The sequence below is a fragment of the Artibeus jamaicensis genome, unplaced genomic scaffold, assembly GCF_021234435.1.
Source record: "Artibeus jamaicensis isolate MK-2021 breed Jamaican fruit bat unplaced genomic scaffold, CSHL_Jam_final contig_465, whole genome shotgun sequence".
Classification (NCBI taxonomy): Eukaryota; Metazoa; Chordata; class Mammalia; order Chiroptera; family Phyllostomidae; genus Artibeus; species Artibeus jamaicensis.
In genome coordinates, this window is record NW_026521843.1 from 17,862,817 (window position 1) to 18,006,995 (window position 144,179).

General features: G+C 45.7%; 2 protein-coding genes and 1 pseudogene across 4 annotated transcripts in view; 1 reads left to right on the forward strand and 2 right to left on the reverse strand.

Moving 5' to 3' along the window:
* Positions 1 to 9,340: 9,340 nt before the first annotated feature.
* XDH (xanthine dehydrogenase) lies at positions 9,341 to 67,969 on the reverse strand. Its single transcript, XM_037146783.2, has 36 exons — positions 67,874 to 67,969; positions 61,405 to 61,462; positions 59,135 to 59,231; positions 57,814 to 57,922; positions 54,190 to 54,316; positions 53,191 to 53,252; positions 50,041 to 50,109; positions 49,628 to 49,714; positions 48,375 to 48,516; positions 46,886 to 46,978; positions 46,137 to 46,288; positions 44,809 to 44,902; positions 43,186 to 43,295; positions 40,849 to 41,033; positions 39,753 to 39,927; positions 38,284 to 38,367; positions 36,445 to 36,614; positions 34,210 to 34,333; positions 30,301 to 30,420; positions 29,496 to 29,592; positions 28,472 to 28,596; positions 27,633 to 27,766; positions 27,140 to 27,227; positions 25,941 to 26,027; positions 22,923 to 23,114; positions 22,576 to 22,721; positions 21,671 to 21,752; positions 21,024 to 21,119; positions 20,018 to 20,146; positions 19,273 to 19,347; positions 17,274 to 17,326; positions 15,447 to 15,561; positions 14,608 to 14,673; positions 13,035 to 13,223; positions 11,623 to 11,796; positions 9,341 to 9,928 (listed from the first exon to the last, which is right to left on the reverse strand). Exons 1-36 carry the CDS (start codon positions 67,919 to 67,921, stop codon positions 9,878 to 9,880), a joined length of 4,005 nt encoding a protein of 1,334 aa, XP_037002678.2. The 5' UTR covers positions 67,922 to 67,969; the 3' UTR covers positions 9,341 to 9,877.
* A 21,425-nt stretch (positions 67,970 to 89,394) lies between these two features.
* LOC119050419 (transcription factor GATA-4-like) lies at positions 89,395 to 91,996 on the forward strand (annotated as a pseudogene).
* A 25,388-nt stretch (positions 91,997 to 117,384) lies between these two features.
* Positions 117,385 to 144,179, reverse strand: part of SRD5A2 (steroid 5 alpha-reductase 2) — a 45,293-nt gene continuing 18,498 nt past the window's right edge. The window contains exons 2-5 of one of the 3 annotated variants that reach the window (XM_053667059.1): positions 125,093 to 125,208; positions 123,891 to 123,992; positions 121,176 to 121,326; positions 117,385 to 117,471 (exon numbers count right to left, since the gene is read on the reverse strand). In XM_053667059.1, the coding sequence (XP_053523034.1) occupies positions 117,405 to 117,471; positions 121,176 to 121,326; positions 123,891 to 123,992; positions 125,093 to 125,208 (436 nt within the window). In that variant the 3' untranslated portion in view covers positions 117,385 to 117,404. Of the gene's footprint in view, positions 117,472 to 121,175; positions 121,327 to 123,890; positions 123,993 to 125,092; positions 125,257 to 144,179 lie in introns of all 3 variants that reach the window. The other 2 variants (XM_037146630.2, XM_037146629.2) reach the window with 2 other exon arrangements.

Here is a 144,179-nt window from a genome sequence, read left to right on the forward strand (position 1 = left end):
AGTTAGCAGCAAAGATATACACACAGGTACAGCCAAGAGGCCTGATGAAGAACCTGGGCAAGGGGCCGTTCCCCTGACAGCGGCGGCTGCACCCAGGCCCCCTCCACATTCCTGCTGAGAGTCCGATGACATCCTGTCCAACATGTCTGTGAAAACAATCCTTGTTATGTTGATCTGAACGTTGTTTATGACAGCAAAAGGGCTTGGGAACGAGCCAGATGTCAACAGCAGATTCATGAAATAAAGCATGGTGCCATCTATACAATAGAAAATGACATATCCATTCAAAATAACATTGAGGAAGAATATTAATAGACACGGAAAGCCGGGTGGAAATATTGCTATGTTTTAAAGGCATCTCGCAAACAAAGCCTAACCAGTTGTTCGGTCTGAGTGTCAGGATTATGGGTGATTATTACATTCTTCTGATTTACCAGGAATTTGTGCAACCAATGAGCAATATTAAACAAAAGGCATTTATTGAAGAGTCTCAGAATCACACTGTTCAACTCTGAGGACCGAAATAGTGAAATGCATAGTTCTTAAGTGAGCGCAAGAAGTGTAGAAACGTCACCACAGCAATTTGGCTTGCAAAACTGAGGCTATGGCGCTGCACTTGCCACGGCCTCCCTGCTGGGAGCCTGTGGCTGCCTTGTTTCCATCCAAAGGACACACTCTACCCAAGAGCCCACACACACATCCCAGCACTTGGAAGAAACTTATTGGTCCACACCCTGGGAAAGGCTGCTCTTGCTGCTCCTTGCGCACATGAGGGCTCCTCCATCCTGGTTTGTTCCTTCCCTTCTCTCTCCCTGAAGAGCTCTGGTGTGACTCATCACAAGTAAATTCTGCCCATGAGTGGTAGGCAGGATAACGGCTCTCCAAAGATGTTTATCTTTTAACCCCTAGATCCTGTAAATTTGTTAGCTTGCATGGCAAAAGGAACTTCGCAGATGTAATTCAGGTTATAGACACAAAAAACAGGGAGGTGATCCTGGATTATCCAGACGGGCCCAGTCTAATCACGTGAGCCCTTAAAAGCAGAGAACTTTCTCGAGCTGGGGTCAGAAGAGATGTGGCAGAAGGAGGAGTCAGAGGGGGGCACCACCCGCACTACTGCAGGGGGCAACTTGAACAACATGAGCAGGGATGTGGGCAGCTTCTAGGAGCAAAGACAGCCCCCCTCCCGCCTGCTAACAGCCAGCAAGAGATAGGACCTCAGTCCTACCACCACAAGGAACGAGTCCAGCCAACAGCTTGAATAGGTTTGGAAACAGATTCATCCCCAGAGCCTCCTGAAAGGACCACGGCTCAGCCAGTACCTTGATTTTGACCTTGTGAAACTCTAAGCAGAGCCATACTGACCTACAGAACTGTGGGATAGTACTAATTCTCTCAACAACTTTCCAATAGGCAGGGCGGTAGTATTAACGACGGTCACCGTGGTGAACAAGGTGTTGTTGTAATGCACTGACCTGTGGCAATCTGTTAGGGCAACAATAGGAAACTAATACACCACCCTTCAGCACCAGTGCAAATGCTACCCCATGAAGCCGTCTCTGGTCCCTGCTGTCTCTGGTCGCTGGAAACAGATTCATCTGCAGGTGCGTGTCCCCTCTGAATCCCAAAGCCTTCTGCCCCTGAGTCTCTTCAGCTGTTCCCATAGTCCACCTGGCATCAGGGCCATTTCTACACCCATCCTGTGACTCCTTCTAGATTCTGCGCTACTCAGCACAGTATCTGAGGCTCATTCATCCTTATTTTTCTTCCAGGGCACACATAACACATATCTCATGTGTAGTTGGTGCTAAACTTTTGTGGCAAAGATGCCTCATGACCTGTATGGATGGTTATTGTTTAATACAATGAATTGCTGTGGCAATGAGGAATTGACAGATGGACCCTAGAAATATTTGCAGGTGGAGAAAGGAACAGCTGATTGATGACAGCCACTGACAGCGTGAGAAAAACTGGGACGTGCAAAAGCAGAATATACTAATTCGGGGATGCTTGGGATCTGAGTGCTCCGGCAGTGGACTCTGAAGTGCAAGTTCATACACAAAACAAATAGGATTGCACTGGGGACCAAACTGTTTTCAAATATAACCTCTTAAAAGGTTCAACTTCTGGCAACGTGAAGTTTTCATTGAATTAATGTTGTTTTTCTGTTTCATATGGATATAAATGTTGTGAGAAATGCAACACAATTTTAACAGTGTTAAAAAAAAAAGAAGGGAAACCCCCAAGTTTCAGAGAGAAAAGAAGGAACTCAAAGTCACGATGTGAAGAGCAGGAGTTCCAGAAAGACCCCACATTCCAATTGGTACAACAGCCAGATGGTGGAGCCGCCATTATCCTTGGCCTCAGAGTGAGTGTGCAGAGCAGGCCACACCAACACCCTGTGACATGTGACACCAATACCCTGTGACGTGACATAGGGATGAAGAAGCAGAATGAATCGGCAGCACAGTGAAGAAAAGGGTGAGTCACACCTAACCCACACAGGCAGCACTTCTGGCCCTGGGGACCAAGTGGAGTTTGGAGGGGGAGGGAGGCCCTTGCAGATTAGAGTAGCTCATCAGAAAGCCTAGGACCACTCCAGAGCCACCAGCTACCGTGGGACCAGTGCCACCAATCCCAAAGGGCCTATGAAGTACACCAGATTCTTGCAAGAAGCCCTTAATCCACCTCCAAGAGGACAGAGAACACCTCAACTTGACTTTTCCTGGGACCCCTGGCTCTCGGGAATGGAGAAAAGGGACAAGACCCCATACATCTGCTCGGTCATACATACAACCTATGTAGTAGGGCCTTCCTCCGAAGACGGACAGAGCCTCCCAGTGGATGTGGAAGAAGTGGCCCCGGGGTGCTCATTAACAATGCTCCCCTCTCTCCCTCCCGAGACCATTGGGACATGCCTGGGGCCCTGCAGGCTGCTCTGGGTTTGGACAGAGCGCAGAGTCTTCCTTCTGTGCTAGGTACTTTCCTTCTGGCAATGAACCAGGTCTTGCTCTTGCCCTTGGATCCAGAGACTGGGATAGAGGGTAATAAGAAGAGGGGGGTAGGGGTGTGTGTGCGTGCATGTGTGTGTGCATGTCCATGCACTTTCCAGGGCTAGCAATCAATGCAAGTGTGTAAAGTAAAAGATGAAGAGCCAGCCTCACCCCATTGAAAGAGCTCCAGCATTGGCATTGGGACACCAGGGTTTAAGTTGCCACTCAGACGTTTACTGCGTAAAAGTAGAAGTTTCCCTGCCAGGCACCGAGTTCAGTGCTTCACCTGCATTTTCAGAGCCAGTGGAAGAACCATCAATATCTCCATTTCACAGATGAGAAAGTAGAAGTACAAAGATTTAAGCAATTGGCCCAAGATCACCCAAGAGCTAAGGGAGAGACCCGACACTGGAACACAGGAGCTGGCTTCACAGTAAGTGCTCTTGGCGGCGCCACGTCTCCCCGAGCCTCTGTCAGCTCATCCGCAAAATGGGCGTGATGGTACAACATACCTCATAGGTTTATTGCGAGAGTTACGGGAAGCAATGCAAAGTAAAGTGCCTTGCGTGAGGATGTCTGTTGCGTCAGTAGCAGACAAGATTAAACTTGACGGGTAACAAAAGGGAGGGACCGTCTCTTTCCGGCCTGTTGATAAAGGCTTGGGAAGACAGCGGGGTGAGCCTGGAGGGCTCCATCCGCCGGGCTCCGTCCGCCAGGCTCGTCCACGCCACTTAGTCAGCCCTGGGGAGCTGAGCGCCAGCCCTCCTCCCTCCCCAGCGTACTGGAAAATTGCATTTGTGCGAGAAGTCAAGACATGCTAATCAGTCATTTTTGTCATTTATGCAAAAATCTAATAATAAGAGCCGGTCTTACCTTGTTTAAGACCACAGCTCTCTGTGTGCTGCCGGTTCCTCACTGGCCCGCGTCTCATTACAGCCCACCCAGAGTTTGACTCACCTGCGCACCTTCCCTCACACCTGTGTTTTAATCAAAGAGCTGGAAACCACAGCTCTGCGTTCTTCAAGGTGCTTTAAACCCCACTCTCTTTCAGTCCTCACAACTGTCCACCAGGGAGGTGTGTTTACCCAGGCCTATTTCACAGGTGAAAAGACTGAGGTCCGGGGGAGGTAAGTGACTTGCGCAAGAGAGAAGAAGGGGAAAGAGGAGAAGCGGAGGGGCGTGGCCAGCCCTGCACCGAAACATCTAGCTCCTAGATAACCAGGCCTGGGCTGAGGCGGGTTCCCTGCAACTGCCCCAGAGCAGGACCTCGCGCCAGCCTCTGTGTGTAGCAAGGAAAGACAGCGCCCCTCATGAGGTCAGGCAGCAAGGAGGACCCCTAGAAAGGAAGAACACAGGGTGAATGTGTGGGTTCAAAGGTTAGTGTAACTGGCTGCAAAGGAGACAGGACCTGGTCTCCACCCCCACTAGGATGTGTTGAAGGTGGGAGGTGAGGCAGGAGAGGAGGGAGCAGACCACATTCCGCTTAGACCCCCAGAACTGTGCTCTGGGCTCCCAGGGCTGATGCAGGACAACACTGCAACAATGGGAGCAGCCTGGGTGCCACCATTCTCATAGTCCCCTCCCCCCAAAAATGTCCGGGCTCATTCTCAGGAAAGGGACCCCCGGTCTCCCCCTCAGGCTGTCACAAAGGCACAGCAGAGAGCCCTGCTGCCTTCTTCCCTGCTAAAAAGGTATGGCAGGGGGAGGGGACAATGTCAGTCTAGAACAGAGCAAGGCTGTGTATTTCTCATGGGCCACGCTGAGAAAGCTGGCCTAAGGCTATTTTGATTCCTGGGTGCAGGATGGTCCCTCCTTCTGTTGGAGTTACATCACCACCACCACCACCCCAGGCAGTCCTCCTGGGTGGCTTCCTCTGGTGCAGCCACACTGGAATCGGTGCCTGACACAGGGCAGTGCAGTTCACTCTTGCTTCCTTCCTGTCACTGTCCTGCTGCCTCAAGCTGACCAAACACAGCTTCTCGAGCAACTGTCATGGTTCAGGCTTCTGAGTGGTCCACTGGAAGCTCCCTGTCCAATGCAGAGTAATCTCCCCTCCCCTCTCCTCTCTTCTCTCTCTCCTCTTTGGAAGGGAAGATGTACAGCTTGCTTCTTGAGAGAAATCCTCTCTCCAGGCTCTCAAACTCTTGAGGTAGGTGATGGGCCAAAGGTAGCAACAGCAGTTTCCGGCCACCCCTTCCCAAGTCCTGCCTACGTGACTTAGCATCTTGCTGTGGAACAAGAGGACATTTTGCACTTCCTGTCTTGTGCCTACCTGTGGGGCTTAAGAAAGAATCCCACTGTAGCTTCCTGTCCTAGGAGCCGAGGCGGCAGTAAGACCTGTACCCCTACTTGTCACAGTGTTCATCTTGGTCCCCAAGCTCTCCATGTCTTCTTCCCGACCAGTGTAACTGGATTTCTATCATACCCCCACCCCAACCCAGCAATCTGACCCAAATGCAGGGCTCCCTTGAGGAGTAGATGTATGACTTAATGAGTCTGGATCACTAGTTGGACAGCCTTGTCATAAGCCCATCTCTCTCACTAAAGGGCTGTGTGAGCCTAAAGGAGTCACTTACCCTCTCTGGGCTTACGTTTCTCAGCTCTAAAACAAAGAGCTTGAACTTGATGGTCTCCAAGTTCAAGCTCTTTGTTTTGGGATGCCGAGCTGGCCTTGGGGATTGTGCACGGCCAGGGCCAGGCCAGTCTAAGGGTGGAGATAATGCTAAAAACTCTTTGAGCAGTGCCTGATTATTTCCACACCCATCAGCAGGCTGCTTTGTTTCAGGTGGCAAGACTGCCACAGGATCTGTCTCCTGCATTAGAGAACAAGTGCTCCCCCAGTTCAGGATAGAGACAAAAGGGCAAACCCCTGAGCCTGGGGGCCCCGGAAAACGTCAAACCTAGCAGGTCCGGGAAGCCGCATGCTCCAAATAGCTGTATTCCAAGATCTAAAATAGGCAGCGAATGGAATGGTTTCCAGGCTCCCCCTCAGCTGAAGATAAAAATATCATGGGCTCAGGGATGTCCCCGGTCATAAATCAACCAGCTAGGGCTATTTCTGTCCTTATCCCTTGCTAGGGGTCCCATCCTGCGACCTCCATCCATCTTGTCCTCCCCTTCCTGGTCTCCCAGCTACCTCAGCTCTGACAGGGAAGAAGGTTCACTCTTTGCCTTCGGACAGAAGCTCAGCAGCTTGGCCATGCCAGCATGAGAATCCTACCCCTGGCTACGGGTGAAGAGATAGGCGTTCTGGTGCCTCCACCAGCCTCCGTGAGCCTGCTTAGCATGCGTCCTCGCTGACAGGCTGACCAAGTCCTGGTCCAGGCCAGGTTTCCTGGCCTGCATGGCCAGCAGGCAGTCCCCGGGCCGTGGTGTTTTTCCAGGAGTAAACATCCCTGCGTAAGCCCTCTGCCTGGCTGTGGGTAGGGCTTCTCCTTCATGTCATTACAGGGGTTAAAGTCCCACTTCTTAAGGGCACTGGGAGGATTAAATGAGACTCTGTGTGTAAAGGGCTAAACCTAGCCCTTGGCAAGTAGAACACTCGGAAAGTCAGACTTTCCCCTGCTGGCCACTGTCAGGAATTGAGACTTTAACAGCTGACCCATGTCTTCAGGGAGCTCCTTTGAGGCGATTTTTGTCTGTGTGAAACCCCAGGTCAGCTTCAGTTGCAGCTCTCGGAGAGATCTTTGAAGACATTTAGTGTACGCTGAGATCCTAAATCAGTTCCCTAGTGCTAACCACAGAAGGATGCCGAGCAGCTGGGCCAGCAGAGAGCACGGTCTCACGTCCAGTCTCCCACTGCCCTCTGCAGGCTCCCGCCGATACTGCAGGCATTGTGGGCAGCATCCTTGGGAGCTGGGATCCTCACTATAGACTTGAGGCAGTTCACAGATTAAGACAGCGGAAACCTTATTTGAACAAATAATAAAAGAGAACTTCCCCATTCTGGCAGAGGAAATAGACTTCCAGGAAATCCAGGAAGCTCAGAGAGTCCCAAAGAAGTTGGACCCAAGTAGAAACACACCAAGACACATCATCATTACATTAGCCAAGATTAAAATGAAGGAGAGAATCCTAGAAGCAGCAAGAGCTAAGGGGACAGTCACCTACAAAGGAGTCCCCATAAGACTGTCAGCTGATTTCTCAAAAGAGAGCTTACAGGCAAGAAGGGGCTGGAAAGAGGTATTCCAAGTCATGAAATCCAAAGACCTACAACCAAGATTGCTCTATCCAGCAAAACTTTCATTTAGAATGGAAGGGCAGATAAAGTACTTCTCAGATAAGACCAAATTCAAGGAGTTCATCATCACCAAGCCCTTATTATATGAAATGTTAAAGGGACTTACCTAAGAAAAAGAAGATAAAAAAGATGAACAGTGAAAGGGCAGCAAACTCACAGTTAGTAACAACCACATCTAAAACAAAAGCAAACTAAGAGGACAGCTAGATCAGGAGTGGAAACATAGAAATGAAGATCACATGGAGGGTTAGCAACAGGGGAGTGGGAGGAGGAGAAGGGGGGAGAAGGTACAGAAAATAAGTAGCATAGACAGTAGATAGAAAATAGATGGAGGGTAAGAATAGTAGGGGAAATACAGAATCTAAAGAATTTGAGACACGTGTTCATGAACTAAAGGGGGAAATGGTGGGGGAGGGGTATGCAGGGTGGAGGGGAATGGAGGGGGGGAATAAAACAACTGTAATGGCATAATCAATAAAAAAGTTTAAAAATACTACAAAAAAACAGGATTAAAAAAAAAAGACAGCGGGGTATCTGGGGAAGACAGCACCTCCCTTCACAAAACACTTGCTCCTTTGATTTGCATGACCGTGCTGCCCTGCCTCTGCCCCTCTGCTCAGAAGGGAATTCGCAGTCATGTGCAGCCCTCAGGGCCTCAGTAACAATGGCCCACACATCTCAGTCTCGGGGATGCCCTGGAACAGGGGTTTTCAGTCTGTTCCATCTCGTGGCTGCATAACTAATTACAAAGATTCTGAGGCACACCATTTTTTGCCACTCTGACAAAAAATGGGTACACTTGTGATTTATAATAATAATAGTAGTAGTAATTACCTACTCTTTTTGCTCCAAAGTGACTTTTTAAAATATCAGGTGCCTATACTTGTATTAATGGATTTCTGGTCCCAAGACTTAACCAGTCCAATGCAACATCAATTATACAACATGACCAATAAAAGGCAAACTCTATGACATATGACCTATAGACTTGTTCCAGACAGGGTATTCACACCAGACAATTGTTGTGTGGGCTGTTGTCACTTTTTATTTGACGGTCTAAAGGAAAAGAGGTCAGTGCCCGTGACTAAACAGTCCGGCAGTGCATGTTTTAAACATTCTTGTGGCACACCTGTGGAAAATGGCTGCCCTAGAACATTCCAGAAAAACCATCTGAAACAGACAAGTGTGGATAGCAATGTAAATACTGGTTTAATTTTTAAAGCTCTTTAGTTTTAGTCATGTTGGAAGGGAATTTTGTAGGAAAACGTGTTTGTTAGTGAATGAAGGCATGTGAGTGTCAGGTGTGTGCATTCTCCAGGCGTGACGGCTGGCTAAGATATGGCAAATATCAGCACTGGGTGTGGTTATGATGACTGGTAGACACTCCTCCCGTGCCAACCAGCTCGCAGTGTTGTTTATTAGTGACGTCAAGCTCCAAGCTCAACTGCATGGTTCCCACTCACCTTCCTCGGCCAGAGCCATGGACCCCGTCTGGTAACATGTGGGCATTTCATGCAATGAGAGCACATGACAAGGTCATATCAGCCACCTAGTTCCACAAGGCGATGCACTCACCTGCCAGAGCAACTACAGGGTGTCTGCCTCTCTCTCATTCTTCGCCAGCCTCAGGGACTCAGAGGAATCTCAGCAGAGTTCATTAGGCCCAGATATTATATCACAGTAAGGAAGCCAAGTTGTAACTGCAGATTTCTTATCTAACTGGAGTTTTCGGGTCATATATTTATAGACTTCAAAGCTAGAGAAGACCTCGGAGGTTATTCCAGTGCCATCCTTCCATTTTGCACTAAAGCGAAGCACAGAAAAGGGAGTTGACATCCAAAGTCACACAGATGGAGACAGAGCTGGATGAAAATCCAGGCTACTTGACTGTTTTCCTTCAGGCTGATCTTGATTTTGAGTAGTATCCTTTCTAGATGGAAGTTACTCTGGCTTAAAGGAAGATTGGAAACCCGATCTTTTTTTTTTTTTCCTTTCCTTTTCTTTCTTTCCTTTTTTCGGACATTTGCAAAGGGGAAGAGAAGAAACCTAGCACTCTGTAGGTGCTCAATTAATCTTACTTTGTGTAGCTTAACAAAATCAGATCCAATTAATCTTGAATTGCTTTCATTCTTTATTTTCTCCAATGAGCCAAAGGTTGTTAGAGGCTTGAACCTCACTCCACTGTCCCACTGCAAAATCGGGCAAAGATCTAAAGTTACAACATGATGTTAACTGGTTTGAAGGGAAGGCTTTTGAGGAAGGTACATGGATTTAAAGCAACTTTGGTTTAAGCTTCTGGAGGTTTGTGTGATTCTCTTTGAAGGACAGACAGTCTGCCCAGTGAGTAGAATGTAGCACAAACACTTCCTAAATCAACTTAATCACATACAGGATTAAAACAGACAGGAAATGACCCTTAATTGCATATTAGCCACTTTGGTCTTGGGCCTAATAGTTTAGAATTTGTTTATCATTATATTTGCAAAGCACATTTTTTATCAAAATCTCCCAATGCATTCAGTGTTCTTCCAAACATCATTCAGATGAATCACAGCATTGTCATCCTGCCACTTTGGTAGATTCGTGTTCCATGCTCCGTGGAAGCCCCGAGTAGCAGAAAACAAGTCCGCTGGGGGCTTTCTCTTCAGACCCTCACAGACCAGGGTTTACAGTTTTCTGGTACGCCCGTGACACACTAGAAAGGAACAATACAGAACTCACTGCCTGGGTCTTTCCATAGTACACGTCTCCTGCTGCCCGGACTCTCTCTTTTTTTAATTGTCACCCAAGGATATGTGTATTGATTTTAGAAAGAAAGGAGGGGAGAGAGAGAAACATCAATAGGTTGCCTCCCACAAATGCTCTGACCTGAGATCAAACTCGCAACCTCTTGGTGTAGGAGATGCCGTTCCAACCAGCTGAGCTGCCCAGCCAGAGCCCCTCTGTCCTCTTGTACACAGTCACCTCCCACCACTGCCAGCCACCACTGCGAGGACCAAATGCCACCCACTTCGCAGTCCCAGCTGTTGGAAATGCCTTCAGGGCAGGACCCCTTACATTCCTAGTCATTCCTTTATTTTTACTGAGCACTTTCACATGGCAGCCACCCTCGTAGGCTCTGGAGATACAGGGATGACCAGACACAAAAGTGGTCCCTTCTACGTAGCACTCACAGTTCTTCAAAAGCATAGAATCAGCTGCTAGGTCAAATCCACTGCAGGGGTTTTAAATCACTGGTGTGTTTTTACATAGCAATGGAGCTTAGATTAGAATCTCTGCTTTAGGTCTAGGGTCTGGGAGTAGCTTGTTAAATCATTGAGTTATGCATCCGATTATTCACAAGGAGTAAGTTTGCAAGCTTCTAGGGAGCCATGCAGCACCTCCCCCTCCTCTCGGGGATGGGGTCAGGGGACTGTTGGCACTGGGGCCCTGGTGGGAAGGTTCTGAGCTGGGAAGGTGGCTGCACAGCCGTGGGCATCCTCACTGCCTGACAGTTCCACACACTGCGTGGCTCTCACCCGGTAGCTAAAGCTACTGGCCGACCTGAAGGATGACCGTCCGCCTCCCTCACTCTCAGTGCTGAAGTCTGGGGTGGCAGATTTGCCTGCCCTGGGGGCTCTCCAGAACTTTCCCCATTCCTGGAATACTCTGGGTCCGTAAGAACCCACCTCACCTCTAAACCCAAAGGGCCTATCAAATTTCCCACCAAATAACCCAAGAGGAACTCCAGCTTGGGGATCAGGAGGAGCCTGGTTCTGCTACCTCAGCAGACGCTGCCAGTACAAAGGTAACTGAAGAATCCTATGTACGCAGGAGCCAAGCTTCTTAAGGCAGTAACCAGTCACCATACAATGACACCATCTGGCTTCCTGCAAAGTCTCTGAGGGCACCTGTGTGTCCCCAGTACCAGCCTGGCACATGGTAATCACAGAACCAGTGTGGGTCATCTAATTAATTAATTTGTTTCTCTTTTTCTCTCCATGTCCATGGTACCTCACACAGAGTTTTTGACAAAGAAGGATCTTAAAAACACGCTAGCAGTGGACACGAAATTAGGCTCTTTTGGAGTTTTATCCATCACCTTCATCTTCATGGGAAATAATGAGATCTGTGGGTGATATAGCTCTGCATCACACAGCCCCCCATCCTCTTAGGAGGCCCAGCTAGAAGCTGCACTTTAAGCGGGTTTATTATTATTTCCTTGCAAGTTCAAGGGAGTGCCTCAACCAGATAGTGGAGGGTGGCACTGACCCAAAGCTGCCCAGTTGAAAGAGAGCCTGCCCTCTCACTGCCCTCTGCAGAACTTTCCTCTGCAGTTCACAGGCCTCTGCCCCGGCCTCCCCAGACCGAGTGGCCGCAGACTGAGTGGGTGCCTGAGAGGGATCATACCAGGGTAGTGAACTTGTCCGTGCAGGCATTGCGGATCTTCTCCGGGGTGGCAGGGCTGTCTAGCCGGACAAGCTCCTTCGCATTTTCCGCATGCTGATCTCGAGCCGCCCAGATGGCATCCTTAATGGCAAAGAAGATGGAAGCCGCCAGGAAAAGAGGAGGCTCCCCGACAGCCTAAGGGGAGAGAGTGGGGGACAGGAAGTCAGGCCAACAGGCCCCAGCCTGTTGTCAGTGATGGTGGAAGGGTCAGCAATGCCGGAACCACAGCCACCGGCTCGAACCGGCCTCAATCAGTCGGAGGCTGAGAACAATCAATCTAGTAAGTGACTTGACCTCAGGGACACATTTCCTTGAACTCTGTGTGATTCTCTGATGACATCATGCAACTATAATGTACAATTAAAAGTAATATTAAATAGTTGTACTGTATAAAAAAACAAAAACAAAACCTGGTATGGACTTCAACTTGCTCCTCAGTGATAAGCCAAGGAATAATCCACCTGCAACCCTGACCCCAGTATTTACAGGCAGCATAGTTGTACTTACAGCATCTACCAGAATACATGCATCATGACAAACAAGAATTAAAACCTTTCCTAGCAGAGGTGATTTTGTCCCACAAAGCACAGACCAAACACTATCTGTATCAGAATCACTAGGGACACCTGTTAAAAACGCATGTTCCAGGGCCCTGCCCCAGACCTGCTGAATCAAAGTTTCTAGGGGTGGGCCCCACAGAACGGCACTTTTATCATGAGCGAATGGCAGGGATGGCAGTGTCCCAGACCCTCCCAGGGTAACAGAACCCATGAGATGGGCAAAGGAGTGGGTTTCACTGCTCACGGGTGATTGTCTGTCTTCCTTAGACTTAGAGCTGTATCAGTCAACTCGATTGATTTTCAACCGTTTTTTTCATATTTGTTGGGGACAGAGAAGAAACAGAGGATGGCTCCCATCCTTCAGGCTGATCAAGTCTTAGGTCAAGCAGCAGCCACTGAAGGGGGTGGCGGGGGCACACAGAGGCACTGCCCCATTTTCAGAGGGTCTGCTGGTTTGCACGGGATGACAGGGGTGCTGCATCTGTGAGATCGTCTCTGGGACGAGACAGCAAGGATGCGCACCTGAGACGTGGGTGTAGGTCAGGGTCTGACCCACAGGACTGGACTGGGAAATTCCTCGCTGTGCCCCAGAGTCAGCCACACGGAGGTGGTGTCATGCTCAGCCCAGCCCCCGGGTTCTCAGGCAAGACTGCCCTCCCCTCCACCATTCTCACCAAAGCCAGTGTCAAGCCCTCTTCTCTCTTCCAGATGAGCCACCTGCAGGCCCACATGGCAGGCGGCTGGAGCCCTGTCACCACCCGCGGCCTCCCACAGTGCAGACAGGAAGGCAGCCCCGGCCCAGGGCAACAGTACCTTGGATGCATAGATGGCCTTCTTGTTGGGGCAGTCACGGAGCAGGGACACCCTGAACTCAATGGGGATGCTGCCGAATGCAGGGATCTTGTAGGTGCTGGGACCACGGGTGTGCAGGACCCCGTCGGGGGAGTAGTGCAGCTCCTCCATGGTGAAGAGGCCCAGGCCCTGGACAAAGGCCCCTTCCACCTGCAGGGCAGACAGACTGTGGACACACTGCCTTGCCTACCCCCAGGGACAGGCACTGCTTCCCACAGTGGGCACCAAGCCACCCGGACTGGGGCCTGGAAAGAAGCCGCAAACAGCCCTGTACTGCTTACCCAGCCCCCGCCCACCCAGGATAACCACTCCGAGCCTTCCCCAGGCACTGGCGTAGGAAGAGCACAGGCATTAACACTGCCGGTCAGAACTGGTCAGAGATTCCAGGAGGCCCATGCCATGGTGGGCATGATTTCCCATTAAAACCTGACTTAGGGCAGGTGAAGACATTCCTCCCATGTCATCTCTGGGGAAATGGTGACCTCAAGCTGAGACAGACGCTCACAGGCTGATGGTTGCCGAATGTCCCCCAGATGCCCACGCTCCTCCTGGGTGCTGAGTGGGACCATGCTTCTGAGCAGCCCCACCAGAGAGGAGGAATTTTCTGGACAGTAGATCCCAGGCTTTTTGAACTCCCAGCCCTTCCTGCCGTCTGGGAAAAGGGGTGGCCCTGCAGCAGCTTTCCGGTCTGTTCAGGGGCACCTGCCACACTCCACTGGCTCACTCGTCTGCTCCCCCATCCCCGCTCCTCAGAATCAAGGTGTGGCGCACTTGGCCAAACCAGAATGTCGAGGAAACTGGGTGCTAACCATCTTCACATCTGCTGCGGGACCCAGCGCAGGGCCTGCCCAACAGCTGGTCAGCAAATGAGTGAACTGACTGGTTAATGACGCGGTTTCTGTGTACTCAGTGATTGTCCATTTTTGAAAAATATAATTTACCTTTTCTACCAGATGCTCAGTACTTTAGGTTCTGATTCCTCCTCTGTCTCTTCCTCTTCTACCTGCTTTGTGCAACAAATACTCTCATATTTTCCAAAGGTGTGTTTCTTTCTGCCATCCCTTTACTCCTCTTGTCTAAACCCACGCTTGAGTACACTGCTGTCGTGGGCAGAAGGAGAGTGAGGAGCGGTAGCTTCCCTGACCTCAGACCTCACTTTCTGCACGTCAACCCCAAACTCAATCTCCATCCAACGTGCTCCCTCTCACACTGTGCGTGTGCATGTGTGTTTATGCACATGTGTGCACATGCACACCCAGTGTTTCCTCCATTCATTTCTCCATTCATTCTGTTCTTCGAGGTATGAGTGCCCTTTCCAAGTCAATCCACACTAATTTGTCTTCTGCCTCAAGAGGGTGGGGGGCTCTCTTCATCTAACTCCCACTCCGAGGAAGACACTCTTGGTACCGTATTCAGACCTGCCTAAAAATGACATTGGACAAGACGCTGTGGCTGGTGACCCTAGAAAGGGGACGGGCACATCAATAGCCACGTCTGTTACCACCCAGGCTCCTTATCCACCCACGAGCCTTACCTGTCCAATATCGATGGCAGGGTTCAGACTGGAGCCCACATCCATGACGATGTCTGTGCGAATATTCTACAGTGGAGGGGAAAATAACAGCGGTGTGAGAAGAAAGGGATGTGTGGAAGGACTGATGGGTCCCGGTGACACTTAGACTATGAAGCACCAACCCAGACGGCACTTTCCCAAGCAGAGTGCTTGGGGCATGCTCCACCAGGAGCGCTCACCCTCCCGCCAGTCTCTGCTGCTGTCATCACAGGAGGAAGTTTGCGTTCTCAGCAGCAGCTGGGGGGGGGGGGGTTGGGATGGCAACGATCTCAGTAACCCAAAATAATTGCTCACACACCCACGTGTGAGTGGGAGGGGCAGATCTGTAGGCTGCTGGGGCTTCAGAACTGAGTCTGGGTAGATAATATAAAGAAGGGGTCAACAAAGTACGTTCCATGGGCTGAATCCAGCCAGTCCCCTGTATTTGTACAGCCTGTGAGCTAGTACTGGTTTTTACATTAATAAATAACCGACAAAAATAAAAAGAACACATGGTGACATGTGGAACCTATTTAACACATGCCATTCACACTCAGTGTGCGTCAATAACATTTATGGGGCACAGCTACACTTATTTGTCTTCCTGCATCTATGGCCGCCTGTGCGTTGCGATGACCATGTCGAGCAGCATCTTTGTGCCCAGAAAGCCTGGAGTTTTTACTCTCTGGTCCTGTACAGGAAGTTTGCCAAGCGTGATGTGAGACACCATTTTCCCAACTGCAGAGTTTGTCTCTTGGTGCTCTGATTCAGTTGTTTCTCTTTTCTCCCCCTTTACTGCTGAAGTTTTGCAGACTTCGTACCTTATGATCCCCCGTGAGGCAGTCAATCTCCACTTCAGAGCAAGCCACCCCATAGGAGAAGTAGTGGAAGGGATTCCCTGAGTTGGTCTCAAAGCTGTAGCCGAGGTTGGGCGTTCTGGAGCAGAAAACAAAAAACCACTGTATGTGTATATATATAATGATATATACTGATATATGTTTATGGGGAGATGAATATAATCCCCCCATAAACATATGAACAGTTTGTCCCACAAGATCTTAAGACCCCAAAGGTTGTATTTTTTCATTCATCTGTTCTTCCAGAAAGTCCACGTGTTTGAATATTTTAACGATTTCATGAAACCCAGGTATTCCAGAGCACTGTCTCTTCTCTCCGTTCCATTTTGCCAATGGCATCATATGAGTCATTCTGCACAGCCAAGTGCTGTTTAGTATCAGTGTGCTGGCCTCTACGTGGTGGAAACAGAGGTGACAGGGTTCTCTGAGCTCACAAAGGACATGAGAGTCACACTCCAAAAGATCCACAAGCTAGAATTCATGATCTCAGAACCAAAGGCTCCCGTGTGGACTGCTGGGCTGTTCACACAAGCTCACCTTGGGCTACTCACGGGCTCACAGGGCTACACACCTGCTCGTGGGTGAAAGTTGGCGAGGTCACTATCTCAGACCTGCCTGGGTGCATCTTTAAGTGGCCACTTGCCTGCATTACCTACCCCTCATCTGCGGGTCCCTTCTAGATTTCAACAAATGACTTGAGGACAGTGTTATTAATAAAAGTAGACGTTCTCCTACACTTTTTTTCTTTTTCAATCCTGAGTATCTTATGCAATTCCAATTTTGCCTGTCATGTATATGTATGGATGTATGTGTGTATATTCTCACATCAGAATTTACATTGCTCTGTAACTATGTTAGTCTGTACATTACACAGAAATACTGTGATGTGATCAGAACCTGCATGAAAATAAAATCAGTACAGGACTGAGAAAGAAGGCTTCTCCCAGGAGAGAGCCCAACTGTCTTTGACCTCCCCCTCTGCCATTGTCATCTGGGTATTCCCTGATGTAGCCCCAGTTTTATCAGCTCTAAAAGTGAAATAGGAACTTATCAGAAAACCCACACTGGTTTGTGTTGGCATAGACCAAATATTACATAACCAGGGAGCATTGGCAAAGCATTACTTTGCCTAAAAAATAAAAATAAAGATATATATTTACAAAAATTTTTTTGAAGCAAACGATCAACTATCTCCTAAATCCACTGATCTGTGAAAGGAAAGGTCCTAGTTAAACTTCCCAGAGAAAGCTAAAACATTACGTCTGACAGTCACTACGATCATATCTTTTCACAGCTTATAAATCAGATGGGCCAATCTCCAGCTCTTCATGCTACCACTGAACTTTACAGTTGCAGAAGACGGGTGCTCTTTTCTAAATCTCACTGTCAGTTCTGTGAATTTGGCATGTTGTAACAAGGCCACGTGCTCTAAATCCTCCCCTCATTCTTTTGAAGGAAAGACTCCATGCATAGTACAAAGTAACACACAAGGAGACTCAGAATACGCCCCCCAACCCCGGTTCTCACAGGTGGGTGCTGATGGAGGAGTGGTTGGAAATTGCTCCATTCTGTCATGAATGAAGAAACAGGTTCATAGGGAATCAGTGATTTCCCCAAGGCCCGTGTATTTTAGAACATCTTTAAGTGGAAATCAGTGGAAGTCCACTGAAAAGATAAGAGTTTTGGTGGAACTGCTCTCTCCTGGCCGCAGGCCAACAGAACTGAGTGCTGGAAGGACCCCGGGAGGCTGGGATGACAGCACATTGTGAGACGGGTGAGCGCCCTACGTACTTATAAAACCCGGTAGCAGACAAGCTCACCGCACCCTGGTAGGCAGCTTGTACCTGTGGAGAAGAAATGGCCATCAGGAAGGGGCAAGCATGGTTTCCAGAAACCCTGACCCAGCACCAAACTTTGGTAAGCTCAACCTCCTCTTCTGGAACTCGATCAACACCTCACTGGTGACTCTCACTGCCACCCCCACCTCCAGCCCTTGACTTCGAAGCCAAGAGTGCTAACCAGTCTTCCTGCCTCAGGCTGCCTCCCCCGCCTGCCCCAGCCCAGGCAGAGTGAGCAGCTTACATACCGCACTGCCCATGGCACTCTCTGCTCTAGAACTTCTGATGACTCCCTGTTGCCTATAGAGCAAATACCTGATGTTAAGGACCCCGGTCATCTCTGGTGGAGCACACACACCGTGGCCATGCCAGCCAAACTCAAGTGTTCACTCTCTCTCAACCCTTCCATGTCCCCATTACCTGGGCACATCTGTGTAAGTGGCTCCTCTGCCATATCTGTCCAGATCCTCTTCTTCCCCCATCAACCAGCCTGAGCTTTCCTCTCTGATTGCCTCGTCTTGACAATTACCCCCTATACTGGCCATTGTAACAGCAATTCTATATTGCTCACTTGATACCTATGTTCTTATGGATACTTTCCTATTAATAAAGTTATCCATCTATCTCTCCACCCATCCTGTCTCTTTAACTACATAACAAGTTTTTGAGGGTATCCTCAGCACTAGCACAGCACTAAGATCTAATTTATTGTTGATAGAGTTTGCATGGTGGTTGTCATCAATAACCGAGCTCTTAACTATGCACCAGATGCTATCAAGTAATCTGCATACATTATCTTACTTAATATTCAGCACAACATTATAAGAGCAGTATTATTTCGCCTTACAGATTAGAAAATGTTTCTCTAGGATCCTTACCATGTATATATGGTATCGACTATGCACATATATAGCGATGGTGGAAATAATGACTGGTTTGCAATACAACCCAGACACTGAACAGATTTGGTGCCTGTCATCTCCTGACTACACCTTCATGATCATGACTTTTTTGAGGTTATCTGCTCCTAAGGGACACTGGACAATATGGCTAATAGTTGATGACAAAGCTCAGGTCAGCAGACTGTAAAGGCTGTTGTTGAAACACTAACACTGCCTTCCAAACTGACACTAGAATCCACACTGCCAAAGCCCACCTGCATTCATACGAGATTTGTGTGTGCTGGCATGAGTGTGGAAGGCCAGGGAGGCAGAGTACGATGAGTGGGTCTGACCGAAAAAGCCAGTGTCCTTTGAACCTGTCGCACTCTGAGCTGGGACACACGCAGTCACATTCTATGTATTACTCTTGTGCCTCGCCCTCCCCTTCCAACACTTCTTGCAGCTGCCCTCTGAGGGGTCCTGACATGCAGGCCTCCCAACCCGAAATCAGGGAACTGGGCTCATTCTTATCAGGAGTGCTTGTTCTGTGACTCCCCAAATCCCAGGAATGATATAAACTCTCATTTAATACCTTTTCCTCCTGCTCCCTCAGTGGACATCTCGTGGACCCAGACTCCACAGCTGGGTAAGGGGACAGGCTGAGAGGGACAGCCCCCTGTGAGATGGGGCTTTTGAAGAAAACCAGGCTGATCCAGGCTGTGGGTGAGTGAGATGTGGGGCCCAGCCCGAGGGAAGAATTCACAGTGAGGCGTGTTCACTGAGCTGTCTTCTGGGGCTCGGGCGGCCACACCCCCAATTCCCACAGAGCTCTCAAAATCCTGGATCAAAAATGTTTCTTAAGTGACTTCCCTCAACTGTGAAAACCACTGAGGAAGGGGCCCAGCAAGGCTGAGCGCTTACCTGTGCTGTGAAAGCACCTGGACCCCTCAACTCCCCCCCACTGGGTGAGCGGGTCACGATCTCCAGTTCCGGCTCAGGCCAGGGACGGGGGGGCCCTGTTCTCCATTCCACTCTCACAGGCAAACGCAGCTTGGATCAGCTCAGACTTACCCAGTCTTCCCAGGAGCCACCAGGATTCTTTTTCTTGAAGGGTTCCAGCCTTTTCAGGATGGTCTGACAAGCTTCCTAAAGAACACACCCACCAGACAAGTCAGTCCTCTGCATGCCCTGGCGCAGGGAAAACCTCAAGGGCCCCCACAAAGCCACCTTTAAGTAATATGCCCAGGGTGCCACTCAAACAGCCCTGTCACCCTCTAAGGAATCACCGAGGCCTGGGTAGAAACCACTCAGCCCTTCCCAAGGGACCACCACTGTCTTTTGCTTGGAGAGTACTTCCTGGCCCAGTTCTTAGGCTGACAAAGGGTGGAATGTTTGAGGGGTCCCTAGGGAGGCACCTTCTCCCATCAAACTCTTTTGTTAGATTATATCCTCCAGGTGGGAGAGAAGCAAGTAAGTCAGACCCAGCCAACCCCACAGCAGATTTTCAATTTCAGCCCATTGTCTGTGGCCATTTCTCACACCAGGGAGTAAGTCTTCCCAGAACCCCCTGCCTTTTTTCCAACTTCCCTCCCCCACTACACTCATCCTTCCTGACTTTGATGGAAGTGATGATGGTTCTTGGGCCCCTCTTTTATCTCAGCATTTGGAGCAGCAGGGTTCTCCTGGATAAGAGAGCCAAAGGCATGGTCAACAGCCAAGGAGCCTGCAAGGGCTCTTCCACCTCCCACCCCAGGGACTCCCTGCACACAAAGCCCTGGGCTGGCCCTCAGCTCTGCGGGTTCCCGAGGCTCCTTACATAGACGGCCTGCCCATTGATGTCGCTGCTGACAGAGGCGGCCGTGGGAGAGGTGTTGGGCACTGTGCTAGTGCTTGTCTCGCTGATGTAGATCTTAGAGGTGGGGATTTTCAGAGCTCTGCTGGCCACCTGTGAAGAAAGACGACACCGCCCTTTAGGAAAAGGGTGAGCATGGGGCGAGGCTGCCTTTTCTCCAAGACAGGATTCAGGTTCACAAGTACAGGCAAGAAAACAATCTCATAAACTATAATTCTACTGAGACTGGAATGTTCTCACATCTGCCTAAACTTGAAGCACTACTTTATGGAATGGTTTAGTTGAAAAAAAAAAGACTTCATAAATCTCATGGTGATTAAAAGTGCCTTTTAACAAATTGGTAGTTACAAGATAATCACAGGGACGTAAAGTGCAGCATAGGGAATATAGTCAATAATATTGTAATAACTGTGTATATGGTGCCAGGTGGGTACTAGAAATAGCAGAGGGAACACTGTGTAAAGTGTATGATTGTCTAATCACTATGATGAACGCCTGAAACTAATATGATATAATATTGAATGTAAACTGTCATTGAAAAATAAAAAAAAAATTTAAAGTGCTTTTTAAAGCTAACCCTCATTTTTAAAAATCCCATTTGGCCAGTCCCCCGGAGTCAAGCAGGTGTGCTCACTCCCATCCAGCTCCACCATCCATCTCCACTGTGAGGGTCTGGCACATGTGCAGAACTAGCTCCCTTTAGACACACAGCACGCCCACCTCACACACAGTCACAGCGCCCTACAATGGTGGTAATGGAAGTGACCTCGGACATCACATGGCCAATGTGTCTGCACTAACGAGGACACCCAAGTCCTAAAACCCCAGAAGTCTCGCTCAAGACCACATTTAAATGAGCAGCAGAGCCAGGGCCACAGCCTTGGCCTGATTCTGCTTCCGGTGGGTCCAAGCCCTGAGCTTCTCCCAGCATCATCCCGCACACAGACCCCACAGTCCACAGGCTGCTCACCTGGACCATCTTGGTGTGAAGGCCTTGGCCCATCTCAGTGCCCCCATGGGTCAGCAGCACCGAGCCATCTGTGTACACGTGAATCAGGGCTCCTGCCTAAGGGGAGGGTGGAAATCCAGACACAAAACTTAGTGAATCCTAGTGCAGCTCAAGACTTGAGACAAAAGATACTGCAGCCCTGGAAAAAGAGAATCGACAAACAATATTTTGGAAATAAGCCCCAGACAAATATTAGAGTAGTATCAATCTCATGATTTAATGAGAGAGCCCTTCAGCACTTGGCAAAATTTTTTCATCTCTCTCTACTTCTCTCTCTCCCTTTCTCTCCCTCCCATGCTCAGAGGGAGGTTAATCAAATATCTTTGCCCTCGCTCTGTAGATGAAGAAGTAGGACCAGAAAAATTCAGTGACTGTCCATGGCTCTGTAGCCAGGAAGGATAAGAACTAGAGTTTGACCCCAGGTCTCTGAGTCTCCTGCCGCCCTCACTGCCTCGTGGCATGCTGGACAAAGAGGGGCAGGCAAAGTCATTCAAACGGCGAAGGGCTCTTCTAGGCCACTCTGTTACCAGAGGCAGGAGGCTTTGCCTTGCAGAGAGGAGGAAATGGGGCCCCAGTTCCACGGAGATAGAATTATATATAGCAATTACCTGATTCAGAAAAGAAAGAGTGAAGCTTATTCCAAACTTGGTAGGAAGTATGCACAATCCTCTCTTTTTCCAACAATTTTCCCTGGGGAAAAAGGAACATTCTCCTAGAATCTCCTCTATCATGTTTGTGCCAAGTTGAACAGATCTTCAGTTTGCAGCTTCGTAGAATCACAATGAGGCACCCTGGGAGCTTCCCGTATGGTCACCGTGATAACTGCACTGTGCCCCGATTGTGTAGACAGAATGAGAAAGGCGGGAATTTGGTTTCTGGGTCCTTCTGTGCTGCTGAAGCAGGGCCCACCCCTGAGCATCTGACTTTAAAGTATCACCACTCTTCTTCCCCAAGTGTAACTCAGATTGGGTCAGAGTACCCTAGTGACCTAGAACTGAAATTGTCCCAGGGAGGACTTGTGGCTCACTGAGGATAATGGTAACACCTCCTCTGTGCTTTATATTTGGTTTTCTGAGCAACTCAGTGAAGACAAAACCAGCATAATTATTGCCACCTTGCCGATGGTGAAACTGAGGCCCAAGGAGATGGAGTGACTGCCAAGGTCACATTTACGGATTAGTGTTAGAGGCAGGCACACAGCTGCGGTGTTCTGTTCGTAGTCCTGTGCTGGTGTTTGCTGGAATGTGGTATGCCCAGGAGGCAGACAAGCATGAGGAGATGAACCACGCTGAAAAGCTACAGTGCTGAGTGCAGGCTGGGAGCCCGTCTGCCTCCAGGCTAAGATCGCTTCGTAATCTTAAAGTGATGGCTATAAATGAGTTGGCTAATGCAGCAGCCTCATAAGTTATTCATTGAATTATTAGCTTTGTATTCTGAGTTCAGCAAAAAGCCTGTAGAATATGAAACCCGAGAGGGTGCCAGAGTATTGGACTCCTCCCCTCCAGGCACTTACCTGTTGAACTTGTCAATCTCACTCTTCCGAGAGTGATACTGAGAGCTTTCAAGACATTCATCCCAGCACCTGGCCAAGGTGAAGCCCTCAAGCTTCTGGTTAAAATGTGTCCGGTCCCCTTCTTTGTACATGTTCTTCCTCCGTACCTTCGCAAGGAGAGAGACACTGAGGCTTGTTGTGGGCAACAGGTGAGGGGGGCAAAACCTAAAGTGAAGCATCCAGGCCCCTCTCATCAGCACCTGCCTATCCTCTGCCCCTGCCCCCCGGGAGATGCCCAAAATGCAAAGCCACTGTCCCCCAGAGTAGAGTAACCCACTCTGACTGGTGCCACCCAATTCCCTGCTTACTTCCTCGGCAGGCAGCCCACAGGTCACTGCAACTTCACTCATCCAATGCTCGGCAATGAGCATCCCCTGGGGCCCCCCGAAACCCCGGAAGGCCGTGTTGGAGGCCAGGTTTGTCTTGCACAGCCGCCCAGTGCCCCGGATGTTGGGGATATTGTAGCAGTTGTCCATATGGAATAGAGCTCGTTCCATTATCTGAAGCAGAGGGAAGCAAAATGGGAGGGAACAGGGCGTTGGTTTCATTGGGTCCCTGCCTTTCCCAGCCCCACAGTCCCCTGCTCCTCCACAGACCCAGGTGCGTTCTTCCTGGCACATGGCTACAGCCTCCTGACTGCGCTCCTGACCCCCTGTGCCTCCGCCCTCTAATCTGTGTCTCATATTAAGATATTAGGTCACATCGGGTCAACAGCTTGCTTAGAACATCCACTTATTATCTTCAGAGTAAAGTCTGTATCTTCCAGCATAGAATTCAAGACCTTTCTCCACTACATGTTTTATCCTCTTTTCTGAGTACAGGTCCCTTTCACCTGCCACGCCCTCCTCACCTCATCCACCTGCTAACCCCCCACTTCTCTACGGGGAAGCCCTTCTCAGATCCTCTAGTTAGAATTGATCGCTTGCCTCTTGTTTAAAAAAATGTGACTTTATTAATTTTCAAGTAGTTTTTATTCCCATTAAAGTTAGAAGGCAAGTAGATTACAGATTTCAATACTTGCATAAGTTGTATTATGCAAAACAAGCGCCTCCTCCACCTTCCTTCCTTCCACTCCCCAGAAACAATTACTCGGCAACTCTCACAGCTTATTCTTCAACCACTATTTCATTAACATCTACATTTCCAAATAATGGGCTTATATTGCCACTTCCTGAACTTTTCAGTTTTAGACTTAAACATTTCAAATTTCACTCCTGCCTAACCCCCTTTCCCTGAACACACACCAGTTTCCTACCCACTGTCCTTCCCATACAGTTATATTTTGATCTGATCAATAGTCCGTTTCATGTCATTATTCTACAAACATTACTCACAGCTGAACCATGCAGTGATATTATGATGATTTGGTTGAAAACATTTCCCCCTGGAGTTAATAAATTGTCTTTATTTTTCCATTTGCTTAGATTTCTGTGCACATATTAGTAAGTTAACTTCAAATGGTATGCTCATCAATTGGGAAAATTGCTTGAATTACTTCTGATAGTTCCAGCTTCTTTTTTAAATTCTTTCTTTTTGAAAGTTCTATTCCATGATCTTCTCAACTCAGCTGGTCCTCAAATTCCTTTGTATTTCCTCTCCTATTTTCCCATATTATTTTCTTATGTTTGGGGAGAGCTCCTTGAGTTTCTTTCAAAGTTTCTGCTTCCACAGTTTTAATTCGTAAAGAGTTCATTTTAATTCTCTGACTGTTCCGTTTTTATAGCATATTGTTCTTTCATTAAGTTGTAACAACTCACCTCTCTGATGGAATAAATGATGGGTTTTATTTGTTTCATTTTAGGTTTAGCTTACTCCCACATGTACATTTTATCTTTCCCACAGGTTGTTTTTCGTGTCTAATTATTTCAGTCCTAATCATCCTAGACGATTTTTGTACGTCTCAGTTCATTCCCTTCACGCTTTCCCTTCGTGTTCTGCCAGCTTGCACTTGTGTTTCCTTCTGTCTGTGGTTACCTGTCCCCCCACCACACCGTGAACCTGAAGGCAGGAACAACGCCCTTGGCTTCTTTGGGCTGCTACCCTAGGTACCCGATAAGTACTTGCTGGATTAAACTTATGATCTTTAGGGCCAAGTACTGTATCATCCTCAACCTCATTTTTCCTACAACACCAAGAAGCCAATGTTATAAATAGTAATAACACTGAAAGTGTTTCTTTCGTGAACAGTTTTTCACCAAATCTGAAGTGTGAAGTTTCTTAACAGCCAATTAGAGAGCCCCTAGGGGAGAGGGGGTGGGGCGGAGGCAAGTAGTGAGGAACTTCTGCTTTTCCTGAAATGTTCCACTTTTTTTTAGTAAGAATCCATGCATATGCAACTAGTATTGTTATAAAATGAAGATTTAAAAAGAATTTTAAAGTAGTCTCACCAAGACAACTTAGTTAATTCTCAAAATTGACAAAAACATGTCTGTACAAGAGTTGGATGAGAAGGTTCAAAGCAGCATTACCCATCCAGGCTAAAAACCACAAATCACCCAGTGTCCATCGCGTGGTGAATGGAAACCAAACTACGGTCTGTTCACATCAGGAAATACTACTCCTCAATAAAAATGAATGAAGAAACGACCCATGCTGTAACATGAATGAACCTCAGGAACACTGTTCTGATAGAGAAGAGCCAGGGACAAAGGGCTACATAGTGTGTGGTCATAGTTATGTGATAAGGAAAATTTTAAAAGACTAAAAGTAGATTTGTGGCTACTGGGCCTGAGAATGGGAATAAGCGGGACTGCAAAATGGGCGCAAGAGGTCATTTGGGGGTGATGAAAATGTTCAAAAACTGAAATGTGATAATGGTTGCATGACTTCAAATGTACTAAAAAACACATCATATCATTCAAATGGGTAAACTTCATGGTATGTAAACTGTACTTCCATAAATTGTTTTTAAAAGTAACTCAACTCATTTAAAATGCAAACATTACAGAAGTGTGCAATGTAGAAAATGCCCGCTTAACCCATCCAATCGCACTGTTCGACGTCTCGCCTTTCTGACTATATTATACACACACATGCTCACACACACAATGTCACCATACTATATATTAAGTTTTGTAACTTAGTTTCCTTGCTTGTCAAGAAATCTTGCACAAGAAAAATGAGTTTCTAATGAGAGAAGTAATATGATCACCTCTGTGTTTAGAATTAACCAAGGATGGAGAACCCAAAGTCAGGGACCAATTGGGAAACCATTGCAATAATAATAGGCAAGAATAGAGGAGGCTTGTATCTGCCTGTGTGAACAGGCTGTGGGGCACGCCCTTGACCTCCCAGTCACCTGGGCTGCAGGAGGCAGTCCTACTTACACTCCGAGACAGATCCACGGAGTTCCCAGCATTGCTGAAGTGGTCCACCTCCAGAGCCACGATCCTTCCTGTCCTCGTGAAGCCAACCTGAAGAGAAGGAAGTGATTTGTCAACAGTCCCCTTTATCTCTACGACTCTCCTCCCTTTTACGTTACCTGGAGGAAACAGAAAGAGCAAGACACCACACCAGGAAAAAAAGGCGAATATAAGAGACCACCAGAACGAGAAGAGAGGAACCAACATCTCCCAAGTGACGCACCCATGGCTCAGTTCGGAATACCTATTCCTCACACTCCTCCTCCTTTCTACCTTCTCCTGGCTTCTACCACGGGCAGAGAAGAGAATGTTGGTCCTGACAGGACGGGGAGGGAGGGCTGGGCGGGAAACTGACAAAGAGACTGGAGTCTCCCCTCGTAGCTCGTGCAAACAATCAAAGTCACACTCTGTGAGAGTTTCAGTGTGTTCTGACATCCCTTAGGTCATCAAACCCATGATGGCCACTTCGTAAGTGAGGAAACTGGGCCTGCAAATGACCAAGTTACTTCCTTTGAGCCCACAAGAATTTGGAAATAATACAATGTTTTGGGATGGTCAGTCATGAGACAGTCAGAAGTCAAAGCGGGGGATGTTCAAAGCCAGCTTGTGGAGAGAGAGGGCTCCCAGGTTTGTAGAGCTAGACTGGCACCTGTGAGGTAGTACTGGTATGTAAGAGAACAGGATGCATGGTCCGAACAGGAACTGGTCTCCCACAGAAGCCCAGGGAAGTGCCTATCTCACAGAGAAACCGGGCAGTGCCCAGACACATGTGGCCTGGCAGAGCAGGTGCCCACCATAACAACTTGTGCCCTTCCAGACCCTCGGAAGTTTCATTCCTCCTTGTGAATTACTAAGCAGTAATTCTGATGTTCACATCAAGCTGTGAACACATTAACATCAGGCCATCCTGCGGGAAGGATTTACCCCAGGTCTGCTGACAAATCATGTTTCTGAACCTGAGGGAACAAACACCAGATTTGGAACATAGCGAATTCACAACAGTTGCAAACACCACCTTGTGGCACTGCTTGATGCCTGCCAATTTGAATATCTCTTGTTGCTATTTCCTCTTTGAATTTCTACAGATAGTCATTTTTTTAAAAAGTCAGAGTACATCCTAATGAGATGGCACTGCCCGCCCTGGAGCCCCCAACATCTGGAACCTTGTATCTGGCCAAAAAGGGATGTCTGCCACCAGATATCACCATGTCCTCGTCACGATCCAGCATGCAGCGCACCGGGCGGCCGGTCCTGCAGGAGACACCAGAGGGTAAAGAAAACTGGGGTCTCTACAACAGCCCAGCCCCGTGCATCTCAGAGATGAAAACAGCAGGGAAGTCTTTTCCCACTTGGCACACTCAGAAGACCGGGGCTGGGCTGCTTTGCTGTCTAGACACTGGGCTAGACAAGCTGAGGAATGGAGGACGTGAGCTGTGTCCTTGCCCTCAGGGCCCTCACAGCTAGGTAGGGAAGATAAGATGTGGACACAAAAAACCAGGTGATGTTATCCTCACCCCTATGTCCAAAAGTTCTAACAACACAAGGCTGTGAAAATGCAAAGCAACAAGAATCTACTTTCCAATGGGAGAAATCCAGAAAGCCTTCCTGGCAAAGGCGGCTTTGTTCTTCTTTCCAGAACCCACTAGGCAAACTCACTTGTACGCAGCCAGGGCTACTGCAGTGGACAGTAGGGTGCTCCGAGTCTCCTTTCCACCAAAGCCTCCTCCCATCCTCTTCACTCGGACTGTAATCCGGTTATCTGGAATCCCCAACATACTCGCAACAAAGCTCTGTGGGCAAAAGAAAAAACACTTACTCTGAATGCATCATGTCGACGTACTTCTGGCTTAACCTAGAGCTGGCCTGATTCAAGAATCCTGCTCCCATCCCACTGCTGACCCTTGGGTAGTGGTGCTGGGGTCCAACACTCATCAGTCACGACAGACTGAATTTAGACACTTGTTTTTAACAAGAGGGGAGAGCAGCTAGTCACAGCATACTTTCAGAGCAAACTCATTCCATTAGGTGGGTCATGGGGGTAGAACCAGGTGTCAAAAATTCTGGCATCCACTGTCACATTATAAGCAGTAGAGAAATGAGGAATATTTGAGCTGCTGCAGATAATTTAGTGGTCCCTGTGGCTATCACTTACCCAACTCTGTCATTCTACAGATAAGAAGACTGAGGCCAGATATGAGGTGACCAAGGCCACACAGCACTGGGATCATAATAGCTAACATTTACTAGGCTCTGTCCAAGTATTAAAACCCATCTGATTATTACAACAACCCTACCAGGTTCCATATTTTATACAAGAGAAAGATTATGTAACAAACTCAGTGACACCAGCTTGTTGGTGACCGGGTCTGGTCCAGGACCAGTACCATCCAATTCCCTTCTGGACCCACCTGGGTCTCCCTCTTCCCATTTCCCACAATGCCAGGAGCTCCCTGGTGTCCTCCCCAGGCCCCTGAGTTGACCCACAGGACACCTACCTGGGTCTTCATGGTGTTCTGTGTAGACACAAAGAGCTCCATCTCCCCTGCCTCGCCTTTTGGGACGGCAATGGTGCATTGAGTCTCCATGTAGAAGTGCTCTTGGCCACCAATGTACAACTCACCTGCGGAAGCATCAAGACCCCACACAGTGAGCCTGCTGCTGCAGAGGGGACAAGTTTGCTTAAGAAGAACATGTATTTGCCAAGTACCCAAGGAAAGAACCAACTGCTCATAAGTAATCTCTATGTTCCCCAACTGGCATGAAAAAGGGCCTCAGTCTTAGCAACCTGGGAACTGAACCCCAGCACCCCAACAAAGAAATCAGAATGACAATGGAATGCACCAGGCATGAAGTTCTCCTCTTACTGCAGCCCTTTGAAATCAAAGATTTTGAAACAATGACTGTAAAATTTTGGAAACGTAAAGAAAGAATGAACAGATGTGATTAAAAAGCTAAAAATACCTTCCAGAACTGAAGCTATCAGACCAGCTAGTGAGTTAATTTATAAGCAATAACAATGCACAATAGAAAATGTAGAAAACAATTCCAAAAAAGGTCTGATCAGCAGCTCTGTCCTGAGGTGAGAGCTATGGGCACAATTTCACAGTGTGGAAGTTGGGGGAGAAGGGCAGGGGAGGGGACAGTATTAGCTGAAGATGGGGGAGGACTGCCTTCAGGTGGACAGGGAGGGTCAAGAGTCCATGTGGTTAAAGACCTGGCAGATCAAGGCTGCCCAGGGATCTGTGGCCTTTATCCTCCCTAGACCGTCTTCCAAATCTGACACACTATCATGTCTCTGGAATCATTTAGGTATATCCAGCCTCGAATTGGGATAATAGAGATAATGTGAAGTTCTTTCCCGGCCAACTGTCTACTATTTTGTCCCAAACATCAGAAGAACTCTTTTGTTCAGAAATTATAGGAAATCACTTCCCCACCCCAGGACTCCGGGTACAGCTCTTGAATTTCATTCATAAACCAGGGCCAACCCATGCCCTTTGTGGAATGATATGGCTGCACCTGAAACGACGTTGTCTGCTTCCGAAAACCCCTTCTTGAGGTCGCCTTTCTCGATCTTCAGCTCGGTTCCATAAAAAGAGTTGTTTTTAATAGCATCCTAAGAATAAAAAAAAAAAAAAGAAGTTTCAGTGACTTGACTTTCAGAGGGAGGAAGGTAGTTTCCCACTGGGGGAAGAAAAGTTTTCAGAATTTCTGCCTCTCTCTTCTCACATGGGCATCTCTACAAGCTTCTTATGCAGACATAAAGTAAGTTCACATGCAGCCCAGAAAGTCATATTCACCCATTTCCTTAGAAATGGTGGACAACCACCTAAGAGGTGGACAACCTTAGACCTTGAGGAAAAGCAAAGAATCCTTCAAGGACTGAAATGGAGCTGAAATTGGGTAGAAGGGACATGGTGTGTCTGTTAGTGGACTGAGTCTAGGATCACAGTGGGGAAGGTTTCACAGGACCACAAAAATCCCAAGGCTGGAAGAGATATAAAAACTATCTAGTCAAATCCCACCTGCTGCTCAAATCTCCTCTAGAGCACAGGTAACAAACACAAGGCCTGTGGGCAAATCCAGCCCTCCACCTTGTTTTATCTGGCTCAGTACCTTGTCCACTGAGCTCCTTGCCCCTAGTTAAGGAGTAGTTACATTTATACAGTCCTAACATTACATTTGGTCCTTTAAAGGCAACTGCAAGGCTAATGTGGGCCCCAGTGAAAATGAGTTTAACATCCCTGGTCTAGAAGATCCTAAACAGAACACTTTCAGAGATGTGGAGCTCACCCCTCTCCACAGGCAGCCCATCCTCAATTACCTCAATGGTGATGATGGCTGGAAGGTCTTCATAGGTGATTTTTACTCCTTGAGCTGCTCTCTGTGCGTGTTCTGGGGTGTCAGTGACCACAGCACCAATGATGTGCCCAACACAAGTCACCTAGGAGGAGAACCAGACTACTGAAGAACATCACAAGGCCCCTCATAAAGCCAATTATTTTGAATTGTTCAGAAGGACAAAGGAAGCCCCATGCCCCCACAGTTTCCTATTAAGGCACATCTTAGGAATGTTCTTGGGCCTTTTCATTTCCTTATTCTATTATTTTGGTTGTGTGCTTCTTCATAAGAGTTTAGAATCTATAGAAGTAGAATGGAACTTGTAGATGATCACTATCAGAAGGGCAAACTCACTTTACCCCAAGGGCCAATTCTGATGATTTAGTACTGACAGCCTGTTGAGAAGTTGCCCTGGATAGAATATTGTGATTGATTAGTGATGTCTGCCATGAACAGCAGAATGAGAGGTATGGCAGCCTGACCTATATCTGTCAACTTGGATCTATTCCAATCCCCTTGTTCTTCATACAAACAGATGGAGACCCAGCAAGATCACAATTGGCTTGTTACCAGACCATGATTACATTGTTAGGCCCTGACTCCCAGTTTTATTTTCCTTCTACAACCATACTCTCTTTTATTTCCTGCTCCCCATATTTATACCAATAGCTCCTCAAAGGTGGCAATCATATCTTATATTCATCTAGATGCCCAGAAGCTATAGTTTCCAAATGCTAGTTCTTAGACTAGATGGCCATAAACTAGTTTTCTGTTAGATTTATAGAATAATAATTATTGTTTTCTTTTCATTTACAAGTTCAGTTCCAGACTTCTGGTCAAAATGCAGGCACAGGTAAACATGCATTGCCTCCTCACACAACCACAGAAAGAATTACAACTAGACCTCAAAACAAATAACACCCAGAACCATCAGAAAATTGAGCTGTATGGAAGCCTGACAACCCAGGATTTAAAGAAGCCACATTCATCCAGACAGGTGGGAGGGGTGGAGACATGGAGATGGGCAAAGAGGTGCAGAGACACAATGTGGCACAAAGAGGTGGCAGAACAGGCAGCCCCACATTCACGTGTGGTGGATAAAAATTGGGAGGGATACCTTGGGAGCAAGTGATCCCAACCCCAGGCATATCACACATCCCAGGGTTCCAGCACCCTAAAAATAAATCCCCATAACTTCAGGCTGTAAAAAGTAGCGGGAGTTGGGGCAGTGGAAGAAACTTCGATTTTCAGGAGACTTGGCAAACAAGGGCCTGCACAGACTTAAAACATATGCAGACCCACCTCCTCTGGGATTCAACACCAGAGCAAGAGCTGGAAGGGTGCCAACTGCAGAGGGTGAGTACTGGGGGAACCTCCAGAAGCCTGGCAGCAACACTGAACCCTCTCTGAACCCTCCCCACACACAGAGCCACAAAGTGGTGAAGCAGGTTGCCCACATTAGTGATTACCTCTGACTCTGCACCGCACAATATACAGGCGCCTTTTCTGCAAAAGACCACATTACTAAGACAGGGAGTCAAAGCAGCTCTACCTATTACACAGAAACAAACACAAGGAGGCTGCCAAATTGAGGAGACAAAGAAATACGGCCCAAATTAAAGAACAGAACAAAACCCCAGAAAAATAACTAAACAAAATGGAGATAAGCAACCTATGAGATGCAAAGTTCAAAACACTGGTGATCAGGATGCTCAAACAACTCACTGAGTATGGCAATAAAATAAAAAAGGCCCAGGAAGAAATGAGGTTACACTAAGTGAAATAAAGAAAAATCTACAGGGAACCAACAGTGGAGAAGATGAAGTCAGGATTCAAATCAATGATTTGGAACATAAGGAAGAAATAAGCATTTAACAAGAATAGCAAGAAGAAAAATAGAATTAAAAAAAATGAGAATAGTATAAGGTGCCTCTAGAATATCTCCAAACATACCAATATCCAAATCATAGGGATGCCAGAAGTAGAAGAAGAGCAAAAAACTGAAAACTTATTTGAAAAAACAATGAAAGGAAACTTCTCTAATTTGGTGAAGGAAATATACATACAAGTCCAGGAAGCACAGAGAATCCCAAACAAGATGGACCCAAAGAGGACCATGCCAAGACACATCATAATTAAAATGCCAAAGGTTAAAGATAAAGAGAGAATCTTAAAAGCATCAAGAGAAAAGCAGATGGTTACCTACAAAGGAGTTCCCATAAGATTATCAGCTAATTTCTCAAAATAAATTTTTCAGGCTAGAATAAACTGGTAATATTCAAAGTGATCAAAAGCAAGGACCTACATCCTAGATGACTCTATCCAGCAAAGCTACCATTTAGAATGAAAGGGCAAATAAAGTGCTTTCCAGACAAGGTAAAGCTAAAGGAGTTCATCATCATCAAGCCATTCTACATGAAATGTTAAAGGGATTTATTTAAGAAAAAGTTCAAAACTATAAACATTAAAAAGCCAACAAATTCACAACTATCAACAACTGAATCTTAAAAAAACACATTAAGCAAACAACCAGATCAGGAACAGAATCCTAGCTATGGAGATCATTTGGAGGGTTATCAGCTAGAAAGAGGAAAGGAGAGAATGAGGGAACATGTGCAGGGATTAAGAAGCATAATTTGTAAGTACAAAAATAGACACAGAGATGTTAATAATATAGGAAATGGAGAAGCCAAAGAACTTATATGCATGACCCCTGGACATAAGCCAAGGTGGGAGATTGCTGGAGGGAATGAGGGCACCACACATTGAGGGGCAAAAGGGGGAAAAATTGGGACAACTGTAAGAACATAATCAATAAAATATATTAAAAAATAAAAGTTCAATTCCTATAAAAGCTTAATAAATCTCCTTCAGAGATAATTTTCTTCCAACGTACACCAAAAAATAAAAAACAAAAAATTTTCCAACTCATCGCTTTAGTATATGAGGTTTCTGACAATAAGAACCAATACTTAGTATGCCTGTCTCTGATAATTATTTCCTGAGGACCTTGTTAAGTTATTGACTAATTGGCTAGTGAGATGGTTGTTGAACCTGAATGATTCTCACTAACCATAGTGCTGGCAGTGTTCCTGGGGGCTCTTGAAGTTTGTAAAGCAATTTGTTTTTCTATCGCAGAGCCTCCAAAAGGCACTCCTTTTGGAGTCCTTGTGTCTCGGGTCTGTAGTTTTTCATTTGCTCCTCCACTTTCACAGCAATAATGAGATGAATTTGCCCTTCAGCAATTCCGACCCATTTCTAATTTGCAACATTTGATTTGTACTGGAATCATAAAGTGACTGTCTGAGAACTACTCTATGTAAGTGTATGGATTTTGTAGTAGCAGCTCTCCTGAATGTTTGAAAACTAGTGGCAGAATTCCACAGGTAATTCAAATTGATAGGTGGATTTTCAAATATGTGAATTATCAATACCCACACAGTGGTGGTATTGTGATTTCTATATGGTCATTTATTTAATATATTTTTATTTTATTTTAGTAACGGAACTTAATATTATATCCTAAAGAACCTGATTGTTAGTTCAAATACAATCACCAGCTTTTTTTGAATGCCACTTTGGCATGGAGTCATTCTACTATGTATAAACAGCAGCCATTAATTAAATAACAAAGGAAGCGTTAAGTTAAAATTAAAGGTGCTACCAATCACTTTTCTATCTATCTTATTTATCTATTCTATTCTATTCTTATCTTTCTATTTTATTCCATCCCTTTAATGACTGTCCTGAATACTGACCAGTTAGATAATGGCAAGAACATGTGCAAATGTATAATCTTTTTGATTTGAGGGATTTGGAGGAATGCACACAAATTAAAACTTCAATACTCAATTCCACCAACTTTATATTTTTTAAAAAATCTGAGACATACCTTATCCTTCGCAAAGATGGTTTCATCATTAAAAAGTCCAGTTTGGTTACTCCCAGGAACATCATCAGCGGAGATAAAGCAAACAAACCCTGGCACCTTTTGAGCTTCTGAAATATCTATTGACCTGCAAGATCAAGCAGTGTGAGGGGCCAGGCAGGAAAACTAAGGGGAAGACCTATCCCCCAACTGAATAACTCTGTCCTCAGTTTGACAGTTTTCCCTCCACCCTAATTTCTCCCTTCTCTACTTTCTATTCTATTCTATTCTATTCTATTCTATTCTATTCTATTCTATTCTATTCTATTCTATTCTATTCTATTCTATTCTATTCTACGAGTGTCAATTAAATGCTTACCATGTGAAGGCCACACCCTGCTTGGAAGACAAGATGAATAGGAAAGGCCTGCCTTCATGGACCTAATACTAACCAAATCATAATCAACAGCCGTCTCAATGATGGCTAAAACCTACCTCACAGCTATTACCCATCCAGAATCGGTTCATTAGGGCCCTTGCTATGCCACTCATCCAATGCACCTGAACATGGTCATGCAGACAAATTTCTCTCACCACATTCGCAGAGCCACTCTGGAATGGTGGGGCACCCTGGCTATAATTAGACAATTCAGACCTCAAAGGGGAAAAGGCCTGGAGAATTCATTAATTGTCACAGTCAGAACTAAGTCCTGCTCACTCTGGCCCATGCTCACGTGAGGAAACAGAGCAGAGGCACCTAGAGAAAGTTATGGGGAACTCTGTGAAGTACCAACCAACTTTCAAAGATGTAGTCCTCACCAGAGCCCCAGAAAGCCATTGTTGTTACCCCTACTTTTCATTTGGGGAAACTCAAGCCCAAGAAAGTTGAAGAGCTTGTCCACCGCCACCCAGCTGGAGAGCAGCACAGCAGGGATTAGGACTGAGGTTCTGTTTGGAAGAGCACCCAAGTCAGGTTGGCTTCTGCTCTCTGTCACTCTCCCCTCCAGGTTCACTCAAGAGGGACACCCTGATCACTGCAGTTATTACACAGTCCCCATCCTCCCACCTCCATTCAGACTTCACTAGGGAGGAGCAAAGCCATTTGCATGTAGGCTCTGTATAGGTCACGTCACTGTTGATATGGGCTCAAGACAAAGACTAAAGCAAGTCAATGTACCCCATAGTTAGCAACCATGCTATCATAAACAAATACTTTTTCAGGGACCCGGAGGAGTTGCACCATTCCTGGAGCCCTCCTCCAGGCTAGGAGTATCAGCAGAGGAAAGACCAATGACAAGCAGACCTGATCCCAAATCCATGCAGTGCCTGGGCCCAAAGAAGGTCATTCCCAGGCATGCTACTGAGTAGGACGTATGTCTCATGCCCACCAGACAGAAGATAAAGGCCACAATCTGGCCTGAACATCCAGAGGCGGCACAGCCCAGTTGCTGACGCTGCCTGGCTTCAAACTCCGGCTGCACCACTTCCAACTGTGTGACCTGGGACAGGTCGCCTGCCTGTCCCTCAGTCCCCACTTCTGGAACATGGAGATAATAACAGGGTTACTGTGAGGAATAAGTGAGCCCATATATGTGAAATGCTTTAAACCAGAATGTGGCAAATATTAAGTTTCATGTAAATGTTAGGTATTACCACTACTACTACTTCTACTATTATTACAGAGGTGGCATTCTTGCCATTAAGACTCTCAAACTTCCATAAGCAGGTACAAGCGACTATTCTCTCTGGGTTCTTTTTGGGCACTATCCCTACACAAACGGCCACTAAACCTCACCCAAAAATCCTGTTACACATGGGGAAACTTAGAGCTTAAGCACGCAGGCCAAGGTCACAGTTGCTAAGCACCAGAGCTAGGGATTCAATCCCAGGTTCTCCTCTTTTGTGCTGACTCAAATCGTACTGGAACTTTGCATTGAAGTTTAGCCCAATTTCCAAAGTGCAGATCTAACATGGTCCTGTTAAGGGCTTTCCAGTAGCCCCCGATTCCTTTTTGGGTCCAGCGTAACCTCCTCATCCAAGACTCTAAGGCTTTGTTGATCCAGCCCCTACTTATCTCTACAAGTCATCCCTGTACCCTCCCAAGCGCCCCTGAGCCCCTAACCTCTCCCACTCCTCTCTAGACTATAGTTTTAGGATGAGCCCCATTTCCCCCTGTAGACCGACCGGGAGGGGTACATCTCCAGTGCCTGGCAGGGCAGTCCCAACACCCTCCTCTCTGAGTGTATCTACTACACTCACTTGATCTTGGCGTGGGCCCGGGTGCTGGTGACCAGCCGGAGGGACAGCTCATTCTCATAGCGAGGGATGTCGTCACAGTACACGGCCTCCCCAGATGCCTGCATGGCTGCAGCCAGGTGGGGCAGGGGCCGGCCCACCATGTCCTCCTCAGACTGACAGTTGGGCACCTCCTGGAAGAATGTGGTTGCTGGTCAGGCTGAACTGTGGAGGACACTGTTCTCCTACAGGCCCAGGGAAACCATGTGGAGTGGCTGGCCAGGTGGCAAAGCAAACCATAGATGTGAGAATGGAAGGGGCAGGAAGGGGACAGCTGGAGCAGACAGAAAGGCACAAAGAAGTAAATGGGAAGGTGGCCACAGGATCGCCACATAGAGGGACCATAGGATCGCCACATAGAGGGACCATAGGAAAGCCCCAAAGAGGAAGCTAAAGGTCCATTCACTGGGGGCTGGGTAAATATGTTACTGTCATACAATGCAATAGTGTGCAACTGCTAAAACATTTTTGAAGAATTTTAATTAGAAGGAAAGAAGCTCATGTTAAGTGTAAAAACAGGACATAAAACTTTGTGCGTGTGTGTGCATATAAAAATGATTTGAATTTCTCCCTGGCTGGTATAGCTCAGTGGATTGAGTGTGGGCCTGCAAACCAAGGGATCGTAGTTCGATTCCCAGCCAGGACACATGCCTGGGTTGCAGGCCAGTTCCCAGAGCAGACCCTCAAGGGGCAACCATACATTGATGTTTCTCTCCTTCTCTCCTTCCCTTCCCCTCTAAAGATAAATACATAAAGTCTTTTTTAAAAGCATTTTGAATTTCTTAGTAAAAAATAACATGCATTATGTAGTGTATACATGTGCATATATGCATAAAAATGGAAATCAAATGAAAATATAACAATGATTTTTCTCTTGTAGGTGGGATTTTGGGTGAGTTTTATTTTCTTCTTTATACTTTTCTGTATTTTTCAAAATGTCCTAATGTATCCATTTCATAATAAAATTCTGTTTTATGTGTTTTTCAAATAATAATAATGGCAAATATTTATTGCACATTTACCACATTCCAGAAACTACTTTTACCAACACATTTAAACTTCAAAACGATCTATAAAACAGGCACCATCATTATCCGCGTTCTGGGCATAATGAACTTGCCCGGGAGGCACAGAGAAGGTGAGGGACTCGTCCAAGCTTACAGTTACAAAACAGACTTGAGACCCAGGCGGCCAGGCCCCAGAGTTCATGCGAGGCACCACTGCCTTCCAGTGCGGGAGTTAACACGTGGTAGCTCGTGAGCCAAACCTGATCCGCTGCCTGTTTTTATAATTAAAGTTTTACTGGAACACGACACTTGCCTCTGGCTGTTTTGGGGCTACAATGACAGGGTCGGGGAGTCACAACAGAAGCTGTATGGCCCACAAAACCCCAAATGTTCGTAGGAAAAGCCGGCCCTTTACCTAGTGCATCTCAACAAGCTTCTGCAGAAAGTTGTTTGTTTGTTTGTTTGTTTGTTTGTTTAGATGCTCAAGAGAACTCCTAACTTTGTACATTAGTCCCACAGAGGAGCCAGAACAGACGAAAGAGAAATAAAATTTTTTTCTGTAAGGAGCAGCCAAAGACAAAAGTAATGCTGAGAGGGAAATTTAGGTAAGTAAGGGGGCAAATAGCTTCACTGACATTAAGGTAACTCCCATTTTCTTCCCTGGGTGCTCATGCACAACGGTAAGGAGCTTTAAGCAACCTACAAACAACTCAGGTAAGTCAGGGGCCAATGGTCAGCATCCTCTGCTGTGGTCAGCAAGGGCTCCTGATATCGGCCATATACTGTCTGTACTTACTTGGAAGAGCTGGACGTTGGCCGGAGGGTCTTTCTGAAAGAGTAAGGTGGCACTGGCAAAGGTGGGGTCCAGTTTACCACACCTCTGTGGAGGCAAGAGAACAGAAGTGATCTTGACTACTTTTATCATTGACTCTAACCTTGGTTGTCCCCAACCAATAACAGCAAACTGTTCCCCTCCTCTTATTTTACACTCTTTCCAGTACTGCCCGGATCTACCGCAACATCTGAGCGTGGGCTCCGAGAGTCAGTGTTTAATCCCAGCCTCAGCCTCTCTGCCATGACCCCTGCCCCCTGCGCAGCGAGGGGCTCGAATTTGCCCCCAAACATGGACCAGCTTCGCCCCCTCCCCGCATTCATGCGTGCTGCCTTCCAACTGGGACATCCTTCTCCTTCAGCCTTCCTGGAAAAGTCTTCCTTTTCCTCCTCAATTCTGTACGAAATGTAGGTAATGATCTGGGAAATGTTCACAATATAATCTCAAAGGAATCGAGAGGGAAATAAAATTCTATATGCAGCATGACACCCAATTTATTTAGAAAACTGTATATCCAAATCAAAAGACAGTAACATGATAGATGGACGGAAGGAAGGACAACAGAGAGAGAGAGAGAGAGATGGAGCAGACAAATAGAATGGGATGGGGGACAGATAAATGCAGGAAAAGGTCAGAGGAATGAACAAAAATATTAGCAGCTGTTTTCTCTAGGATCTGAGAATTTTTTAAAGTTTTCTACAAGTTCTTGTTACTTTTCTATTAAAAAAAAAAACAAGTATCATGAATGTTTTTAAAAGAGAAATTTTGCTCTGCTGTCCCCACACCTGTGAAGCTCTCTCCTTTTGCCCCTCAGGCTCATCTCTGCAACTGCCACGCTAGACTGGCCTTCACTGACCACATCCTTCCCCACTCTGGGCTGCCCCCTAGTGCCCAGTGCTATCTTACTGCATAGAAGGTGCAAAATAATGCTAGTTGGTGAACAGATTGGGGAGCTGGGCCCGGCCAGCCAGCACCCTCTCTTGAATGCACATCCTTGCAGAGGCTGACGCAGCCCCACCTTACACCCTCATTCCACTGCACAGTCCCATTCTACCTACAAACCCCGGGTGCAGCAGCTACACTGCCGAAGGATCATCTGGTCTACTTGCCTTCTTTTGCAGATTTTATAACTGAGACTTAGAGACAGTGGTGACCTGGTCAAGTTCTCATATGAGATAATGACACAGCTGGGACAAGAATCTATGTCCTTGGCTCCCAGCCCAGTGCTCTGCCTCTCAGTCACCCCGTTGGCTTCCATCTCTGTGTCTCCCTGGTCCGTGACCCTGGTCCTTGTCCCTCTGCCCTTTCACGGCCAGAGGACAGAAGCAAGTTCACCACCTGGTCCACAGCCCTGTCTCACCCGAGCGGCTTCCCAAACCCCCACACGAAAGTGCCGCAGAGGGTCCGAGCCCAGCCCAGGCCCCCAGACTCACGTCTTCCGAGTCCACTTTGCCCAGCTTCTGAAGCACCGTCAGGTAGAACTTGAAGAAGAAGCTGAGGGTGAGTGTGCGCCGGAACTCCACCATGCCGCCGGGGGCGTCGGGCGGCAGCTGCAGCTCCTTTGCCAGGCCTGCACACACCTCCTGCAGCAGCTCCTCGCCCCAGGAACTGCCAGAGAGCACATGTGGGACAGCGCCCCCCCACCGCCAGCCCTCAGAGGTTTCGTGTGGACACTGAGCGCAGGGCCTGAGAGTCACAGGAGTCCGTGCACCAAGCCCGCTTCAGACACTCATAGTTACATGACTTCAGGCAAGCTAGTTAATGTCCTTGAGCCTCAGTCTCCTCATCTTCAAAAACAGATACAGTTTTAAAAGCCCACAAAAGTAATAGTTAAATCTACTGAGTCCTTACAATGCCCTAAGTGCTTTACATAAAATATCACTTTTAGTAGGAAAAAATTTATACTCATTTTATCAGTGAGAAGACTGAGGCATGGTTGACTTATTACCCATCTGATAAGTGCTGGAGCCAAGAACTGGAACCAAGTTGCCGAACTCCCAAGTCAAGCCTCATCTATCCATGCAGTTATGGCAAGGATTACATAGGGTAGTGCCGTGAAGTGCTTGGTACGATATCTGCCATAGAGTAGCCATGGTAACAGCAGCAACAGTGGAAAGAGCAGTAGTAGCAATACCAATAGTAGCGGTACCCGCAGCAATATTGGTGGTAGTAATACTAGCATTGACAGACGCAGTACTAGTAACAGTACCAGAGGAAGCAATAGTAATAGTAGTAGTAGAAAGAGAAGTAATACAGTGGTAGTTGCAGAAGCAAGAGCAGCAAAATAATAAGAAAAGCACCAGTAATACAACTAGTAGTGGTAGAAGTAGTAGCAGCAACAGCAGTGATGTGCTTATGAGGAATAACAGTAGCAGTAGAAGCAGCAGTACCAGTAATTGTATAGTAGTTGTAACCATGGTGACCGCAGTAGCAATGGTAGTAGTAGCAACAATAATAATACTGTGAGTAGTCATAGTAGCAGCAGCAGCGATATGGTAGCAGCAGTTTTATTTTGCTATTAGCTCTTACTTCAACAGCTGCTTCTGAGTTGTCTTGGAGGCTGAGATGGTTCTGTCGGCCATCCCGCCATAGCAAAGGGCCAGCTCCTTCACCTGTGTGGTCCCTGGATGGAACAGGACTCTCATGCCACAGGTCACCTTGGCTATGTCATCTTCTCTCCGGGAGGCCTGCTTAAATGCTGAGAAAAACTCGCCCTGAAAAAGAACAGAGAGGTACCTGTGTCTTACCCTGTTTTGCAAGGACTACAATTGGCGAGCCTGAAACACAGGGTCCCGAGGTGTGGTGAGGAGACAGCGCCACTGCGAATCAGCAAGGGGCTGCTGACAGGCATCCAAGATCCAGGCTTAACTGGCGACCGCATTTTCAGCAGAAGTTCCACATAACATGCCCAGAATCTGGGAGGGTCAGGATCTCTATGAGTCAGGAAACTACGAGTCAGAGACAAAGAAGAACAGAGCACTCTCAACCCAGCAGCTGGGAGAGGGGAGGGTGTTTTCACCAAGTCTCCTTGGAGACCCCCTCAGGCCCGCTCGGCTTCCCCACCCTGGGGCCCAGGCTCAGGGTGCACCGGCCTCTCCAGGAGGCTATGCCGAAACCTCTGTTGGCTGGACGGCCTCTCAAGTACACACACCAAAATGCCAAAGGGTGTTTGAAACCGCCTTCAGCTCGCAGCCTCTTCAGATGCTAACTTGTCTCTCCCACCAGTCTAGCGGCCATGGCTGGACATAGTGCCTCCCGACAGAAAGAATTGCACCACGAGACAGTCGCTGCCTTGGTACTCTGATCGTACGTTCCCTGCCCCTTCATGGAAGTGGGGCTCTGTCTTTGCAAATAGCAAGAGCACGTGATTACTTTCCAGGTGAGAACCATCTGAGGTCAAGCCCTTTCTATGTCATGTCCCGCTTGAGATTTGGACTTATCCTGGAACCACAGATTCTGACTCACGTTAAAGGTCAGTGGTTTAAGGAGATGTTCACTAGAGAACACACAGTGAGACACACCCCGGGGTCCAACACAACCACAGGCTTTTGTGTGAGGAAGTCACAGAAACCCCTCCTGAAGACCGAGCTAGTTCTGATTCCTGGTGTCAGACGTGGGCCTGGGGCAATGAGCACTGAGCTTGAACTTGGCTCTGGAACAGAGGCTGGGGCTGCCCATGCTCAGGACGGTGCCAGCCCACAGCGATGCTTCACTGCAGCCGTGAAACGCCAGGGTCAGGCTGTCCACTGCTCTGTCTTAAGAAACTTTTCCCTCTTCTGGGTGTGCAAGTCTCCCTTCTTTTATGAAATATTTTGTCTGTATGTCCCTTACCTGGCAAAACGGAAACTGGGCAGTGCTATGCTTGTTTTCACCTCCTTTCCCAACCTCATAATTTAATTTTTTTTTTTTTTACTGATCTGTGAAATACAAAACTCCGGGAATCACTGCTCAAATGGTCTATATGAGGACAAGCTAGAAACCCATTAAGAAACTACCCCAGGGATGTAATTGCTCTAATTGAATTAGCATTCTCATTAAGGAGGTTAAATTAGCAAGGGCAAAACATGCCTGAGACGCTCGTTCCGAGCACTGGCTGTGGTAAACCCTTAACATGCTCTTTCGCAGCTGGTTCCCCAGCCTCTCAAGATCATTTCTAAAAGGCCCACCACGGGACAGGTGGCTGCTGAGACGGGCAAGAACCACAACAGGCGGAGCTGCCACAGGCACCAAGAACCCGGCAAGGCAGCCAGAGGCTCCCAGACCTGCCCCCAAAAAGGTGGGGAACCTGCTCACAGAGCAGAGCTCTTCGCTCACACCAACCCAGAGCAAGGTCAGCGAGTGAACACCTTTTCAAGCCCCAGGGCAGCACGTGAGCATCTGACGTCCAGGTGGCTTCTCCCCTTAGCACGCAAGCCCCACCCTTCACCTTCTGACATCGAGTCTCCTCTGACCTGGACAGGAATACTCAACCGCTGCACGCGTTCTTGAACCTGTGTTGCTGGCTGATGGCTGGAGATCTCCCCTGGCTCCCAGGCATCTGCCACAGACCTTAAGAATTATTTTTCAGTCCTCACAATAAATTGCCCAGTAGGTAACCTTGTGCCCATTTTACAGATGAGAAAAACAGGGCCCAGGAAGGTGAGACAACTGGCTTGGGATCACACCTTTAGCTTCTGTCCATGTCCTTTCTTCCTATGCTAAAACTTCTCATCATCCAGAGAGAAATATGGTTAGTCAAAGGCCAAGTTCAGAGATAAGAAGACTGATGTTAAAGTTCAGAGATGCTAAGGTCGATCCCAAGGCCGACTCTGGTCTCCTTGTCTGGAGCCTGGCAGTTGTGGGAGTGATTTGGGCACCACATCTCACCTCCCTGCTGTAGGGGATCTCAATGGAAAGCAGGATCTCCTGCGGAGCTAGAAGGGTCTTTCTGTAGGCAGGGAAGAAGGTGTGGTCCATCGGAACGGTCCTCCTGGTGCCTGCACAGGGGCAAGATGAAGAGGGACCAACATGAGACAGCATAGGACCACCCACCAGTGGGCTTCTCCATCCTGGCCCCTGCTGCCCACAGTCAGAGGGAGCAGATGGCACAATTGGGGTCAAGGTCCTCCATCCAAAATCCTCAAGCAACACTGTGCTGGTGATGCTTAACAATCGGCTCTGCGGGGGTTGGGGGTGGGAGCAGAAGCCCTGATTCTGTGGTAGAAATACTCCCACCATAGCAAATTTCAAGCTGCCATGGTCACACCACTGACATGACATTGGAAAGAGGGTGTCAGAGTTGTCTCAGAGGGCCTGCTGTCCTCTGAAAAGATGGCCACTATCTGTCCTCTGGGAACCTGGATCTCAGGAGAGGTCCTACCATTCCCCCGTAGAAATGGCTCATTGTGCCCGAAGCATTTATTAAAAAATGGCTTGGTTTAAGCTGCGCACCTGCCTCCCTTCACGGGGCCTGGACTCTCGTGAGTGCCGGCGGAGCTAGGTGACCAGCCCCCATTAAAGCTCTAGGTGCTGAATCTCTAACATGCTTCTCTGGTGGACTGCGCTTTTTAAAAAATTTTTATTCATTTATCTTTAGAGGGGAAGGGAAGGAGAGAGGGAGAGAAATATCAATGTATGGTCGCCTCTTTGTGTGTCCCCCGCTGGGAACTGGCCTGCAACCCAGACATGTGCCCTGCCTGGGAATTGAACCGCGATCCCTTAGTTCGCAGGCCCACACTCAATCCACTGAGCTATACCAGCCAGGGCTCATCTGTACTTCCTGTGTGTTGTGGAGTCAGCCTGCTGCTGGGGGAGCTCAGTGCAGCCTGTGAAGTGACCCCATCGGGAGCAGACTCCGGGAGCTCGTGCCCGGTTTCCCCCAGGCTGGGCTCCATGTGCCACCGCCCCCTGCTGATTCTGTTTCATCGTGTCCTTCTGTGGCAAGTCCTAGCCAGGAGCACGACTGTGTGCTGAGTCTGTGGTCCCTCTGGCAAGTCGTCCAGCCGGGGGAGGTGCTGGGGACCCTCTGACAAGGGACGATGCACAGAGGCCCACTGTTAGATTGCATTTCCGCTGCGGATGCAGTAGGTGGAAGTAACCTCAGCAGCACAAGCAATAGTAACATGAAGTAAAATAATTAGGAAGTGGTAAATTTTCAGTATTCATTACCTTTGTTATTAATACCACTTATCTCATAAGTTTCCATAACCGAGTTCTTAATAATGGCCATGTTTAACCATCGCTGAAATCCCAGCAATCAGCCATGCTGAGCCGGTGCCTTCTGGCTCCAGCATACGGCCAGGTAAGGCATCTGGTGACAGAGCCTGTTGTGACCTCCTAATAAAGAAATGGCCCAGCTCTCCTGGCCCCCATCACAGGTGATCCCTCGCAGCTGCCAGGAATCCAAACTGTGGGACGGCTGGGCCGTTGAACTTTGGACTCTATTCTTCTGGTAAGTAACCTCTCTTGTGAGATGTTCTCCCCCAGGACCCTCCGCATGAGGCCGCTCACCTGTGGACACGATGGTCAGCTTGGCCCTGCTGGCCATGAACACCGGATTGAGGTCAGAGATGGGGCTGGCGGTAATGATGTTCCCTCCGATGGACTAGAACAAGCAGAGAGTGTGCGTGAGAGCCCACCCAGGAACCTCTGTTCACCCAGCTGGCTCCCAAACACGGGACAGGAGGGTGACACCTGCTGAAGGGACACCTGACCTCCAGTCCCTGTCGACACAAGACTGGCACAGTGAGAACCCCAGCCCTCAGAACAACGGGCAGAACCCGAGATCCAAACACTTGGGATTGGGGCACAGGCCCGAAATTTACAGGTGGGTAAACCAGAGTCAGCACCTTGAAGTGGGTGCGTTTATTTTCACCCAAACTTCTTCTGAAAGGGGTAAGCTGGTTTACCGCAGGGGTCAGATAGAGTTAGTACATCAGAAACAGGAGATGAAGATAAAGGAAAAGGAGGAAGAAGCCTTGAGGACGAGCAAGGTGTTCTAACTGGGTCTGAGTTTCCTGGAAACTTGGCAAAGACACAGGGTTCTCTTTACTGGAAGGAGGAAGAAGACCAGCTGCAGAACCAAACAAGCTCTTCCTGGAAATAGATTCCAGCCCAGCTGGGAGCTCGGCAGAGATTTCTGAATTTTTATCTTCTCATCTACAACCAGGACTGGCAGGTGCTAGGAGTAGGGCGTAGGGAATGAGAATAGGCTGTTTTGGTTCATTTTGTTTTGGGATTTAATTTTTTTTTTAAAAAGCAGAATGGAATGACCAGCTTTCCTTCCACCAGCACCACCAGTTACAAGCCTCAGAGGCACCGCGCGTGTGCACGCCCTGCACATGGAGAACCTGCAACCCAGTCCGAGGGCCGGCTGTGAGCCCCAAGGCAGGCCCCTCCCTCCTCTCAGGTGGGTCTACCTCCGGCCCTACCCCCACCTCTGAAACCCAGAATCCCTTCCTGTTTGGGCTTCTCTCTAACTTATCTCTCATCCACCTGCTGAGAGCCTGGGCCAAGTTCAGGATGAGAGGACAGGAGACTTCACCTCCCCAGCCTCAGGGAAAAGACTGAGTCACTGAGTGAGTATTACCTGGGGTGGCCCACAGGCCTTCATCAGAAGCACCTTCGGGGGCCCCCCGCCCCCCCCCACCCCCGCTCACTGGGTGTCTAGGCAAGAATGTCTAAGGGCAGGGCCCAGGGGTCTGCATCTTTAACAAACACCCCAGGCAGGTACGAGCACTAAAGTTCAAGGCCCCCAGAGTCTGCAGCAGGGGCCAGACCAGCCTTGTGATGAAAGACCTCATCCTCTGGGCCTCATGGGCCCCTGATCAGGGACTCACCGCCACAGACTTGACCTGCTTCCCGGCAAACCAGCGCAGCTGCTCCAGGACACCTCTGAACACCTCTGTCTTGTGCTCAGGAAGCTCAGCAACAGCATCTTTCAGGGTCTTTTCCACAGTGCTCAGGGGGCAAGAGGCTCCAAAGGAGATACCTGGGGACACACACCCAGAGTAACAGCGAGCCCCTTCCCAGGCAGAAACACTTTCCTGCACAGAGTCCCCGAAGCTGTGCAGTGGCCTGAGTGAGGCTGCACCAGGACTCGCATCCTCATATGAATGAGGAGAGTTAGGCCCAGAGAGCTTGTGTGACTGGCCCAACAACACACAGCTAGTAACATGTCCAGGACTGAACCCCAGGCCTCTTGTCCTGCAACCAGAGTGCTCTCTCCTGTAACACAGTGGTTCTCAAATCAACAAAATCAGATCTCTGAGGGTAAAGTCCTGGCATTTTTTTCAAAAAGCACCCAGGCACTCTCCTGCCACCTGACCCATCACCGTAAGCAATTCCAATGTGCAGCCAGGACTAAGGATGACTATTAAAACTCATAGCTCTTGCCCGCTGGCACCCTACCATGGACACTACAGGGAAGAAGGCAGTGACGGGTGGCCCTTCGCCTGTGCAGGGTGGCTCCGGGACAAGCAGCTGACAGGCAGAGCCAAAGGGGAGGGTGTCCTGGAACCCACCAACCCCTGTGGGACCATCCCCAGCATCCCAGCCCCTCTGGGGGCTCAGATGAGCCTCCCCTTACCCTCTGGTCCACGCTCCACTAAATTCAGCTCGGGGATCCAGGCTGGGCAGATGATCAGAGGAAACAGCCTGTTCTTAAACTTCACCTCAACGCCTCGAGAGAAATGGGAGCCTGAAGTTAGAGGCCCGTGTGTGTTTAATAACAGTATTAGAAAGAACTCATGGATGTGGACGAGTGTGGCTATTGTGGGGGGAAGGGGGCTTGGCGGAAGAGGAAGAGGGTCCAGGAGGGATAAATGGCAATGAGACAAATAAAAATAAATATTAGAAAACACAGGAAATTAAGATATGTCAGGAACCCTCCTAAGGACTACGTGTGCATTTACTCCTCACAACAGTCCTGGGAGATAATGTGATTTTCACTGTTTATGGAGGAAGAAATTGAAGCACGGGGAGACTAAGTTTCTTGCCCAATAGCTGTGTAATTTCAGTACTTAAGCTATTCTAGGAGTCAGGGTATAACAGTAATAATAATACAAAAGTCTAATGTTCGGGCACAAAGGGAAATTGAGAGGAAAAAACTTTAAATCTGCTAATCAAGGTAGAAACGTCTGTGGACAGACCTGCCCCCATTCCTCAAACGCAGTAACACAGCATCTCTCCCAGCCCCGCCCCCTGGGCCATAGAGAGAAAAGGTTAAAGGAGAAATGACCGCCCATCACCCCACATTCCCACACATGCTGTTCAGGAATTGTGAAGGGTGGGCCAGGTTTTGTAGAGCCAGACCCAGCTGAAAAGCCAGCTCCCGGGACAGAGAACGCAGACGGATAGGTCTCTCTCTACAGCCAGCCTCCCCGACCCCCTGCCCCGGCTCTGGGTGGGCGGCTACCCTGCTGGGCGGGTATCCAGGGGAGGAAGGGGAGGAGCAGATGGAGTGATCTTAAAAAATTATCTCTAATTTGAATCTGCACAATTCAAGTCTCCCTGACCAGTGGGCATATTGTGGGCCTCATGTCCCAGGCGGTGGCACCAACAGGGCAGGTGGCCATGTCATAGGCAACACAGTCACACTCGGACATTTCCTCCCCTTTGTCTTGCCACAGCAGGCCCAGAAAAGGGTGGAGGGAGGGATTTGTGTATGGAACAAGTGGTCATCTACCGGGCCCTGGCCTGGACATTTTACTCACAGTGCCCCCTCCTGCCTCAGACGAGGAGATGCGTGAGGAAGACAGCTGTGTCCAGCTGACTTCGGACCTCCAGGCACCCCCAGAGCCCCTAGCACCAAGCTGACATTTGGCACATGTTCACGGACCACAGTCATCAAGGATCTCGGTTAATCCTCAGAATAAGTCTCGAGGGAGGTATTATCCACCCACACACAGAACGGGAAAATGAGAGCAGGGGGAGAGAGGTCATTTTTCGAGGGACACGTAGCCAGCCTGGGGTTGAACCAGGCTGTCTGACTCCAAAGCCGGACTTTTGCAGAAGTTCAAGTGCCCAGGCTTCCTCAGTGGGTCTCTGCCCCCGGGCAGCCCCAGGGTCCCCCTTACCGATCTCCGTGTTCCCCACCACCAGCTTGGCCTCAGGGTGCTGTGCTTTGAGGTCCAGCAGCTCCTTCAGGGTCGAGGCCTGGATCCAGGTCACACGTTCGCCTTCGAAGCGCAGCTGCTTCAGGGGAGTATCCTTCAGCCTCTGGACAATGACATTTCCGTACTGAGTCGTCTCCTTGTCCCCACTGCCATGCCCACTACTGCCCTTGCTTTCACGCCACAATGGCACCAACTCTCCTACTGATTTATTACTGAGTTCAGAATGAAAATACATGTCGGGGAGAAGCGGGGGGAACTACCTTGTACTGAGCCCGGAACTAGGTTGCAGCTCTCACACACACGATCTCACCGAGTCCTTGGAGACTCAGCAAGGGAGGCATGCAAGCCCCATCTTTTACCGGCAAAGGAGGAACCCGAGGATCAGGGACGTTATGGGACCTGCCAAAAGTCACTAGCCACAGACCTGAACTGGCCCTACCGTCTCCAGGAGGTGCAGTGAACAGGTGTGGGGAGTACCAGGAAAGAAAGAGGTGTCAGAGGGAATGCAATGGGGAGCTGGTTCTCATGTGTGAGGGCTGATGCAGGGAAAGAAAACCCCAAATCAAACTGATTTTGCACAATCCCGAGAAACACCCTGGCGCCTGCTGCAAAGCCCTCTCTCTGGCCCGTTGAACTCGTAAGGCAGTCTTCGTGTGCCCTGCCACCCCTGGAGGTGTCTGCACTGGAGAAACTCTGAGTGTGGCTTGATTCTCTCCTCACCATAAACCTTCCAGTGAAGCAGCAGAATCATCAAGGTAAGAAAGTGGGTATGAGAGGTGTCCTTCAAACAGAGCTGCAGGCCATGGGCTGTGCCCTTGGAACACAGCTCGGCTTGTGTGTTTGCTTGCTGGCTTGTTTAATGGATGACTTCTTACAGAGAGGAGGTGGGTTGCCGGGGGGTGGGGGGTTATGCACTAGATTTAGCCAGGAGGTCAGCAGATGCGTCGGAAGCATCTGTGACTGCACACAGTGTGCCAGAGAGAGCCACTGGGTGTCCTTGGAGTGACGCGTGGGAGACGGGGAGAAGTGTGGGTCCCTGTGGGAGTCTGTGACAGAGGGATCTGACCCCTGGGTGTCAGAGAAAGGAAGGCAAGTTCAGGCTGAAACCTAAAGGACAAGGAGCACTCAGGTTCCCAGGGTTATGAAATAAGGTGGGTCTCCACAGGCTCATGATACAGAGTCCCGGATGGGCCTTCCCCTGGGACATCACCTACCAGCAGCTCCGGGGGGAAGATGGGCTCCTGGGTGGGATCCAAGGGCATGAACTCCTCTGGGTTGAATAAAGATGGTGAGAGAGTGACCTGCCCCAGGAAATGGAACAGATGTGTGGTTCAGTATCTCCTCTGTTAAAATGCCCCGTAGGACCAGCCCAGCCCTAGGTCCACACGCTCATGTGCAGACCACAGCAGGCTGGTGCGGCGGGCAGGTAGCTCTTGCACGGCAGGAACAGGAGGCCCTACCAGACACCCAGGGCTAATGTGCACAGTCACCAGCCTCTTCAGTCTGGGCATGACCGTTCCCTCCTCCAGCCACCACTGCCAAGAGTGTGGAGAGAGCCTGCGGGCTGGCTGGCTCCTTTGAGCTGATATCGGCCCCCAGGGTTCCAGGGAGAGGAGGCCCCACTTACTGTGGACTCTTTCTTCTGGTTCATGCAGCAGTTTGGGTTGTCCACATTTCCTCCACAGCACCCACCATCCTAGAGAGAGGACCGTCATTCACACAAAAAGTACGTGCAAAGAGTTTTCACAGAAGGGAAGGAACCTACATTATTCATGTCCAGGGAAATCCAGCTCTGACGCCTATTCCCCCAAAACAGTATTAGTGGGTACCCTGTCCCACCCCACTCGCCTTTACACAGAGGGAAGAACTCTGCTTTAACTACTTTTTCTTGCTTGTGAATAACTTGTGAATAAACAAATAAGATCTCTCCAGAAAGCAGCAGCGAAACTTAGTGATAAGAACATTTCTCCATAAAGACAGGTCCTCCTACTTGATCAAAACATATCTTTATGCCCATGTCCCCCCTTCAGTGCTGCGTCCTCAGGAAGTGATGGGACAGGAACTCCCCTGGTTCGCTTAGCACCCAAGGGCCCCCTCTTCTGGGTCCATGGAGTTCTTGCCTGGGCACCTCGCAGGCTGCAATCTTGTGGCCCTCCTGATGAGAACACCCAAGGACTGGGTGCTGGGTCCGGAGATGTGCCCAGCGGGTGTGCCCGATGGCCTCGCCACTGCTTCCCAGACACTGCTCGCCAGGACGCGAGGCACGCTTCACTCCTCACTGTGGGCCTGTTCTGGAGGACGTCTGCCGGTCTGATGATGACCCACTACCAGCGGGCTCGCTCAGCACCTCTCGGGAGCCAATAGCAGAGCACAGAGTAAAGTCCAGCTCGATGCTCTCAGAACGGAGACCTCGGGAAAGGGGTGTGTTCGCATGACTGAGGTGCCCCCAGAAAAGCAGGAATCTCCACTCGGGACCTCAGAAGGCCCTCCAGAATCAGGGAGTTGTGCCGAGAGGAGAAAGTGGGGAAAACTGCCAGGCACAGCCAGGCACAGTTCCAGGGCGGCCAGTTCCTTCTGCACTGAATCACGGGAGAGGCCATTCTTTCCTGACATCTCCCAAAGGACAAGCCAAACCCACTATTGTTCCCAAGAAGGTGCTCAGACGTCCATGGCGTCAACGGTGTGGCCTTTGAGAACCAGAAGGCACTGCCAGAGTTGGCACTGGTGGAAAAGCCTTTCCTCGTCTCAACCCTCCGCAGATGCTGCTCTGAGTGCAGAGCCCCTACACACACGGCTTGACTGTCAGAGCTCAGGGCTGCCCCGCTTGGGACCTCCACGCCACCGCCTTGCCCTTGCCCTTCTAGTTAGACAGAAAGGAAGCAAGCGAGGGGCCTATAGTGCCTCTTCTCATCTTTCTTCTTGGGGGAGCGATGCAGGGGGGGCGTTCACCAGGTCCCAAGTAAAGTGAGGGGCACCAGCCACACTAACCCCGTCCTCGTGGGAAGGATGTCTTTCACAAGTACATTTTCCAGGTCATGGAAGTGTCCGCGCATTCTTGCTCAAGTCTTTGATCTTGATAATTCACTGATGTGCTCATGACATAAACTGCTATAAGGAACAGTGTCTGCACTTGAGGCCTACCGAGGCTGGGTATGACTGCTTTTTCCTCCTGGAAGGTTCCCACTTTCCTCAGTAGGCTAAGACTGGCTTATTTCTCACGGTCCCCTCATTTCCTTCCTTGCTGCTGGGTGGACACTGCCATTTCCTGCTGTGACCAGTGTGCCTCCCTCTGGCAGACTCTCCTCACCCTTCTCTAGGATGTGCTATGGAAAGGAAAATGGCATAACCGGGTCTGTTTAAAACTGTGCTTAAAACAAGAGGTAAAAGGCTCTGAATGAAGGCTTGGGGTCTCTAAAGAGTAATGTGCACGGGCTTCTGAGGACACTCAATGCAGGTCATTTCAGCCTCTCAGGGCACTCAGCTCTGCCCTGCTCTGCCAGGCAGCTGGCGTGAGGGAAGCACCACCCACCAGTAGACTCCGGAACCAACCCTGGCAAGGAGCACAATTGTCAGCTACACTCCAAAGCCCTTCTCTTTTGAGAAACTAGAGGGGCTGGTTAAATTGTTTCTCTTTCAGAAGCCTCCTATGAAATAAATTTGTGGACACGATTAACAATTTCTGGTTCTGAACAATTTATAAAGATCAAATATTGAGTCACGGAAGAAATGTACGAGCACCATGTTGCCATTTACTGAATACTTAAGGTATGGCCAGCATCGTTCTGAGGACTTTCCCAGAAGTACTTTCAACAACAATCACAAGGTAGGTGTTATTATAATTCCCCATGTTAGAGAGAAGAAAATCTGCCCAAGGTCATGAGTGAGCTAAGGGGTGAAATGGGATTTGGATCTAGGTCTGCAGACTCTGAACCTGAGCTTTCGACCACTTTCCCTTAGATTCACACCTCTGAGTTCCTCATCAGTGGGTGGTGTTTTTCACCCTTATAAGTCCCATTTGCATCTCCACCCCCTTTGAATTGTTTGAATGAAACACTCCTTGTGTTGGCAAAAAGCCACCAGAGCCTGTGGCTCTCCCATCAGCCCTGAATCATCCTGGCAGAGGGCGCTTTGACTGGAGTCAGGCTCAGCATGACCCAGCTGGGGAGTCAGGTGAAAAACCTGAGGGGATTCAGCCAAGAAAGCAGAGGCCGGTGTGTCTTTCTCTATAAACAATGCCCGCAAACCTTGGCTGGGGCTCCTCACTTGGAGTTCTATGAACACTGCAGGGGTTCACGAACTTGGAGATCGGATTAGCAGTTTCATAAGCCCAGCGGAGTGTCAACCGCAGAAGGCAGCCAGGAAAGGCAGGAGAGCATGGCTGCCGAGTCGGGCTGGGTGGGTCGTTACTACGTTCCACACTCAGTGACTCTGCCACGTCCTGGGCATGCTAGTCTCCGAGGATGGCTGCCCAGCCGAAATACTCTGAAGGAAGTCAGCTCTTGGGCGCCAGGCCTCTTCCAGAAACCAGTTCCACTGGCTGAGGGTGGCGGGGGGTGAGTGGCGTGGAGTCCCAGTGGTACTGATGAGAATCCCTCTCCAAATAAGAAGTGCAGCATCCATTGCCCACTCCTAGTCCCCACAAGGAAAGGACCCGCCACCTGGCCATCTTATCTCTCTTCTCTGTAATCCAGAGGCCCTTGGCATTCCTCCCAACTGTGATTCCTCAGTGTTGCTGCTTTAAGGGCAGGGCCACTGATGTCCTGGGGCCACCACTTACCTTGGCAAAGGTACGGAAGCCCTGGAGGATGGGCCTGTAGCCTGTGCAGCGGCACAGGTTTCCTGGAGGAGAAAGAAGTCGCAGGATCAGCGCAGGCCACAGGGCAGGGGAGCAGTTTCTGGCTTAGCTGCAGCATCAGTGAGATGCCTGCCGTACGTTCTGTTTTCTCTACCTGGAATGCCCCTCCTCCTCCTCTTCCTCTTCCTCCTTGTGCTTCTGACTTTAAAACATCTATCACTTCTTCCAGGAATCCTTCCCACAATGCCCAGACTAATGCAGGTGCCCCTTTAAGTACTTCCCTGGTACCTCGTCGCACTTTTATGAGTGAAGTTATCAAACTGCATCATAAACTCTCTTCCCCTTTAAAGTTTGAACTCCCTGGAGGGAGGATTGTATCTTTCATCCCCGTGTCCCTTGTTTCCTGTGTAGTGTCTGACGTATGCTGGGACTCAGTACAATACGACTGAGCAAACGATGGACTGAAATGGTGAACAGATGCAGAGCCTTCTCTGTCCAGTGCCGAGAAACAGCCACCTGGTCCGGACTCCTAGGCCCACACACAGAGGGAAAGCGAGAAGCCATCCCTGCCCACAGCTCAGAGTCATCGCTGCCTTCCTCAGAAGTGGCCTTCGCCCAGCAGAATGGGGGAAAGCCAAGTCAGAAGGAAGGAAGCAGTATCACTAGCCTCTGTGGATTTCCAAATGATGTCCTGAGCCAGCCACCCACTGCCGCCCCGTCCTAGTGCAGAGAGAGGGCAGAAAGACACCTCAAAAAGATGAACTCTAAGGTGAGATGTCTCCAACCTGCGTGTTTGTCAAACTAAGAGAGAGCCAACCCTCCAGCAGGTCTTAGCCGCCATTTGGGGTACCCTGAGTTTTTCCTCCAGAGGACAGTGCGGTGGACTCCTAGCCCATTCCCGACTGCCACTTGGGCCCCGCGCTGACCCCCAGAGGGCCCATCTGCCGTACCGCCTCCTGGGCTGTGCCTAGAAGCCCGCACCTTGGAAAGCATCCTCGATCTCCTCGATGGTGGGCTCGGGCTGGTTCCGGAGCAGCGTGTACATGCTCATGACAATTCCGGGGGTACAGAACCCGCACTGGGAGCCGTGGCTTTTGGCAATTCTCTCCTAAAAGGGACAGACAGCATGGGCACCTGTGTTGGGAGAACCCCTCTCAGATTCCATACGTGGCTCAGCTGAAGCCAGGCCATGTCAATGGGCAGCATAAGGTAGCAGTCATGGTACAGAGTGAAACTCTAGTGCCACCACTCACCAACTGTCACCTTGGGCACATTACCAAGCCTCTCTGCACCATAGGTCCCTCGTGCTACTGCTCACCTCTAGAGCAGTGGTGAGGATTCAAAGAGATAATTCACATAAAACTCTTAACACTATACCTGGCATACACTGGGAATCCCGCCAATGTCAGTTATTAGTAGGAAAGTCTCTTCGAAGGATAGTGACTCTTAGAGCCAGAAGCAACTTCTTACCCTTCATTCCCTTCACTGAACAGAGGAGGAAGCAGGTCCAGAGATTTAAGAGACTTATGCAAAGACACACACGGTGAGTGGAAGAGCCACGTCACATTCTGTTAACTACACGGCCCTGCAACCCAACTCGACCAGCCTTTATTCAGAACCATCTGAATACATCCTATTCCAAACTAGAGTGCCACTGTCTCCTTAAATGAAGGAAACCCCTGACATCCAGTGGGGACATAAGAATTAAAAAATGTTTCATATAGAATTTGCTACATGCATTGAACATCATGGAATTTTCATTCAAACCTGCAAGATTTCCATTACAAGGAGATTCTCCAAGTCCACTCTATTATTATTATTGTTGTTGTTGTTGTTGTTGTTATTATTATTATTATTATTATTTTGCCTCTTGGGATCCTCTCCTGGTACTTACATAAAGTATAATTATTAGAGTATCATATTTCCAGGGCCTAGCATATCTTTCTAGTCATCCATTTTATCAACATTTACTGAGACCTTACTGTGCGACAGACAGTGAAGAAGAGAGATGAGGTCTCTGACCTCATGAAGCTCATGTCCTAGTAGGGAAACATATTGACCAAAAATAAATAAATAAATAAACCAACAGCAAGAAAAGTCCAGGTAAAGATCAGCGCTATGTAGAGAATTCATGGAGGATGACAGGACCCAGAGTGACTCATGGTTCTGCAAAAGGGTCAGAAATAGTGGCTCCGAAAAGGTGACCTCTAAGTTGAATCTAATGCCACAGTTTGGATCAGAGAAGAGTGTCTCCCAGACAGAGGGAACGGCAAGCGCAAAGCCTGGTGTGCTGGTCACTGAAAGGTCAGTGTGGGTGGGACCCTCCTGGACAAGAGAAATCCTGGGGGAGATCACGCAGCTCCTCACGGACCTGGGTAGGGGTCCGGACTTTCACTCTAGGTGGGACAGGAAGCCATTCTGCAGTAAGATCTGACTTGTGGTTTCAAAGAACCACTCTGGCTGTTGGGTGGGAATGGGTGGTAGGGGACAAGAACAGAAACAGGGAACCAGGACACTGCAGTGGTCCAGACCAGGGGGGATGGTGGCTCAGACCAAGCAGTCATAGGGAAACTGAGAGAAGATGAAGGTTTTATTTTAGGCTTTGGAGGCAGACACTACTTCCGGAAAGACTGGGGCTGGTGTACGAGAGAATGAAAGGCGAGTCCCAGATGTTTGTGCTGAGCAATCGGATACTTTTGCCATTGACTCACAGGGAGGAAGATGAGGCAAGAAAGAAGGAAGAAAAGAATAGGGTTTTGTTAAGTTTGAGACCAAGACATCCAGTAGCAATACCAAGTAGGCAGGTGGAAGTGTGAATCTAACCTCTGAGGAGAGATCAAAGTGGAAGATATTAATGTTGAGCACTAATCGCATGTAGACGGTATTTAATTCCCAGTTGAATTTTAAATTCAACCAGGGAGGGTGCGAAGATGGGGAAGGCAGGGGCCCAGGCAGGGTCCCTGGGGCACCGCAGCCATAGGGACTGAGCTGATGAGGAGCTGGCCCACGGTGCAAACCTGGACAGGGAGGAGAATGAGGGGATTGTCATGTCGTAGACACCAAGAGAAAAAAGTAAGCAGACAAGGAGAAGTGGAATGTGGCTCTACAGCTTACCATATTTTGCTGTATGTAATGTGCACTTTTGCCCAAATTTTTTAGGGAAAAATAAGGATGCACATTATACATGGGTAGTACTAATTCCATATTTATATAAATGTGTTTGATTTTTTTGTTTATGCTTATGTGTTAAAAGTATAACTCTAGAAAGCAATAATGACACCCATATATAAAATAATACCCTGGACTATGATCATTGGTTTTGTTCCTAAATATAAATAAATTAAAATTTTAAATTAAAAGATTTTTTTCCTGAAAGTATGGGCCAAAAATGTGGCTGCACATTATACGGACAAAATGCGGTATTTGGGAGCTGAAATAAGAGCGTCAGGAAAAAGGACCTGTGTCATGGGAAAGGCGGGGTTGCAGCCTAATTATATGCCTGTGATACCAGTGTTTGAATTGCTCATTCTTCCATCTGTTTGTCTCAGAGAATTAGTACAAGCCCCAGTGAACCTTCCCACATCTCTGGCAGGTTGGACAAGTTGAGCAATTTCCCTTTCCTCCTTAAGAAATAAAGCTGTAGAGTGAAGTAAGAGCACCCCCACCCTGCTTGACCCTCACCCGAGGGGTCCCAGATGCTCCCCGCAAGGGGTGTATTGGGCTTGCTCAGCCAGAGGCCCTGGCTCCAGGTCCACGTCAGTGACCATGGAAGGTGTGCCCTGAGCAGTCGTCTCCCCAAACGGCCAAGGCAGGACTCAGGCCTGGACCTAGCTCCATGCCCCCTGTGAGTGTAATCTCCCAGAGACATCTCCGCTCACCTCAGCTGCTCCTAACAAAATGCACTGGGGACGACAGTCTTTCCTTCCCACAGTGCTCTGCTCTCCTGTGGCTCCCTGCCACTCTGCCTGAGAGCATCCTGGTTTTCCCCACAAAAGCTCCCAGATTACTGCCCACTCTTCCCCAAAACGTTCCCAATGCTGACCTGTTCCCGGGTGACCTGACACCTTCTGGAGAAAGCCTCGGTCAGACACTGGCCCGTCTCTATTCTGCTATTCGGGCCTTGCTTACCTCCATTCAGTGAGGACGGAGGCCTAGCAGCCCACATTTGTACTATCTGCCCCGGGGCAGGTGAGAGTTGCAACGGAATTGCCACTCAAGGAGCAGGGAGTTAGGTGGGCTTTTCATCAAGGGGTGTGGAGCATTTGGAATCTTGAATCTGGGAAGGCAGGGGGTTTCCTAAGCATACCTGAGCTCAAGGTGAGGAAGTTCCCCCATCCCTCCTCTCTCCAGTTCTGGTGCAACTGGACTGTCCAGCCATCACATACAATTGGCCCCTGGTTCCCCTGACACATTCGCCCCACCACAGGGGGGAGCTGCAGCTTGAGCACCTCCTCCTCTTTCTGTCTTACAGCACCCACCTTCCACCTCCTCACCGCTAAGGAGATGGGGAAGGCCACCATGTTTCCTTTGCCCAAGGGTGGCACTTGGGCCCACAACCCAAAGCAAGTCCGCAGCCTTGTCATGAACTCCCTTTGCTCTGCTTACCTGCACAGGATGCAGCCTGGACTTGGTGCTTCCTATCCCTTCCACTGTCGTCACGGCAACATGGTGCAAGGAGCAGATGGGTGCCAGACAGGCATTGACAGAAAAATGGCTGCAACCGCATGTTAAGGCCATTCCATTGTCTACTCAGGTCATCTGAGCGGACTGGGGTGCAGAGCCTCAACTTTGCAACGCTATGTGTCATTTCTCTTCACTCTACATTAAGTTCTTTTCTCTTCTAGAGCTGTCCTTGCCTCTGCTCCAAGACTCTGAGAAAGGGACAGAGGTAGCTCTCCATCTGGTGGGCCCTGAGCCTCTCCAGCTCCTTGTGGGGTCAGGCATCAGTGTACCCGAGGCCTCCCAGCAGGAGCAAGGGGGCAGGGACACTTTCAGACACCTCTCACTCAGCTCGACCCTGGAGCAAGAGCTAAGGGGGGGTTTCTGGCAGGTTCCAGGCTCCAGGTGTGCTCCTCTTCCTGTAGAGCCCCTCCTTAGCCTCTTCAGTCTCAGCACCTCCAGCCACTTTCGTTTCTGTTTCCACCCACCTCTACTTCTCCCACTTCTCAGAGAACATGAGACCCCAGCCCCTCAGAGCTTGCTCACATCCGTTCCTTTGCCCATCACTCGTTCACTTGTACAATCAACACCAGTTACTGAGTGGCAGCCACAAGCCAGTCACTCTGCTGAGGGCTGAGAAATAAAGATCAATAAGATGAAACCTCTGCTCTTTAATAGCCTGCAGTCAACTCAGGAAAATAGAAGCCAGTGTGCAGGTGCAATTTCAATATCTAATGGTAAGTGCTCAGGAGGGCTGTGCACAGGGCACTATGGGACTAGCTCAGAAAAAGGGCACCTAGCAATCCTGGGAGATCAAGAAAGGCTTCCTAGAGGAGGTGATATTTTTTCCCAGTTCTGAAGAGCTAGTCACATTAGCCATCTAGAGAAGTCCTGGAAGGAAGGATATTGAAAAAGATTTGAAAAGCAGCTTATGCAAAGACCCAGAAATTAGTGGGTGTGGAGTGTAATTATTCACAGTTGTCTCTGCCTGGGAGATCCAACAATGACTGGAGTGCTGGGCCTGTGCAGAGAAAGAAAACTGGAGAGGAAAGGTAGGGTACCTTGCAAAGGGCTTCGTGTGCAAAGCAAAGAGACAGGACTTTGTCCTGGGGGCAACAGAGACCTGTTCAGGGATTGATCGCCTGGGACATGAAACCAGTCTGGGTTTTTAGAAAGGCCATTCGTGCACACGCACACCCACTCACTCACAAGCTGACCCCTGCATCACCGTCCTCAGACGGGCAATCGGCCAGCAGGCAAAGGATACACGATCTTGTTCTGGAGACGATCGTACTTGGAAAGCATCACGGTGCAAGCTCCACAGCCCCCTTCTCCACAGCCCAGCTTGGTCCCGCTCAGCCCCACTGGATGGTCAAGGATTAAGAACATGAACTTGAAGAAAACGCGTCTTTGCTGGGCTGATGGGAAATCCCAGGGCAGACCCGACCGTGTAGAACCATCCCTGTCACGCACAGGCTCGGGCTCCTCCACCAGGGAGACTGCACACCCACCCAGCCTCCTCCTCAGAGGGGCTGCACCGAGCCCAGGGGGGCAGGGAATAGGGTCCTTCCCACCTTCTCTGAGGGAAAAGGCAACAGAGTCCCACACGAAAGCACCAAGTTATATCCCCTGGGACTTGAGTTCGAGGACTTAAACTTGACTGGGACTTAATCCTGTTCATTTTCTTGGGGTCAGGGTCTTGTAGGGCACGGTTCTGTGGGCCCTCAGCCCTGTGATATCCCCAGGCAGGTGAATTAGGAACCTCAAAATCTGAGCAGGTGGGGCAGTCATCACATCTGCCCAGAGAGTAAGATGTGGGTCTACTCTGGGGTTTACTGAGTCCCAGATTTTTATCCTGAACCTTTGGGGCTGATGAAGTCCAGGAATCCACCTTAGGGATGGACCAGGGCTTTTGAATCTCCAGTCCATAGAATACGTGAAGGGAAACTAAAACAAAGATATTTTTGAGGTTAGGGACCATTAATGGAGTCATGTCTTACACATATTTGCAGAAATAGTCAGTACTTGGCATTTGTAAAAGTGCCTAAGGAATAGGCTATTCTTGAAAACTGCAATCGTGGTGGCCTCTTTCCCTGAGGGACCTGAGCTACTTTTCCCTCAGAGCCACAGGCCTTTAACCACCCAGCTACCCAGTGGGGATGGAGGGAGCTGAGCTTATCATCTCCAGGGCACTTCTCTCATTTTCAAGATGAGATTAGTAACTTACAACAATACAGCATCTTATACCTGGAAATCACTTATACCCGAGAACTCCTCATACTAACTGGTTCGCAGACAGGGCAGGGACTGCTATTTCCCCACAGATTGAAACGAAATCAAACTACGGCCCAAGAGGTAACGTGAGCCCTGCAAGCCCCTGGCTCTAACACAGCCACTGGTGTGCCCCAGATGTGGGGCTCCCCCTTCACCATGTGGCCACCTCTTTTCAGACACAGTTGGGGAGGACTCTCTATGTCCTCAGTTTTTCTTTTCACTAGTCAGGACATAGGCAGTTAGAGCAGCTCAGACGATTCTGGGGACATATGACTATCCATGGTAGCAAGAGTCCAGCAAGATTTTCTTCTAGTCAGGGGATCTTTCTGGAAGCCAGGAAGTTCTCTCTTGCCTGGAACCCTCACAAACAAGCTCTCAACTCAGGCAGCAATAAGCCATGGGGACTTTGTATTTATATGCCAATTTTCAGTTTTGTATTTCGTTTGTGAGTTGATCTTTAAACCAGCCAACGTCTACAACCAGGACTTTCTGAGGCTTTCAGACTTTCAATACTAAGCCTAAGAAATGTAATCAATAATATTAGAATAAGTATGTATGGTGCCAGGTGGGTACTGGAAATATCAGGGGGAGCACTTTGTAAGTGTATGATTGTCAAATTAACATGCTGTGCACCTGAAACCGATACAAAATAATCTTGACTGTACACTGTAATTGAAAGACAAATAAGTAAAAGTAAAGTTCAGAAACAATTTGAGGCCTCTCACAGGCGCCCTCCCTGCACTGAGTGAAGAGCAGAACCCGAAGTCTCCCTAAGGTGTGGCCTCGTCCAAGCCTCTCAGTGTTGCCATTTCCACACAGATGGCGCCTCTGCATAGTTCCCCACCTCGAGTACCCCTTTCCCAACAAACACCACTTCCTCTGACTCTCTCCCCACCTCTCAGAGCTAGAAACCCTTCCCAGTAAGCCCACTGATGTATCAGGCAAAGACAGGATGAGGAAAGCCCAGCTCCTCCTAAGCGGGAATGACCACGAAGCTAACCGGGGTTGATGAGCGCCCACGGGAGCAGTTTGTTCTACAGGCCCAGGATCAGCCCCTGGCTTTAGTAGAGCCAAGGCTAGAAGGGAGCTTAAGGAATATCAAAACCAACCTCCATGTTCAATGGCTGAGAATATCAGCCCCAGCACTCAAATGCCTTCCCGGGGCCACACAGCTGCCGACTGACAAAGCTGCGACCAGAATGCAAGTGTCAGAGCCCGAGCCCACTGCCCCCACCCCCGCGCCCCCACCCAAAGTCAGGATACACTTTCTTCTCAGGTAGGCCAAAAGGGTTGTTTCTGGATCTGCATTTTTCTCCACCACCTATAAAAAAACAACAGAAAAATATATCACAGATGTACTCAGCCATGGTCCTGCTGAAGAAGTTGTCAAGTTAATAGGGATGTGTTAAATATCTTATGAAAACTGAACAGTGTTTCTTGATAGCTCCATAAGAATGACATATTAACCACAAGCCACATTCTCTGTGTGTGTGTGTGCTGATAGTTTCCAATTCTCAGATTCTACTTTAGCGCTCAGCTCAGGACCCACCACAGGGTGCCTGGGAGTTGCACCTGCCGGGCTCGTCTGACCAAAGCAAAGCCCCCTTTACATCAAATAGGTCATCTGGTTTCCAGCTGCTGGATCACACCTGTGAATGCCAGGGGCAGCCGAGAGCGGCAGCATGCACATCTCTGGCTTTGCCTCCGGGAGTGCGCATGCTCAGATGGCAGAGGGCCAGTCTGTGGACCTGTGCTCACAGTGCAGTATCGTACGCATTGCACTATCACAGTCAACATTTAACACGTGTCAGAAATGGAGGAGAAATCACAAACCAAAGGGCCACAAGTGGAATTTTCAATAAGATGGAGAAGGTCGTTTACGACACAAAACGCCAGTTTCCAATGCAAATCGTCAGGAAATCTATGTAAGATCGTTTCACTACTCCTCACCCATTATCAAGGGTAAAGGGTTTGGATGATTGGGATGGTAAAGGGGAGAGAATCTATAAGGATTTCTTTAGAGAGCACTGGAGTGTGAGTCCCACGTCTTCCCAAAGCCAGGAGAGCAGTATCTGCCTCGCACCTCAAACTTCATGAGGATGTTTCCATAGCGCCACCTGGAAGGCAAACAGGGAATGTGGTGTCCTGGCACATCTACACAGCAAGAGGTGGGTGACCAGACAAGCCAAAGGAGAAACTGTCCTGTTGATGTTGGGATTGGGGTGCACACCCAGAGTTCGGGAGAGCAAAAGACGTGAAGCATTGGCCATGGACTGAGGGTAGGCCATGCATGAGAGAGAGAGACAGAGAAAGAGCTGGCTTGGAGGTGTTTAAGTCATTCTAAAAAAATAACTACAGATGATGGGACCTCCAACAGGGTCTGTGTGGAGTGTACCTCCCAGAACTGGAGGCTGAGAGAGAGCAGCTGGCCTGAGAAAAGCACGCCCCCACGTCATAGAGCTGTGATTCCACATTCCCAGTGGCAGTGATAGATAGCAAGCCATCTTATACCAGCACCAATTGAATGAAAACCTTCTTGCTGCCCTCACCTTTCTGTCCTGAATTGAAACTGTATTAGGCAGCTTACAAATGACCAAGGATTTTTTAATGATCAGAATTAATCAAAGAGGTAACAAAACTTCCAGAATTTGACTCTTGAATAAAGTTTAAAGGCATAGAAGATAAAATGAATTTTCATTTTTGATTACACCCCACAGGTCCAGCTTATTCCAAGTTCTGGTTACAAAGTTTACCCAGGAAGTTACGTGTGCTCTCTTGGAGAAGAAATCGTAAATGCACAAAATAAAGATCCTCGTCGCCTCTCCTGTAGACAGCAGTCAGGGCCTCTCCCCCGGACCATCTCCTCCCGGGTTGGTCCTCCCTCGCATCCTCCAGCTCTGCTTTCAAAGCATCACATCGTTCCCAACTCAGTGTTTCCAGTGACCTCCCGCGCATTCAAGGTAACACCTGGGTTCCTTACAAATGTCTTTCGAAGCTCATTTCGATGTCCCCAATCTTCATTTTCAGCCTTTCCCCCTCCTATTTTCCCTGCCAAGCTGGTCTTTATACTCCTATGAAAATACATAACTTCTGACTCCAAAGTCTTTGACCACTTCATGCCTCTTTCATCTGCATCTTGACTTGTCAGAAGACCCCAACGTGTCCTAACAAAAGGCCCCCATATCACTCCAGCCGCAAGTGGCCAACCTCCCTTGAATTCCTACGGATAATGGCTGTGCCCCTCTCACAGAAGTGTGGCTGGAGGGTTTGCCCCAGCGCACTCCTCAGAACTCGTTCAACAGGGTGCCAGTGGGCACCCCAAAGGGAAAGCACCTCGTGGGGAAGTGAGCTTAGGAAATGCTGGGTTAAGCAGGTTGTTCTGGGAAACTTCAATCACCAGAACAAATAATGGCCGAAATGGGTTTATAACCCATTAAATACAATGAAAACTTCCATGAATTCAAACTGATAATCAGTAAATAAGCAGACAAACAAATGGGAGGAAGGAAAAGTTTTCTTGGCAGAAGAATGCCAACCAATACACATGGTTGGCCATCTTGTAGCCTGCCCAATAATTGACCCAGCTGAGAATCATCAAGGGATTCTAAAACTAGCGGACAAAACTTTGACAATCAAGATACTTACATAGTCTCAAAGTTCCTCTCATAGCTCATTTATTAATTATAAAGGAAAGAAGAGGAACGTGGTAAACACCACTTTCGCCAAATGACCAAAGTGCACACCACACTAATGGGAAAAACGGACACGATGCCTTCCTGGGGAGGGCACTTCCCTGGCATTGCTGCCCAAACGCAGACTCTGCATCTAATGATAAGAAAGCATGACACAAACCCAAAGTGAGGGACTTTCTAAAAAATAACTGACTTGACCCCTTCGGAAACATTGATGTCACAAAAGGCCAGGAAAGCTAAGGAGCTGCTCCAGACTAAAGCAGACGAAATAGTTGTGACAATTAACCACAAGACACAGTCCTGGGCTAGGGCAAGGCTGGGTGCGTTTTGAAGGACGTTACTGGGAAAATCGAAATAATGCCGAGTGAAATCTATAGACTAGTAACAGTATTATATCAACGCTAAACTGCCTGATTCTTAAAAACAGACTGTGGTTCTGTCATAATATCCTTATTTTTAGTTTAAGGAGTAAAGGGGTGTGATGTTTGGAATTTACCCTCAGATGATTCAGAAATAAAATGTCATGCTTTGTATCTATTTCTAGTATTTCTATACATAAATACACATATAAAAATATTTGTGTACTTAGAATACATATATCTACATACCTGTGTAAGCACCTATAAACACATACATATGTATGTAGAGAGAGAATAAAAAGCAAATGTGGCAGAATGTTAATAGGTGGGTAAAGTCTACTTAATAATTCTTCGTATTCTTCTTGCAACTTTTTTGTAAATTTAAAATACAAAGTTTAAAAAATAAATTTCTTTGTCAAAGGATTTCTTGGGGCTTTTAATATTCATCTATTCATTCTATTCACACTAATTGCGCACCAACTTTGTGTCAACACTGGCCTGAGTGGTTTAGGGATATCTAGGAAGAGTATCTCATGGAGATAGTTTTCCATTAAATACATTTTGGAATATATTACTTTGCCTCACCATAACTGACTTCCCCAACTAATGCACAAACTCCTGAATGGCAAACGCCTCCCGCCTCCATAGGCCCCACAGGTGGAGGGTTTGGAGAAGCCTGCTAAATGATGTGAGAGAGAAAGGGACCGGGGGAGGGTTGACTAGTGAGTCAGTCAGTGACTGACACTGACTTTTTGTGAGGATAACTGTTGGACACCTTCAGCCGCACCCTACGTGCTAAATCCTCCCAGACTCCTCCAGATCCACGGTCTCCACTAAACAGAGAGGAATTGCTCAGAGAAGCAAGAATTCTACCCTCCCAATGATGGTCACTGCAGTAATAACAAACACCTAGGCAGCTCTTTCCCTTCTGCTCCAACTCCAGATCAGGAGATGTGAAAACAGCAGCCAACAAGGCCCATCACCACCACAGAAGCCCCCCGGGGTATTTGATAGTTGGTATCTTACATCGTCTCCAGGGTCCCAGCTAGAGAAGTCCCAGACAACAGTCTGCAACAGGGAGAGAAGAAAGCTCACATTTAAGAATGAGTCACCGAGACAGTTAATTACCGACAGGGGAGCTCCCATAAGGCTGTCAAGGGCATTTCTCAACAGAAACACTTCAGGCCGGAAGTAATTGACACAAAATATTCGCAGTGATGAAAAGTAAGGACCTACGGCCAAGGCTACTCTATCCAGCAAGGCTATCATTTAAAACCGAAGGAGGAATAAAGAGCTTCCTGGGCTAAATAAATAAATAAATAAAACCGAAGGAGTTCATTACCACCGAACAAGTGTTGCAAAAACCATTAATGTTAAAAAGCCTGCTTTAAGAAGAGTGAGTCACCGAGTTCTGACCCCTTCTTTTGTAACTTCTTTTTGTAACATCCTGTAACAAAAGGTCGAGGACATTTGGGAACAGACGTGGAAACACGCTCACAGCTGCCCTGATTCGTCCTGGACTCCTTGGCCGGGCCTCACTTTTACAGCACCGTTTCTACCTCCTCCCTCCTCCCACCGCCGGTCCCTCCCAGCAGCTTCTCAGGAGGCAACATGTTTACGAATCACACACAGGACGTCCATCCCAGATGGACGTAGATGGCAGAGTCTGATGTAACGACACCATGTAAAATTTTTAAATTGCTTTCCTAAGGTGAAAACAAAATACGTGGGAAAACAGCTTTTGCCCAGCCAGATTTCCCTTGAAATAGTCCAGTGAAGCTCTGGCTCAGTGGCTTAGTTGTTGGAGGGTCCCCCTATACACCAAAAGGTTGCAGGTTCGATTCCCACTCAGGGCAGATGCCTAAGTGGCAGTTTTGACCCCCAATTGGCAGTATGTATGAGAGGCAACTGATCAATGTTTCTCTCTCTCTCTCTTCCTCCTTTGTCTCTCTCTAAAATCAATAGACATATCTTCAGGTGAGTATTAAAAAAGGAAAGAAATGCTTCCATGAATCACAGCAAACCATTCATTAGGAAGAAGAGGAGCTTGTACTGTCACACAGAAACTCGCAGCTGAAGAAACAGTCAAACCTCACGAGTGAGACGTGGCCTTGAAAGTCACTGAATCCAGCTGCTCAGCCAATGTAAAAATTGCTTACAAAAATTCCACAGAAGCCCTGGTTGGTGTGGTTCAGTGGACTGAGTGCCGGCCTGCAAACCAAAGGGCCACAGGTTCGATTCCCAGTCAGGGCACATGCCTAGGTCCCAGACCAGGTTGGTTTGGTGCCAGATGCCATTTCCAAAAGAAAGTGGCACCAGGAGAAAACACTGAGCCTCGAAGAGCATGGGGCCCCCACTCCCCAGTGCCTTCTGGGGACAGTCATCACTCCAACAGAATTCACGGTCTTTGGAGCACTGGTGGCTCACGGAATTTTCTTACTAGTCATTCCAACACACCCTAACAATTTAAGCACTAGATGTCCTACAAAGCACATTTTAGTTCTTGAAAATTACCCTGAAAGTCACTCTGTTTCTCGTCTCAAAACCACCAATATGATAAAACAAATAAAATTGCTTTGGGGGGGCGGGTGTGCCCACCGGGCCCATTCATCACTTACACAACCATTTACAATGCACGACTGTGGCTGCCCTCTCGCCGCCCCTTTCATTCCCAACACGGGAGTGAGGGCAGACGTGCCTTGCACCTCCTCTCTCGGCACCCGCATTAGATTTGCAAAGGTCCTCATTCTTCCAGTGCCACAAGGACTGGTTCCCACGTCCTAAGTTCCCCTCTTCCCCATCCCCCCCTCCCCCTTCCTAGGTCCCTGTGCACCGATGAAGTTAATCCAAGTGGTTAATTTTTATCGAAGTGAGGGATCCGCAACATTTACATGCAGAACTAAGGGTGGGAGGGGAGCCTGTCCCTTGTGAAATTTAATGTGGCTGCCACAAGAGGTCAGTATACGCCCTCCCACAAGTGACCTGCAATCCAGGGTAGGCACGGATAATGCCCCGGTTTATTATAAAATCATGACATGTAACTCTGTAACATAACAATATCACACTCGAGCCACCATTTCAGACATGAAATGTTCAAATCAAAACTATAAATGCTTACACCATATTATTACCCTACCAACCACACCCCAGCGGGCCTTACTTCTGCTGGACCCTGTATTTCCATACGTGAAGTTTCAGAAGCAAAGGCTGTGTACATCTTATATCCTGATATTAGCAAGAAAACTCGTTCCCATTCCCTCAAGCCTTAGGACACTTTTGATTAAATACAGAAATAGCAGTGTGGCAGGTGACCTCTGGTCTCACCTAGAACTCTGCCCCCCCACCCCTTCTCAGCTCCTCAGTATCTTTGCCACTGCAGAGAGCCAGCAGGGTGGGGTAAACTCACAGATGCCTCTCTCTTCACTCCACCCCACCTCACTCCTTTGCCCCTTGAGTATCGTGACTATATTCTAGCCCTTCTCAGGGCTAGAACATAGCCCTTTCTCTCTTCTTTCACTAATGTTACCCCAATGGCGACCACATCTCTAAAGGGGGAGAGAGAAAGGAGGAGAACAAGTGGGAGAAAACTCGAAAGGGAGAGAATAAAATGACCTGTTCTGCAGGACACATAGTCCTTCCCAGGCAGCAGGGAAGCCAAAGCCAAGGTCAGCTCCCGCTTACCTTTTTGCCATTCACAAAGAAAACCAGCTCATCTGTGTCTGCTGTCATTGTCAAAGGCGGAGTACCCACACTCCCGGTACCTCACTCCCAAGAGACACTGGCAGTTATTACCACTCTGTAACGAGGAAAACACACCTCCTGTAAAAAATGAAACCAAACAGGCCAATGAGAGGGAGCTACCTTAGAGCTTCAGCATATAAGAAGTCCCTGGCAAAAGCCTCTGGTTTGCATCATCAAGGAAGTGTTAAGCAATCATTCTTGCAAATCACATCCTCCACAGCTTATCAAAGAGTCTGTTCCATACATATCTGTAAGGAACAGAATCATCAAGAATATGTGTGACCATGGGGTCTTAGGCACCACCCTGGTGGAAACTGCTTCACCCTCCCACTTGCTGAAGACAGAGAAGGGGCCCTAAGGACCATCGTCAGAGTCAGGGCAATAGAGCTGCTTCTCACCCTCCATGTCTACACTTGTCACTTCACCGTTTACAGTTACAGAAACACAGACTCGGCACTTACATGCAGGACTCACTCAACTGGAGGAATGTGGGGGTCACGAGAGGCGATGCCCAGTGACTCAGATGCAATACCTGGCATCGGTCCTCAGCCAGCTGCTTATCGCCTCCAGAACTCTGCTGTGGGCATCCCCCAAATGGGAATATGAATGACACCAACAGCAAAAGGCTGAGGGACATATTATATGACACACTTTGGAAGTGCTTTGGAAGTTTGCAAAGAACCAAAATATTTATTTGTATTACTACTGCTAATACATTCTCAAACAACACAACACAAATAATCCTAAAAGCAAACCCGTTTTGTGGCTTTTCTTTTATTGCTCAGCAAGATGCCCTTAATAAGTCATCAGAGTAACTCATAAAAATATTTCATAATAGCAAATAAATTAAAATGTGCACACAATGTAGGCACAGGCCAAGTTAACTCTGAGCTGAAAACCTCCCCCATCCAATACTCAGTAACTTCTCACAGGGGGCGGGCAAACTTCCGGCGTCTCTGGGCTACCCATTAAATATATTGCAATGCGTAATCACAAAAGCAAATCTCATGAGGCCTTAAGTAAATTTACGATTTTGTGTTGGGCCACATTCATAGCCATCCCAGGCTACCTGTGGCCCGCCGGCTACAGATGAGACACCCGTCAGTAAACATACATACATGCCCGAGGTCCACTCAGGCAGCGAGGCTGACCTCTCTGTAGTCCGGCCCCCAACTGCCTTTCCCAGTTCACACACACACCAGCATCCTCTCTGGTCTCCTTCGGTCCCAAAAAGGCCCGCACCGTCCCCCCAACGGCCCCTCTGATCATAAGGGAGTGGGGCCAGTGGAGGAGAGAAGGGCGCATTAAGCTGACAGGCTTGGCACAGCCACAGCCTAGAGAAATGGGAGATGGAGGGACGGCCACATTATCAACCCACTGCCGCTCTCCCAACCACAGTCTTTATTAGCCGGAGGTGGAATTTCACTTGTAGGGTGACCAGTCAACCCAGTGTGCCCGACCATCCTGGCTGCAGCCCTGAATCTCTTCAATCCAGGGCTAACCGCATTGGTTGGTCACCACAAAACAATGATTCTTAACTGGGGCCGGGACGGTTCCCACCCCCAGAAGCCATTTGGCGATGCCCGGGGATATGTTTTAATGTTAGGACTGGGAAGGGTTGTTACAGGTATCTAGTAGGCAGAGGCCAAGATGCCACCGAACACCCCACAGTGCACCGGACAGCCCCAGCGACAAACAGGTATCTGGTCTTAAGCGTCGACCCTGCCCGGAAAGAAAGAAGGAAAAAGGTGGGAAGAGGGAGAGTGGCCGAGCCTGGGGTAGTGATTTGTAATGGGGGGCTTCTCCCTGACCCTTATGCCTGTGTGACGGAGAGGCCCACCCAGCTCTGTTCACTGACCCACCCAGCTGTCCAGGGCCTCTGCTTCCTGGCCAGTCTCTAGACAAAGTCCCAAGAAACTTTCAAGGTAAAGGGGGAAGGCTGAGGAAACACGTCAGGTTTGTCGTTAGGTAGACTGGTTGAATGTTAGTTCCCCCGCTTCCATGTGACCTTTGGTAAAAACCATTCTCTCAATCTCAGTACACTTATCTGTGAAATGAGGGTGACTGCCTTCATGGCACAATGTACGGTGGTGACCATGAAATGAGACTTGGGTCAGATAGGTGACCCTCAGCACATGCTGGATGTGTAGGCAATGATTTACTTCTCCCCACCCAGGCAGGCGTCAGCCTCCTCCTATCTGGAGGTAAAGTTCTCCTCCATCACTGTGGGGCACCGAAAAATGAGAATATGTGTTCAGTCCTGGCTGATGCTGTCATTCAGATTTTATTTCTGTAATAACCATAATAATGAATCTATTTCTATAATACTGAAATTTGACTAAAAACAGCTTTAACTTAGTATGATTACTTCTTTTTCAGCTAAGTGTGTGTGACCATTTCTTTCTTTGATTTTTTCAGATCCATAAATTAGAGGAAAACAGTATAAAATAAGCACTTTTTTTTCAAAGCTGACAATCTCCTACATATGCTTCCAATGTTGAATGAATTCTCAAATTTGGGCCAAATTAATGGGATTTCATGGTCTGGGAACAGGCCAGTGATACCTTATATTGCATTAACTTACCCCATTTTTCAAAAGAATGTCTTGCTTTATAATTCGCACTGCACTGGTAGGCAAGGTACCGAAGTCCATGGAAAAGCCAGATAAGTCCTGAGGCCTCCTGAACACAAACCTTCTTGGAACAACACTTTCAGGAAATCACAGGAGATAAGAAAAGTAATAATGCTACTAAAGGCCAAGTCATCATTCCTGGAAGAGTAAGCTCTTTGGGACCACACATTCCCTGGAAGAAGAATGATTGAGGGAAGGCTTCCAGTGTTCTCCGAAGGACCAGTCAGGGCTGCTGCTCAGGCGGGTGGTGGCCTGGCAAGTCTCCAGGCTCCTGCAGAGGTGTCCAGGGAAGGGGGGGTCTCCCCAGCCCCTGCAGCAGCCCCTCTGGCCTGCTCACTCCCTCTGTTTGCACCCACGTGTGCATCTCTGTGCCTTGTGGGTCTTCCCTGTTCATTTTCTTCACTTACAACAAACCTTACTTGAAAACAAGAAAAATCAACTTTTATTTTAAAACACTCCATTCTTTAAACTTGTTTAAAATTAATTTTTTTCTTGTCGAAGACATGAGATGCCCATTCTGGATGCAAGATTTTGCGTCTCAGAGCATCACTACCCGGCACCCATGTTTTCCAGATTATTGACCAGCCTTAATGACAGCATCTCCTTGGCAAATAGCGTGATTTCATTTGATCCTTATACAAGCCCTGTGAGACGGGCAGGGAAGTTTTATTATCTCACGCCCCAGACAAAGAACATGAGGGTCAGAAAGGGCGACTTGCTAACTGTCTCGCACCGAGTGAGTGCCAGCTCCCACATCTGTCACCCACTCCCCAGCGGAGAAGTCACCTCTCTGATGTTCCTTCACCGACTGTGGAGCAGGGACTGTGAGTACAACACGCAGCCCTTCTCAGTCTGGCCCAAAGCCACCTGTTGGTTCGTGAAGCCCCTGAGATCGAGGCAGAATTGTGTTTACTACTATACTGCTGGTGCCTAGCACAGGGCCAGGTCTCTAAGAAGGACCAAGAAATGCTTGTTGAAGTGAGCCCACAATGCGAGGAACGAGTGAAGTTTTCAGACATGTCTAAGCCTCTGCCTTTTACCAAATATGGAATTTTCTTCCATCGCTAACACCATTCAACTCCCCTTACTAACAACTTTCCAACTAACCTTTTTTTCATTGATATGAAGTAACCAGATAGTATTCCTCAACATAAAGGTCACACTAATCTATTACTAGGGAGGAAATCACCCTTGATTTTCTACACACATCAAGGATGTAGATCCGTTTAGAATCAAGAAGGTGGGATTATCCAAAAGTGGGCACAGAGTCAATACTACAAGGACATGAACTCTAGCCTGGGTTAGTCCTAGACCATAAAAGCCAGAGGGATGGAAAGGGCCCAGAGACAGATTTAAGCTCACTTTATCAGTCTTCATCTGTTATGTTTTTTGATAATATCTTTGGCCTTCAGTAAACTCTGTCACTCCAGGGTCATTTTTCAGTGATGACAATATGGCCTGTTCGGACGCAAAGGAAGGTCTCTCTTTTCAATCTAGTATAATTCAGGACAAAGAGCCTTTATTTCTTCACTCAGAGGATCAACTCACAGGTGCTCTGCCGACAATATGGCCCAATGAATAACCATTTGGGAAAATTATTTTCACAATTGTTTTCACCCCCTTTCCTCCTCCTCTGACTTTATCAATCATCTGAAATACTATACAATGTACTCACATATTTATTTTCTGCCCCTAATAGCATTAAGTGTACAAGATGTCTCTACCTGTCCCCCATATATTTATGTGCTTCTCCTCTATTGAAGAGTTTCTGCTGGCAAGTCACTGCCCAGCCAGGAACAACATTTCCCAGGCCCCTTCTACAGGGACAAAGCCCCATGATCACGTTCTGATTAATATAATATGGGTGAAAGTGATATCCTGGCTCCCATTCTCTCTCTCCCACTGTCTGACAATGGCTCATGTCAATACCCATGGTGACCTGGAAGCCACACAATGAAGAAAGCAGAGCTTCCAGTCAGCCAAACTCCTTGAATAAGTACAGTAATCTGACCACTTCCCTCTCCCACCTTTGTTATGTATTTGACTTTACAGAAGCAAGAAACAACCTTGTATTGTGTTTGGCCCCTGAGATTTCTGGGTCTGCCTGCTATAGCACCTAGTAATAAATTTACTACTACATTAACTTCCCCAAGGTCAGAGATGCTTATCAGTTTTCTTCAATGCAAAACATTTATTCTTTAATAAATACTTCAGTAAGTATTTATTAAAGAATGAATGAATGAATAAATGAATGAATGAACGAATGACAGCCACAACAAAACCTGGTTTCAGCTAAAGGCAAGGGAGCATGGCTCAGATGTCTGGCCTGACCCACATGCAAAGCTGCATGTGCAAATAATATCACTGAGAATCATGGGCTCCTAAGCAGAATATAACTGTGGTCTCATCCCCAAGTCTTTGGCCTTAAGTATCTCCATCCCCACACTCTACTTTAAGGATGGATGGGCTTTAGAGCAACTTCTACACTAGATAATATTCATACATTCATTAATTAATCAACTTCATGAGACTTTGCCTATCTCAGGCACTGCGCTGGGCACTGGTTAACAACAGGGTCAAAGTTGCCTAAACAGCACTCTCCTTGTACCTCACAGATAATTCATGATCCCTGAGCCAACACAGTGGAAAGTGAACCCAGAGCATTACCTTGTCTCCTAAACATCACCGCTCCCCTGAGCGAAGATGCAGATTTTAGGCTTATTTGTGGTTTCTTTAGACTATTGTAGTCATCGTATGAAAACTTGAGAGCTTCTTTGACACTTCCCACAGCTGCCTAGTAGTTTCATGACCGTGGCCTCTGAGAACTCAATTCAGGATGCAACTGTCTACAGGAAGATCACTTGGTGTTCCCATTCTAAATATGTTCTTGAACTAGAACACTCCCCGCAGGAACTTAGTATTACAATATTGGTATTTGCTTAGTATTATAATATTGGTATTTGCTTTATTTTTCTTTTGAAAAGGAAAGAGCTCCTCCTCTCTTGGAGAAAAAAAAGAGTCCGTTAAACCACTATTCACAATCTGAGGCATACAACCTAAAAAGGAAGCATAGTCCCCAAAGCAGTCAGGGCGGAGGTCAGGCTGACCACCTTGAGCCTATTCTCTAGCATCTGTTCAGTTTTCCCGACACTCAAGGAAAAAGGAGTGACCTTCTGTGGAGAGTCTTCCCTACTGTGTGAGTCCCTCACTGGAGGTCTTGTCTGTGCCTGGCCAGTGTCATCCTCTGTAGGTGAGACCTTCCCTTCCACCCTTGTTTGTACTTTTGGAAGAAGTCTACCCCTCTCTCCAAAACCTTGAAGGCCAGTTAACCCTTAGCAGATGTACATGAATATTTGAGATTTTAGCTCCTCATGAGCAATTCTGAAGTTTCACGACATGGTATTTGTCACTTTTCTGAAGCATGAATTTTCGTCTCCTGAGCTATAATGCTATGTGCACACCACAGCCCAGTGAGCAATTCTTGTTGAGCAACTTAAGATTACTTATATTGTCAGCATTATTTTAGTTCCTTTTGTGATGACTGGGTAAATTAAAACATTCCCATGTTCTTACTGATCTAACAGGTCATTTTAAACTCTCTTAGGAGAGTAGACAGTTTTATAAATGCTATGAGTGACAGCCCGAGGCTGGTCTACTGGTCAAGGCTCAATCACCTCCCCAGTAAGGGCATTTAGAAGAGGACATAGACTTATGAAGCTGCTAATATGTGCTAGGTTCCTAGGCTAGGCATTCTACATGGATCTCCTTTATGTCCATGGCATCTGTATGAGATAGACATAATTTCTTGTTTTAGACATGTGGAAGCTGGCAGGGCTCAGAGAGATCAAGTAGCTCACATGGCTGGAAAGGTGGAATCAGTATTTAAATTCTGATTTAAATCAGATTCTAGAATCTGATTCTAGAATCTTCTGACAGAAATAGAGAGCAAAGAATAACAGACTTTCCCTAGCTAGATGCCACCCAGAAAGTCCTTTTACCCTTGAACGGGAGTCAAAGGAAGGAGAGAGACCACTTTAGGAACAAAGGCCTCAACACTGAAGAGGTATCAGCAGTGAGAAACTTTGGCCTCGAGAGAATCAGACTGAGGGGGTGGAAAATGAAACAGAAAGGAGATTGGTGGTGGGCAGCATAGTAGAAGCTGACTTGGGACTCATCAGGCCTGGCTTCTGAAAAATACACAGAGGTGATTTATGTCTCTGCTTTCACTTTTACGGTCCCTGTAAAGTACTTTGAGAACAAAGATTGTCCAGTGAACAGAAATTGGGTATCTGGCTACAAGAACCTTGGGATATGCTGCGATCTCCAATGAAATCTAGAGTGTAAAAAAGTTACAGGGAGAGAGAAGAACCAGACGATGGAATGTCAATACATCCTAGCTGTCACCCGGCAGACAATTTAGCAATTTGAGAACCTAGAAAAGGACCCAGGTCCCAGCCTCGCTCTGCCAAGAGAAGCAAATGAAATGGAAGGTGTGACTACTGCCACCTCTCTCCCCCCACCTCAAATGTTCAGAGAAGGGGCAAGGCAATAGTATTCTTGCAGGCTACCTAGCACTTGAACTTGGCCCTTTTTCTCTCAGGGGAACCAGAAGGCTTCAGTAAAGCAGTATCCCTTGGTGGCTTGGTCATTTCCTGGAACACTGAGGGAACATGAACCTGAATAGGGAAGGTTTTAAACCTGCACAATGACACCTGTGTGAAAACTTGAGAGCTTCTGAACAGACTTATTGATAGACTTAGACATAAGCAAGCAAGAAGGAAGGAAGAAGACCCAAAGGGGAGGGTCCCAAGGTTAATGAAGATAGAATTGCAACCATTTATCTCAGGGAACATGCTGTGGCCTCTTAGTCAAGTTCCCATTCCCTATAATTATGCAATTCTTGGCTACCTTCTAGCCCTAGGTGAGGAGCCAGACCAGAAGAATTAATAGTCCTTTGTGACCTGGCAACTATATTTCTTTAGTCTTGATCACTATCAGTGTTTTCACTCTATTAAATGTCCCACATTCATCATATCTTATTATCACCATTATTCTGGGAATCTCATAGGAAAGTAGGAACTGGGCTACCAAGAATCTTGCGAATGAGTCACACAGTCCCAGTAGCCACGTCTGGGTGCCAGTGAAGTAGCAGCTAGAAGCTCCTGGCAAATCCTTGAAGTGCCTTGCCTAGAGCTAAATGGAAGTGCTTCAGTGGTCAGGCTGTGAGTTGGTGAATTTGTTGCAAAAAATATATAAATAAATAAATACAACTTTTTCCTGGGCAAAATCTTAACAGTCTATGCCTTTGTTATCAGCAGACAGAGGTCTCATTTGACTGGTCTAGAGAATTTTGGCGACAACACATTAGGTTAAGATGAAGACGTGGGAAGAGTCCCAGTCTAGGCGACGAGACACAGGGATAGCCAAGGATCTGCTCCTTTCCCTGACCCTTCCAGTAAGACCCCTTCCCACCTGTAAATCACCACGGACCCTTCCAGATCTGGCATTCTGGGTATTATTAGGGTGTGGGGAAACACTTGGGCTTTTTTTCCCCACCCTTCTTTCCAAAGCCAAAGATACTCCAAGTGTGTAATGGCCTTTTTATTCATGTCCTCTGAGCCTCACCCACCTCTGAACAAATTGTGCCTCATCACAGACAGTCCCACTTCTAATCCAGCATCAGTGTGGCTGGAGTGTTAAAAAGAGGATATCAATATCAGATGACAAACGTGCTCTTGTTGATTTTATGCTCATCATTTTCATGTAACTGCTTGGACCAGTATTTTCTACTGTGGAGTATCTTGAGTAATCCTCTCCTCAGTAAGCCTCCAGAATGTTCATAATGTTTTGTGGCAGCACAAAATGTGTTGTCTGCCTGAGGTTCTTGTCACTCCATGCACACAGTGGACTCCCTTAAAAGATCCACTGGCCAGTGGGAGTGACAAGAAGCCTTCCAGCTGTCAAGCCTGGTGCTCCTACAAGGTCAGCCCAGGAACCCTGAAACCAGCCCCTACCAAGGATAAGGGGTGGCTGATCACAGCCCCAACCTGAGGCCCAGATAAGAGGTGACCCTGTCCCGGGCCAGCCCTTTAAAGGTTATCAAATAAACACATTGCCAGCCATAGGACTAGATAAAGAGCCCAGCACCTCCCTGCACTGAGGCTCCTGCCTTCCATCTTAGTTGATTTGAATAACTAACCATTTGGGCTACACGGAATTTTTTTCTCTTCCCATGCTTTAACTTTCAGCTTTCATGTTTTAAATTCACTAATAAAGAACGAGCCTATAAAACCCTAGTCCCCCCACCTTTGACCCCAATAAAAGCAGAACCCAAGGCTCACAGTCTTGGTCTCCCTCTCTCACCTCACTGTGTGGTCCCAGGTATGTCATATAATTTCCAGGTCCTGTTAATTAATAGCCATTTCCCCAAAAAGTTTCCTAATGGTTATTGCTGAAGGACATCTTGCCATCATAATAAAAATCATGACGTCTAGTCTAAACACAAGGTTGGTTACTGATAGGCTGAGACCCAAATGCAACACGCACCCAGAAAAGTTCACTGCTCCCTGCCTATTTCCACTATATTTTATGCCTGCCTCTATTATGGCATATAACACAGAGGTCAGATCTTACTTATTTTTGCAGCCTCAGTAACACACACTAGTGATCAATAAAGACTTGCTCAATGACATCTGCTTCGCTGCAGAAGGCTGAAGGAAAGGCACCAGCTCTTTTCTCAGGATTTGCCCAAGTCTGCTTCCCTCCCAGCCCAAAGTGAAAGTCATCTTGCTCTCATGCTTAGTCTTATCATCACTCTTCTCTTCCTTTCTTCCTCTTCACCATTACTGCTATTGTGCACTACGGTTTGTACAGTATGGTTTGTACAGGTTCCTTTGTAATGTTGGGTTAATTCATGGTATCCTCATAAATATGTAATATTACAAACCCATCTTCATCTGAAGAAACAGGTTCTGAGAGTGAGTGAGGAGCAGAGTCTGAACTTCAAACCCAGGTTTTAATTCCAGAGTCAATGCTCTTTCACTGTACTACACCTCCAGGATTATTTCTTGAGTGCCTTCATTGTTCTCACGGCTGAGAAACTTGCATAGACTCTGGAAACCAACCAATGCAGAGATCTAGTCAACACTGGCTACCAAATAAGAAAGCAGAGAGGAAACCCTCAAGATTTATAAAACAAAACAGCCGAAACCAAGAACAAAAATTCAAAGATCAAGAAGTGAGGTCTGCCCTGGCTGCTATGGCTCAGTGGATTGAGTGCCAGCCTGAGAACCAAAGGATCACCAGTTTGATTCCAGGTCAGGACACATGCCTGGGCTGCAGGCCCGTCCCCCATGGGGGGCAACTAGCTGATCTCTTTCACACATCTATGTTTCTCTCCCTTTTTCTCCCTCCCTTATCTCTCCAAAAATAAGTAAAATCTAAAAAAAAGAAAGAAAGAAAGTTTTAAAAAAAGTGAGTTCTGCTTGCATAAACTCCAGTTACCAGGAATGTTGATTTAAGTAGGACTTTCAAGAAAACGGCAGATCTCATGGGAGTTTCTCGTGGTTTGAACTCTGTGATTGCAGGGTACTCTCATGAAGAACACTTCAGAAGGGGCCTGAAAGGAATGTGTGCCAGGCAAGTGAAGACTACAAGGAAGGGTGAGAAAGGGACAGGAGGGAGAACGGGTTTGTCCAGAGGATAAGGAGGGAAAGCAGGAAGCAGCCCAAAGAAAGCCAACCCCAGGCAGAAGGAGGGGGAGACAGGCACATGTGCCCACCTCTGTGGCCTCATGGTTTCCAGTGCCATGGTGCCAACCTAACTGCATTGTGCCAGGTGAGTCCGTTCTGACCGGAAGGGCATCAGACCATGGGGCTGTCTACGTCTCCTCCATGGAAAGCCCTGGAAAGCTGAGATAATCTCTTCTCACCTCCCTTCTAGAAAGGAGCAGCTGCCCTGCAGGGCTGCTGGAGCAGACGTCTTTCCCTCCAGAAGTTCCCACAGGTTCCTGCCTCGGAAAGCCCAAGTTCCCACATTCAAGTCCCTTTCAGCTTACACACGGGGTAGGGGAGCTGCTATTTACTTTTACATTCTGTGGGAGGCAGGTGAGATAAGAAATGAGTTAATGCCCAGCTCCTGTCTGTGAAGACCAGTTTCCCAGAATATAAGGACAGGGTACGAGAACCAGATATCAACTCCAAGAAGCAGTAATTGGCATGCCCTGAATTAAAGAGCTTAAATTTGCTCCCATCTTCACATGCCTAACATCTGCCTACTGCTTCAATAAGGGCCAAGAGATTCAGCCCTTTTTGACCAGCAACCACCAAAAAGAAGACAAATGTGGGAGAAGAGGGCAGAAAGATGTTGTTTTTCTACAAAACGTAACACATATATACCATTCAAATTGCCAGGAAGAATTTCCTTAAGGCCCAGAAGACCACAGGCCCTAAAAAGCCTGGTGGAGCCACCACCAAACAATTAGTCACCTTCAAGGGCTGGTAGGTCAGCTTCAGGTCAGACATGGCAGCAGCAGGCAGGAGCAATGGGTGGCACTGTCTGAGATATGGGCGCTGTGGCTATTCCATCACAGTCCCTTAATTATGGTGTATTCTCTGACTTGGGAAGCCCACGATTACTTCTGGGAAGCCATCTGATGGGGGGGAGGGACCCTGCAGCTCACCTTTTCATCTAGTGCATTTCACTGTATTCAGAGGGACACCAGGGGAAGCCTCGGGCTCTGAAACATCCCCAACAGGACTGTCTCAGGCCGGTGGCTCTACCTAGGAGTTCTAGTAACCCCTGGGCTCACACAGCTTGTGCTGGAGTCGCCAACAGGAGTTGGACAAGATTTTGTTATTTTAGTTCTCCAAGCTTGCCACTCTGGGCTCTTTCATCATACTTTTAAGAAATAGCTTTTGTTACTGTTTCTAGTAACTAAGGTACTGTTTCCAGAAGATTGAAAAATGTCCTTCAATGCCAGACCAGGAAGAGCTTCCAAGGAAGAAAGTCACAGAGATGAGATTTAGAGACTAATAGTGTTATGTGCAGTGTCACTAACATACAGAGACAGACAGAGGCAGAGACAGAGAAAGACAGAGAAGAAAGAGGAGGAGGAAGAAGAGGAGGAAATTAAAATGTGTGTTCAAAGTCTAGGTTCTCCACTCACCAGCTCTGTGCCCTGTGCTGTCTAAACCGATGTCCCCACCCGTCTGAAAGAGTTAATATTTTCCCTGCCTGGTGGTTGTATGCAGATGATCCTTGTCAACTTCCAGGAATGGAGCAGGTGTACAAGAAACGTTTCTTGCAGCGGAAGTGGGAGTGTGGTTTGTACTGTATCTTAGCCACTCTTTAAAGAACCTCCCGACCATGTACATCTGTCAGTAAACCAATGATATCAATCCGCACTTTATAGAGGAAAAGTCCTGAATCCCACCAGCAGGCAGGGAACGAGCATGGACTCCCGGGAGCTTGCCTTGGGCCATTCTGCTGCAGTAAGCACACAACACTCCTTCACTTCACGGGTGGGGAGCCAAGGAGAGAGGGAACTAGTGACCGCTGACATCCAGGATTTCAGGACCTTTACATGTTAGGTCCTACCCAAGAAAATGCTCAGTAGTCCAAAGCCAGCAGTAAAGATACAGATGAAAGAGTCAAGGCCCTTCTGTGTTAGGTGCAAAGGGTCTTCTTCCAGGCAGTCTTATTCTCTCTCGCTCTTTACCGCGTCTTAAATATCACATCTTCCCTACATGTCGTTCCTGATTCTTTACTGTTGCACTGTGTTTGGGCCCAGAGGCATGATTTCTGAAGCCTGCAGAGATATGAGCAAGCTAAACCCACCAAAAAGTGACACAAGGGACTTGCACTCACATTTTGTTGGTAGAAACAGTCACTCTGGCCATATCCGACTTCAAGGAAGTGAATCTGTCAGTCAGCTTAAGTAGGGTTTAACTGCAGCCAAGTTAAATTTATTTACTTAACTTTGTTTATTTCTTGCTCATGTGACATGCTGCCTGCAGGCTGTCTAAGGCCTTGGGATCCAGGCTGAAGCAGTAGCCCCACAGGAGACATTGCCATTCTTGTGATAATTGGAAATGAGAGTTTGTGGATTAATGCAATGGCTTTAATGCTTCCGTTTAGAAGCGGCGTACCTCACTTACACTCTTAGGCCAAACTGAGTAACCCGGCCTATATCCGATATCAGAGAAATATAATCCTCCTACACGGAGAGGCAGGTATCACAGGTCACATACGCAAACCTGATGGCAAAGTGTCAGGAGGTGTAATGATCTTATCACAAGGAGTAGCAGACATTGAAACAATAATGGAACACAATAGGAGAACATCATCCTACCCATAACATGAGGTGGAGGAGAGTGGAATATCTGTATTAGTAATCTAACATTAGTGGCCTTGTCGGTGTAAATGCAGAAGGCTATAAAATAGAACTTTGTAAGAGGAAATGATACATCCTTGCCTGAGGGATTAAGAGATTCTGGGCAGTTACACAGAAAAATAGGTCTCAGCCTGGGTTTGAAGAACTTATCATTACCTACATTATACTAAAAAATAAAGTCATTCAACCAATATATATTGAGTATTTACTATGGGCCAGGAACTATAATCACTGATATACAAAGGCAAATAAAACAGGCCTGGTTTCTACACTCATGGAGATTAAATGTCTTTAAAAAAATTGACATTAAACCAATACACACACAAACAAATATATATTTACAAAGTGGACTGTTACAACAGAAAATACTGGTTGTTGAAGATGAAAAAGCAGAGAGAAGGCAATACTGAGGAAATGGTGTTAGAACTGAGTGCTAACTCAGAGTTAGCCAGGCAAAGAATGCCCCAGGCAGAATGAATACGTTATACAAACTCCCTGATGTGGAAAAGAGTTTGGTGTACTTGAGGTGCTAATGGGAGGAGGGAAATCACTGTAGTGATTGAGTGGAAAAGCAGTTCAAGGGCAAGTTGGTGAGGAAAGCCATATCATGCAGGGACTCCAGACCATGTAAAGGGCTTTAGATTGTGTTTTAAGTGAAATAAACCACTGATGGTCTTCAGTGGTGGGGGGGACAGTTTATTTGTGAGTGTGAGATATAATTCTATCCTCATGTATTTAATTATTCTGGCTGCTACATGAAGAGTGGATTGAAGTGGGGCAAGAGTTGAAACAGAAAGACCAATTTGGAGGTCGGGCAGGAGTCAGACAGGAAAAGATGGTGGTTTGGGTTGTGTCTACAGAGATGACTATGAACATGTCTACAATCATTTCATGACATATTTTAGAGACAGAATCAATCACAGTTTGTGATGAATTAGACTGTGTATTGGGGGAGTGGAAGCAGAGAATGAGAAAAAGGTGGCAGAAAAGATGGAGCTGGTTCTGCCTGAGTGCAATGGCCCTGAAGAGGAATAAGGATGCAGTGAGAATGGGGGGATCAAATGTTTACTTGGAGGCACTGCAATTTTGAGATTTCTGTGAGCCATCTAGTTAGAAATATCACAAAAATGTCATTAAGTATAAGAGTCTGGGAACCAGAATAAAGTCTAGGCTATAGGTATTCATTTAAGGGTCATAGTATATAAAGTAATACCACAAGTAATGGGAATGGAAGGGATGAGGATTTAAAGGGAAAAGAGAAGAGGGCTGTGAACTATTTCCTGAGGAACTCAAATATTAGAGTTCAGCAGAGGGGCTGGGGTGGGAGGGAGGGAGGAAGTATTGCAAGGTGCTAGCAACAAAGTCTGGGAACAGCAGAGAGTTGGGGGAAAAACAAGGGAATATGGTATGGAAGCCAAGAGAAAAAACACAATATTCTTTTTAAAGTGGTTAAAAGCCTAGAAAGCCTTGAAAGATCCAATAAAAGGAGGACAGAGAAATCACCATTGGTTTTGGTAGCATGAAATGAGCTAGCAAGATTACTTTCAACCTAGCAAGATTGTTTTCTACTGTATGAAGGGGGCAGAAGACAAAATTGAATACAACAAAGAATAAATATGAGGTGAGGGTGTGATGCAGATAGCTCTTGGAAGAAGTGCAGCTAAGTAAGGGAACAAAGAATAGGGGCGATACATGGAGGAGATTAGAAAAACATTAATATTCTATATTTGCATCTTCTAATAATATGCAAATATTTATTGGACGGACCCAATAGGAAGCTAAGGGTTCGAGAGGGTAAAAGCAGAAACCCCAACAAGAGAACAAACATCCTCATAAGGCAAAGGGGAGCCTGGCTTTGCAAAGGCAGAGGAAAACCTCCTCGGACACAGGAGATGAGGAAAACTGGGTGGTAAGACCACCAGGTGCTTGGATTTGGTAGCTGGGAGGAATGGATAGGGTTTCTATCTTATATGCCGTTTGGGGTGTTAGAAAAATTTGCACAAAGCAAGGTGAGAGAAACCTAGAATGGGATTTATGCAACTAGAAAACTGGAGAATGTACAAATATTCCTTGAAAAGAGTGAAAGAATGATCTTATCTCACCAGTGAGGTTAGACATCATGAGTTCAGAGTAGTTGGTCATCACTGGACTCAAAAGTCTTATCAATTTACCCAATTGTGGATTTTTGCCCTGAAACACTCAGGTGCAGGCAGCCAGGCACACAGCAGGTAGTGACTTGGTTTATGTGAGATTGAGTTACAACAGGCAAATGGGTAAAATAAAGGCAAAAAGCTGAAGATATCTACCAGAAAGTGTTACCAGACTAAAGGCATCATTTGCCTGTGCCCATCAAAGCCCAATCAATTGCAAACAGGAGAGTTTGCAGCCCCCAAAAGTAAGAGTTTACTTGAGGAAATGTGGCCAGACCCAGAGTCACAGGTAAGTAATGTCAAAAAACTGGCTCTTCAATGGCTTCTAGGGGACGGGTTATATATAAGGGAGTTAAGGTTATGGTCAGGGCTGTGGTCTCTACTGATGGTTTGGTGATAGGGTAGGAGGTAGTTGATCATTGTATCTGGTCCTGATGTCAGCCATGGCGTCATTTAGTCTAGTTTCACAAGGGTGTGTCTGGTAGGGTTGTTCCACTTTTCTGAGTCTGAAATTACCTTCAGTTATATTGAAACTCTGTCTTTGTGGTCAATAGACCCAAAGTTTTGTTCCTAAGATTGTTTAATGCTAACCAGGACCTCACTGTCCTGAGGCCTTAATGATTAAGGGAGCGGACATGCAAGGAATGAGGGAAGCAGGTGAGTCACGGTGCTGGACAAGGGCGATCTGAATCAAAAGGAAAGAAAGGACAAAAGGTCACAAAAGAAATTAAGTTTCTGTGCAGTTACACAAATTTAACATACAGATGGCCAACAGACTTAGGAAAATGCTCAACATCACTAATCAGAGGAGAAATGAAAATCAAAACCACAGTGAGATATCACCTCATGCCTGTCAAAAAGGCTACACTCAAAAAGTCAACAAATAAAAAATGTTAGTGAGGATGTAGGGAAAAGGGAACCCTTACACACTGTTAGTGGGATTATAAATTAGAGTAATAATATATTATAAAATCTACTTTTTATATAGAGATTTTGTAAAACCAAAAAAATATATTTTTTAGACTTCTGGCCAAGATGGAGGCACGGGTAGATACTTTGCCACCTCGCACAACCCAAAGAAGTACAACAAATTTAAAAACAAAAAATAACCAGAACTGCCAGAAAATTGAACTGTATGGAAGTCTTACAGCCAAGGAGTTAAGAAGAAATATTCATCCAGACCAGTAGGAGGGGCAGAGATGGGCAGCCAGGATGGAGAGGACTCTTGGCAAGGTGATCGCTGGAGGATTGGAGCAGGTGGGGTGGCAGCTGGCAGACCAGGTGGTCCCACACTTGCATGCAGATAAACTGGGAGGAACAACTTGGGAGCAAGACATACTGCGCAACCCTGGGGTCCAGTGCAGGAAAATAAAGACTCAAAATCTCTGACTAAAAAAATCTGTGGGAGTTGAGTCAGTGGGAGAAATTCCCAGCCTCACAGGAGAGTTCCTTAGAGAGACCCATGGGGTCCTAAAACATACGCAAAGCCGCCTACCCAGGAATCAGCACCAGAAGGGCCCAATTTGCTTGTGGGTAGTGGAGAAAGTAACTGAAAGCCACTTCCTGAAGAGCTGAACAAGAGGCATTGTTCCCTCTTGGACCACTCCCAGACATACAGCGCCACAACACAGCAACATGGGTTGCCCCACCCTGGCAAATACCTGAGGCTCCACCCCTTAATATGTAACAGGTCTACCAAGACTAAAAAATATGCCCACATGAAAGACCAGATCGAAGCTCCAGAAAAATACAACTAAGTGATGAAGAGATAACCAACCTATCAGATGAACAGTTCAAAACACTGGTAATCAGTATGCTCACAGCAATAATTGAGTACGGTTGCAAAATAGAGGGCTATTATAAGTGAAATAAACAAAAATGTACAGGGAACCAACAGTGAAGAAAGGAAACTGAGACTCAAATCAATGGTTTGGAGGAGAAGGAAGAAATAAACTTTCAACCAGAACAGAAGAAAGAAACGAGAATTTTTTTTTTTAAATGAGAGGCTTAGGAACCTTTGGGACAACCTTAAACATTCCAACATCCAAATTATAGGGGTGCCAGAAGGAGAAGAGTAAGAAGGAGAAATTGAAAACTTATTTGAAAGCATAATGAAGGAGAACTTCCCCATTCTGGCAAAGAAAATAGAATTCCAGAAAGTCCAGAAAGCTCAGAGAGTCTCCAAAAAGTTGGACCCAAGGAAGTACACACCAAGACACATCATAAGTACATTACCCAACATTAAAGACAAGAAGAGAGTCTTAAAAGCAGCAAGAGAAAAGGAGACATTTACCTGCAAAGGAGTTCCCATAAGACTTTCAGCTGATTTCTCAAAAGAAACCTTGCAGTCAAGAAGGGGCTAGAAAAAAAATATTCAAAGTCACGAAAGGCAAGGACCTACATCCAAGATTACGCTATCCCACAAAGCTGTCATTAGAATGGAAGGGCAGATGAAGTGCTTCCCAGATAAGGTCAAGTTAAAGGAGTTCATCATCACCCAGCCCTTACTATATGAATTGTTAAAGGGACTTATCTAAGAAAAAGAAGAAGATCAAAAATACAAACAGTAAAATGACAACAAACTCACAACTATCAACAATGGAGCCTAAAAAAAAAAACAAGCTAAGCAAACAACTAGAACAGAACAGAATAACAGAAATAGAGATCACATGGAGGGTTATCAGTGGGGAGTGGGTGGGAAGAGAACGGGGGAAAAGGTATAGGGAATAAGAAGCATAAATGGTAGGTACAAAATAGACAGGGGAAGGTTAAGAATAGTATGGGAAATGGAGAAGCCAAAAAACTTACACGTGTGACCCATGGACATGAACTAAGGTGGGAGAATACTGGTAGGAGTGTTGGTACAGGGCAGAGGGGAATAAAAGGGAGGAAAAATGGGACAACTGTAATATTATAATAAATAATATATATTTTAAATATATATATATTTTATTAGCATAAAAAAGCTAATAAAAATTTTATGTTAATGTCCCCCTTTCTTTTTTCTGTCTTACCCAGGAATAGGGCTAAACTGACACACACCTATCCCGTCACAAACGAAAATTCCCTTTCCTTTCTCCACCCTTCTTTCCTGTCTCTCTCCTTCTTTCTGTTTTCCTACTCTCTCCCTTTCTCTATCACTCTGTAAATGTGCGTGTGTGCGCGTGTGTGCGTGTGACTAAGAACCCCGACCCCTGGCTCCCTTACCTTCATATTTCCTTTCTGTCTCATGAGCCTAGAATGCTTCCTCCCAAGGTTTTCCATCTCCACCTTACCGACTCCCCTGTGCTGGGAACAGCATATTTCCTGTTATAAATGCCCCCCACCCTATAGTCATTAATTATAGGTGGCCTCATACATCAAGGAATGCTATGGGATGGTTCGTCAAGCTAAACATTTATAGTATGGGTCCCAGCAAGAACCTTTTTCCACACTTTGAATTAAACAGAATTTAAGCGCACCTGTTAGATATTCTAGCAATAGAAGTTTATATCAGGAGCAGAGGTGACTTCTGGGCCTGAAGCTTTCCTAAGGAAATAGAGAGTCGGGCAGAGAGCCTCTGTACTGAACATAGGGGCCAGTTCAAAATCCTGGCAGATCCAGTCCAGCTTTTGTTGCCAAACCAACAAAGAAAACAAAAACCACAAGCGAAATTTCCACGGAGAACTCTGTAAGACACTGCAGCACTGACTTTGGTACGCCAGGGCCAGGCAAACTCTTCGAGTCCCGAGTGCTGAAGGGATGATGGAGCTGCCCCTGCCTTCTCACCTTCTATTGAAAATGCTGTTAAGTGTGCATGCCTGCTGGATCTTTAAAACACTTATTTTTGTGGATGCTATAACTTCTGGGTGAACATTTGATAATTACATGACCTCATAATATCTTCCCACAAATTATTTATTAATTAAAAAGGGGGAATAATAACTACAATAGGTGCCAGGATAAACCTGGCAGACGCCACCTTAACCCAGTGAACCTTTCAAACACCAGTGATAATGGACGAACCAGCACCCTGTGCTTCCTGATACAATACACTGATGACAGCATCGCTTTGGTGTGTTCATCAAGAATATGTCAGAGAAGGATAAAAACCACGTGACTGTATCAATGGATACAGAAGAAGCATTTGATGAAATACAGCACCTATTTCTGATAAAAAAACATTCAGCAAAGTGGGAATAGAGAGATCATACCTAAATACAATAAAGGCCATATATGGCCGACCCACTGCCAACATCTTACTCAATAGGCAATAACTACAAGCCTTCCCCTTAAGATCAAGAACCAGACAGGAATGTCTGCTTTTGCCTCTTATTCAACATAGCACTGGAAGTCCTAGCCATAGTAATCAGACAAGAAGGAGAAATAAAAGGCATCTAAATTGGATGGAAGAAGTGAAACTGTTGTTTTTTGCAGATGACCTGATATTGTACATACAGAACCCTAAAGATTCCACCAAGAAATGACTAGAACTGCTAAATGAATACAGTAAAGTAGCAGGACACAAAATTAATATCCAAAAATTAGTCGAATTTTTATATGCCAATAATAAATGATCAGAAAGGGAAATTAAGAAAATCTCAATCACAGTTGCTTCAAAAAGAATAAAATACCTAGGAATAAATCTAACAAGGGATACAAAAGATCTATACTGGGAAAACTATAAGACACTGGAAAAAAACAAATTGAAGAAGATAAAAATAAGTGAAAGCACATACTAAGTTCATGAATACGAAGAATTAACATCATTAAAATGTCCATTCTACCCAAAGCAAATTATAAATTCAACAAAATTCCGAACAAGATAACAATAATGTGTTTCACAGAACTAGAACAAATGTTTCAAAAATTTATATGGAACCATAAAAGGCCCTGAATAGCAACAGCAACCTTGAGAAAGAAAAACAAAGTCAGAGGAATCACGCTACCTAATATCAAACTGTATTACAAGGCCATAGTAATCAAAACAGCATGATACTGGCACCAAAACAGACACATAGATCAATGGAACAGAATAGAGAGCCCCCACACAAAACCATGCATTTATAGTCAATTAATATTTGACAGAGGAACCAAGCACATACAATGGGCTAAAGATAGTTTATTCAATAAATGGCATTGGGAAAATTGGACAGATGCTTGCAGAAAAAATGAAACTAGACCACCTTCTTATACCACACACAATGAATTGATTAAAGACTTAAATGTTAGACCTGAAAACATAAAAATCCTAGAAGAAAACATTGGCAGTAAAATCTCAGACATTGCTCATAGTGATATTTTTTCTGATGTATCTCTTCAGGCTAGGGAAACAAAAGAAAAATAAACAATTGGGACTACATCAAACTAAAAAGTGCTTGCACAGCAAAGGAAAGGATCACCAGTGTAAAATATTCACCTATACATCTGATAAGGGGTTAATATCCAAAATGTGTAAAGTTCTCACAACATCAAAAAAAAAACAACAAAAAAACAACCCAATTAAAAATTGGGCAAAGGACCTAAATAGACACTTCTTCAAAGAGGACATACAGATGGCCAATCACACATGTAAAAAGATGCTCAATGTCACTAATCATCAGAGATGCAAATCAGATACCATCTCACGCCTGTCAGAACGGCTACCATCAATAAATCAACAAACAATTGCTGGTGAAGATGTGGAGAAAAGGGAACCCTCTTGCATTGTTGGTGAGAACGCAAACTCGTGCAGCCACTGTGGAAAACAGCACCAGGCAGCTACATAAAAAAATTAAAAATAGAGGAGTGGAGCAGATGTTCGCCCACCCTCCTGGCAGCTCCAGCCCAGCAGGGCGACGGCTGCAACACCAGCTTACCACGCCCGGCGCCCAGACAGAGGCGTCCTGCGGGCTGTGACCCGAAGGCCTTTCCCATAACTGCGCCCACGCCCCACCCTGCGTCTCCTGCCACCCCAGTTGCTGGGGACTGTCAAGCCCTGGGGTGGATTCGGCCCCTCCTCCACCATCTCCGGGAACACCTAAAGAGTTAATTTGGGATTTTCCTGAGTAAACAAATCTTGATCAATGACATCTTTGGAGGAGTTTTTTAAAGCATTTGATTTTTTATCTTAATTTTTGTGACAGTCCCTCACCGGTACATTATTTGTCCTGATCATATTTCACTCCGCGCCTTGCTCCTTGACCCCCGAGGGAGAGGACTCAGAAGCGGAGGGCTGGCGGGAGGACGCACCAGAGCCCCGCCTTGGCCGCCAGCCGCAGCCCCGCCCCAGGTCCTACAGCGGCAGCTGCGCCTTCCCGCGCTGCGTCCTCCCCGGTCTGCGTGCTCAGCGACCTTCTTCGGTGTTGGGCCTGCCCTACCTCCAGGGCGATGGCTGGGGCGCTGCGGTTCAGGTGCAGTCACCTCAGGCACTGGGCCCCGGACCCTGCAGGACAGGCCAGACCAGAGCCTGGCAGGAGCCAAGGAAGCCGCATGTGTCTTTCCTGGGCACCACTGGGTCCCTGGCAGGAGCTGCTGTCGCTGCCACACCCGCCACGGCCAGGGAAGCCTCAGCCTATGGCAGTGGCGGCAGATGCCTGACCCACCACGAGCAGATCGGGCGAGCGGGCTTCTAAGGCTCGCACTCCAGCCCCTGCTGGGCCTACAGGGCTGACCTGGCGACCCCCTCTGCCCAGCCTACACCACCGGTCTCTTCCCCAGCCCGTCTCCCACAGCCTGCGGCCGCGCCAACTGCGCTACCACCAATCTCATAGATATGTTTAATGACTTCTTGGATGGCAGACAATGTGTCAGCTGCGGGGCCGTATCAGGTCCACTCTGGAGGAGGGATGGACAGGACACTACGTAGGTGACACCTATGTCCTTTACCGCAAGATGAACGGCATCAGCCGGTCTCTCATCACGGCTGCACCGGTTGTACGCTTCCCGCCGAGAGGGCCTCCGCTGCGCCAACCGCCAGACCACCTCCATCACCACCACCACCTGGCTGTGGCGCTGCAGCACGGAGGGTGAGCCCGTGTGCAGCGTCTGCGGCCTCTGCAGGAAGCTCCGTGGTGTTCCCAGGTCTCTTGTGATGCAGAAAGAGGGGGTTCAAACCAGAAAACGAAGCCCAAGAACCTTAATAAATCTAGAACGCCAGCAGGCTCGGCAGTGAGAGCCTTCCTCCCACCAGCAGCGTTTCCAGCCACTCCATCACCTCGGCCCCCAGCAGCAGTAAAGAGATGGCAACCCACTGAGACAGAGCCCAGGCTGGCGTCCGGCTACCGCCACATGTCCCAGGCCTTCTCGGTCAGTGCGATGTCTGCCCACGGGCCTTCTATCCACCCAGTCCTCTCGGCCCTGAAGGTCTCCGCACAAGGCTATATGCATCTTCTGACAGCCAGTCACCGCAGGTCAGCCCCAACCAAGCAGGACCATTCCAACAGCCCGGCCTTGGCTAACAGTCATAGAGCATCACTCCCTCCCTCCTCAGATTCCTGCACAGACCTGGGACTTGGAGAAGAGCAGAGACCAGGCTCTAGGCTCTCACCTGCGGGCCTGCCCTGTCTGGGAATGGCTTCAGAAAAACAGCTGGGAAGACACTTGAAGTCAAGGTCTTTGGGGAGGGGAAGTGGGTATTGGATTTTATCAGGTGCCTTTTCAAGATGCAGGACTGGAGAAGAGCCCAGACTCTGATCTGGACGCATCCGCCATTCACTAGGGGCACACTTCAGTCCCTTTCACGGAGAGAGAGACTTCTTTCTCGTTTTCTGCTCTACTAGAGCCCCAAGGAAAGATGAGATGTCCTTCTTTATCCTTCCACTACTGTGGCCTATGGTGATGGTTTTTCCGTGGTGTTTCCAGCACTGGGGATCTGAGGGTGGGTAGAGGGCAGGGTGCTGGGACCCCTGCTCCAGCCTTCATCAGGGTATCTGATGTGCCTTTGGATGTGATAGGCACCTCTGGGCAGCCCCTGCCCTTGCCCAACACTCCCCTTCAAATTCACCATACCCCTGAATCCCCCTGAAAGCTGAGTCTTGACCCCAGTCCAGCAACACTGGGTGTAGCACCCATGTTATTGGGTCATCCATGGGCAGATGCAGGAGAGGCTGCTTCACCCACCACGCAGTATGGCTTTGGCAAAATCGCAACTGGGTAAATTTGCCTCCCCCACATTTCTTTCCCCTGGCTCACAAACTTGTTCCTTCTCTCCTTCTCTTCACCCCAAGGCCTCTGAAAATAAAAATTCCTTCCACTGTGGGGAGTGATTCGGCTCTGCCTTCTGCTTGAACACATCTCCTCCTCAATGAAGCAAGAGCTCAGCAGTTGGGCTAAGGCCAGCTCTGTATGGGGCGGGGCAGGGTTTTCCGTGGATTCTGACTCACCTGCTCTCAGATCTTCCTGATGTCACTTCTGTTCTGTAGAGATGTACCTCTGGGCCAGACAGCAGGCCAAGTCCATCCAAGGGGTACAGAGTGCCCACACCTGCATCCTTTCCAGAGAAAATCTCTCGTCCAGGAGGCGAAAAGCTAGGGATTTTGCAAAATAAAGTCAAAGCAAACAAACACAACAAAACTCATAGAAAGAAAGATGAGTGTCTTCTTAAGAGAAGACACTGAGGTGGGCCCCTGGGCTCTCCAGTGCCGACCTGGCATTGGCCTTCTCCTGGTCTCCGCACTTCTGCCTGTAGTACTGGGGCCTGCAGATTCCTCCTTTCATGCCTCCTTTATCGACACAGCTGTCTCCAACTGGGGCCTTACTAGGTCCTACTGAAACACTCAGCCGCCTACCCCCAAATCCTACAAACTGCAGCAGAGAATATCTCTAAATGAAGATTCTGTTTAATCATCATTTACATTGCTTTCTTTCGTGAAGGCCATCCTCATGTACCTTCCCTAACCCACCAATCTTTTAACATTGTCTTAAGGTGAAGTAGCTGTAAAATCAATATTTACCTAATAAATTTATCTGTACTTCTCAAAAAAGAATTAAAAATGGAACTATGGCTCAGCGAGTCTACCTTTGGGCATATATACAAAGAAATTCAAAAGACTAATCTGAAAGAATATATGTTCTCCTATGTTCATTGCAGTGTTATTTATAGTAGCTAAGACATGGAAGCAACCCAAGTGCCTATCAATAGGCAAGTGAATAAAAAAGAAATGGGACATATATATAATAGCATATTACTAGGCCATAAGAAGAACCAAATCTGACCATTTGCAGCAACATGGATGGACTTAGAGGGTCCTATGCTAAGTGAAATAAGTCAGACAGAGAAAAACGAATGCCATATATAGAATCTAAAGAGCAAAATAAACAAACAAAAAAATTTTTAAAAAGAAGAAGCTCCATGTCACTGAACTGGCTTGAGTCTGGGATTAGGGTGAAAGGACACAATTTTACTATGGGGACATGAGTCCAGTGACTATTGTCCAGATCACAGATGGTTCTGGTTATGGTTATTGCTTTAGTTGGCTGCCCAGCTCTCAGGCCTAAGGACCCTGGTCAGAGAGTCACCACAGGTCACCACATTTAGATTGCTGCTCTGTGCCTACTGACCACTTTGGTCATTGGCCCCAGGTTGTCTCAGGCCCTCTGCTGGTGTATTGCAAAGGGGCACCCATGACTCTCAGCCCCAGCTAGCAAGAGACAGACAGTACAGAACTTTACAGAACTATGCTGTTTCTTTCATCGGGTATTTCTCGATGCTTCGGGTCTGCCTGGGGACACAGCGGAACGTGAGAGGGTCACACCTGTAATATGTATTTCAACCTTCCTCTTCGTAAGCCTTTAAATTATACCAAAGAAGTTATGGCGTCTCAACCTCGTTCATCCGACAAGATCAGGCATGTTCGGGGTGGTATGGCTGTAGACTCATCCTCACTGAATTCAGCCACTGCCAAGTCAGGTTCCAGTCGACTAAATAAGCAACTTGACAGTAAACGCTATAGTTGCTCAAGATGATACAGAGTTGCAACCATATTAATAAATGCAGCTTTTAATATCTTTCTTTGTTTTTCATTTTATTTTTTCCAAAATCTCTGGCAATTGCATCTATATCAGTAAATTTTGATCCAACTCAAGGTACCCGCACCCTTGGTAGCAAATACTGCGTCAGTCAAGATTAGCCAGAAAAATGGAAATCTCCTTAGGTGTTTGCAGCACGGAGGGATTTAGTACTGGAGATACTGTGTAGTGTTGGAAGGACCAGAGGACTAAAGTGGGGAGAGAGGGAGAGAGGTACTAAAAACCAGAGGTCAGGCACTACAAAAAGTCACCGCCATTTCTGTTAGTCTGCTCGGGCTGCCATTAACAAAGTTGTAAAACTACTGCAGTCACTAGAGGGAGTGAGCCCGGCTGCTGGGCTCCAGGTGATAGCTGTGGAAATGGTTAGAAAAGGGATTTGTTGGTGAAGGAAACTGTGGGTGGCTCCGAGGTGGCTCAGCAGTGATTCAGAAGCCAGACTGGCCCTTGGTCTGGGCACCCCTTCTCTTCCCCACAGTGATCTCGCCCAATCTCACGAATTTAAGTGCCATGCCTTTCTGTATATGCCTCCAGCGCATATACTCAACTCATGTATAGTAGCTTCAGATTTGCATATCCCAAACCAGACTTAATTTCTCTTCTATCTTTTCAGAAATGTTTCTGCTCTAATATTCCCCTATCACAGTGTTAATAAATTGCTCAGGCCAAAGGAAAAAAAAACATCTCGTCATTAGCCTTGACCTCTTTCTTTGTCTCACATGTTACCTCCACTCCATCAGCCATGACATTAGTTCTACCTTCAAAATGGAATGTAAATTCAACCACTGTGACTCTCTCCATCAGGACCACTCTGGCTCTCGCCGCCACCTTATCTCACCTAGACCACTGCCGTATCCCCTGTCTGGTTTGCTTAAACCTATATTTGAGCCAGTATTGTCTATTCTCTGCAAAGCGACAGAGTCATTCTTTCAACACTTAAGTCAGATCATGTCTGGCATCTGTCCACTTCTCCTTAATGGACAGAATGTACTCCACCACTCACCGTTCACATCAGGCTACACCGAGGAACCACAAAATCCAAACACTCCAGGACAGAAGCCTACACCTTCAGGGAGGTTGACAGATCTCCCTTGGGCCTTGTATTTGATGCTCAGCCTTTTCCAATGACACTTCGTAGGCAGTCACCCTCACCTTAGCCCCACATCTCCCTTGTACAAGTTTCTCAACAAAAATCCCCAAAGTGAGTGAGTCATGATCCTTCCTACTTCTTGCTTCCCACTTTCCGCATTCTCCAGGTAGTGACAGAAAGAATATGGGTTTGGGAGTTAGCCAGACGATCTCTCACAGTCTCATATCTTTCCTTCACAAATAGCATGCACTCAATACCCTCTGATCACAGTTTTATGAGACTAAATGGGATAAAATACACAGAATGCCTGGCTGTAGTCAGTTTTCACTAAATGTTCCCTTTTCTACTCCTTTCTCCCCAAATATGCTTACCTTTTGATTTCTTCATTTTTTTAAAAATTCTGTTTTATTCTTAGATCAAGAGTCAGCTTGGTACTTGGTACAACTCTCTTGGTACAACTTGGTATAACTCTCCCGCCCCAGGAGACCTGCCAAGATAAAAAGGACATTGAAGGAGGTGGCCAGGTTGTTGCTGCGCTCTCAAACTCGACCTCTGATAACAAGGGGTGAAACCCGCAGGTTAAAGCAGTGCATTGTGCCACTTGAGACTAACTTGATTCTTCAGCTTTGCCTGAGTTGAGGAGACCAGGTTTAACCTCCCTGCTTGTCCAGCCTGAATTATCCGTTAAGAGTGACCGATTTTTTACTGTTGCCAAAAGTAATAACATCTCAGAAATATGAGGGCTCAGGGAGAAGAATTCAGTATGGGCCTGATTCAGTTTGATAGGATTCTTAGATCTCAGTTCCTGCACAGAAAGTCTATTTTGTTGAAATACAAGTGCATTTAGCTCACGTCATATTTTTATTTATGCCTAATAGCTTAGTATTATGTATATAATGTATATAAGTAAATACAATAGGCTGACCTTTTCAAAGAAACCTGTTCCTAAAATGTGTCCCCCATTCCCGGAGAGGGAAGGGAGAGCAGTGCATGAACCTTTGTAAGGGACTGAAGACACCTGAACTAATTAGGTTCCTGGAGGTGATTCTATGTAGAAAAATATGCTCATAAATACGACCAGCAAACTGCTGGCAGATGAGGCAATTGTGGCCTGACTTTAGCAGAACTTGATTACACCTGCAAAATGTTATCAGGAAACTGAAACGGATTAAACAGACCATCTATCATTTAGTAGCTGTTTTCTTGGTTTATAATCTGCTCCCTCATGTTATTTATCCCTGATTTAATAATACAATAAATTTTTGTTTGGAGTGTTCTTCTATGTTTTAGGGGTTTTTTAAATAATTTTTTTCTTATTTTTCAGTTACAGTTGCCATACAATATTATATTACTTTCAAGTACATGTTTGGAGTTTTCAAAAATATCCTTTTCTGTTTTATTTACAAAGAATCAGTAGCTCAGGCTCAGCTCTGTGCCCTTGGCATCCCTGTTGCATGGAGCTGAGGCTACCAAACCTTGACCCATCTCTTCCTGGACGTACAGCTCAGGAAGGAGCTGAATCTCCAAGAAAGGTGAGTGATTGATTGCCCAGCTTCCCAGGGGCCAGACCCCACCAGGTGAAGTCTGTGGTGTAGAGAAGTGATACAGTCTCCTATGGAAACTGATGATATAATCGATTAACTGATATAAATGATATAATCGATATAAACTGATGATTATATCACCAGCCATTTTTAATATAACGAGAACAGTTTGTGCGACATCAATATAATTTGGTAATCAAAGAGAGTGGCCTGAATGTGCATGTGTGAGCAAAGACACCTTCACTATACCAGTCAGTGGGGACGGTAGGTGCTGTTGAGTGAGCATGTGTACTGTGTGGCCGTCGCATTCAAAATGACTGAGCAAGTGGAGCAACAAATCTGCATCTAATTTTGCACTAAGCTTGAACATTCCTCTGTGGAAACTATTCAAATGATTCAGAAGGCCGCAGCTATGGGCAACTGGTGATTTCATCACAACAACATGCCTGCTCATGCATCAGGTTTCATGCCGTTTTTGGGCAAAACATCAAATCACCCAGGTGACTCAGCCCCACTACAGCCCAGATTTGGTGCCCTGTGACTTCCAGCTATTCCCAAAACTAAAATCACCCTTGAAAGGGAAGAGATTACAGACCATCTACAAGATTCAGGAAAAGATGATGGAGCAGCTGATGGTGACTGGGAGAAATGTGTGAGGTCCCAAGATGCTTACACTGAAGGAGACTGGGGTGTCATTGTCCTATGTACGATGTTTCTTGTATCTTGTATTTTCTTCAGTAGAAGTCTCTATTTTCATATTACATGGCTGGATACCTTCTGGACAGACCTTGTATACTCTATATGTGTTTTGGTAGTATTGTAGTTGTATAAATGCCTAAATTTTTAAAACTCATCAAATTAAAATGTTGATGTGCATTACAAAGTAATTAAAATTTTACTGTGCATAAGTTGTACCTTCATAAGCTTATTATTTAAAAACACTACTAGAGAGACTTCCTGCCAAGATGGAGGTGTAGGTAGATACACTTTGCCTCCTCACACCAAAAAAAAGACAACAGCAAATTTAAAAACAAAAAATAACCAGAACTGCTAGAAAATCAAACTGTATGGAAATCAGACAACCAAGGAGTAAAAGAAACATTCATCTAGACCAGTAGGAGGGGTGGAAACAGGCAGCCAGGATGGAAAGGACTCATGGCAAGGCAGCACCTGGAGGACTGAGGTGGTCCTGCATTGGTGTGAGGGTAAATTGGGAGGAACCAGGGAGCGAGACAGACCACGCAGTGCAGAGTTCCAGGGCAGCAAAAGAAAGCCTCAAAACCTCTGTCTAAAAAATCTGTGGGGGTTGCAGTGGCCGGAGAAACTCCCAGCCTCACAGGAGAGTTTGTTGTAGAGACCCATGGGACCCTAGAATGTATACAAACCCACCCACCTGGGGAATCAGCACCAGAGGGGCCCAATTTGTTTGTGGGTCCCTGCAGCAGAGGAAGTGATGGAAAGCAGCTGAGAGCCAAGCAAACAGCACTGTTTCCTCTTGGACCCCTTCCCCATATACAGCACCACAGCAACATGAGTTACCCCACTCTAGCGAATACCTAAGTCTGTGCCCCTTACTAAGTAACAGGTATGCCAAGACAAAAGTTATGGCCCTGCCCTGGCTGGTGTAGCTCAGTGGATTGAGCATGGGCTTTGAACCAAAGGGTCACCTGTTTGATTCCCAGTCAGGGCATGTGCCTAGGTTGCAGGCCAGGTCCCCATTGGGGCCCCATGACAGGCAACCACACATTGATGTTTCTCTTCCTCTCTTTCTCCCTTCCTTCCCCTCCTCACTTAAAAAAAAATAATAAGAAAAGCTACTCTTTATTAAATATATACGTGTATGTATATGTATATATCCCTAATGAAAGGTTAGATCAAAGTCCCAGAAAAAAACACAACTAAGTGATGAAGCTATAGCCAACCTATCAGATGCACAGTTCAAAACACTGGTAATCAGGATTCTCAAAGAAATAGTTGAGTATGGTCACAAAATAGAGGACAAAGTGAAGGCTATGAAAAGTGAAATAAAGAAAAACCAACAGTGAAGGGAAAGAAATTGGGACTCAAATCAATGATTTGGAACAAAAGGAAGAAATAAACCTTTAACTGGAACAGAATGAAGAAACAAGAATTCAAAAGAAAATGAGGAGAGGCTTAGGAACCCCTAGGACAACCTTAAATGTTCTAATATCCGAAACATAGGGGTGCCAGAAGGAGAAGAGGAAGAACAAGAAACTGAAAACTTATTTAAAACATAATGAAGGAGAACTTCTCCAATCTGGCAAAGGAAATATACTTCCAGGAAGTCCAGGAAGCTCAGAGAGTCCCCAAAAAGTTGGACCCAAGGAAGTATACACCAAAACACGTCATAATTACATTACTCAACATTAAAGACAAGAAGAGAGTCTTAAAAGCAGCCAGAGAAAAGGAGACATTTACCTGCAAAGGAGTTCCCATGAGACTTTCAGCTGATTCTCAAAAGAAACCTTGCAGGCAAGAAGGGGCTGGAAAGAGGTATTCCAACTCATGAAATCCAAAGACCTACATCCAAGATTGATCTATCCAGCAAAGCTTTCATTTAGAATGGAAGGGCAGGTAAAGTGCTTCTCAGATAAGGTCAAGTTCAAGGAGTTCATCATCAAGCCCTTATTATATGAAATGCTAAAAAAAAACTTATCTAAGAAAAAGAAGATAAAAATATGAACAGTGAAAGGACAGTAAACTCACAGTTATTAACAACCACACCTAAAACAAAAGCAAAGTAAATGGACAGCTAGATCAGGAGCAGAACCATAGAAATGGAGATCACATGGAGGGTCAGCAACAGGGGAGTGGGAGGAGGAGGGGAGAAGGTACAGAGACTAAGTAGTTTAGACAGTAGGTAGAAAACAGGGGGAGGACAAGAATAGTATGGGGAATATAGAATCTAAAGAACTTGTGACACATGGACATGAACTAAAGGGGAAGAATGGGGGGAGTGGGTGTGCAGTGTAGAGGGGAATGAAGCGGGGAAATGGGACAACTGTAATGGCATAATCAATAAAAAATAATCTATAAAGTACAGCATAGGGAATATAGTTAATAATATTGTAATAACCATGTATGGTATCAAATGGGTACTAGACTTAGGGTGATCACTTCATTAGTTATACAAATATCTAATCACCAGGTTGTATAGCTAAAACTAACATAACGTATGTCAACCTTAATTAAAAATTATTTTTAAATAAAAATTATTTTAAAATCTAAAAAGAAAAAAGAAGCATAAATGGTAGGTACAGAATAGGCAGGGGGAGGTTAAGAATAGTATGTGAAATAGAGAAGTCAAAGAACTTACATGTATGACCCATGGACATGAACTGAGGGGGTGGGGAATCCTGGTGAGAGTGTTGGTACAGGGCAGAAGAAAATAAAGGGGAGAGAAAATGGGACAACTATAATAGCATAATAAATAAAATATGTAAAATAATTTTTTTAAATACTGCAAGATACCACTTCTAAGCCATTGGAATAGTTAATATCAAAAAGTCTGACAAAACTTCCACCAAGATGGAGGCGTAGATGGAAACACCTTGCTTCCATGCACAACCAAATCTAAGAACAACTATTTTTAACAATAATAAACATAACCAAACCACACAGAAAATCGACAATACAGAGTCCGAAAAAAAAGAAATGAAATGCTCAGCTAAACTGGTAAAAGGGGCGAAGCCAGCAGCGGAGCGGGTTGACCAAAAAGATCCCTGACCTGGTGGTGCGCAAGCAGCCGAAGGCCCATGGATCGCGGGCTAGCTACGGGAGCACACAGGGAAGAGGCGCGGCTGGCCGTCTGCGGTAGGTTGCACATCTTCGTGCAGATAAACCAATGAAGAGGTGAGCATTGAGACCGCAAGGCTCGGGGCAGCAGGCTCGCACAATTCCAATCGGATAAATAGGCCAGGCGAGTAGTGGGATGGGACGGACTGGACTAGCGGAGAGGACCACCATTGCTCTCTCTCTGACCCCGCCCCCACACGCAGCGTCACAAACCAGCAACCTGGGTGGCCCCGCCCTGGTAAACAACGAAGACTTCGCTCCTCTTAACGGCGCGAACAGACCAAAAATGGCTCAAGAACAACTCAGAGCCCCAGAGCCGATAAATCTAAGCAATGAAGAAATAGCTAAACTTTCAGATGCACAGTTCAAAACACTGGTTATCAGGATCCTCACAGAACTGGTTGATTTTAGTCACAAATTAGAGAAACATATGAAAGCTAAATTAATTGAAATGAATGGTAATGCAAAGGAAACCAATAGTAATGGAAAGGAGATTGGGACTCAAATCAATGGAGTGGACCAGAAGGAAGAAAAAAATGATCAAACAGAAAAGAATGAAGAAACAAGAATTCAAAAAAATGAGGAGAGACTTAGGAACCTCCAGGACATCTTTAAACATTCCAACATTCGAATTATAGGGGTACCAGAAGGGGAAGAGTCACGAGTGGAAACCTTATTTGAACAAATAATAAAAGAGAATTTCCCCAATCTGGCAAAGGAAATAGACTTCCATGAAATCCAGGAAGCTCAGAGAGTCCCAAAAAAGTTGGACCCAAGAAGGGACACACCAAGGCACATCATCATTACATTAGCCAAGATTCAAATGAAGCAGAGAATCCTAGAAGCAGCAAGAGATAAGGGGACAGTCACCTACAAAGGAGTTCCCATCAGACTGTCAGCTGCTTTCTCAAAAGAGACCTTACAGGCAAGAAGGGGCTGGAAAGAGGTATTCCAAGTCATGAAAACCAAAGACCTACAACCAAGATTGCTCTATCCAGCAAAGTTTTCATTTAGAATGGAAGGACAGATAAAGAGCTTCTCAGATAAGACCAAATTCAAGGAGTTCATCACCACCAAGCCCTTATTATATGAAATGTTAAAGGGACTTACCTAAGAAAAAGAAGATAAAAAAGATGAACAGTGAAAGGATAGCAAACTCACAGTTATTAAGGACCACACCTAAAACAAAAGCAAACTAAGAGGACAGCTAGATCAAGAGCAGAACCATAGAAATGAAGATCACATGGAGGGTTAGCAACAGGGGAGTGGGAGAAGGAGAAGGGGGGAGAAGGTACAGAAAATAAGTAGCATAGACAGTAGATAGAAAATAGATAGGGGGGAGGGTAAGAATAGTAGGGGAAATACAGAATCTAAAGAATTTGAGACATGTGTTCATGAACTAAAGGGGGAAATGGTGGGGGAGGGGTATGCAGGGTGGAGGGGAATGGGGGGGAATAGAACAAATGTAATGGCATAATCAATTAAAAAGTTTAAAAAAAAGTCTGACAATACAAATTTTGTGAGAATGTGAAACAATTAAAATTCTCATATGTTGTTATGTGAGGGTAAAATGATAACTTCACTTTGGACAACTCTTTGGCAGTTTTCAATAATGATAAACATACAGCTACCCTATTATCTAGAAATTCTACTTACATGTATATACCTAAGAGAAATGCAGACACATGTCTACAAAAAAAACCCTCTTCCAAAAATGTCCATAGTGGTATTCTTTGCAATAGCCAAACATGAACACAACCCAAATGCCCACCAACAAGTGAAAAGAGCTAAATAAATTGGGGTATACTCATAGCATGAAATACTACTTATTTTTTTAAAAAACAACGCGTTCCTAATGCACACAAAGTCATGAATGAACCTGTACCCATGTCTGCGTCCTGTGTGGATCCGTGTTAGCAGGTGCAACTGGTCGGTCACACATGCAACAGCTAGAATATTAGCCGTCTATTTCTACCAATCTCCCATAAGTTTTAGTATTTATTGTCTGTGACCTGTTTTTGGATGGATTGTGAAATCATTCTGATATCCCCTCTCATTGGAAATACACTGCTCTGTCTCCTGACCAGCTGGGAAGTTTCAAACACCCTGGCGACAGTCACTTGTCTATTGACTTAAGATGACCTCTTAGCCAGAGCTGACTGGGAAAACCCCTTCCTCCTTCCGTGGATGAATTTTTCCTTGATCTCACTTCTATTTATTTTTCCTCACCTGGGAGGCTGAGAAAAGGGTGGGGCCCAAAGCAAAGGAATCAAAAGTCCTCTCTGCCTGTTTTTGGTGTCTGCAGCATTAGCCCAGTGTGAAGGCAACTGGCCAGCTAACTCAGCAGGTATTTAACAGAAAAAAAAAAACCCCTCAAAAATGTAGTGTTTTGCTTGATGTTTTTTCTCTGCGTAGCTCCCTGGAGAGCCTGTGTGGCCACAGGGACTAATCTAGCAGGACTCTGGGAGGTTACATAAGGTCAGCTCGGTTGCAAACAATCGGACAGAGGAATTCTCACTTTCATGACAATAGAGGCACCATGAGGGCAAAAATGGCATGACAGGCATCAAATAGCAATCCGACCTTCCCCGAGCGCTTTCTTCTCTTCTGGGAGATATCAGCTTTGGCTGCCTGTTGCCCCTTCAAAAGGATCAATTAGTTGGCAAACCAGCTACTCATTAGTAAAATGGATCATCAAAAGAAAGATTCAGAAAATCAACGAGCTGTCCTATGGAGTAGATTTGCTTTGCACAAAATATGGACTGTGTTTCTAGTAGGAAAGACCAACTTCATCCAAAGAAGCAGGAGGGAAGCTACCACAGATTAGAACCCTTCATTAGAACTCTTGGTTCCAGAGAGCCCTTTGCTCTCTGTCTAAACTTCAGATGTTTGCTTGCTGGAGAAAACCTTCAGTAAGCTACCAAGAGCCCTTTAATCACTATTCACTCCCAGTTACAACATTCCTTTTTTTTCTTTCTTTCTTTGGGGTTATAACATTCTGAACAGATAAGGCAGCAAGTTACTCCGTACAGAGATAAGCCGGAGGGGCTGGAGGCCTAGCATAGTTTTAGACTCTCAGTAAAGGGTAGGAAACAACTGATAGCTTGTAGAATAAAGACTTGGGCTGCAAGAACACAAAATACCCTACCCAGTGTTCTGTCAGATGTAGCCTTGATCAGAGATGTCAGAAGAAAAAGTTCTGCTATTTACATCTGTGGCCGGCAGATTGGGACCCAGTCTGCTATAGACATTATATCCACACGTGGTGAGTTGAGGAGTGTTTGCAGGAAAAGTGTCCATGAACTTGCAGACCCTGGGGGCAATTCCTTCCAAACTTTGGAACACAAGTGTTGATACCTAGAACTTAGAGTCGAGTTCAAAGCTGATGAGTGCAGGTTTAGCCTGACACCAAGTGAGCCTGAGATCATGGATCTTTACAGATCAGTGGGTGAGAGAAAGAGAAGAGCAAAGAGTCAAGGGGGTAGAGGGCAGTTGAGGGAATCATGAAGCAACCTATCAAATTAACAGCAGCTACTGAGCCCTGCGCGACCACACAATGCGTTGTGCTAAAATGATGCAAGGGTGAGTGAGACACGGGCTCTGGACCGCAGAGGGAACAAGATATAAACCCCCCAAATGATCAAGAAACCACCCTAGGGACCGCATCTTCTGAACCATGTTGCGTAGGGCCACTGGAAATTGCGTGAAAAACAAAGCTGCAAAGGGAGAGAGTCTGGCCTCCCTCTAGGGGTCAGGGGTGCTTGTAAGATGGTAGTGAGACTTGATGAGGATGCCAAAAAAGAGTCTGGATTCCCTAAAAAAATAAATGGAGAAGAGGAGCCAGTCCTGGTTTGGGTGGAAGAGGAACAAAGTTTGCAGGGGGCTAATGAGCACAGAATATTCATGTGCCAAGAAGAAAGTACCCATACGGATAAGAACTAAGCCATAAAGGGTCTGGTAAGTTGATGAGTGTGTTTGATTCCATGCTTTAGAGAACACAAAGCTGTGGTAGTAAATCTATCAGCTCAGGGGACTGGAGCGAGGAAAACAAGGTGAAGGAGGTCCTTGCAAAATGTCAGGGGACACCAAAAAACTCAATAATCAAGATAAATAATATTCTAGTGTAGCACTTAAAAGACGAATTGAGGTAAAAAAAAAAATCTATGATGGACAAAGTATCAAGTTTCTAAACAATGATCAGTTACACTGGCTTGCCGAACCAGAGTAAAGCCTGCGACAAAAGCCAAACTAAAGTAACTCTGATTTTTGTTCTCCTTTTGGAAATTCACCACACATATTAACATATTAAAGGTTTTGAAAAATACTGCAGAAACAAATAACACATAACTCTGTTTAATCCTGCAGATCCCAAATGCATTTAAGCACACAACATTTTTGCAAGCAGTATCTCATATCAGTGCCGATACACAGGTGTCCAACACACGGGCCCCGGGCCGCATGTGGCCCAAGAAGGCTATGAATGAGGCCCGACTCAAAATCTTACATTAACTTAAAACCTTTTTTTTGTTTGTTTCTAAGTTTTCATTAGTGCTTGTGTATTTAATGTGTGACCCAAGACAGCTCTTCTTCTTCCAGGTGGCCCAGAGGTGCCAGAAGGCTGGACACCCCTGCTAGAATATCTTTCAGGACAGACTAATATAGTCTAACTTTTCCTTTTTTACTAATAAAGAATCCAAGGCATTGAAAGTCAGCAAGATTTTTCTAGTTAACTAAGAGCAAATCATTGAAAAATGTTGTAAACGTATGAGTTATTTTCGTCATTAAAAAGTATAATATAGTGACGAGTTTTAAACCTTTCTCTAATTCTTTTTACATTAATGCATGAAGAACTTCCTTAAGTATGATTGTATAAAGTGTAAGGAATGAAGTAAAATCTGTGCTGATTTCAAGTAAAATGATACCCTTAGTCTCTACTCACCCTATTGGGAGGTGAACACCCCAAACCCTGATTTCACAATATGAGTTGTAATATCTAGACAAAACCCAGAAACCACTACCTGAGGCTTCACAGACAAAACCAAAGTAGAAAGTTTTGTGGGGGGGGCTGAAATTCGCAGCAAGGAACACGGATGTGTCCCCAGGTTTTGTGGCTTTCCTCTGAAGGCAGTCACTCAAATGCAGGTCAGTAAAAGGTGTGCACCTTGAACCACAGGGAGAATATGACCCCAGCCTCGGGGTTATGTGGAACAATTTCAAAAAATCTGACATGTATGTAAATGTAGTTAAAAAAAAAAGAAAAGAGGGCAGAAAAAGTATTTGAAGAAATAATGGCCTCGAACTTCCGAAACTTGGTTAATGACTTAAATAGGCAGATTTCATAGTTTCATAAGCCCGAAGCAGGGTAAATTTGAAGAAAATTATTCCTAGAAATATCACGCTGAAAACCAAACACGAAGAGAAAATGATAAAATCATCATTTCTGAGAAAATGATGCATCATGTTCAACGACTATTTGAAGGATCGCAATTCCTCCTCGGAAACCAAGGAGACAAGCACACAGTGAAACATCCTTAAAGCACTGACAGGAAAAAAGGAATGAATTTTGTATCTTGCAAAATTGTCTTTCAAAAATGAAGGTGAAGTGACGATAACATTCAAGTACTGGGAAACTAAGGGGATTCATAGCCACCGTGTTTGCACTGCAAGAAGTGTTACAGTGAGTTCTTCAGACTGGAGGTAAATGACGGCACAGAAAACTCAGAGTAAATACAGAGATACCAGCACAGGGCCATTTCTTCTCGTAATTTCTTTGCAATGCTATTAAACGACATTCACCCTGGTCTATGCCAGCCTCTCCTTGAACACTCCAGGGATGGGGAACTCACAGCCGGGTTTATTGTCTTCCTTAGGGTTAACCAGATCTTTCTCCTTTGATGTCTACTTTTTATTTCCTTTTTGGCCCCTCTCCCCAGTCCCTGGGGTCCCCAGAGTCCTCATCCCAACCCTGTCCCCCACCCCCCTTTCGACACGTCTGGACAGTGACCACCAGAGGGCACTCCAAGCACTGCTCAGTCTCTCACCTCCGCTTTCATTTCTTCCCTGCACACTGCGCGTTGTGACCAGGCGCCCTCTAGACAGACTAATCCCTGCCAAGAGGTACAGTCATACCCTGGTAATTGCCCGCTTTAGAACTCATCAAACTCTACACTCGCGGCATTTTGACGAGAAGAAAAATTGTTTCAGCCCTCGGTGCTTGCTCCAGACTTGTCAGACTGGGTAGAAGTTGTGTGAGTCAGGACTCCACCCCAGCAGAAAAAATGCTTCATCGCTTGGTACTCATCGGTTTCGGCACTCGACACGAGTACTGGAACGAATTAACGGTGAGTACCAAGGTACCACTGCATTTAATTGTTATTTCGGGTCACTTGGTGCTTTAACCCAACTAGAACAGATAGACATAAAGGAGTAGAACGGCCAGGTTATATGGTGAGCCTGCGTTTAACATTTTGGGGGACTGCCCATCTGTTTCCTAAAGATACTGCACCATTTTTGATTCCCTCCAGTGATGTATGAGGGTTCTGATTTCTACACATCCTTATTAAGCCTTGCGATTATAGCCTTTCCAGCAGTGCAAAGTGGTAGCTCATTGAGGTTTTTCTTTACCTTTCCCTAACAACTAATGATGTTGAGAATATTTTTATGTATTTTTAAGATTTTACTTATTTATTTTTAGAGGGGGAAAGAGAGGGAGAAAGAGGGAGAGAAACATGGATTTGTGATTGTCCCTCGCATGCCCCCAACTGGGGAGCTGGCCCACAACCTAGTCATGTGCCCTGACTGGGAATCAAACCGGTGACCCTTTGGTTTGCAGGTCAGCACTCAACCCACTGAGCCACACCAGCCAGGGCTTTTCATGTTGTTATTGGACATTTGTATATATTATTTGAAGAAATGCTTTCAAATCTTTTGTCCATTTTTAATTGGGTTGTCTATTATTGAGTTATAAGTTCTTTGTAAATTCTGTATATAAATTTCTTATTAGATATATGATTTGTAAATACTTTCTCAGTCTGTGTGTTGTCATTTTACTTTTCTTGGTGCTATCCTTTGAAGTACAAAGTTTTCTATTTTAATAAAGACTAAATTGCCGATCATTCTTTTATTGCTTGTGCTTATGGTATTGTATCTTGAGAAATCATTGCCTAACACATCACAAAGATTTATGTCTATGTTTGCTTCTACACATTTTATAATTTTAGTTCTTACATTTAGCTTCATGATTCCCTCTGAGCTAAATTTTGTATGTTGTGTGAATAGGGACCTCACACCCATTCTCCTGCATTATCTCCATAGATGGCCAATTATCCCCATATAGGTTTTGCTTAATGAATGAAAGTTTGACACAACTTGTGTTCAGAGATCACCAGCCATCTGGGTTTTTTCTACTGTCATATGGGCTAAAAAATAACCTATTGAACTGTCACAGGACAGTGCAAATCTGCTTTGAACTATCATATTTCTAAGGCTCTCACAATGGAGAAAAGAGGGCACTCGAAGTGTTGAGAAAGTATAATGGCGTTTCAGCCACATTATGCTCTGCAAATAATTCTGCTAGCAGCCCAGTGCGGAGTGGGTGGGTTAGAGTATCCCTAGCACCTGTAAATTTGGGAAAACAAATGCTTCATTGTGAGGAGAGTAGACATCAGCTGAACTGCAAAGACCAGATGAAGATTACACAGAATCCACAAAGTCGAAAAGACTACTATATAAAAGGCTTCAGGGCTTACTTTCAACTTAAAAATTTTCTATCCCAAATTTTCAGTTTCCTATATTGAGAGTTTTGTCCATCTTGAAAACTCATGTCTAGTTTATCATGGACATAATGAGGGCCCAGTTCATGTGACTACTTCTCGGAACCCTTCCCAGACTCCTGAGCATACCTCTGCCCTCCGAATCCTAGCGCTCCTGGCTTTCTCAGATCCTCAATTCTGTCTCTCCAACTCAGGGAGGCCAACAGCCCTGTTGGTGTTCCGCTTCCCTGTTCTGTGTCTTAGAAACCTTCTCTGGTCAGTAAACTGAGGAAATTGTGGGCTTGCGTTTTTATTGCCCTTCGCTCAGAAACCTCTGTCGCACACCGCCTACCGTTCTGCGTACGAACATCGTTTCACTGATGTTTACGGTGTCTCCACTGTAAGTGCAGTGTCTCTGATCACTGCATCGTGACCGGCCTTGGTCATACCAAGTCACACCTTTTTAAATGTCGTGTAGTTTATTTTCATTTGACTCAGAATATTTTCTGGTTTATCTCGTGACTTCTTTGACACACTAGTCATTTGAACGTGAATGGATGATATCTACAGATAGGAGTATTGATGTTTCGCACAGTTACAAATTTGTCTCCTTTCAGTTACATAAGTTTTTACCTAATATGCTTTGAAGCTCTGTGATTTGGTGCACACAAATTTAGGTTTGTCTCCTTGAGAACTTGCTTGTTCATCACGACATGATTACTGTCTCTCTATTACGTACCGCCCTTACTCTAAAACCCACTTTGCCTGATATTAATACAGCCATCCCAGATTTTTAGCTAATGCTTTCATGGTATATATTTTCCCACACACTTACCTTTAGCCTGAGTTTGTATTCATAGCACGTTTCTTGTATATAGCATAAAGTTGGATTTTGCTTTTTTATCAAGTCTGAAAACTTCTGCCTTTTAATTGCAATGCTTATGCCATTTACATTTTAAGTAATTACTGATATAATTGGATTTACATTTACCATATCACTATTTTCTTTTTTTCCCATCCTTTTCATGTTCATTTCTGCTGTTTTCCCTGCATTATTTGCAGGTTAAGTCGTTTTTTATCACTCTTCTTCAACTATTAGTTTATTATTTATATCTTTTTTAAGTTGTGGCTCTAAAATTTATACAATATGCATCTTAACATATTTTCACATTAAAGTCTGCAACCTATATATCGCATAAGAATCTTACTTTAATGAACTAAGTGAATTAATGTGTTAATACACTAATGAATTAATTAATGAAACTTAATTGATCTTGTAGTGTTGCTTTCTGGTCAATGCTAAAAGAAAATGCATCCCCGTAAGGAAGGACCCTTTTGTCTGGAGCCTCTGAGTAAAGGAGAATGAAGACCGTGAAACCCTGATGGATGCTTACCCTCTGGACGCTCTCATCTCCGCACTGGCCTCCCCAAACCCAGACACGGCACCCACTTCTCAGAACAATTCCTTGAACTTTTTCTCACATGTGTTACTGCTGCAGAGACTTAAAACCATCTTTATGAGGTGAGAGGACATACACAAAATTAAATTATTTATTCCGAGGCACGGCCATCTGGCTTGTGTTTGAAGAAACTCAGTTCCTTCCCTGATGGAAAAGTTGCTCAAAGAAGAGCTTTCTCTCTCTTTCTCTCTCTCTGAGGGACTTCTTTCCTTTGGACGCTAAGGAAGGCGTCCGAGGTACCCGGCCTGCCCACGTGGCAGAGGGAGAAAGCCCACCTTGTCGGGGAGGAGCCCTCTCTCCCAAGGCCCTCCGCCGCACCTCCCCAGCCACCCCCCTCCTCCCACGTGAGTCGCCTCTTCCTCCACTTTCTCCCCCTGTTCTCCTCCTCCCAGCAAGCCAGCCAGGCGGGAGAGGTATCCTTCGCCGAGACTCTGACTACACTAAGCAAAGCCAAACCTTGAACTCAGGAAGATTGGGACAAAAGAAATTAACACAGCTTAGTACATATTTAAACCTTCCCCAACAAGGTATTTTATTTATCCAAATCCCAAGCTATAATAAGTGAGGAGAAATTAAGTCACAGTTCAGTGAACTTACGGAGAGAAGAAAATCTCTTTCTTATGTATTAAATGCACTCCATGGCTATTACATCGTCCAAGCACCCATATTACCATCTGGTGCTCTGCCTCTCCCTTTATCGTGGGGTTGTACGGAGCCTATAAAACAATCAACAGCTTCCTCTAGAAGGTTTTGCTTTACATTTAGTTTTACCCTGCTTACTTGCCATGCCCGGATCTCAGCTCACAGCCTGTAAAGAATTAAAAGTCCAGGCAAGGAAGTGACTCTTTTTTTATTTGATTTATTGGGGTGACACTAGCTAATAAAATTATATACGTTTCAAGTGAAAAGCTCTATAATACACATTGTGTGTTCACTACCCAAGTCAAGTCTGCTTCCATTAGCACCCCCCACCGCACCCTGCTTTACCCTCGTCTACCTCCCCCACCCCCTTTTCCTCTGGTAATCGCCACACTGTTTGTGTCTACGAGTTTTTTTCCTTTTGCTTAATCCCATCCCTCCCCGAGTCCATTCCTGCATGTGCCAAGAGCTTTCCCTCTTGCTTCTTGGTGAGATAACCTTAAGGCTACCACACAAAGTTGGGATGGCTATTGCACAGCTACAGGGCAGTGAAATCCTAGGTTCAGATTACCTCAATCTCTGTTCCATTGCAACTCGCTCATTAGCTGTCTTTTCTCCTTCAGAATACAGTGGAGCTCATGCTGCTTGTTACATTGGGGATGAGAGAGAGATGGCGTAAAACTTTGCCACACTGAACACAAATGTCATCTGGACCCACTGAGATCTCGACCACCCCTTCATTTCCTCCAGCAGGTCTCTCAAGGAGGCAGGACTGTCTGTGCACACCTGAACCATGGCACGGCACTTCCACTCTGGCTGTCCCTCCCCGCATGAGTCTTCAGAGCCTAAATGACAGCCCATGAAGGGCAAGGATTATGTCTAATTCGACAATATCCTCCCACCCCTTATTGCAAGCATTTAGTAAATGATTGTTCAGTGAATACATGTGCTCAGGCCTTGAATTCACATCCATCTGTGTAAGCTCTGCTGGGTCTCTCTTCCAAAAGCCTGCTGTTACCAAAGGAGAAGGAGAAGGAGAAGAAGAAAAGGCTTCTGATCCTAACAGGGACATGATTAGACAGCCGCTCTGACCAGCTACGGGACCCAGTGGGAGGGGTGGCATTTTAACACCGTGGCTCTCAGCATCTCCCTCTATAATAATACAAAGGGGTGGGAACTAGCTGATGTCCAAAGGGTGCTTCAGACCTTCAAATTCTGGAAAACAAATGAAACCCCACAACATCTCTGACAAAGTCAGTGGGAAAACATTCCCTCCATGAAAGTCGCAGCAAGAGCAAGACAAAGTCTCTTGTTACTTAATGAGACACACGTATTATTTTAACCAAGAACCACTCCACAGAAACATAAATTAACCACGTTGTTGTTGCATTCCACTTTTAGGAGAAATTGGACATATGTTTAGAGATGAGCACACATTCAGACTTTGTACTCAGTCTGTGTACATATTCTAACCCTAAGCAAAGAAAAAGGGGATTGAAAACAATTGATAACTTGCCTCAGTTATTGAGGGAAGGCTTAAGATCACAGAGTTCATTCTACACTATTGTTAAATTTATTGTTTGTTTGTTTTTTTAGTTTTTTTAAAGATTTTATTTATTTAGTTTTAGAGAAAGAGGAAGGGAGGGAGAAAGAGAGGGAAAGAAACATCAATGTGTGGTTGCCTTTCATGCACTCCCAACTGGGAACCTGGCCTGCAACCCAGGCATGTGCCCTGAATGAGAATTGAATCAGCGACCCTTTGGTTCACAGGCCAGCACTCAATCCACTGAGCTACACCAGCCAGGGCCACTCTACATTATATTTAAAGGCTTGTGATAATATTAACTCAAAATGACAATAGGTTTTAAAAACATTTCTAAATATGTAAGTTACCTTATCAAATCAGGATTGGCCAAAATAAAATTCTAGAGAGCACCTTTTAGTGGCCAAAAAATGCAATTGCTAAATAGCATTTTGGTCTTGAGATTACAAGAACTGGGCAAATAATACTGCCATTTATTGAGCAGCTAATACATTGCAAGAACGGGCATGGATTTTTCTATGGTTATAAGATAGTGTCATGGAGAGATAGACTTTCGGTCAAGATGGTGATGTAGGCAGACATGGCTCACTTCTTTGCACAATAACAACTAAATGACAACTAAAATATAGAACAGCCATCACTCAGAACTGACAGAAATCAAGTTGAATGGAAATCTGACAACTATGGAATTAAAGAAACCACATCCGTCCAGACTGATAGGAGGGGCACAGATGTGGAGTGGGCTGGTCGCACAACCACATGTGGTGGATAAAAACTCAGGAGGGATGTCTCAGGAGTGAGGAGTCCCAGAGCCACACCAGGCCCCCAATCCCAGGGCTCTGGCACCAGGAAGATGGGTCTCCACAACTTCTGGCTGCTAAAACCAGCAGGGATTGAATCGCTGGAAGCCCCAAGCAGTTCCTCTTGAGGAACCCACACACAGACTCACCTACTCAGACTCACTCGCTCTAAGCTCCAGCAACAGGGTGGCAGCTTGAAAGGTACCAGTGAGAGACATACAGGGAGAGACTGAAGTGCCTGGCATCAAGGCACTTCTTTATCTTAGTAAAGGCCTCTGCTCCCACAGATCCAGCAGACTGGTGCTGTCTCTAAGATTCCATCAGCCTGGCTAACACTGACCCACCTTAGAGATCCCCAGAGACTCTACCTCACCCAACTTACAGGCCCACCAAAGCTGTTTTTCCATACAAATGATCTTGGCTTACGCTTCACAACTTCCTAAATTCTCTCAAAGTAGCAGCAGCTGGCCTCAATGAGACCCAGGCCCAGAATTAGCAGCCTAGATTCACAGCTTGGTTTTGCCTGGAAATCCCCAAGCCCAGCCCAAATAGCAGCCATCTCAGATTGTTTTATAACTCAGGCAGGGTGGCCCTGGGAAAACACAGGTGGGGGCTGATCTTGACCTGCACCATCTGGGACACCCCAGGGGCCAGCACACCCAGTGAACAGCTACAGACCACACAGAAGCACCTCCACCCTGCCCGTGCACAGCTGATCTTCCGCAGTGGGGTGGAGGTTGGTGGTAAGTGGTCAAAGACAATCCTTGCAGCTGACTGACCTGGATGAATGCCTCCCATTGATCTGCCAGCAAAGGCTCAACTACAAGAGAAGGGTATACTCAGCCCACACAAAGGGCACACCAAGAGTACCCAGCTTAGGTGATGGGGGAGGCTGTGCCTCTGGGCCCTGCAGGACACCTACTACATGAGGCCACACTACTAAGACAGGAATCAAAGCAGCTCTACCTAATACATAGAAACAAACAAAGGACGACTGCCGAAATGAGGAGGAAAAGAAACATGGCCCAAATGCAAGAATGGATCAAAACTCCAGAAAAAGAACTAAACGAAATGGACATAAGCAATCTATCAGATGCAGAGTTCAAAACACTGTTTATAAGGATGCTCAAGGAACTTAGTGAGGACCTTAAGAGCATAAAAAAGGCCCAATCAGATATGAAGGATACAATCATTGAAATCAAGAACAATTTACAGGGAGACAACAGTAGAGTGGATGAAGCCAAGAATTAAATCAATGATTTGGAACATAAGGAAGAACAACCAATCAGAACAAGAAGAAAAAAAGAGAATTAAAAAAAAATGAAGAGAGTGTGAGCAGCCTGTGAGACAACTTTAAGCAATCCAACATTTGCTTCATAGGGTTTCCAGAAGCAGAAGAGAACAAGAAAGAATTTGGAAATCTGTTTGGAGGAATAATAAAGAAATCTTTCCTAATTTGTTAAAGGAAATAGACATGCAAGTCCAGAAAGCAGAGTCCCAAACAAGGTGGATGCAAAGAGGCCCATGCCAGGACATATCATAATTAAAATGCCAAAGGTTAAAGACAAAGAGATGGGAGGGTGGGTGGGGGAGGATGGGTGAAGAGGTGAGGGGATTAAGAAGTACAAATAGGTAGTTACAGAATAGCCATGGGGATGTAAAGTACAGTATAGGGAATGGAGTAGCCAAAGAACTTACATGCATGACCAGCAGACATAAACTAGGGTGGGGGACTGCCAGAGGGGAGGGGGGTTCCTGGGTGGAGGGGGCTAAGGGAGAAAAATCAGGACAACTGTAATAGCATAATCAATAAAATATAATTTAAAAAATAAGATAGCATCATGGAAGGAACTGGAAGTCTTATGTCACAGAGCTCCAGCTACACTTTAGGCCTCATTTCCAGCAGTGTGTCTCCCCTGTCCCTGTGTGTTCCTGAACACAGAGGGTGGCATGTAACCTGAGTGCATTTCCCTGCACCTCTATTGCACCTGCTTGGAGTTCTGAACTGTGGTGGAGAAACTGTAAGTCATTCTACTTTTTTAGTTTCAGATCAAAGCCCTTCATTTCAAGTTAGCAAAATGAAAAGAGAAGAAGCCACACTAAAAAACTTGAAAAAAGAGAAAATAAACACAGCTCAATACCTTATAAATAATCTTCATGAGTCCAGGAGTATTTTATTTATTTTTTTAATTTATTTTTATTGATTATGCCATTACAGTTGTTCTATTCCCCCCTTCATTCCCCTCCACCCTACCTCCCCGTCCCCATTACCCCCCTTTAGTTTATGACCATGTGTCTCAAGTTCTTTAGATTCTATATTTCCCATACTATTCTTGCCACCCATCTATTTTCTATCGACTGTCTATGCTACTTATTTTCTGTACCTTCTCCCCCCTTCTCCTCCTCCCACTCCCCTCTTGCTAACCTAACCCTCCTTGAGATCTTCATTTCTATGTTTCTGCTCCTGATCTAGCTGACCTTTTAGTTTGCTTTTGTTTTAGGTGTGGTTCTTAATAACTGTGAGTTTGTTGTCCTTTCACTGTTCATGTTTTTTTAACTTCTTTTTCTTAGATAAGTCCCTTTAACATTTCATATAATAAGGGCTTGGTGATGATGAATTTCTTGAATTTGATCTTATCTGAGAAGCACTTTATCTGTCCTTCCATTCTAAATGAAAGTTTTGCTGGATAGAGCAATCTTGGTTGTAGGTCTTTAGATTTCATGACTTGGAATACCTCTTTCCAGCCCCTTCTTGCCTGCAAGGTCTCTTTTGAGAAATCAGCTGACAGTCTGATGGGAACTCCTTTGTAGGTGACTGTCCCCTTATCTCTTACTGCTTCTAGGATTCTCTGCTTCATTTTAATCTTGGCTAATGTAATGATGATGTGCTTTGGTGTGTTCCTTCTTGGATCCAACTTCTTTGGGACTCTCTGAGCTTCCTGGATTTCCTGGAAGTCTATTTCCTTTGCCAGATTGGGGAAATTCTCTTTTATTATTTGTTCAAATAAGTTTTCCACTGGTAGCTGTTCCTTTCGCCCTTCTGGTACCCCTATAATTCGGATGTTGGAGCGTTTAAAGATGTCCTGGAGGTTCCTAAGACTCTCCTCATTTCTTTGAATTCTTGCTTCTTCACTCTTTTCTGTTTGGCCATTATTTGCTTTCTTCTGGTCCACTGCATTGATTTGAGTCCCAGTTTCCTTTTCATCGCTATTGGTTTCCTGTGCAATTCCATTCATTTCAATTAGTTTTGCCTTCATATATTTGTCTAATTTGTGGCTATAATCAACCAGTTCTGTGAGGATCCTGATCACCAGTGTTTTAAACTGTGCATCTGAGAGTTTTGCTATTTCTTCATCGTTTAGATTTATAGGCTCTGGGGCTTTGAGATCTTCTTGAGCCATTTTTGGTCTGTTTGCGCCGTTAAGTACGAGGAGGAGCGGAGCCTTGGACTCCCAAGTTGCTGGGTTGTGACGCTGTATGTGGGAGCGTGGTCAGAGCGGGGAAATGGTGACCCCCTCTGCTGTTTCTTGCAGCTGGGTGAGGAGCAGAGGCTTAGGTGGTTCACCTGGGCCGGGCCACTCAGAGTCGCTGGGTTATGACGCTGTATGTGAAGGTGGGGTCAGAGCAGGGAAATGGCAGCGCCCTCCCTGCCGCTTGCCACAGGGACCCGCTGGGTCCGGGTCCAATCGCCCACTCCCTCACTTGTCTATCCACGCACAAATGCACGACCACAGTCAACCCGCAGCCCTGCTCCCTCGCTGTTTCCCCAAGGTCGCTCGCTTGGTCGCTCACTCAGTCGCTCACTAGGTCCAACCCTGCGCCTGAATTCCGCGCGCCTGAGTCCATCTGACTGAGTTTTCCTGTGCAACCCCGCTCTGCCAGCTGCTGCTTTCGCCCCTTACCAGTCAGGCTGAAGAATTTGTTGTTAACAGACTTCCGAAAAGTTCAATTTTCTGTGTTCTGACTGTGTTTTCTGTTGCTAATATTTAGTTGTCTCTAAACTTGGTTGTGTGAGAAGGCACAGCATATCCACCTATGCCTCCATCTTGGCGGAAGTTCAAGTCCAGGAGTATTTTAATTCAAACGAAGTTACTTAACGTCCATGATTCAGGAGGCATTTAATGAGTAGCAAAAACACTATTTACATGGTGATGATTTGTATTTTTTAGAAATCTAACATCATCCTCAGTTCCTTCAAGAGTCCTATGTGTCTTACATAGGCGATTTCTGTATTTAGCACTGTGTCTGGCAACACTGGTGCTCATTTCTCAAAAAAGCTTGCTCAGTATTACCAATGCTCACTATAGACCTGTCAGAGGAGAAATGTACCTTCATACATTCTGATTACAAGTTTCCAGCCCCTTCCTCCCAGAGCCCAATGTCTCAGCATTCACGCTGGGGTGACCCCCTCCACAGAGGTTGCAAATTCCAGTGCGAAGTAGCTGATCAGTCCCAGTTCTTAGCAGGTTCTGTGGGCAGATCCTCCAGAAATTTTTAAGGAAAGTAAAATATAGAAACTACCACATTTTTAAGTTTTGGAAACACTGAATGTAATGAAATAATAAAGAAAATCAAACTATGTGCAAATCGCTTGTCTGAGCCCCCAGAAGCCAGTTTTCTGTCAGATTCCTCCTTTGAGTTGCAGCTCCAGCTTCTGTTCCTGGGTCCTTAGAGGCCTGGTGTTCAAGATGCACCTTCCTGATGAGGTCCTGGGGACTGTGGTGAAGAAATCCAGGAGGAAAGTCACTGGGTCCTTCCGCCTCACTGTCACTGTAGGTGTCACAGAGGTGAGCAACATCGGATCTTATTCAGTCAGCTCCTTATCTGATACTCACTCATTATGCGGCTATTTCCACTGGTTTCCAGGGATAGGGGAGTTTGCAGTATCTCCTCTAAGACACTTCTTTACTCCCTCAGTAGCCATCCACTGTCACATCTTCTTTGCGATCATTAAAACCTTCAGTAAAGCCCACACCGGTTCTCAGGTTTGGCTCTGGTATCTATAACAGGGGTTCTGAAATCGCCAGGAAGGCAGAGGCACTAGGCCAAGGCATGCATTTGAAATGGGGTCAATGGGTGGTTGCATCTTCAGCAATATGAAGAGAGGGCTCCTCTGTCAAAAGTCTGCTAGTCAGTTCACCTCTTTCATGATGAACTAAGGAAAAGAAAGAGGAGACTGAATTTTCATTGGGCAGAACATTTGCTTTGGGGCCATGCAGAGTTTAAATCTGCGCTAATTTGTATGGGTGTAGAATATGTGTCTTTAATGAACTCTATAAACATGTCCCTCAACCCAAAACTTTCTTTACTACAGAGCCCCAGCGCATTGAGACAGAGCAGGTAGAAAGCCTCATGCACTTGGATCACACAAAGATAGTAGGTAGGGAAGCCGCACGCTTTCTAACAGGAATAGCTAAGGGCCTTGTTGGAGCTTCCACAGGAGAACAGGATGGAGACCTCTGAGTGGGGGAGAGTACACAGGAAGTGGGCACCACATGGGTGACTCTCCAGGCCAGCTGGAGGGCCATGGGAGGCCTACTCCTACACATACCATATATATATGAACGAGTATATCATATATGTGTGGACTTTAAAGGTTACAGGTTAAGCAGCTTGGTGATTTTCAATAGCATGGTGGGAGCCTTGTTTCTTTTTTTTATTTGGTTCCTTCAAAAGATAAATGGAATGAGGGCTTTCCGAAATTTGGGGTAGTCCTTAAAGATCTTGTGGTAGAACCTAAAAGATAAGAAACAAATAATTATAAATATAAACAATGTGTGAGGTTTGCTAGGTCTGAAATCCTTCTTGTAAGTCAACCTACACTTATTCAGGGTCTGACTCTTCCTGATGGCCATTTGTCCATCTTCTTTCTCTCCTGCATCTTACTCTTATAAATGTTTAGAGCTTTGTGCAATGGGAAATATACATGAAAGGACAGCAGGATGGCTGTGCAAAATTATGAATGTGCAACCACTGAATTGTATATTGAAAATGGTCAATTTTTGTCAAGTATGTTTTACCACAATAAAAGAGAGTGTAATAGCCAGAAAGAAGTACTCCTCAAATTCAGCTGAGAAATGTAGGAAAACAGAGACGCTGAAGGCTATGGACAAGGTTAACCCTAGAAAAACATTCCCAGGGAAATATCCCTTCATCAGGCCTGGGATGCCAAGAAAACATTACCCTGGGTTATGGGTTGAATCATCTCCCACAAAATATATGCTGAAGTCCTAACCCCCAGTACGTGAGACTGTGACCTTATTTTGGAAATAGGGCCACTGCGGGCATAACTTATTAAGTTAAAATGCAGTCATCATGGAGCAGGGTGTGTCCTTAATCCAAATGACTAGTGTCTCCAGGAGAAGGGGAGAAGAGACAGGGAGACAGAGGAGAACAGGCCATGTGAACACAGAGGTGAAGAGTAGAGTGACGCAGCTATGAGCCATGGGAGACCAAGACTGAAAGCTAGGGAGAGGCAAGGGAAGATTCTTCCCCAAACCTTCAGAGGGGACATGCATGGAGATCGGATAGCACGATTCCTCTTGAACTTTGTTCTTCTTTCTTGCGATTGCTGTGGATATTCAGGGTGTTTTGTGGTTCTGTATAAATTTTTGGATTATTTGTTCTAGTGCTGTGAAAAATGTCATTGGTATTTTGATAGGAATTGTGTTGAATCTATAAATTGCTTTGGGTAGTATGGATATTTTAACAATGTTAATTCCTTCTATCCACAAGAATAGTATATGCTTTCATTTATTTGCATCTTCAATTTCTTTCCTCAGTGTCTCATAATTTTCTGAGTATAGGTCTTCAACCACCAAGGTTGGAGGAATCATGTTACCTGATATCAAACTATACTACAGGGCCATAGTAATCAAAACAGCATGGTACTGGCATAAAAACAGACATATAGGTCAATGGGTCAGAATAGAGAACCCAGAAATAAACCCATGTCTATATGGTCAATGAATGTTTGACCAAGGAAGCAAGAACATACAGTAGGGTAAAGACAGCGTGTTCAATAAATAGTGTTGGCAAAATTGGACAGATACATGCAAAAAATGAAACTAGACCACCTTCTCACACCACATACAAGAATAAACTCAAAATGGACTAAAGACTTAAACATAAGACTCAAAATCATAAAAATCCTAGAAGAAAACATAGGCAATAAAATCTCAGGCATTTCTCTTAGTAACATTTTTTTTCTTGATATATCTCCTTAGGCAAGAGAAACAGAAGAAAAAATAAGCCCTGGCTGGTGTAGTTCAGTGGATTGAGCACGGGCCTGCGAACCACATGATCGCGGTTCGATTCCCAGTCAGGGCACATGCCTGGGTTGCAGGCCAGTTCTCAGCAGGGGACACATGAGAAGCAACCATACGTTGATATTTCTCTCTCCTTCCCTTTCTCTCTAAAGATAAATAAATAAAATTTTTTTTTAAAAAGAAGAAAAAATAAGCAAATGGGACTACATCAAACTGAAAAGGTTTTGCACAGCAGAGGAAGCCCTCAACAATGTGAAAAAACAACCCACTGAACAGAACACATTCATCGGTGGTAACTAAGAGAGAATAAAACAACTCAGTCTGGGGCATCTGTTTCAGCTACCCTGGGAGACTAACACATCTCGTAAAGAGGCCTTCTGCTCAGGTGGCCTGGCTCTCCTCTAGAAACTGGTAGCTCTCAAGTTATAATCGAAGCGGTCTGTTTGTTAGAGCTCCTTAGTCTGAAGTGGGGGACTGCTAGTAATCCCGCGTTACAAGGCATGGCTGGACTCGGGTGCTGCAGTAAGAGAGATGTGGTGGGCTGCCTCCCGCAGAGCCCAGTTAGGCCCATAAAAAAGACACCCTCTTGCTCTCCCTCTGGAGTTGCTGACATAAAAGGATAGGGACTCAGTCTGGATTCCGTTGTTGCACAAGCTGGAACCCTCGGGTGCAACTGCTGTCTCTCCTGTGACCAAGTCCGACTAAGTCCGTGTTTCCCAGGGCCCCTCAAACAGTTTGTCAATGCCCTTCCTCCCACTCCCTCTCAACCTCAGATCTCAGACGGCGGGGGGGGGGGGGGGCACAGGGGGACAACAGACACAGTCTGAGGTAGGGGAACTGCTACCCTGACTCTCTTACGGGCTGGGGACCCTCTGCTGCCTTCCACTCACCCCCCACCACAAGTCCAGGAGGTGGCAAGAATAGGTCATGAGGAGAGCTGCTGTTCCACTCATTTATGGCAGGGCTCTGCATAAATTCCATGCTGGGGAAAAGAACCCATTCTCAGCGTAACCTTCAAGACTATGCAATTAAGCAGTAGCTGGACTCAAACGCCTGTGCAGGAGCTTAAGGGGTTCCCCTGGGTCCTGGTTTCAAGCCTGTTTCCCTTCCCCCCGAATTCTCTCTCTCCCTCCTTCCCACTCTCCCTCTTCCTCCCTTCCCCTTCCCCAATAATCACAGGTAGTCTCTTTCCTCCAACTACAAAAGCCATTTTAGAGAAAGGACCTGAAATTCGCACTTAAAACCTGATAACAACTTAGTATCTTACTGTTTCCCTGCCAGTGATACTTTTCATAACCCTCTGGTCCCCCTCGTCCCAGGTGCAGGGGCTGGGAAGCAGGTGGGAGCTAGGTAAGCCTCAGCCTAGACCTACAGAGGAAGGTTCTAAACCCCAGCAAATCTCCCGGCATCTCCCAGGTGATCAGACAGTCCTGAAATTGTGTCACACAAGTAATTGCTTACTGTACCTTCCAGGAAGGCAGCAATGACCTTGGCTATGATTTACGGAGGGTGGGGATAGGGGCAGGAGAAGAGTACCAAAATAAGCCCTGGTAGTACATGGATCCCAAGGAAATGATCCTGCAATTTCCAGGAATCTGTGATGACCTGAACTGTTAGCACCAAACCTAGAATTAAAAATAGCAGCCACACTGGGCCCAGGGCTAGTGCTTTTCTGTGGGGGCTGTCTATCCTGGCTATAGCTCAGAATTATCTGTGAGGCTTTAGAAAGAGCTGAGCATGGTCCCATCCATAGAATACATGTTAAGAAATGCAACAGAAGTGAACTGAATTAAAGCACAGAAATAGAAGCTGCTTCTTATTCCTGCTGACTCTTACCAACCTCTAGCCATCACCAGCTAAGCCTGCTGGAAGGGTAGGCAGAGAGGCAACTGACTTACGTGGACACAAGGCACTTTTCTCTGGGAAGTCTTCTTCAACAAGGTGGCCCAGTGGCTTCCCGAGTCACCTGGAGGGCCTTTGTCTACCTGGCTTCAGTGTTGCTCTTAGAAAAACACTTGTTATTGCCATCCCACCTGAATTCCAACTTCAGGGTAAGCCCAAGAAGTCAGACTTCACCAGTACAGATTACAGTAGAACGTCTGACTCGGTGGGCTGAAAGCCTGTTTGGAGAGGAAAGCTATGTGGACACCGCCACCTGGATTGAAAGTTTACCTGTGGTGGTGAAAAGCTCGCAGCCCAAGGAAGCAAAGTGAGAAAAATGCAAACGCAAGTGCTGGGAGGGACCAGGTGGCCAGGGCAAAGCCGATCCATTCGATGATCTCACCGAGGAAATTGGCTCCCGAAACGTATGTGAACAGGCCACCTGTGCGCACAAGAATCCAAAGTCAACCATCAGAACTGGATCATCAGGACATTAAAACCCCTCACCTTTGTTCCAAAATACACAAGGGTAAATATATATACATATGTACAGGGTAAATATGGGGCCGGACACTCTCTTCCCAGTCATCACAGTTTGGTGGAATCCACTTGGGGACAAAGGACAACAAAGCAACTGCAGCCTGTTGTCCACAGAATATCCCGGAACCACGAGGAACGGCCCCAACTACCTGATGGGCTCCATCGGATCTCTGACGACTGCGGGAGCCCCGGCTCCCAACAGGACAAGGGTGAGGGGCAGGAGGCCTAGGTTTTGTCTCATTCTATTAAGTAACGTTTCCAGCCCACCTCTCACCGTTTCACTGTTTCCTGGACACCCACACCGGTGGTCAGCATAGTTCACGTTCACAGTCACAGGGGGGGTCAAACAACAAACAAGGTGAAAACAGTACTATTGATGTGAGAAGTAACTTATTTCTCCTTTGGCATTTGCCCCCCCAAAGCAGCACACTCTGCTCAAGTTTAAACGAGGGTGGGAGCAGCAGGGTTTGGGCCTCATGGAGCCCCTCAAGGTCTGCCGCAACCGGTTTTTTTTAAGGTTTCTTCCTATCTAGCCATGTATTCTGATAACAGACCTCCCTTAGAAATCACCGTGTTTCTAATCAAAGTAAATGTATCCGCACTCGGAATTTCCCACACCAAACTGGCAAAGTGTCACCTAAAACAAATATTTTTCTTTCCGTGGTTGTATAAAGAATGTTTTGTTTTTTAAATCATTCTCTAATATAAGTCAATAGCTGAAAACTAACTCTGGCAACCTAACCTTTAAAAGCTTTCTCTGCCCTTCTTGGTCTAGTGACCGAGTGAAGATTTAAACGTGAAACCCCTGAAAGTTCCCTCCCTTACGGAAGACACCACAGCAGCAGTTTCCGGGCTGTGCTTCCCCAGGCCCTGAGGGGAACCGCCGACCCACTGAAAGGAGTCTGTAAACTGTCCATGAATAGAGCAAACGATACATCTCAACCTATGCTATTATTTTTGTTTGATGCAGGTGCTGGTGGGATGGTAGCAATACTTACATTTATTTAAATGTGCTATTGAACTCATAGTAGCTTTCTCGTTATTTTCTAATCCATGAATACTAATCTGTATGAACAGCATTTCATAATTTATTTAAAAAATTTTTAGAGAAAGAGAAGGGGAGGGCAGGGGAAAGACAGGAAGACAGACACTGATGTGATGGAGAAACATTGATGATTTGCCTCTCATATGTGCCCCAAAAGGGAACCAAACCCACAACCCAAGCATGCACCTGCCAGAGAACTGAACTGGCAACTTTTTGCTTTGCAGAATGATGCCCAACCAACTGGGCCACGCCAGCCAGGGCCAGGAAAATGTCTAATGTAATGGGTTCTGTTTATATAAAAAATAATGGGACCCACAATCTACACAAATATGTACCCAATGATATTGGATTGCTTGGACTGATTGGCTCCCGCTTGCTTATATTTGTTAGCTCACACCCCGATTTCTTGGGAGCAGTTAGGATTTATTTCTGAAAATGCACTTGTGAGACGGCCCATCCCAATTTTTGATTAAGTAAATATGGCTCTTTGTACCTTTGAGAACATAATACAAGTGGTAGGAAATAAGCGAGTACTACCCCTGACTACTGATTAGATAAATCTAGTGAGACTTGTTGGAGAGGACCAGTTTGCTGGGCATGCATGACCCAGCTCTATTTGCTAACCTAGGAAATACCAACTCTCTTTTCAAACACGATGGTTAATGCCTGTGTCACTTAAATGGGCCATGGAGTGCCCAGATACCTGGGTACAACATTATTTCTGGGTATGGTCATGAGGATATTTCTGGATAAGATTAATGTTTGAACTGGCAGACTGAGTAAAGCAAATTGCCTTCCCCCAAGGTGGGTGGGCCTCAGCCAGTCCTCTGAAGCCTGCAGAGAAGAAAACGGCGGAGTAAGGAAAAACTCAGTCGCGCTGCCTGACTGTCTTCAAGTTGGGACATCGGCCGCTCTTCTCCTGCACTCTGACAGGGACTTACCCCACCTGCTGTCCTGGGTCTGGGCTTACACATGGCAGATCACATGGCTTCTCAGCCTCCACAATCAAGTAAGCCAGTCCCTTCTGATAAAAAATACAGATCTATATTTCTATATATGTCTTATTGGCTCTATGTCTCCTAAGAACTCCAATACAGCCCATGATACTCTCACCAACTTCCACGAGGTAGCAGTCTATTTCCCCACACAAGCCTCACTCTCCCCACCCCCATCTTCAGGGCATTGTGATCTGGCCCCTTCTGAGAACCCTTGTACTGCTCTTGAACTTCGGGGTTCAGATCTGAAACATGAATGTGCTGTGGGTTGGGAGGGACGTGGAGGAGAAGTCCCTGGAGAGTCACCAAATTGGGATACATTGTGTCATTTGCACCCTCACTGCACACTCTTCGACAGTTACATCATAATCCCTGGGACAGGCTCAGGAGGGAGGGTGGGACCCTGGAGGGCAGGGGAGGCATTACCTTGTGGAATCTTATAGATGATTTCTCCAGGCTTCCGGAGCTGGCACAATATATAGTCACTATGAATGTTGATTCCCATTCCCAAGATAAACAGGAAGACACCTAAGCAAGAAGAGAGAGGGAAATGAAAAAAAAATGCATCCTGATTTTGACGTTTTTCTCACAAGCTAAGTGTTTTTTTCCTTAAAATGAAGGGAAGAACATTGAATTTCAAATTCTAAGAATGGTACTGAGATGTGGCAGATTAAAGAGGGGGCTGTAGTTGTCTCCACGTGAGCACACACAGAGCTTGTTTTTCAGTTTCCGTGGCTCCAGAACAGGCCACTGTGCACATGCACCAGCATTTGCACAACAAGCCCTCCGGTTGTGCGTGTTCTCAAATGTTCGCTATGGCTGCTGCATGGAGAGGTGTCACGGAAGACCAGGTTCGTGTGAAGGTCACCACAGCAGCTCAAGCAAAGCATGTGACTTGGAGCAGGATGAACCTAGTGCAGGAGAAACGAGCCTCGTTGGCACACGCTTTGGAGCCAGGGCAGCAGCACTTCGCTGATCGATAGAATGCGATGCATGATGTAAAGAGAACAATTGAGGAAAATCCCAAGATTTGGGGTCTGAGCCAAAATAATACATAAACAAGTTGAACCTTCCTGGATTTTAGTTCCTCTTGCGGATAACGAAACAAATTCCATGATCAGCTTTATCTACGGTTTTAGAAAGGTGGTCAGGAAGTCTATGAGAGGATGTGTGAATTGAAAAAGACCTAAATAAAGTGAGGGAGAAAGCTTCATAACAATACGGGGTCGGAGCGGTCTAGGCAGAGGGCGTGGTCTGCACAGAAAAAGCTCTGGAGCAGGACAAACTTGGCCATTTAAAGCTCAGCAGGAAGGCCCCTGAGGCTACAGCACAGTAAATGAGGTGGATGAGACAGGAAATAAGGTCGGGAAGCCAGGCATGAGGGCGTCCTAGGCAGTGGTAAGGAATTTGCATTTTATCCTGCAATCTCATCGGGGAGTTCTGAGATGAGGAGTGGCATGACGTTTTACAAAGCTCTCTCAGGCTGCTATACAGAGAAAAGACCGGGATGGGGGTGGGAGAAGGGGAGAATGGGATCACTGAGAGGTCACTGCAGTAGGGCAGGGCGAGGTGATGGTGATTCAGATTGTGCGGAGCAGTGCTGGGGCAGGGGGGTCAGCTTCGCTTACCCAGGATGAACCGCAGGTCTGTGTACCACTCAGCCGGATAGTCAGCGCAGTAAGTCAGGTAGTAGCTTTGCAGGAGTCCGTTTCCCATGCAGAAGACAGAGCCTTTGAAAAGTAACCTGATTGGAAAAGGCCTCCCTCTATTGAGGAAGGCGTAAACAAATGTCCTGGGATGTACAGGGGACAAAGGTCAGGATTGTTGTTACAAATAGATACATCAACAAGAGGCAAAGGTTTCAAACAGATACTCACATCAAACGATTTTCCCCTAAATTTGTGCAATAAATGAACATTATCCCGCTCTAAAACAAGCATTCGTATTTGTCTTGTTTCGTTAAAATCCATCGTAGTCACCAGTTATTATCTCATTTTAGTCTTAGAATAGTCTTGAAAGGTCAATGTCATGACCATGCAATAGTCAGTAAATTCAATCCTAGGAGCCCAGGGTTGGATGCTGTGCTTTCTATAAAGCAGTGAAGCCCAGATTATATGGGAAGAAAGGTAAAGCCCAGTGCTCCCCATCTGCCAGGGGAGTAGCACTGTGGCAGCAGCCACTGGACTGCGTGGCTTTCCATAGTGTCTCTCCTATGTGATTTAACTACTGATGTTTCAGCCTTCCCTACAGAGTGGCTGCAGAATCCCTTGAGAAAGCAGAAACGTCCCTAAATGCTAGGAATTATAAATCTAGAGGGATCTAGGAAGAAGGGCTTAAAGATATCCATAGCTTCGAAATAAAATATTGCCCAAGGTATGTGCTAAATTCCATACTTCAAATTACACTCTCTTTATCATTTGTCTTCTCTATGGTGCAATGTAACAGGAAAGTTCATAAGCCTATATGAATAGTTTAGTCAATAACTATCGAATAAGTACCCAAATAGTCACTGACTCAAGAAATAGGACACTGTCATCACCCAGGAAGCCTCCCATGGGTCCCTCTCTGTTCACAGCACCACCATCACCCCAGAAGTAACTATCATCCTGATTTCTATGACAATCATTTCTTCTTTGCCTCTGTGTAATTTTACCACATTTGTATGCATCCCTAAAAAATAATTTATTTTACTCATTCTTAATTCCATAGGAATTGAACAATATTCTATGATTCTTAATATAGCCTTGTTTATTTATTTATTTATTTTTTGAGAGGGGAAGGGAGGGAGGAAGGGAGAAAGGGAAACATCAATATGTAGTTGTCTCTCACACGCCCCCTACTGGGGACCAGGCCTGCAACCCAAGCATGTGCCCAGACTGGTCATCAAATGGGCAACCCTTTGGTTTGCAGACTGGCACTCAATCCACCCAGTCACACCATCCAAGGCTCTTAACATATTCTTTAATGTCTTATTTCTTTAACTCATCATTATGTTTCTGAGACTCCATAATACATATTGTTGCATATAGTTATACTTCACTTACTCAGTTCATTGTTATATATCATTCTCATATAAGAATATACCATATGTGTTTATCTGTTTTACTTTTATGGATATTTGGGTTGCTTCCAGAGTGTAATTTTGTTAGGCCTCCCAAATTTTCCCATTATTTTAATGAATTTTTTTATGTTGAAAGCTTTGATACATCTGGAACTTACTTTGTTGTAATAACTTGAATAAGAATCCAACTTATTTTTCCCTAACTCTAGTAAATCTACTAAACATCTTTCTCAGCGCCAAGCATTGTCACTGGTACTGTACACTAAATGATCACACGTGTACACTGGTTCTTCTTCTAGACTCTTGATTCTGTCCCACTGATCTCGCTATTCCCATAACCACACTGCTTTAATAATTGTACCTTCAATACGTCTTAATCCTGGGTGGTGCTATTCTTATATCATCATACTTTCTGAGGATTGTTCAATTTATTCATGACTGGTTATTTTATTCATGTAAACTTAAAAACAACTGGTGAAACACTCTCTCCCAAATTTTAGAATTATTCTTAAATTTAAAAGTTAGTTAAGGGAACAAAATGGCAGAAGAATGATGTGTTGCCACCCTTCAAGGCCAGTAGGTTCATGGTATTTCTGCAGATGGAAAAGTATTCACGGAGCCGTTGGGAGGTCTGGCAGGCCTTTATTCACGGGGAGGCGAGCCACGCACGCTGCAAGCTGCGTGTCCATCTGCATGTCTTGTGTCATGGCCCCTGCTCCCCATCATGGCACCCATTGTGGCACCTGTCCCCTGGTGTGTCTCTCATCATCATCGCCCCTAGCAGGGAGTCCCCACCCGTTTAAATACTAGAGGGGAACAAAGCCAGAAAACAGCCAGAACATTATGTAACAGAACATAATTCTGCGCATGCAGCTCAGTTCGTGTTATGGGAACAGTTTATTGGACCCAGTCTCAAGGCTGTGAGAACACTGGTTATCAGGCCCTTCCAAGGCCATGGGAGTGCTGCTCCTCTGAGTTACCCAGACACCTGGGCAAGGAGGCCAGACTGCCTCCACTTACCCTACAGGTGACCGCCAAGCATTCTCTCCTTCATAAAAGCAAAGAAAAAACTGGCAAAACTATATTCAGAACCCTGGATATTAACCAAAGGCTTGCAGCAATCTGGGGAGAATATTCATGGACAAGAAAATCCTGAATCTCAGGAAGGGCAACACATTTTGTGGCATTTTAAACTCACCCTGTTCCATCTCCCACCTTCCCGCTCTTCCCAGCCTTGAAAAGTAATAGCCCATGAGCACAGGCCTGCGAACCAGACAATCACGGTTCGATTCCCAGTCAGGGCACATACCGGGTTGCAGGCCAGTTCCCTGCAGGCTAGTTCCCGGCAGGGGACGCACAAAAGGCAACCATACATTGATGTTTCTCTCACTCTCTCCTTCCCTTCCCCTCTAAAGGCAAATAAATAAAATCTTTAAAAAAAAAAAGTAATAGCCCACATTCCCAGAACTGGGAGGATCAAAACAGGGCTGGAACCCTTTCAGAGCTTCATTGCCAAAGAGAAATCATTCTTTTATATGCCTGGTGGTTCCCCAGAAGGTTCCACTCAAAAGGCTTGTCTTCATTCCACCTCAAACTTACCCAGTGCTTAAAGTTCCTGGGGAGGGGGGACATTTTTTTAGTGCTTAACAGCAAAGTGGCCTGAGAAATAGGTAACAGGTGAGGCATATTGTAGAGTAATCAAAAAGTTTAAAGGGAAAGGCCAAGGAATGAGCTACCTGTAGAAGTTTTACAATGCTCAGATATATTCCTGGGAATCTAGACAGCCACCCATGTCATAAGAGCCATGAACATACCCCGACAGGACCTGGCAATGTCCTGGACTCTCACCTCTACTTGACCTCAAGGTCTGTACAAGTAGCAACCAAGGCCACAACAGAGACATAAACTGCAAGGTGGTTGTTGAAGGGGTTTCCTAACAGGCACACGGACGCCCTTGGCAAAGATGGGGAGATTTACCGGGGCCAGGCATTTCAGAAAGTCTCTGGCCCGTTGTGACCTGATCACTAAGGTAGCAAGTACAAACTGCAGTGGCCACAGCAACCACGAGACAGACTTCGCTCATTCAGAATGAGTTCAGAAGTCACTAAGCCATGAACGACGACAGCAGGCAGCAAGGACAAACCCTAAGGAGCAGGGACAATGGGATTCCCCGTGCTGCCATACAGTATCATTTAAAATACTCAGCTTTCGACAACTACGAGACAGACAAAGGAACGGGAGAGTGTGTCCTAGATATCGGAAAGAAGCAACAGTCGGCACTGTGCCTGAGAAGCCGAGGCAATCGGACTCACGGGACAAAAAACTTTGCATTCGCTTACCTTAAATATGTTCAAAGAGATAAGGAAATCATGTCTAAAGAACTAAAGTAAAGAATAAGGACGATGTCTCATCAAACAGAGAACTGCCATGAGGAGACAGAAACTATAAAAAAAGGAACTGTGAAAGGCTGCTGTAGGGGAGCCACTTTGGAGTCGAGCTGGGCAGCCGCTGCCGAGGGGCTGCTTGCACCTCTTCCTCCTCAGCCCTTCAGGGTGTTCGAACTGGGCAAAAGAACCCTTGCCCTGGGCAACACCAACGTCATGCAGATATTGTTTTTGTCTTTGTAAATTAACTGCAAAACTAACAGGAAAGCAGACAACCTGACTACTCAACTGAAAATTAAAGACATTGTTTAGAATTAGCATTATCATGTACGGGTGAAGAATAACCTAGCTTATTTGCACCTCTAAAAAGTCCTTCTTTGACTTATTAACACCAACAGAAGTTCCTTCCTTCTATTCGTGTAATTATGCCCCTCCCCTTTCTCATTAAAAACAAACAAACAAACAAAACACCCTCCCTTATGCCCTAATCAGAATATTATTTGGGTTTCTGCTTGAATCAGTATTTCCTAAAGAGCTATTTTTGGTTCTCAACTAAACACGCGTTGCTTCTCACTGTGCCTTTTTATTTTTTGGTTAACAGAACCAAACAGAAATCTGGTATTGGTGAGTACAACTGAAGTGAAAAATTCACTGGCGGGACCCCCTCAAGAGTTAAGGAGAGATGGTTGCCAGAGAGGAGAGGGGTTCGGGGACTAGGTAAAAAAGGTGAAGGGATTAAGAAGTACAAAATAGTAGTTACGTAATGGTCACAGGGATGTAAAGGGCAGCTTAAGGAATATAGTCCATAATATCGTAATAACGATGTATGGTGCCTGGTGGGTACTGGGAATATGGGGGGGGGGCGCTTTGTAAAATTTGTTGCTGTCTAACCCATATGCTGTACACCTGAGACTAATACAAAATAATATTGAATGTAAACTGTAATTGAAAAATACAATTTTTAAACGTTAAAGAGAGAAATATACAAATATATTGAACTTTATCAAAACTAGGAACTTTTGTGCAATGAAGAAAATTATCAAGAAAGTAAATAGAGAATCTACAGAGTGAGAGGAAATGTTTGCAAATTGTTCGCGATAACAATTTAGTATCCAGATATAGAAAGAATTCCTACAATTCAACAAAGAAACAAACAACCCAATTAAAAGAGCACCGGACTTGAAAAGGTGTTACTCCAAAAGACATAAATAAATGTCCAGTAAGCCCATGAATAGATGCTCAACATCATTAGGGTAAAACTATAATAACATACTACTCAAACCAGCCCGAAGGCTATAGTAAAAAATAAAGCAGAAAACAACAAGTGTTGCTGAGGATGTGGAAACATTAGAATCCTATGCATTGCTAGTGGGAATATAAAAAACTTAATTGAGATAAAATTCAAATACATAAAATTCCCTTTTCCCTGGCAGCGTGATTCAGTTGGTTGGTCACAGTTTGGATTCCTGGTCGGGGCACATGCCTGGGTTGCAGGTTGAGCCCCCTGTCAGGGTACGTACCACAATTGGGGGGTGGGAGGGGCAAGGAACCAGTCTATATTTCTCTCCCTCCCTCCTTTAAAATCAATAAGCATGTCCTCGGAGGAGGATAAATAAAAATTCTCTCTTTTAAAGTCTTGACACACCAGCAATAACAAGCACACAATAACCAGGTCTTGGTTTGTACATACTTTTCCCTAAATGAACTGGGCACCATAGAGAAATAGCACATGTTGGACCTGTGGCAGAACTACGAGGTGAGTCAGTGTGCTGTGCTGGAATGTAAGGAAACAGCTGGAGGTCAAAGGGGAGACGGGGCTTTCAAAATTATTCAGATGCCAACTGGAAGGCATTCTGCTGCCCAAATCTGTGACACACTAGGTATCAAAAAGGACAATGAGTGTAGTTAATTATTAACGTCTATCCACTGAGGTTAATTATTACTATTTCATTGGGGTTTTGTAAAAATTAAATAAGGTGATGCAAGAAAAAAATGACTGAGCCAGGACAGTTGCCACCAAGTAATTTGTTTCTCCTTCCTCTTATACCCCATGAGAACGTTGAGGCCTTCAATGTGGCAGAGTTCTTAGAGGGAAAGTGTCCTGGACGACTACAGAAAGGCTCTCTAAAAAGAGCTGTTTGCCTCCCATTGTGGTCCTACTCATGCCAACAGTGCCACCCACACAGGCCCAAAGACAAAGACCTTGCCTTTCTAACACCCAGAACATGGCACACGGAGCCAGGCTTCCCTCCCGCCCCTAACCTTCTAGGTTGGACGGCAAAGTCAATATTAACCGCATCTCAGGCAAAGGACCATGTATTAAGTAGTGCAGGCTCACTCCTGATGAACAACTCCAAAGTCTCAGAGGCTCCGTGTAATAAAAGCTCACTTCTTACTCAGGCCAAAGTGCAAACGTTTTCATGGGTGATGCCCACTCCACAATCCGGAGCCAGGCTCTTCCAGCGCATCTTCTTCCTCCAGCAGACAAAGAAAGAGTGAGAGCATGGAGGGTCGTGCGCCAGTTATCTTAAGGGCCAGGCTGCAGGCTGGAAGTACCGTACACTGTATTACTCCCACCCAACTTTCATTGCTTCCACCCCACCCAGCTGCAGGGGAGCCTGGAAAATGTAGCCTGGCTGGGAAAAGAAAGCAGTTCAGTGAACACACAGCACAGGCAAGAGGCTCTGGACCACCAGGAGTCCTGGGGAGCAAATACGATTCTTCTGATCTGAGTGATTGTGATGTTGGAAAGCTGGAAGCGGTTCAGAATAAATGTTCCAATGTAGAAAGCAATAGAAACAATGAGGAAGGGACAGGAATCAAGCAGCTCGGGAGGCTGAAATCAGTGCCGTGGAGGGTTGCAGGTGAGTTTCCCGTTCCAGTCCCATGGCCCAGATTTGGCCTGAGACTCAGTTTCTCTGATTTGAGGCCACTTCACTTTAATTCCCTCATACTTCTAATGTAAATTTTCATCCTCTTGTGTTGGTTTTGATGCAGAAACTGATGAGTACTCTGTAAATATGAAATTTTCTACCACTGCTAGGTAAATATTCATTTGCGGGGACTCTTATTGGAAAGGGTTAACCGAAATTGCAAATGTAATTTAAACCAAAGAAACAACCTTTGAAATTATACATCTTGCATAGACCAATTCATATTTAACTAAGTCTTCTTCAAATATAAGTGCTATTGCTAAGATTACCAAGCCTATGGAAGACTTTTCACTATATGAAATTTTAGACTTCATTGTCAATCAAAATAAATTTAAGTTCTATATCTAAATACAAGGTTTATATACATCTATATTTACTTGTTACATATAGGAATAACTCTTTCTCAGCCCCATCCCCCACCTTAACCACCACCCCTTTTTGGTTTTCTTTCACAGCAAAACTCTCCCAGAGTCGTCAGCGCTCACCATCGGTCTGCTCCTCTTCTTTCCCCACTTCCTCCTTCAGATGGACACTCACCTTGGTGAGACCACCAAAGACTTCCACATTTCCAGATCCAAAAGCCAATTTTCAGCTCTTCTTATCTGGCAAGGAAACCACTACATCCTTCTGGAAACACGTTCTTCAGTCAGCTTCCAGCACACCTCTCTCCCATGGTTCTTCTCCCCCATCACTGATTTCTCTTCATTTCCCTTTGCTAGTTTCTCTGCACCTCCTTGACCTCCAAATATTGGGGTGTGCCAGGGCTCCCTCAGGACTATATTCTTCTTTATCTACAGATACTGTATATAATCAAGTGTAGTCTCATATCTTTAAATATCTTCTATATAACAGCCACTCCCAAATTCATGTCTCTACACAGGATGGCTGCAGTCCTTGAACTTAGACTCGTCTGACCAACTTCCTTCTAGACCTCCACAATAAAGAGTATCTCAAACATTACACGTCCGAACTCAAACTCCGAATTCTCGCCCTTCCCAAAACCCATGACTGCCTGAGTCTACCCCATCTCAGAAAATGGCAACTTTATTCTTCTAATTGCTTAGACCAAGGACCATAAACCATCATTGACTTCTTTCTCCCTCATCTCCCACATAGAACCTATCAGCTCTACCTTCAACATATTTCTAGAATTTGGCCACATCTCACCTACTCCATCTGAGTTCAAGTCATCATTGCACCCTCTCGGACCATCACAATCACTCAGATCAATACCTCTTGCAAAAGCCTTCTCACTTGCCCTGTACTTCCTTCATTGTAGTTTCTCCTCCACAGTGCAGACGAAGCAAAACTGTAAGCTGGGTCATACTGTTTCCCTCTGGGGGAAAAAAACCCTCATTGCAAAGGAAAAGTTCAAATCCCTGTATTTGCCTTCAAGGCTCTACACCACAGGTGGCTAATGCAAGGCCCACAGGATGAGTCTGGCCCTCCACCTTGTTTTATCTGGCATGGCACCTTGATTCTACCCAGCAGCAGTGCTGAGCTCTCACTTAACTGTTAAGGAGTAGTTGCATTTATATAGTCCTGAAATTGCATTCGGCCCTTTGAAGGCAACCATGAGGCTGATGTGGCCCCCGGTGAAAACGAGTTTGACACCCCTGCTCTACACAGTCTGGTTCCCTAACGAGATCTCTGACCTCATCCACAACTTTTCCCCCTGCCCAGCTTACTCTAGCCACTCTGGCCTCCCTGCTGTCACTCAAACAGGACCAGCATGTGCCGCCTCAGACCTTTGTCACTCACCTGGAGAGCTCTTCCCCAGATATCCACAGGGCTCACTTTTTTTTCACATCTCTCCTTCCAGTGTTATTTTTGCTGGACCGCCCTATATAAATACCAAACCTCCACTGCCTGCAGCACTCATTATCTTCCTAATCCTACTTCACTTATTCCAATAGTACTTTTCAGAATGGAATACACTATGTTTTGTTTGCTAATTGTCTGTGTCCTCACAAGAATGTATGGTCTGTAAGGAGAACATTACGTCTTCTGTTCACCACTGTATCTGCAGTACCTTGAACATGTGCCTATTCCAGGTATGTGGTAGGCCTATAATAAATGTTGAATGAATGAAAGAGTCTATCATAATCTTTAAACATCATATATTACATGCATACTAATCTTTAAATAATACCCATGCATACCGAATATGTATCATAACTTTCATTTCCAGGAAGAGAAAGTCAATGTACTTTCTCACTAACCCTCCTACTAAGTTTACTAATTCCCCACACATTACATATAAAAACAAACATAAGAAGACTCTAAAGGGTAGAGAAAATAAGTCACACAGGCTAGAGAGCTTGGGCCTTAGAAAACAATTTAGCACTCAGTTCTCTGGGTTTTCTTTTAACCTCATACATCCTAGAGTTGGAGCTAAAAAAGCTAACAACCACTAAGTGTCAATGGGCACAGACATGAAAGCCCCAACAAAAGCTTCCTCTTCTCTATCCAAGTGATCAGGAAAAGAAGCAATTCAGCAAGATGAAACTTTTAACAAAATAACTACTCTACTACAGCCAAACACAACAGAAAAAAATCTGTACCACACACCCACACACCAGCACGTGTTGATATGAGAACTATGAATGAATTCAGTAATGTTGTAGAGTGAAAAATCAACATACAAAAGTCAATTGTGGGGCCCTGGCTGGTGGAGCTCAGTGGATTGAGCGCGGGCCTGTGAACCAGACGATCGCAGTTTGATTCCCAGTCAGGGCACATGTCTGGGTTGCAGGCCAGTTCCCAGTGGGGGATGCACAAGGGGCAACCATACATTGATATTTCTCTCCCTCTTTCCTTCCCTTCTCCTCTAAAGATAAATGAATAAAATCTTTTAATAAAAAAAAGTCAATTGTGTTTCTATACACTAACAATGAACTATCTGAAAAACAGATAAAGCCATCTCATTACAATAGCATCAAAAATAGGTATAAATAAATGTAATTGAGGAGGTGAAATAGCTATATGCTGAAAACTATAAGATATTAATAAAAAAATTGAAGAAGACACAAACAAATGGAAAGTTATCTCATGTTCATGGATCAGAAGAATTGATATTGTTAAAATGTTCATTTCTATGTATTATGTAGAGCTGCTTTGACTCCCTGTCTTGGTACTGTGGCCTCATGTAGCAGGTGTCCTGTAGGGTCCAGTGGCACAGCCTCCCCTATCACCCAAGCTGGGTACTCGAGGTGCACCCTTTGTGTGGGCTGAGTACACCCTTCTCTTGTAGCTGAGCTTTGATTGCTGTTGGCAGGTCAATGGGAGGGATTTAGCCAGGCCAGTCAGCTGCAAAGACTTGCTGTGACCATTGACCACCAATCTTCACCCTCCATGGGGGATCTGCTGTGCAGGGGAAGGGCGGAGGTGCTCCAACATGGTCCATAGCTGTCCACTGGGTGTGCTGGCCCTGGGGTTTCCCAGGTGGTGCAGGCCAAGGTCAGCCCCAACCTGTGTTTTTGCCAGAGTCATCCTGTCTGAGCTATTAAGCAATCTGAGATGGCTATTACTTGTGCTGGACTTGGAGATTCCCAGGCAAAGCCAGGCTGTGAATCTAGGCTGGCTGCTGCTGCTAGTGCCAGGCTGAGGGCCACTTAGCAAGATGTATAGAGGCCTGAGGGCTCACTGAGGCTGGCTCTTGCTTATTTGAAAGGATTTAGGAAGTTGTAAAGCACAAACCAAGACCAACCATTCATATGGAAAAGCAGCTTGGGTGGGCCTGTAAGTTGGGTGGTACAGAGTCTCTGGTGATCTCCAGGGCGGGGCGAACAGTGTTAGCCAATTGATGGAGTATCATATATGGCACCAGCCTGCCAGCTTTGTGGCTCTGGGAGGTGAGGGCTGAGAAAAGGACATTAGCCTCTGCAAGCCTTTCTATCTGGGCGAAAGCTGTCCCCCAGCTCTCACCTTGATGCCAGACACGTCAGTGCCTCTCTGTATGCCACTGGTCCCTCCCAAACTGCTACCCCAGTGCTGGAGCTCAGGGGGAGTGAGTGAGTAAGTCCATGTGTGGATTCTTTAAGAGGAACTGCTTGGGACTCTGGAATTTTCTTCCACCAACTAAATCTGTACTGGTTTTTGTAGCCAGAAGTTATGGGGACTTATCTTCCTGGCACTGGAACCCTGGGCTGCGGTCTGGTGTGGGGCTATCTTGCTCCCAAGATAGCCCTCCTGAATTTTCATGCACCACATGTGGGTGTAGGACCAGCCTGTTCTACATCTCCACCCCTCCTACCAGTTGGATAGACGTGGTTTCTTTAATTCCTAATTGTTGGACTTCCATTCAACTCAATTTCTTGCCGTTCTGAGTGATGGCAGATCTATATTTTAGTTGTAATTTCGATGTGGTTGTGAGAAGAGGTGAGCCCTGTTTACCTGTGCCTTCATCTTGACTGGAAATCATCCAGAATTTTTTAAAATTCAAGTAATCCACAGGAACCAGAAAAAAGAAATCATATATGGAAAACTTATCAACAGTAAACACTAAATAAAATGTCATATTTAAGCTTTAATATATTGATAATTACATCAAATTTAAATAGTCTAAATACACCTGTTAAAAGACAAAGCTAACTGAGCACAACTGAAGTGTATTCTGTCTACTACAGACTCACTCCAAATATAATAATGGAGATAGCTTGAAAGTAAAAAGGTGGAAAAATATATCATGCAAACATCAATAGGAAGAAAGGAGAGATAGCTATACTAATTTCAAATAAGGAATACTATTTTTTAAGATTTTATTTATTTATCTTTAGAGAGGAAGGAAAGGAGAGAAGGAGAGAAATATCAATGTATGGTTGCCTCTCATGAGTCTCCTGCTGGGAACTGGCCTGCAACCCAGGCATGTGCCTGACTGGGAATCGAACTGGTGACCCTCTGGATCCCAGCCATGCTCAATCCACTGAGCTATACTAGCCAGGGCCAAATAAAGAATACTTCTAAGAAAAGAAATATGCCAGAAGTTAAGAGAGACATTATATAAAAATATCTTCTTGTCAATTCAACAAGAAGATATAGTAATCCTAAATGTATATCACCAAACAAAAAAGCTGCAAGTTTTGGGAAGCAAAACTGAGAGAACTGAAAGGAAAAAATAGACAAGTCCACAATCCAATTGAATACTTCAACACACCTCTCTCAATAATAGATAGAAAAATAGAAAAGCTATAAAATCAGGAAAAATATAGAAAACCTAACAACATCATCAACCAATGGGATTAATCAACATTTATATTATGCTCTACTCAACAACAGCAGAATACACATTCTTTTCAAGTGCCCACAGGGCATATATCTACAGAAACCACACCCTGGATCATAAGACAAACCTCAATAAATTTTAAAAAATTAAAATTATATAAAACATGTTCTTTGACCACACTAGAGTCAAACTGGAAATAAAATAGCAAGATAAGAAAATCTTCAAAACTTGGAAATTTAGCACAGTTTCAAATAATTTATGATTCAGAGGACCCTCACATGAAATTTTAAAACTACACTGAACCAATGAAAATGAAAAATACAACATATCTAAGTCTATGGGACACAGCTAAGTCTGGTCACTAGAACTGTACAGTAGATCTTGAAATCTGATAGGTTGATTCCTCCTACTTTATTCAAGTTCCTTTTCTTTTCCGGAGACATTTTAGAATTATGTTGTCTACATTTATGAAAAATCTTGCCAGAATTTAATAGGAATTTCATGATCAATTTGGGGAGAATTAACATTTTTACTACATTGAGTCTTTCAAGCCATGATCAAAGCATGTCTCCATTTATTTAGCTCTTCTTTGATTTTTCTCATCAATGCTTTGTAGTTTTCACCATGCATGTTCTATACGTATTTGTTTAGATTTGTATTTAAATATTTTATGTTTAGGGTTATTGTAAATATTACTTTATATTTTTAATTTCAGTGTTTATAGGTTCATTAACAGCATATAGAAATGTTGTCGTATGATAGTGTATCCTGCAAACTTGCTAAGTTCACTTATTAGGAGGTTTTGTTCTTGGTATATTCTTTGTGATTTTCTGTAGAGATAATCATGTCATTTGAAAACAAAGATATTTTTATTTTTTCATTTCTGATCTGTATGTTTTTAATATTTTTCTTGCCTTATTGCACTGACTAGAACAGGGATGTCAAACTCATTTTCACCGGAGGCCACACCAGCCTCACGGTTGCCTTCAAAGGGCCGAATGTAATTTCAACTCCTTAACAATTAAGGAGTAGTTACATTTATACAGTCCTAAAATTATTCCAGAGATTTAATTTTGGATTTCTTTTTGGGAGAATTTAAAAATTATGAATTAAATTTTCTTAATAGTTATAGGACTATTCAAATGATTTATTTCATCAAGGTGAGTTGTAATAGCTTATGTTTTTAAGAATTTGGTCCATGTTATCTAAATGGTCAAATTTACATATCTATAGAATTGTGTGTAGTATTTCTTTATTACCTTTTGATGTCTGCAGGTTCTGTAATGATACCCTCTGTTTCTCTCATGATTGTGTCTTCTTCTTTTTTAGAAGTCTGTAAATGTTATGGTTATTTTCAAAGAACGGCTTATTTTCTGTTTCGATGCTTCAAATTTCACTGGTTTCTGTTCTTTTTTATCGTCTTCCTTCTGCCTGCTTTGGATTTATTATGCCTTTTGTCCTAGATTCTTAAGGTAGAGACTTTGAGACCTTTTCTGTTATCTACTGTATTCATTTAGTGCTACAAATTTCCCTCTTAGCACTGATTTAGCTATGCCGTGGGGCAGACAGATAAGTCAATGGGATAGAGAGCCAAAAATAGACCCACACAAATAGGTCCAAGTGTTTTTTTTATAAAGATGGAAAGAAAATTAAATGGAGAAAAGACACCTTTCAACAAGGAAAAAAATTCTCAGTCCTAGGGCTAAGGAAAGAGGTCTTAGATTTTACACTAATTTTTTTCATAAATTAGACCTCATCAAAATTTTTTAAACTTTTGTTCTTCATAAGACCTTGTTAAGAGGATGAAAACACAAGCTACACATTGGGGAAAATATTTACAAACTACCTACCTGTCAAAAGATGGAACTTCAAATACATAAAGAACTCTTATAACTCATTAAAAATAAAAAATTTGATTAGAAAGTGGATAAAAGATATATACATTTTACCTATGAGTATACACAGATGTAAATATGTATATGGAATTTTTTTCAACTGCATAAGCTGTTGGGAAGTGCAAATTAAAACCACAATAAGGTATTATTGCACACCTATAGGAATGGCTAAAATAAAAACTGACAACACCACATACCGACAAGGATATGAAGAAACTGGATCACTCATACATTGCTGGTGAAAATGTATGTCCACTCTGAAATACAGTTTGCCCATTTCTTCAACATGTAAACATGAAACTACCACGTGACTGAAAAATTACATTAAAAAAACCTGTATACAAATATCTATAGCAACTTTATTCATAACAATCAAAAACTGAAAACAACGTATATGTCCCACCAACTTGAGTTGGTTAAACAGATATATTCATACCATGGAATACTATTCATCAATAAAACATAATGAACTACCAATACATGAAGCAACCTGGATGAATCTCCAGATAATTATGCTGAGTGAAAAAAAACCCAGTTCCAAAAGTTATATGCAATATGTTGCTATTTATATAACATTGTTGAAATCACAACAATGAAGAATGAAATGAAGAAGAGATTAACAGTTTCCAGGGATTCCATTTGGAATGGGAGCAGGAGGGAAGTGAGTTTGGCAACAATGGGAATTCTCCCTGTGACAAAAATGTTCTGTCTCTTAACTGAACCAAAGTTTCAATATCCAAGTTATAATATTGTAATATAGTATCACAAAATGATACCTTCAAAGGAAACTGAGTAAAGGTTACATGAAATGTTTATATATTATTTTTAACAATCACATGTAAATATATAATTACCTTAAAATTAAAAAGTTTAAGAAATGTACACTGTCTCAATGCACACGTCATGAGCAATGGTGGCTGACTTGGAGAATCAGTTTTTAGCGGTAACAGTTGTATTCGTAGACATCTAGAAAGACATTCTCTCTGGCTTAGGTCACTGGCAGAGATAACTGAATATCAAAATTACCATTCCTACTAAATGAAACTCTCTCAGGGATTTACCAAAGCTCTCCAAATGATTTTGATGCCACCAGCCTGATGTTCATCTACAAATCAGTTCCAGGAGCTAGGTGCAAGAGTTGCTCGGTTGTAGGAAAGCTAACCTGGAACCTAGAATATTTACTGGGGAAGGGCAGTGGGGGGGGGGGGAAGTACTCAACAAATAAATAAAAGTACTCAATATATAAATAATGAATTACTTGAAGTTTTATTTACTGTCTTTCTATTTGGTTGTTTCCATTTAGGTAACAAAAGTGAAAATGGTATATGAGCTACTTCCTAAACATGTGACTGTATTATTTATTTATTTTTGCATAACAAATCACCCCCAAAACTTAGTGGTTAAAAACACCAGCAAACAAGTATTTTCACTCACAGTTCCTGTGTGTCAGGGATTCAGGAGTGGCTTGGATGAGCAGTGCTGACTCGGGTTCCTCAGGAGACTGCAGGTAAGGTGTGGGCCAGACCTGCAATCATCTGAAGGCTTGAGGCTCATTCATATGGCTGGACATTTGGTGCCAGGTGTGGGCAGGAGGCCAGCATCACCTTCTCCTCACATGGGACTTAACCACATTGGGTTCAACCAAGGGCACCCTGGGTATCCTCAAGTCATGGTGGCAGGCTTCCCCCAGAACAAGCAATCCAAGAGAGAGCACCAACAAAAGCTATCTTTTTTATGACCTAGTCTCAAAAGTCACACACCATCACTTTGCTACATTGTATTTATTACATGCAAGTCGCAAATTCTGGCCCCCATTAGGTACCATCTTTTCAAAGAAGTCATATAAAAAACTGTGGACATAGTTCTAACTACCATATGACCTTAGCTGCTTAACTTCTCTGAACCTCAGTTTCCTATTGGCAAAGCAATAATAATGGTGCCAATTTCACAGAAGGTTGTTGAAAGAATTAGATGGTATAATTAATTTAATGTAACTGGAACATATGAGAACTTAATGACTAAGTATTTCCTCCTTTTCCCAACCGAGGAAATACATCATTTGAATTTCTCTGTAGAAAGCCTAGGGACAGCCTAAGACCGGTGGTGAAACTGGTCTTTGTGCCTAGTCCTTGTATCCGCTCACATCATATCCCCTGTGGGGCCCTCTCTTCCTTTTTACTTCTTCCTCCTACTTTCTCAGGATGCCAGTCATGCCTGACAGAGATGTCGATGCTCACACTCTAAAAGGTTTATTTTCCTGGAAATTTCCCGGTTTTCGAATCTTTCCAGTTCTTTTCTGGAAACCTGCCATTCCCTTTTACTTGTTCTACTTACTATTGTCAGCTAAGTAATAGCTAAAACCTATGGCCAATATGATTTCAGAAGTGGAGTTAGCACTGTTATAGTGCCAGGCCTGCTATAGTAGGCCTGTTATAGATACATCTGCAGAACAAACCAAGAGGACTTCCACCAAGATGGAGGCATAGGTGGAGACGCCGTGCTTTCTCACACAACCAAGTTTAGAGACAACTAAATATTAGCAACAGAAAAACACAGCCAGAACACAGAAAACTGAACTTTTCGGAAGTCTGATAACAAATTCTTCAGCCTGACCGGTAAGAGGGGTGAAGCCAGCAGCTGGCAGAGCAGGGTTGCACAGGAAAAATGGATCAGACAGACTCAGGTGCGCGGATCCCAGGCGTGGGGTTGCAATGGGCAGACTCAGTGAGTGACCCAGTGAGCCACTGGCAGACCCAGCGAGGGCAAAGGGCAGCAGGTTGACTGTGGTCACGCATTCGTGCGCAGGTAGACCAGCGAGGGAGTGGGCGGTGAGAGGGGACCAAGCAGGCCCCAGCGGCAAGAGGCAACAGAGGGGGCTGCCATTTCCCTGCTCTGACCCTGCCCCCACATACACCGTCACGACACAGCGACTTGGGCAGCTCTACCCTTGTGAACATCTAAGGCTCCGCTCCTCATATTTAACGGGCACGAACAGACCAAAAGTGACTCAAGAAGATCTCAAAGCCCCAGAGTCCATAAATCTAAGTGACAAAGAAATAGCAAAACTTCCAGATGCACAGTTCAAAACACTGGTTATCAGGATCCTCACAGAACTGGTTGATTTTAGTCACAAATTAGAGGAACATATGAAGGCTAAACTAATTGAAAGGAAGGAAATTGCACAGGAAACCAATAGAGATGAAAAGGAAACTGGGACTCAAATCAAGGGAGTGAACCAGAAGGAAGAAAAAAATGGCCAAACAGGAAAATATGAAGAAATAAGAATTCAAAAAAATGAGGAGATACTTAGGAACCTCCAGAACATCTTTAAATGCTCCAAAATCCAAGTTATAGGGGTACCAGAAGGGGGAAAGGAACAGCCACCAGTGGAAAACTTATTTGAACAAATAATAAAGGAGAATTTCCCCAATCTGGCAAAGGAAATAGACTTCCAGGAAATCCAGGAAGCTCAGAGAGTCCCAAAGAAGTTGGACCCAAGAAGGAACGCACCAAGGCACATCATCATTACATTAGCCAAGATGAAAATGAAGCAGAGAATCCTAGAAGCAGCGAGAGATAAGGGGACAGTCACCTACAAAGGAGTTTCCATCAGACTGTCAGCTGATTTCTCAAAAGAAACCTTATAGGCAAGAAGGGGCTGGAAAGATGTATTCCAAGTCATGAAATCCAAAGACCTACAACCAAGATTACTCTTCCAGGAAAACTTTCATTCAGAATGGAAGGGCAGATCAAGTGCTTCTCAGATAAGGTGAAATTCAAGGAGTTCATCATCACCAAGCCCTTATTATATGAAATGTTAAAGGGACTTACCTAAGAAAAAGAAGATAAAAAAGATGAACAGTGAAAGGGAAAGGACAGCAAACTCACAGTTATCAACAACCACACCTAAAACAAAAGCTAATTAAGAGGACAGCTAGATCAGGAGTGAACCATAGAAATGAAGATCTCAAGGAGGGTTAGCAAGAGGGGAGTGGGAGGAGGAGAAGGGGGGAGAAGGTACAGAAAATAAGTAGCATAGACAGTAGATAGAAAATAGATAGGGGGGAGAGCAAGAATAGTATGGGAAATATAGAATCTAAAGAACTTGTGACACATGGTCATAAACTAAAGGAGGGGAATGGTGGGGGTGGGGGGTGCAGGGTGGAGGGGAATGAAGGGGGGAATAGAACAACTGTAATGGCATAATCAATAAAATAAAAAAATAACAACAACAACAACAACAACAAAAAGATACATCTGCAACTGATCTTAGGAGACTAGGAAAGAGACCCAGTCTCCTTCTAAAAAAATCTCTTACATCAAAATAGAAGATTGAAGATAAACACTGTTCCTTGAAAGAAAGTCGAGCCTGTCACTCACTCATGCTTCACCCTACTGAATGAATATCCACTTCACTGTGAACATGAGAGTGGTGGCTAAGGAGGAAAGGTGTCATTGTGCAAGTGGAGATCCTTGGGGAAAGAAGAACTAGGCATAGTTTTTCAATGTAGAGATTCCCTGTGGCATTGGGTATCTCCAGGGAACACAAAGGCCCTGCCTGGGTGACAGAAGTAGTGAGAGAAGAATCCTAAAACAGATGTGGAAGGATGGAGAGATCATTTGTCTTGATGGTTGCCTTGCATGCAACAACAAACATCATCTCACAAGATGCCTTTGTCTGGCTCATCCCCTCCAAGACGGCATCTGAGGAGTAGTCAGTGATGGAGGACTTCATGTTGCCTCTCCATGGGATCTACTTAACATTTTTTCACCTAGCTCTCTACAAACACATTGCTTTGAACCAAAACAGTTGAATAGTAAGGATTTCAGACATGTTTTAGGCCATAAAAAAAGAGTTCTAGGGGCAAAATGCATTTTTGGTATCAATCAGATTGTTTTCAGGTACGCCTATTCTGTTTCTGCATCCTAATAAGAAGACATCTGTCCTGAGTTTGTGTGTGTGAGTGTTGATGTGTGTATCTGATTTCTGGACCAGTAAAGATGAAGCTGACAATGGTGTGGTAATTTGCCTAAGGCCACACAGTTACAAAGGGGCAGCAGAGATGGGATTTAAACAAGGGTCCTCTGCTTCCAAAAAACTCACTGATTTCCAAATGGAAGGGGGAAATTGAGGTCAAAATATAAAATTAGGACAGGAACAAGTATAAAGGACACATGGACAAAAACTAAGGGGGGTAGAAATGGGATGGAGGTGGGG

What these genes read in the sequence shown, in the direction of transcription:
- XDH (XM_037146783.2), bottom strand. Translation starts at nt 67,921, where the DNA reads ATGACAGCAGACACAGATGAGCTGGTTTTCTTTGTGAATGGCAAAAAG. An exon ending in TCTTTGTGAATGGCAAAAAG is followed by an intron (nt 61,463 to 67,873) that starts GTAAGCGGGAGC and finishes GTTTTTTTATAG; the next exon opens with GTGGTGGAGAAAAATGCAGA. An exon ending in CTCTTTCTTTTCTGAATCAG is followed by an intron (nt 21,120 to 21,670) that starts GTAATTGCTATA and finishes CCCTCCCCTTAG; the next exon opens with GCAGGAGCCCTGATTCACGT.